General features: G+C 40.0%; 6 protein-coding genes across 11 annotated transcripts; 3 read left to right on the plus strand and 3 right to left on the minus strand.

The window, feature by feature from the left end:
* Nucleotides 1–9,648: 9,648 nt before the first annotated feature.
* On the plus strand, nt 9,649–62,499 carry zmiz2 (zinc finger, MIZ-type containing 2). 4 transcript variants are annotated; one of them, XM_067433762.1, is made up of 19 exons: nt 9,649–10,319; nt 41,396–41,501; nt 45,268–45,382; nt 47,672–47,865; nt 48,292–48,475; nt 49,067–49,288; nt 50,605–50,799; nt 51,448–51,546; nt 51,779–51,944; nt 53,020–53,161; nt 53,259–53,469; nt 53,581–53,686; nt 54,141–54,298; nt 54,385–54,452; nt 54,794–54,862; nt 55,311–55,555; nt 56,630–56,811; nt 59,035–59,259; nt 60,313–62,499. In XM_067433762.1, exons 2-19 carry the CDS (start codon nt 41,452–41,454, stop codon nt 60,418–60,420), a joined length of 2,739 nt encoding a protein of 912 aa, XP_067289863.1. In that variant the 5' UTR covers nt 9,649–10,319; nt 41,396–41,451; the 3' UTR covers nt 60,421–62,499. The 4 variants fall into 4 exon arrangements, with proteins under 4 accessions (XP_067289863.1, XP_067289862.1, XP_067289865.1 ...); XM_067433761.1 differs by having other exon boundaries at nt 9,649–10,291; XM_067433764.1 differs by having other exon boundaries at nt 9,650–10,291; nt 56,630–56,799.
* A 477-nt stretch (nt 62,500–62,976) lies between these two features.
* Nucleotides 62,977–65,710, plus strand: ppiab (peptidylprolyl isomerase Ab (cyclophilin A)). The gene is made up of 5 exons (XM_067433765.1): nt 62,977–63,194; nt 64,853–64,883; nt 64,976–65,064; nt 65,138–65,310; nt 65,405–65,710. The coding sequence occupies exons 1-5, from the start codon at nt 63,126–63,128 to the stop codon at nt 65,535–65,537; spliced, it is 495 nt and encodes a 164-aa protein (XP_067289866.1). The 5' UTR covers nt 62,977–63,125; the 3' UTR covers nt 65,538–65,710.
* A 4,927-nt stretch (nt 65,711–70,637) lies between these two features.
* On the plus strand, nt 70,638–72,793 carry LOC137062455 (uncharacterized). The gene has a single exon (XM_067433318.1). The coding sequence runs from the start codon at nt 70,838–70,840 to the stop codon at nt 72,383–72,385; it is 1,548 nt and encodes a 515-aa protein (XP_067289419.1). The 5' UTR covers nt 70,638–70,837; the 3' UTR covers nt 72,386–72,793.
* A 5,203-nt stretch (nt 72,794–77,996) lies between these two features.
* LOC137062131 (RING finger protein 122) lies at nt 77,997–83,795 on the minus strand. Its single transcript, XM_067432948.1, has 6 exons — nt 83,566–83,795; nt 82,227–82,377; nt 79,534–79,579; nt 78,580–78,621; nt 78,414–78,496; nt 77,997–78,297 (listed from the first exon to the last, which is right to left on the minus strand). Exons 2-6 carry the CDS (start codon nt 82,334–82,336, stop codon nt 78,180–78,182), a joined length of 399 nt encoding a protein of 132 aa, XP_067289049.1. The 5' UTR covers nt 82,337–82,377; nt 83,566–83,795; the 3' UTR covers nt 77,997–78,179.
* A 4,866-nt stretch (nt 83,796–88,661) lies between these two features.
* On the minus strand, nt 88,662–107,670 carry LOC137061982 (dual specificity protein phosphatase 26-like). 3 transcript variants are annotated; one of them, XM_067432717.1, is made up of 5 exons: nt 107,268–107,670; nt 98,490–98,715; nt 97,351–97,550; nt 93,981–94,192; nt 88,662–93,478 (listed from the first exon to the last, which is right to left on the minus strand). In XM_067432717.1, the coding sequence occupies exons 2-5, from the start codon at nt 98,496–98,498 to the stop codon at nt 93,276–93,278; spliced, it is 624 nt and encodes a 207-aa protein (XP_067288818.1). In that variant the 5' UTR covers nt 98,499–98,715; nt 107,268–107,670; the 3' UTR covers nt 88,662–93,275. The 3 variants fall into 3 exon arrangements, with proteins under 3 accessions (XP_067288818.1, XP_067288819.1, XP_067288820.1); XM_067432718.1 differs by having other exon boundaries at nt 97,856–98,715; nt 107,268–107,666; XM_067432719.1 differs by lacking the exon at nt 98,490–98,715 and having other exon boundaries at nt 107,268–107,666.
* Nucleotides 99,856–101,326, minus strand: LOC137061981 (piggyBac transposable element-derived protein 4-like). The gene is made up of 2 exons (XM_067432716.1): nt 100,222–101,326; nt 99,856–100,029 (listed from the first exon to the last, which is right to left on the minus strand). The coding sequence occupies exons 1-2, from the start codon at nt 101,107–101,109 to the stop codon at nt 99,994–99,996; spliced, it is 924 nt and encodes a 307-aa protein (XP_067288817.1). The 5' UTR covers nt 101,110–101,326; the 3' UTR covers nt 99,856–99,993.
* Nucleotides 107,671–109,248: the final 1,578 nt, after the last annotated feature.

A 109,248-nucleotide genomic window follows, 5' to 3' on the forward strand; every position in this document is an offset into this window, starting at 1 on the left:
GAATAAAATTATTACATTTATTTAAAAAAATAAAATAAAAAAATGACTGACCGCAAATTACTGACCAGTACTGTATATTGTTGTTATAAAAGATTTCTATTTTTAAAACATTTGCTTTTTTTTATTTTACTTTTTATTCATCAAAGTATTATAAAAAAAAGTATCACAGGTTATGAAAAAAATATTAAGCAGCAGAACTGTTTCCAACTTTGAAAATGAATCCTCATATTAGAATGATCATGATCACTGAAGACTGGAGGTCACAGCTTTGATCACAGAAAAAATGATCATTTTAAGTATAATAAATTGAAAACCAATTATTTTAAATTGTAATAATATATCACAATATTATTTTTTTTAATATTCAAAAATAGTGGATTTTTGATCAAATAAATGCAGGATTGATGAGCAGAAGAAACTTCGTTCAAACACATTACAAATAGTAGGCTAATGTGTCCAAACTTTTGGCCCGTACTGTATGCTAAATGATTAATCGTGATTATGTGTATAATTATTAATATTATGCACATTTGAATATACACACATGAATAAGAAATAAGAAATATTTGCATGCATATGCTGTATATTTATGTATAATTTATAATTAAAGTGAGATTTACCAGCCAAACACATGGAACAAACAAATGCCAAGTGGCACAAATAAAATAGTTGGATTGGACACAACCTCTGACATCAACAACAAAAAGTTGATACGCCTATTTATTTTAGTTGCACTTCATTACTTGCATTGCGCATTGTTTTTGCGAGTTGAACAGAGTTTGAGAGCCATTGAAACGCGCTGTTCCAGATGATGCAGACGAGTTTCTGGTGTTTCAGAGAACAAGGGTGGAAAGAACAGCTTTTTCAAACCCGCTCCTGCCCCCTTTTTGCTGCCGACTGTTATTGTCGGTCAGCCACTTCCCAGGAATGTTCCTCTTCAGGCCAGGGAGAAGTCACTGCAATGGAATGCAGCGCGCGCCCCGCTAAACAACAATGTTGACTTAAAAAGGCCAGAAAATGGAATCGATCTGGATGCGCGCGCGTCACGTTTAATGTGATACTTTCTTGGGAGCGAAAATAGAACCTAGACAAATAACTGTTAAATGATCTCGTTTTAAACACAGCTGCATCCCAAACGCATATCAGGACATTGCGTAAGATGGTACCAGGTTGTGGATTTGTCGACCGCGCTGCGTTCGAGAGGGAGGGGGCGTCTTTTTCAGCAGGCAGATTACTCTTTGTCTGTCCTTTTTGCTCATCCAATAGGAGCACAAAGACGGGCAGAGCTGGCAGAGTGGCATTCTAGCTCGCAATCCGCTTGGGCTCCCGTGCGGTGAGATTAGCCGGGGTCAGATTGATGCGGCGCGCCAAAACGCGCGATTTGACAGCGTTCATAAGGATCAATAGCCGAGTGCTGTTTGACCCTCATACAGTGGGCGATGTGGTTCGCGAGCGTGTGCGGAACGAGGGGGGTTGGTTGTTCTAGCCTGTGACATTGTTAAATGACTGCAGTAGATGGGGAGAGGGAGGGAGGAGGAGGGGGGGGGGGGTGCAGCAGGTCGTGGGGGAGGGGAGCCTGTGGGAGGTGGCATTGACATCGATAGCGAGGAGAAAGATGAAAAAAGGCAAAAGAATCTCAGCACCTGTTTCCAGGGCAACAGGGAGCTGCTGAGCATAAGTCTGACTTAACCCCCCACCCCCCGCACTGGCCGCATGCAGTGATGCAGCCACTTCAAACTGACTAACACACACAAACTAATACAGACTCTGATTCTTTTCGCTTGGTTTTTGAGCTTTTAGCTATGGCAATGTATTGAAACATCTGTCATTTAAGCAGTAGTTCAGCCATAAATTAAAACTCGCCCATTATTTACACTGCCACATATTTTTGTGTGACATGAAGCAGACAACTTTCTTCCATACATACAAAAACAATTCATTGTGACCACGTCTGTCAGTCTTATGAAGTAGTTTGACTGCTTTACAACAGATAAATCATGTGCACCACCAAAACTCTCGAAAATGTACGTGTTCATTACGAGTTTTGATTTCACTCTTAAAAATAAAGCTTCTTTATTGGCATCTGTCCATGAAGAATTGAGATTTTTTGTTGAACTAAAGGTTCTTTACACTGTCAAAAATGAAGGTTCAGTGCCATAGAAGAACTAGCCTACTTTGCGTTCCCCAAACAATCTTTAAGTGAAAGTTTCATAAAGAAGCCTTTTTTTCTTAGTGTAAAGAACATTTTAATAAACTAATGTTCCCTTAAAGTCGTTCACATTCAATGTTACGTCGACGGATCCGAATACGTCGTTGACATCGTCATAACATCTCCGTTCCCTCCTTCAGGAAACGACGGTTACATGTAACTGAGACGCTTTTCCACCATGAAGAACCTTTTGTTCCAAGGATTTTAAAGGTTAATTCTTCATTGAACAATAGTTTGTATAGTAGAAAAATGTTCTTTAGATACAAGGTAAAAATTAAACACTAAAGGTGTGGTCATATTACCGATATATCAAAGGACCATTCTGTGTTGCAACTACATTTCACTAGCAAAAAGTGCTTTTTTCATCACACAAAAGTCATGTGGACTCTTTCTTTTTCTGCAGTGCTTTTTGAGTATGATCACAATGAACATTTGGAAAACAGTTGCTTGAAGATGCTATATAATGACAGATTTGTCATATTTAGTACTGCTTTCAAACTTTTAAAGTCGGCATGAAACAGAAGTTGCGATTTGTTGTGACAGATAAATGCACAGATAAATGATTAAAATAAACACTACGATATTACATTAAAAATCTGAATGGAAATTTTGATGTCATGGCGATTTTAAAGTTCCCCTATTATGCTATTTCATAGGTTCCTAATTTTGTTTTGGTGTCTCGTACAATAGATTTACATGCATCAAAGGTTAAAAAAAACACTTAAATAATACACATCGCACACCACCTAGTTTCTCAAAGAATCTGAAAATGGTTTGTTTGAACTTCGAAAACTCTGGGTGCGTCTCAATATGCTCCATGGTTCAGTAGTCGTGACACTGATCAGGACATAAGTCAATGGGCTGACTCCCTTATCAGTGCCCTGACTACTGAACCAGGGAGCTGACTGAGACACACCCTCTGTCTCTCTAAGCCCCACCTTCTCTGAGAGCCCACTCTGCTCTGATTGGTCAGATGGCCGATTCTCTTGTAATTGGTTTACCGCTTACAGTGCATGTCGTAAATAAAATGGTCATTACCATATCTGAATTTCAGCTCTGGATCTTCCTCCGCACTAGCCTAGAAATCTAGACGCACCCTAGCGACAGCAAATCTAATCTCCCGTGAGTATCGTCTAGCAACTCCCAAAACAGATCTGAGCTGTAAAAACCATTCTCTGGTCAGGCCAATCACATCGTGTATAGAGTCGGGGGGCGGAGCCTAACAAAGTGATGGCCGAGTTGTGCTTGCGTGCTACTAGTAAACACAGAAGCTGGCGAACGGCGCTCTTTCGAATCAGCTTTGACCGCGACTCTGGAAGACTTGGAGTTAAGCTTTTCTCTGAGAAAAAACAAAGAACGGCACTGAAGTCATTCTTAAAAAGGGAAGATGTGTTCGGAGTTTTTCTGCCCGGATACGGCGAATGTTTAATCTGTCAACAAGCTCCGTTTCACCTTCGTTGCTCTGGTTGGTTGTAGCGCTATCCTATCGCGTGCAGAGGGAGTTTGAAGGACAACCGTTTATCCCGCCCCTCAGATTGAGCTGTCAATGGTGAGTTTCCTGACCAAACATCTTGATGTGGGTCTGGCTTCTCAGGCTAACTCCGCACTTGATACACAGTGAATCGAACAGTAATGATGCCGAGTCGTCAGCCAAAGTGGATTTGCTTTTGCAGCACAGAAAACAGCGTCTTCTTGACATGTCGAACTACAGTGTTTGAGGGTGGGTCAAAGTAGACCTTTTTTGGAGACAGCCAATGAACAGCATAGGCTGGCATTATGCAAATTTGTAACATTGTTACGTAGGTAGTAAAAGAAAGTGAGACTGGAATTACTGACGACTCTTTTCGGCAGTTCAGAATCGATTCTTTCTTTTAGGAGACAATACCTTTATTTGGCATGCGCTTTGATCTTTAAACCTTTTACATTCACAAACAGCTATTTTACACACTGCATGAAAGGTCATTTTCACAAAAAGCATAATAGGGGCACTTTAATAAAGGTGCAATCTACCAAACCTACACTGGACACACAAATAGTGTGTTTTTTACAGTGTTTGGGCCCGTGTTCTCATTACCTGCTCATCTGACTGTCTTTGTCCTTTCTACCTCTGACAAAGAATATTCTGTACTGTTTCCCTACAGCTCTTCGTCTGGCCCCAAACCTCCAGACTAACGTTCAGTCATGCTCATCAAGACTGCAGATCTATTGTTCTTTCCTCAGCAGCTCCAGTCTAGCCCCAGCGCTCTCACTCTCCCCCGCCTTCCCTTTATTCTCTCTGCTGGATAATTCCCATGATATGTTCTTGCCATTGGCGTGGGGCGTACCATTCTCAGCGAGGGGTGAGTATAAACCAAACAGGAGCTCTTTACACCTCCACACTGATTTATACAAACCTTTGCATTTAAAAATCACGCAGAGCTCCTATTTGCAGAGATGTCGGTGAAGCATGGCAAAAACGTTAAGACAGTTTGACATCTGCAGGACGTAAAGTGCAACTCCCACCCCTATGTAGAACAAACATAGTACGTTCCCATCCCCTCACGGCGTAGTAAAGTGCCTGTTTTATTGACTCAATGTCTTAAGGGCAGTTCTCTTCCCGTTTTTCTCGCAGTACCCTGCGAGATCTTAACAGGACAGGAATGAGAGAGGAATAACAATTATGTCACTGCATAAAAGCGAGCGGCTGATAAAGTAACAAAATGGACGACGTGAGCGTTGCCTCTTTCAGTGATAGCATCACAGAGAGCATCAGAACAAATGATAAACGTACAAATGTAGGGGCGAGAGAAAACCAGGAAAGCAGATGAAAGATCAGGTTGATGAACACCGTCTGTCACTGTCACCTCATGCCCAGAAGCTGAATTCAAACCTTAACATGACACCATCTCTGCCAAACACAGCGCTGCTGACTGCTGCCAGATTGCAATACATCTGTTTCACAGTTAAACCACTGCTGTTCCTTTCTGCTGGACTTCTGCGCTCTGTCACAAAATTGACTTTTTCAATTCACATTCCTGCTCTTAGTGTGAATGATTCATGAATGTTATTCCAGTGAAAATAACATAATGAGATCATTAATGAAATAAAGCGTTGAATATGTGTTACATCTCTCACAAGGGAGAGTGCAGTTCGCATCTAAGCATATCCGAGGGGTTAGGAATTTGAGTTTGCCCTTCTCTGACCTCTCTATTGTGAGTTGTGCAGCAGTCTGAACCAATCCTTTCACTCCCCGCTGCTTTTTAGAGGACAGCGGACACCACTGCTCTTCTAATTCATGATTCAAAGACACTTTGGCTACCTGCCCATGTGAAAAACATGTCCCTGAACACATCGGGCCTCATTCATGAAACGCAAGAGGAAGGGATTTCTGTGTAAATTGTTTATAGATCCAGCTCAACAATTTGACCATTTAAAATTGACATTTTGTTTTTCACAAATAATTTACACAAACATTTTTTTGTGTTTCATGAATAAGGCCAGCTCTGGCTAATTAACTAATCAATCTGTAATTAGGTAATAATGTTCTGGTAACATAATTAAATTCTGCTCAAATGCTTGGGGTTGATAAGATTTTTTTATGTTTTTGAAAAAAGTAAATACAGGAACACACACACACACACACACACACACACAAACACACACACACACACACACGCACACACGCACACACGCACACACACACACACACACACACAATACATCATAGCATAACCTTCGAGTCACTAGAAGTTTGTTGTTGTTGACAGTATACATGCACTTACACACCGATTGCCAACGAAACAGACATTTGATGCTGTTTTGACTCGTGACTGAGAACAAACAAACACACTTGCAGAACTCCATTGCTGCTGCGGGAAAACAAAATGCATCCACTGTTTCCTTAACACTGGGTTATTTGGAAAGCTGAACAACACTGAATTTTTTTTTTTTTTGATTGTTCAAATTGGTTAATTCAAATGAGCTTAAGCAACACAATTGCTATACATTTTGTCCTTAATTTTAATGTGTTAAATCCACTTAAATATAAGTCAAATTGTTGTGTTACTTGAATTATTTGTGTTGCATTAACTGTAACTGGGCTGGGCTTGTTAGTTCCCAGCATGCTTTGCATATGGCTAAATCAAGAGAGAGTAAGGGTGCGTCTCAATCAGCTCCCTAGTTTAGTCAGGGCACTGATCAGGGAGTCAGCCCATTGACTTATGTTCTGATGAGTGCCCTGACTACTGAACTAGAGAGGTGATTGAGACGCAAGCTAAGTTACTTTATATGTAAAAGTGTTATTTTATGTATTAACAATTTAAATAACAGTGGGCTACCATTGCAGAAGAGTGGAGCATTTGCTTAAAACAACTATAGTGCAAAAAACTGCTTTGCTGAAAAAGCTTTTAAATGAAGGGTCCTTATCATAATTAGCATTTAAGATGCTAATGTGTTATTGCTAGCTAAAAGTCAACTACACTGTCAAAAAAAGAGTACATAATCGTACCTTTTAAGGTACAAGTGGCCGTCACTGGTGGTACCCTTAGGGTACATTTTTGTGCCTCTAAGTCAGAGGCAGGCAAGTTCAGTCCTAGAGACCTGATGTCCTCCAGAGTTTAGCTCCAACTCTTCTAAGCCTCCATATTATAAAACTCATGGCACCCAGCATGCATTGCAGCATTAAGTATGTCACCATTGTTGAGATCCATATGCTGATGATATTTGTGTGCGTCTAAAAGCCAAGACAAATGGCCCAACTAAAGGAAACACCATAATGGTGACCAGACTTTTTCAATAAAACATCAAAATCTAAACCTGTTAAATCTCAATAAGAGCGTCTTTAAGGGGTGTAACCAAATTTTGTAGCACAGCGGCTCACTAGGACCAAACTGAGAAAACAAGGGTATAATTCTACTCTAAGACAATTGTGTACCTATAAAGGTACCTATACGTTTTGATCCCCAAGGAACAAAATTGTACATTCCCTGTACTTTTTTTTTTTTTGAGAGTGTAGCTAGTGCAATATTATAATTAATTTGCGTGACATTTAAATATATGAAACTGAAGTGATGAATTAATATATGAATTTGAATGCCTAATTCATGTCAGGAAGCCATATAAAATTAACTTTGAAACTACTTAATTAGATCACTTAAAACGTATTCATTCCATGATGTTGAAGTTACATGACAAATTATGTTTTTTTAACTTAATGGATTCATGTGGGACCAATGTACACAATTAAAGCAGCACTGGGTAACTTTTGCTCTCGGGGTCTCCCTACAGTTGGGAAACAATATTGTCCTCAACTACTGTCATAAACTCTGTCATCTTACATCAGGGGATGCCATCGCGCGTGCATTTGTTGACATGACAACCATGATAGCCCTGAACTAGTGATGCGTGGGTCGTCTCATAACCCGCGGACCCCGTATGTCTATTTAATGGTCACGGGTGCGGGGCGGGTTGTAAAAATATATTCAATATATTCGGGCCAAATAATTTCATAAAAGCGGCCCCACGGGTTAGAAAAAATGCTGACCCCGCGCAGCACTAACAGTTCCCCTGAACACTGCAGGAGGAGTTCACATGCAGGTGTTCTTCTGGCGGCGCGTGTGAAATGTCTTCATCCCAGGTCCAGTCAGTGGCATATGTTTCAGCAGGTCATATGAATATAATTTCATGGGGGGGGGTTTAAACGCCAAATAATCGCGATGCTCACGTTTACAAGCCAGCGTCATTATAGTAGTCTATTGGTTACCGTTTTACAGAATCTATATGATACTTCAGTTCAATGTTTGAGTGGTAGGTAATCACCATAACAAGCATGACAGCATCGGTCGGGCACGCCTCCTTCAGCTCACGCCAACGAACAAACGCTGTTCACATGTTGATCCTCGTCCTGCCTTTAACCCGATCACTTTTTCGTTTCCTCTTATTGCTTTCCTCCAACAAAACCTTTGCTTTCTTATTTTTCTGTGTTGCTTCGGACATGACTATTACATCCGACAAACAAACGATAGTTGGGCTCGCACGTCCGAATGTAAGGAAGTGTGGGTGTTGGTGGAAATGACGTATATGCCGTAAAGCAGTCTAATTTTGTAGTTCTTTTTGTTCTCGGGTTACTACCCGAAACCCGAAGTTTAAAAGTACGATTAAAAACGATACAGACCCCATCAAGCTAAGGCAGACGTGTCATTCAACCTATTGTAAGTTGATGTATCATCACAACACAAGAGTCTTGAAAATATATTATGAAGGTTGAAAAGGTACTTAGTGCTGCTTTAAATCAAATCCAACACACTTTTTTAATGTGTATCTTTCACTCACAACCAAACTTCTTTAGGGACATTGTTGAGTTCTGCCCTTTATGAAGTCATACAGGACCATACGAAACTTGGCACAGAAAAACTGCATCATACGTCTAACTCGTGTTTTTACTATTTTGGCCATGCATGAGAATCCAACTCATTTACAGTGTAAATATGTCAGACTGCATTAAATAGACCCCCCCCAAAAAGGACAAAAAAGTCACCAGGTGTGAAACTGCAGTCTGCAGTGATTGTCAGTAAAATTATACCATTGACATAGGCAGCCTGCCAAATGTCCCTGACTGAACATTTATATGCAATGGTGCGCCATTTTGGCTCAAGCATCTTCCACCCTCCCTAAAAATTCCTTTTATTAACATAATATAATAATCTAGGGCCATTCTCATGTCATATTCGCAGGGTTCATCTCATAACTGGAATCTGGTCTGCTCTCTTTATTTTTTTTAATAAAGTCAAATAAGTTATCTTTAACTCTCTACAAAAATTATATGTTTTTAATAGTATGCTTTTGTTTCTGTAATACACTGTGAAATATCTTCTTATGAACTTATGAGGACTTTTCTGGAAAAAAAAAGGTAGGCCTATAACAAAAAAGACAAACATTAATATAAATAAATCTGAAATAAAACATAAATATTAGATGAAAACATAAACATAAAAACATAAAAGAAAGTTTAAGATCTGAAATCTGAAATACATTTAATTTGATTTAAAAATGTATTACAAATGCACATAAAATTATTTCAAACTTCAAATTAACTTCAAATATATAAAAATAATTAAATATATAATATTTAATTAATATATCAACATTAATTTAATAAAAATATCAAATTAAAATGTCATTTAAAAAGATGAATAAATTATATTCAAATAAAATAACACTTGCTACTGATTTTAAAGAAAAGACTTAAAAAGATGTAAATGTTTCATATGGCTTCTTTAACGATGTGATATATTTTTAACATAGATTTTGTACAGGTGATTCTACAATGAAGGGCATTTTATATTCACCGTCGAGCGCAGCACAATCGTCACCCTCCCCACCCCAGCCTCGTTCGTTCGATTCCTCGACGCTCCATTAATCGAGTCTAGCAAACGAGGGGAAGTCAGTCAGCTGGGGAGGGCGATGAGGGGGTGAGTGACAAAAAAAGAGAGAAAGAAAGAAAGAACGAACGAACGAAAGAAAGCGAGCAAGAAAGAGAAAAACTGCCTCTCTTTCTTCCGACAGAGCACCTCCATCCCCATGATCTCATGAATAAATTATAGCGACTCATTGTGCAACAGAGGGAGGAATGCAGTCGAGCAGACTCGCGCGCACACATACACACGCACGCGCACGCAGGAGCAGCAGCAGAAGCAACACGAGAGCCGCCGCGACTCTTTGGATTTACACAAAAACATTTCATTAAAACACACACATGCTGGGAGACGGAAAGCTTTAGAGTGTTTTATTTCGCAACCTATGGATCATATAAATAGAAATCCGTGAAGAACTGATACATTCGCAGATGATATGATCCAGTTTTAACGGTTTTAACGTACTCGCACGGCTTCCGATTTCGGAGGTAACCTTTGCTATCCAAGAAAAGACAAAAACGGCGTTTTAAATATTGGATAAACTGTTTTTATCCATTTGAACCCAGCGAGGATCGAACAAGATCCTTATCTCTTTTTATTGTGAACATTTCGAGAGGATTTTCTCACAAGGAAAGCCGAACACGGAATCAAATCCAGCCAACGGATCAACCTCGGGCAGCCGGAGTGGAAGGTGAGGACGGATCACTAGAGCTTTTTCAGTATGATCTCTTTCTTCTTATTATCTTTTGCGACGTGATTGTGATTATTTGTGTATGTAGTTATATTTAGTGTGATCCAAGACTCAAAGGGGGTTCGCTTTTATCATGCTTAGCGATTTGAATGGCCCTGTGCAGTCGTTTCCTGCTTTTCTTTACTTCTTTATTCCAGCTGTCAATTCAATAATCATGTGTCATATGTGTTGCCTCCTCAAATGATTAAATAGAGTAAGGATGGATCCATTCACACGAGCTTACAGTAGAAAAGCCTCCTGCTAGACTCTACAGTATGACTGGGTGTTCAGTCAGGGTTTTAAATGGTATTAAATGTGTGTTAAAAGAAAGAAATTACACTATAAAACGTGGTGCATGCACCCAGTAAGGGTTGTAGTATCATCTGCTGCATGTTTCTACTCTCAGGCAGTGTGGTTATTGTCTGAAATATGTGTGAAATAAGGAGCTAGACAGTGAATCTCAGTTTGAGCTGGTGCATTCTCAGCTTTTCTCAAAGCAAACATGGACACCAAGGTTTTAAACGTGGCCAGCTCTGATCTGTTGAGTGAAATTTGTGGCATTATATAGCACAGCTTTTATTAGATCAATCAGGGTGCTGTTAAGTGAATTTCACAGCTAAATGCATTTGAAACACTAGTGTTGCCTGTCACGGTGACCACTTCATTGTGGCTCTTTGGGTTGTTCTGGTTTAAGTTGTTTGTTATGAATACCAACCTCTGAATTTAGTCATTAGAGACCACAGGATTTGCTCCAGGAGCTGTTTTTACATGTTAGTATTGGGGTGTGTGTGAAACACACATGATCCAAGGCTTTTTTCCCCTTGTTTGAGCCATCTTTTTTGGGATCTAATCTGAGACCGAGTTGCTCCACATACACGGGACAGCATGGGAGGGGGGTTTTGCCTGTCGCATCACAATACCTTTTGCATTAGCATCATGATAGAGCGCTCCACCCAGATGCTTTACATACTGGCAGCACACCTACAGGCAGGTTGGTGTAGCGGGAGCGTTTTAGGCCAGTAACTACACAGCAGGTGAGATGGACAGATGGCGAAGGTGGTGCACAGAACCTCAGCGCTGCCACAAACTCTGTGTTTGCGGGTCACAGACCAGGTAGGCGACAAATGCTGCGCTACCCATCCCCAGGGGTCAAATGATGGCCACAGACATCCCTCTGCTGAATTTTCTTTTTTTTAGCCCCTAATTTGCATGTGTTGTCTCACTCTAAAACACCATCGGTGATAGATCACTTAATTATGATAAGGACCCAAGCCATCTGCTATTCTGGACAAACAGCATACGGACTCTGACAATCCTTGGGTTTTTAAAAGAAATAATGACGACATTACTTATCGTCATGAATATTTAACTCTGAACGTTGCATTGTCTTTATATGTACCCTATGTGTTGAGGAAATGTTTACTAAAAGCACTTCTCGTCGTGATGAGTTAGTCAATAATTGATGGCAGGCCGGCCTCGGCAGTGTCAAGTAAAGCTCCGGTCCTGAAGATGAGTGTCATGGCTTTGTGCCGGCTCTCTCTGGGGATACAGGCCTAAGTCTAATATTATTAAATGTGCTCTCAGTTTGTTTGCGCTCCTGTGGTATTATCAAGTAATATTTGCGTACGAGAGTGTACAGAGTTTGCTGCGTAAAAGCTCAATGGTTTAATGTTCGAGAATGAAGAATTTTACTGTACTGTACTTCACTGTAAAATAAATAATGTATATCTTTTTTATAGTAAAATATTATAAGTTATTATTTAACTACTCCCCCACATTTTGAATGTAAGCACCTGAATCATTTCATCTTCCTCCTCTGTTTTTATAAATTGGGCTGTGTTTGAAATACTAGCGTATTGTTATACTGTGCAAATATGAATGCACTGTATTTCACAATGAATTAACCACACTTTATTGGACCTTTTAATTTTCTATTTATTGCAGATATGTTTGACCTATCTGACCCTTGAGATATTTATTATATAATTTGTGTTTTTATAAATATATATATATATATATATATATATATATATATATATATATATATATATATATATATATATATATATATATATAATATTAGGGGTGTCCCCGACTAAGGATTTACACTTTCGGATCAGAATTGTCGAATCATTTATGTGTGTGTGAATGGGTTGGGAGGGGCACAACACTAGTCCGCAGGACGGTAAAACTCTTTTTATTTTCCTTTACACACTGCACACAGCAAAAGCTTTTAATAAAGCGACCAAAACTGCCTGCCAACTGACAGACGAACTGACAATGGCTTTCTTATTTTGGTTTAAATAAAAGGTAATGTGGTGGATAAACATTCGTAAAAAAAATTCTCATAACATTTTAAATCCACGATTTAAAATAAAGAACATCACACAATATATAAAAGAACATTTTGATAAATAAATCAAAAAAATACCTGCCTAGAGAAGAAAAGAACACTGATACCCCTTTTCCACCAAGGCAGTGCTGGTGCTAAATCGGAGCCAGGGCCTAGTTTCAAATCGGTTCTTTGTGTTTCCACAGCCAAAGCACCAGCTCCGAGCCAGGAAAAGTGGTTTTTAAGTAACACCAAAACATTGCTGGGCTAGAAGTAAGAACCGCTTGCGTCACCGGCTGGGGGCGGCGTTACCGTGATCAACAAGATGAACACAAACCTGTGACCGCCATTTTTTCAATAGCAGCTAATCAAGCTAACAGTTGCTGGATTGTAATCTCCGTCTATACAAATCATGGAGAGCTGCACGAATGCGTTGGATTTGCGGCGTTTTAATGCTGATGTAGGATCATAAAGCCATGAGCCACTGAGGGAAGGCTTGTTCGAGATGCATCGGCGCGCGCTGTGCAGACTGATTGCATATGACATCAAAGTAGAGCGAGCGCCAACGACTCCTTATGCTTTTGAATCGCTCACGCGGTGTTTTAATATCATACACGGATCGGTCTGCGCAGCGCCGATGCATCTCGAACAAGCCTGGTGTGTTTGTATTTCCCGCTGCCTCGCTAGCATTGCTAAAACGCTAGCGAGAAAGATGAGACGTATACAGTGACGTAAGACCTAGCTCTGCGGTGGCTCTCTTACATGTGGAAAGCCAAACCGGTTCATAAAGGCTCTCAAGTCGAACCAACTTAGAACTCACATTTAACACGGGCTCTGAACTAGCACTCGGTTCATTCTGGTGGAAAAGGGTTATGAGTGCATTTACATGCGCGTTTTTAAGCCGATTATGCCTAAAGGGGGTCGCACACCGGACATAAAGCTCAGCGGTTTGTCTCGGGTATCTCACACCAGGCGCACACATTATATAAGCGCAAGCTCAATTTTAAATCGAAGATTCGACTGTGATTGAAACCGGCTCTTCTTTTTTTTTTTCGCCTCAAGAAATATCTGCCTACACACGATACCACTGAAACCGACTCAAAACGATGTAGCATACATGCCAGGCCAGTATGTGGCACTGTACTTCACACAGAGATACACCAAAAACAGAGAAGAAGACTTCTGGGGTAATGACATCATCGTTTAAAAAAATAAAAATACGGGGAGCCTGTACACATGAAAACGCAAGGATGACGTTTTCAGATTTTCAAAAACGCCGGATCCGTCTGGATATAGTATACAGCTAAACGCGTCTCTGTGTGTACGGGGCCTTAGTTTGATTATTTGTTTTATTTTCTTAATTTGTATGTGTCTGTTCACAGTTCAGTCCTACTTTCACTGAACATAGCACACCGAACCGAAACTGTGACCTAAAACTGGGGTAAACGCCATACACAAGTAATTTGATACACCACTAATGTATATACACACCCAAACACACAGACACACGTCCTAACTGATAAATAATGCCAATAATATAGACTTATTTAATAAACACAATATTTATTTTATTTTACTTTAGACTTAAAATTTGAATAAATTCAGTGCACTTATTTTTAAATTTACAGCTAGACTCTGTAGTGTACTAATCATTGCATAATGCATTGTGTTTATATGCATTTTCTTAATATAGCTGCCATCTAAACAGTGTTTAGGAAGGTTTCACTCGGTTACTGCGGTCCGAGTGCGAATGTGATTGTTTCACTGAACTTGGTAATATCTAGAGCTGAATGATCAAAAAAATTACCACAATAAAAAATTTCATATCAGATGATATCGGTGGTCAAGTTTAAAGGCAGATTTTTGCCCCATTTGTAAAACCAGACCATTAAATGTGGTTGTAACCTATTCTTTATTGTCAGAACAGGGCATTTTACAAATCTGAGGTAGAACAGCACAAACATTTTTGTTTAGTTTACACTTTTTTAGTCTTTTTTCCCTAACAAAATAAATATCTTAATGTTAAAATGTATTTCTTCATGTTCTAATGGGTGATGTATTATTTCAAATCATGAAAGAGCTTTTGATGGGAAGTATCTTCATCACAGTTTGCAGTGCAGGCTGCAATATTAATAATATTACATGTTTTGTATCTTAGAAATGCACATTTGACAGTAGCTTGAGTTGGGATGATGCATGTCCATTAACAAAAACAGTAATATCTATTAAAAAAGTAACCATCCCATAGGGTAAAATTTAAATGTTCTGAGTACAGTTAGTGTTGCTAAAGTAAATGATGGTGATTTGTATATTGAAAAGCCTAACAGGATCGTTCATGGCACAATGCTTCTGCTGATGAGACTGTCAGCGCTGTTTCAGCTGGTTTAAAATAGTTTAAATCAGAGACGTTTGTGTTCTTCGATGAAGTCAAGCACTTTTCACTGCATCTCACAGCGCTGTTTAGTGTCGTGTCAATCAGAGAGTAAACTAATCTGTTATAGTAAGCTTGCGCTGCGCTCCCATTGGTCCGTATGGTGCAGATCAAGTGAGTAGCACTGTTTTGTACTGCTTATGATGCATACATTTAAAAAAAAGTTTTATCATTTTGAGACATTATATCGTGATCATTATTGTTACTGTTTTGTCACTCTGCAATAATTCTCTCAAACCCTGGTGCATTTGCGTTCATAGAAAATGTGGGTCAATGTTGTGTTTATTTTCTTTGGTGCTATTATGCACAGCACAGTGAAGGATGGGTTTACTGTATGCAGCTTTCTTCTACTTGCAAACTGACTCTTTTGAGGAGACGGCGGCTTCGGAGCCATTCATTCGCACTCTGTGTGAGTATTACACTGCACACGCTCACTCTCGCTCGTATTCGTGGTAAATCATCACCACTGTCATCCTTGACATGCTTGTGTTTTGTTGAACTAATGAGTTCATCATCGGCTAAATATGAGTGCCCAGGTTACTTTGCTTCTTGATCGCAAGCGCATCGGAGTTCCTTTCACATTTACACGAATCGCGCCACAGTTTCAGTGCAACCGAACTCAGTCCGTGTCCTGCAGGTGGTCTCGGGTTCGGTACCTCGCGCACTCCTAGGTCTGCATGACAGCTTTCACATTACCAAAACTAAACCGCCAGTGTAAAAGCACCTCCACACGGCCCTGTAATATTTTTGAACTCCATTTGACTCGACAGTCATGACTCGTATCAAGTCTTTTCATCTGACTTTAATTGACGTTAATGATTAGTAGCTTCCATGCACGTGTCTCAGCTATAACAGTAAGCCACATCCATTAGCATGCCATGTCTTTGAGGACAGGAGCAGTGTTTTAAAATAGAGTCATTGCACCCGGAAACCTATCGCTTTATTTTTTAACCTTGGTTTGTGCAAACACTGTGCTTGACCTTGGCTCAGAGTGGGAGTGTGAAGACAGCAGTTTTGTAGGGGATGTGTCAACAGAGGCCCTTCTGGACGAACAAAAGGATGAGCAGGTAATTTAATCCAGGATCTCACACAATGACAAATAAAAGGCTGTCCAGAAGGAGCGATTCCTTCACACACAAATTCAGCCTTTTTTAAAATGAGACCTTAATTTAAGCTATAATGGCTTAATCACATACTGTTCTTGCAGAATGCATGCTGTACAATTTCTATATGTGTTATATTACACACATGGTTAATTGCATGTGCTAAAATGCGGCGTACTGCATGAGAGACTGTATCCCACAATGCACTGAACTCAACCAAAGGGAACGCGCGATTATTCAAGTCATAATATGGCTTAGTGTGATTATCAAATCGCAAAGGCTGCAAATTAATTCAAATATACACAAAATAATGCACCTCATGTTTCAGAATTGAACATTCAGAAGTGTGGCACTGTTCTTGATCTCGTGAACCAGAGTTTTCATTGTCTTATATTTCCTTGGTTTGTTGTAAATGCTGTTCTGAAATGTGAAATCCATCTCTACATGTGCTCTGAGTAACGCAACGTGCCAACCATCCTACCAAAATTGTAATAAGAAACGCTCATAACAAAATGAAAGATAGGCTTTGAGAGCCACAATAAATGACTGATGACTGTTTAACATTTGAAAATAAATCAAATAAGCCATAAAGTTAGTAATATTAAAAGTTAGCTGTTGTAATATTTCATTGTTTAGTAATAAATCATTACGACATAAAAAGAATAAAAGAAAAAAAATAATACTATTTTATTGTCATATTGATGTATCAGAATTTTTGAAAAAACAAAACCAAGTGGCAATGCTATCAAAAAAATGTCATAAATCTCATGCCCTAATCAGATACGATTTCAGTCACAGTTTTTACTCAAAATTAGGTTAAAAATTCAATATTTATTCAATTTCGCCTTATAGTGTTAACTCGATGCCACTTAGTGAGATTAAGTGATGATGAGTGATGACAATGTAGCATACAACAGTTTGAAATGTTTAAAACATATATAAACCATACGCTTAGCGCAGTTTGCAAGTATGTTTATATTATAACTTTAGAAATTGGGAGAAATCTTTATGCTAGACATGGAGCATGTTAACATTTGTCCTGCAGGTGGTTGGTAAGGTTCAACGTTGTTCGGTGCTTGCAAAGAGAGAGTAATGCTCCAGATAGCAGCGATAAAAGCGCACACAGACAGATTCACAGCCATGCCCTCTCTTTTCTGTCTGCCTCACTGTTTCAGTACTCTGGGGGAGTTTCTTTTTATATCCGCGGAGTGAGCAACGCACGCAGTGTTGAAATCAATGTCCCTCCCGCACGTATGGATCTCGCCAGGCTATATTTGGTGTGCTGAAACACAGCTTTAAAAAAAACAACCTTCCTTTACGTCAATTTCCTCTCTTGAGTTCTGTGTTTTGCGGTCATCAATTGTGGCGGATTAGATGTCTAAGCGGGCCGAGAGACCGTATGAAGCGCGGACCCCCGCGGTCCGCCTGGGGAGAGATGTGGTTAAAGGGTTTAATGGGATCACATGATGGCGGAGTAAATCGGGGCTGCTTTGTGATTAAACATTAAGATGTTGAGGTACAGATCAATGCAATCGATGTTCAAGCGGCTCCTTGTCCGTTTGCCCTCCCTGGTTATGTCAACAGCTAACTGCTACAAGACGCAGATTAATATGGGCTCTTTGTTGTTGATCATTCTATATCATGGAGGAAAACGCATGCACTAAATGAATGTAAAATGAGATTTATATAGCTAATGTGTGGAATGCGGCGGAGACGTGCATCAGGGAGGAGATCTTGCATTAACACCACTCAGGCGTTGCTCGAGCGGCATGTTAACAGGCGGGTGGCGGCATTACAGAACAGCCTGAAGATCATCGGATAGGCCTGGCAGTAATCCGCCTGCGGTTTTGCTCCTGCAGACAGTGCATTAGTAGACAGGCGCAGAGAGATGCGTAACCTCTTATTGACTAGCTGTGTGCATGCGAGCACGCCGTAACGAATCGCTGCTTTATTAACCACACACCTCTGCCAGATCAAAACGACAGGGCTGATGTCATAAACCTGGAGAAATCTGCCTTGCTTTCCCCCTCTCCAGCGCTCACATTCTCAAGACTGACAAATGAGATGTTTCGCCTCTTTGAGGAACGCTCTGGAAATTGCTGAAGTCAGATTGCAGGCTGCCGGACGGGGCTTGCTAAAAGTGTTGAGACTCTCTCACGGCTGTCCTCGGATGATCAGCATTCCCAAGCGGCTTTCTGATTTTACCAGGGACTCAATAGAGGCGAACGAAAAGCCCCTCCTTCAAAGGCTAAATTGGAAAAAGAGGTGTGACGGTTATAACTTTAATAAAACACTTGCATTTATTATTCTGTTTAAACTGTATATATTTTTTTAGCTGCACAGCTGTTTAAATGTTCAATTTTACATGTTAGGGTTTATGGCATTTAAGTGCATTTGTTGTTGTTTTTTTCTTCAGCGATACCGATTAGTGGCGGATATATCGATGTATCGGCTGATAAAAGCATTTATTTTCACTATCGGTCAAATGTTTAAAAACAGCCGATGATATCCTGTCAATTAAAACGGTGTGGAAAAATGTGCCTGACTTCAACTCGTACGGTGTGTGACACAAATCTCTCTTGTGTTGAATTTTTAGGGAAGGTTAACATGACAATAATGCATTAACAGTTAAAAAATATTGTAGTTAAAGTGTTAGTTCACACAAAAATGAAAATTATTTCATTAATTACTCACCCTCACGCGATATGAGTCATATGTCATGTATCTGAACGGCGGATCTGCGTCATATTCTTGCGCATGCGTCGAGTTCACGTCACTAACTTGGTGGATAAAGTCGTTATTTTGGGTGTCCAACAACATGAGGGTGAGTAATTAATGAAATCATTTTCATTTTTGGGTGAACTAACCCTTTAAAGCAAGTTCTGTTTGCCCTATGAATCATCCGTAGTTCAAGCCAGGATTGCCAGGTCATTATTTGTAGCAGCCCCTCCATTCAACAATCGCACAAAGCTTTGTTACTTGTTATAAGATATTTTATCATGAAATCTTTTATGTGACATGACAGATCGCTGTGGTTCAAGCTGCAGTGCAGTCTTTTCTTCCACCTTAATACAAGTATATCTCGAAAAACATGCATGAATATGAGAAGGAATGTTGAAATATACATTACAACTTACTGAAATGAATCATGTCTCATGCCATCACTTAATCAGTGTTTCAACCGCAGAAAGACATCATTAAAACAGCCAGTGAACAATAGGTCACTTAACCCTGCATTTACCTTAGGAAAGTTTTCCAATGTTCACATTTTGTTGGTTGAATATAAACACTAGAGAGGAGCTTATTCAATGATAATTATGTATGTGCTTGAATAAATTTGTCATTAAGACAAGTGTTTATGAAAACAACTACCTTATGTGAAACTGAGTTGCATACAAGACAAACATTTACGTTTTTATTATAATATCAGAAAATAAATAGCATTTGAATGTAATAGTTTGTCTCTGTTGTTCATTTTAACCTCTATTATTATAGTAATTGACCAAATGAGAAGGTTTCCTTTATAGCCTATTTTGCAGCATTATTTGGGTGAGTTGTTTCTTCCTTAAGAAACTCAAACTATTGGTATCGGCAGATATCATACGGATTAATCCGCTATCGATATCGGCGGAGAAATTTAGTATTATTGCATCTTTTGGTTTTTTTAATTTCAGTTTTAGATCTTCCACTTTAACTTTATTATTTGATAACGTTGGCACTGAGACCCGGAGGCTTCATACCTCGCTAATGGCGAATGGTGGAGGGATCCTCGTCCACGAGCAAAGCTTCTCCTTCAAAGGCCACGTCGGTAGTGGAAGCACATCTGACGGGATTAAAGGAGGAGAGATGATTCCACGGACCAACATTTCAAAGACTCGTAAATTCCACTTTCGGAGGTGTATGGGGGTGGTAATGGACGCTGGAGATGGACGAGCGCACCGGCGGGGTGGGGGGTGGACGGCTGGCACTCTGAGGTGGGGGCAGGTAGCTCTTTCCCTTTCAGCGCAGCTGCCGTTTGCTCTGCAAATTGATGTTCTTCACTCCCCCCGTATGTTTGGATTCACCGGAATAGCTTTGATCTCTTCGGGACTGCAGGTTTTTTTTTGACCACTCACGCAAATTGCTCCTGTAGGGACTGTGGCCTGAGGACTGTTTATTCGGCTGTAACTGCAGAGAAAGGTAAAGACACTTTGTCTCGGATATCAATGTGCAAGGGTCGCAAGGGTCACCCCAGAGTACCTTTCCACCAGCTGCTAGGAATCCTGGGAATGTCAGTTAAAGGGGTGCTCATCTAGACAACAAGCAGCTAATGGTTTCACTCATGTTTTTGGCCAATCTCATGATTCAGACACACAATTAGCTGTGGTCATCCGTCCATATGCTACACCCTGCCAGATTGTGCGAAGACTCCTGTGAAAAGTGACGTGTCTGGTACTAATGCATCATGAGAGTTGTGTCCCTTCATTTCTGGGAATTTTGTTTTCGTGTGAACCATTATGGAAATGTGTTATTGGAATAGTTTGGTTTCAATACAAGTTAAGCTGAATAATATTGATTACCCCCACCCCCCAAAAATTGGGTCTCAAATTGGGTTAAATCGTTGGGTCAAAACATTTACAGTGGAAGTAAATGGGGCAAAACAAATACATTCTGGAGAATATGAAAATTTAAATGTAAAACATTTACATTTACAATTACATTAATTCTTCTGTTTAAACTATTAAAAATGTACCGCTGTTTAAATCTTAATTTTTGCATTTAAGAGTTTATTGCATTCAGTGTTAATTTTTATACTATTAAAATATGTATTCATATTTATTCTTTAAATTAAAAAATTCAGTTTCTGTTGTAGTTTTATTGCATGTTTTTGTCATTTTTTTTGTTTGTCTTTTCAAGTACTGGAATTCAGCTATTCATTATTTTTTGTTTCTTTTAGTTTTACAAATTTTACTACTTCAACTTATTTTATTACACTTAATTGTCAAGGCAACGTTTAATTAACGTTTAGGTTTTTCATCTAATATTCATATTTTATTTCAGCAAACATTTTTTTTTAAAACTAACAAAAACAGTGATAGCATTTCATTTTCATTGCAAAAAGTTAAAATTGTTTATATCTGTAAAGTTATACACAATTTTAACTTTTTGCAATGAAAATGAAATGCTATCACTGTTTTTGTTAGTTTTAATAAAAAATGTTTGCTGAAATGAAATATGAATATTAGATGAAAAACCTAAACCATAATTTAGGTTACTAACAATTAAAAAAGATTGTTGCGAATGTTAACATTTCCAGATTGCCTATATTCACTTCTCTTAAGTGCCACATTGTAACCCTTTTTTCTGAGGATGGAAAGGAAAACATTATTCCACAGATGCTGTGGATTGAGCTTAACTTGCGGTGAACACTTTAATTTGCTCTAGTCCACTAGTTTGTCTCAGTGGGAGAAGGCGAAAGGCGTCGATTTCCGCCTCTTATTTTTAGTTGACTGTGGTGACAGCTGGTACAGATAAGGAGGATTAGATGCTGTGTTCAATGTCTTGTAATACACACTCTCAAATACACTACTGTATTGGTGTTTGGCCACCTGAGAAAAGGCTTAGACACACTATGGCAGTTCAAACACCAAGCAGCAAATTGATTCTCTCTCTCTGTAACTTCTTTCATCCTTCCTTCAGGCACAGACGACCACCAAAAAGAAACATTTGTATTGACAGCTCTGAATGTTTCTAATCTTGTGTGTCTGCCAAAGGGACGCTGAGTGAGCATCCTCCTTTTGATAAGCCTCTCTGTATAGGGAGTTTTCTCAGATTTTTTTGTGTTCAGTCTTAATGATGAACATGCTAGCAATTCGAACCAATTAAGAGAGAGAACCATAGTAGTTTAAAGAGTTTCTTCAACTAAAAGTGAAATTGTGTTGGCCTTATTTCTTCTGTGTTCCGCAGAAGAAACAGTGTCAGGTTTGGTGCTATATGAGGCTGAGTATTACATTTTGCGTGAACTGTCTCTTTAAACTTGTAAGGCAAAAATATGGACATAGTGTTCGTGACGTGACCCATAGGATTCTGAAGTGCAGTTTTGAAGCGTAAAGTGGAGACGAGCTGGCCGTTGCCATCTTTCCAGCGCGTCATCACACGTCACGCCCGGATAACAGAAAATGGGCAAAGAGGCGGGATGTGGGCGGAGCTTAGGTGGCACGATGACTAACAGACAGTGGATAAATGGCTATCCACCTGTCACTCAAGTGGCCACGCCCTTAATTATGCAGAACTTTAAGGCTTTATATAATGTAAACGAATGAGTTATATAAAAATTCACCCCCCTCACAGTTGTCATGAAGGGCAAAATTAGCCGCACAGACCAAAACCACAATTTGTAACAGGCTGTTAAATATTTTTCTGCTGTAAAGTTAGGCATTTTAACATGTGGCTCAATGAGATTATGCTCCATTCTGGAACCTGTCTCTAGTAGCCAGTCGATGAATTGCAGTTTAAGTCACTTCCGTATTGGCTTCAAGAGAAACTGGGGGAGTTTGCTGCTTGTTTAGCGGTTAGCACATGTACTCAAGACACATTGAGCTGTAGTGCTCATAGCAGTGATTCGGGTACTGGACATGACTTTCCTCTTTGTGTATTAGCTTACAACTAGCAAGAAGACTGAAAATAATAATAAAGTTACATCTACAGATCATTTAACTAACATGGCACATAAAACAAGAACCTTCGTTCTTAAAACGAGCCGCCCAGCACTGATAACAGCAGAATCATATCAGAAAGATGAGGTGTTGTGCGTCGCTCGGGTTTGTGCAGGAAAACCGGATGCGTTTGTCAAAATGAATATTTCCTCTTTCTCATCTGCAATGTCAGCCGCTGTCTAATCTTCCCATCAGTGTCGCGCCGGCCTCTGACGCAGGTCCTTCACCGCTCTGTCCTGCCACAAGGCAACTCCCCAAACAGGCTTGTTTCCATCTTATCTGGCCACCAGAGAGAAGCGCTCTATGTCATCATTCACACCCTCCATATGGCGCACCTCCCCGTGTGAGGACGGCAAGGCACAATTCATCATTATAAAGACAAAAAGAGGGCAGGGGGTGTGTTGGTAAGTGTGTGTATATATATATATGTGTATGTATATATATATATATGTGTATGTATATATATGTGTATGCATGTATGTATGTATGTATATATATATATATATGTATGTATGTATGTATGTATGTGTATATATATAAAATGAAGGAAATAATATAATTAATACAATTAGATTTAAAATGTATATATTAGTATTAATATATGGAATATATTAATGTTAATATTTACATTTTAAATATAATTATATTAATTATATTACTTTAATTGTTTAAATATCTTTTTATTATTATTCTTATTATTAGTTATTACTTTAAGCAGTAAATGGGGCACTTGTCAAGTAAAGTGTTATATTTAAATCATTTGATCAACATTTACATCTTGGTGATGATTTAAAAACATAATTACTTGTAACATTATGTGGGGGGAATCATTTTTTGACACCCTGGCTTCTTTGCTTCTGTTGATCATTTGCTTATTAGTGCGCCACAGCTTTTGAGTCTGATTTGAATTACAGGCAAATCGCTCTGCGACAACCGGAAATTCTCCTTTCGACCGAACCGCGAGCGCACATTTCGCTTCTCACAACCCTTCCCTAGTATCCCTACCAAGGCCGTCTTTCTGCAGTAATGAGCTGTTCCTCTGGTTCCTCCTCAGGCTGTGGCGGCAGTGGTGTTGTCTGGTTACTGTGGAGTGGACACAACCCAGCAAGGTCGCTTGGGTTAATGGATTCTCTGTTCTCAGTGACAGGGACACCGTGGGCCCTGATAGATGCCTCATTAGCCCTGCATCTCTATCCTGCCTCTCCGCTCGCCTTCTGTGAGCGAACAAAGCGGATGGTGAAGTGAAAGAGTCTGATTGTTGAGACGAGAAAGTTGTTGTGCAACCGACTCGTTTCCAGCAACAGACTGTGTGTCTTCATGGTTCAGCTTAATAATTTACTGATTGGCATCGGCTGAAATGGCATGTTTGTTCTTGCTTCTTGTTAGCGAAGGTTATCGTTTCTCTGCGCACCCTTGCCAAGACTTTGTCTAAAATTGATATGCCGCTCAAGTCATGGGTTCTTCACAGAGCCATTTTTTTCTTAGAAAGCACCTCTGAAAGAAGCCATGCAGAAACGGTCATTATTATAAAATGCCGTTTTAACTTTTCCACCTGGATGAAAGTGCAAGATGCAAGTTGTGTTTCTCAACAGCAGCACCACCCAGGAAAGGGACCTGCCTTAACTTGCTTTTTCAAGTGCTTTTATAAGTATCCAAAGATAGATTTATCACACTAATGCTTTTAACACCCACAATTTCTGGGTGAGGACAAAGGTGACTGACGTTCAGGCCCTGTGTTGCCCTTAGCCCCGGCTGGCAGGATGACAAGGTGAGAGTCCGGACAGCGACTCCCGGAGGCCAGAGCGGCTTAGCCAGCATCACCTCTCCGTCTGCTCGCTACAGACAAAACGAACAGGGTGTCGGGTTTGGCTGACCCTTAACCCCCTCTCTTCATCATAAGCTGGCTGTGTAAAACAGTCATACTGTTACAGGCTTGTTGACGGTGCTGGAGCCGGTACCAGATCTGGGCTGAATAAAATCTGCTCCGCACCAGCCCCTTAAACCTGCTAGTCTTGAACCAGGCACCAGTACAGTCAGACGGCAGGATTAGGAGAGCTACTCACTTTGTAGTTTTTTTTAATTATAATTTTTTATATTATCCATGCATTGGATTATTTGCATTTCATTGAAATATTATTTTGATTGTAGTCAACAAAACATTTTATTTGACTATACTGAAATATTTATTTCATATAATTTTTATATATAATATTGTTTACATGTATTTTTTATTATTTAGTTAATATACTTTAAGCATTATTTATTATTAATACACAATTTTTTTAATTTCCTATTTCTTGTCAAATAAATTCAAACATGTTATCGTCATTTAAAATATAATTCATAAATAATTGTTTAAATTGTTCAAACCACATTGTGATGACTTAAAAGTGAGAGGTTGCATTACTTTGGATGTTAAGTTCTTAACTAGGAGACTCTAAAGACTCTAGTGCTCTAAAGAAAAGATGGAAAAGAGGTTTTCGGTGCTGATGGGGGAATTGGATGGTAACATGCCTATCAGTCAGTTGATCTGGGATAGGTTGGTTTGTATCTGTTGCCCCTGACAGCTTTACCCGCACAGGTGCTCTCAGCGTCTGCTCTGTGTCTGTGTGAGTGATGGAGAAGCAGTATTCCTGGCTTTTCTCTACCTCAGATCTCTTATTTAGACAGCTTCCACACTCAGTAGATCTGTTAGGAGAGAGGCCACAGTGTGTGTTTATGGTTAAGGGGGTGTGCGTGCATTTGTCAGACTGAAACAGTGAGTCAGGGCAGGGGTGGGACACACTGACACTGTGTAAAGCCCCAGCAGAATTGCAACTGACCTGTTCCTCTGACGTCGTTTAACCACGTACACAAACCGGCTGCTCTCGCAGGCCCTTAAAGTCTTGACCACAGTACACCCACAACCTGAGAAAACAGAGGTGTAGTGCCGTTTCGTCAAACGGACCACTGTGACTAATGTTTTGTCACATGTTTGTGTTGGTTCATGCTAGGCTACTTGAATGCTCATGCGCTGTAGCTTCCTGTAACAGCAGCAGAATGTTTTCCTGCCTTCTGAGCAGCGATTTCCTTTAGCTGATTAGTGGGTTGGAGTAATGACTGTGCACAGGGTTCATTCACCTGCCACTGCATCATTCCTTGCCAAATACTGCCTGATCAACTGATGGGCTGTATGCTTGCAAAGTGTGTGTTTGGAAAGATGAAGTGCTGGGCCTACATGCTATGTGTAACCTTTCATTGAAGTACAAGAGTTGAAAGTGAGGGGTAAATCACATTATGAAACAAATGCTTTTCTCCAAAACACATTGGCCATAATTATTGGCATCCTTTTTAAATACTTTTTGCAACCCCCTTTTGCCAAGATAAGATAAGTCTTCTCCTATAATGCCTGATGAGTTGACAAAATCAGAGGCTATTCCTATATATATATTAGTAGTGGGCTGTTATTGTGCTACCTTAACGTGAGACTCTTATCGGGCGATAAAAACAAATATATTGGCGTTAATCTATTCTCAGGGTGCGTTCACACTTGTAGTTCGGTTAGTTTGGTTCGTTTGGTCCGGACCAAAAAACAAAAACAAAACTTAATAGTCCTGGTCCGCTTAGCGTTCACATGGGCATTTTTAACAGCGAACCTAAAGTTACCGAACCAAAGGCATAGGGAGACGCTCACAACCTGATTGGTCGGCTTATATGACGTAGGAGCTGCTTACCGAACATTCAAAACAATGCTGTGTGCGGATTACACGCGGGCATTTTATGCGTGTACATATGGCATTATTTTTTACCAGAGAACTCATGAAGAGCTCATGAAATGCTCAAAACATCCAAAACAACGCTGTGTGCTGGATTAAACGCGATCATTTTATGCGTGTACATGTGGCATTATTTTTTCCTGCTGAGAATTCATGAAGAGCTCATAAAATGTTCAAAACATTCAAAACAGCATCAGTATTTCCTCCGTTGTGCAGAAAAGAGACGGCTGTTCTGTCGTCTGTACCTGCTAATAATGGGCAACACAGGAACTTTGATGAGAAGAGCCAGGTATGCTTTTTGTGTGTTTTTTCTAGCATTTTCGAAACATGCTCGTCTGATCAAATATTGATGAGGCACTTCCTCGTTGCTCCACGTTTGCCCTCTAACGTTAAAGTTACTCATTTTGGATACACCGATCTTTCCGCGTCGTCAAATCAGCTGCATGCGTCACATCTTGTGACATTATACGTCCGGTGAAGCAGTCGATTCTGTTCCCTTCCGGAATTCCTGTTCCCCCCTCAACGAAGCATGTCTGTTGGCACAGCTGGGTGTACGGAAAGCAAAAAAGGCCAAAAGTGTTGGCGCTACTTCCAAATGTCAAAATGTAAAATGTGACAAACACCTGTGACCATCTAACCAAAGCCTTAGTAAACAATACATTGAAATCGATAATACACTTTAAAATTCACAAGAAATAAGCAGGGTTAAACTGCGGTTCTAAAAACCAGTTTTCAAAACAAAACAAAAAAAACCTTTTTGAACCTTTCGGCTTCCCGTACGTCCAGTTGTGCTTTGTGCTCACGTTATTTCTGACGGTACGCATGGTAACTCGGCAACTACGAGTGACTCGCAGTGTATTTGCGTAAAGGGAAACAGACATTCCGAAGGGAACAGAATCGACTGCTTCACCGGTTTTTGGTCCGTTTACATGTCTTTGGACCGTGTTGCGTTCATATATCAATCGAATCGCACCAGAGTTCGTTTGGAAGCGGACCAAGACCCATCTTTGTAGCGGTCTCGGTCCGCTTGTTTGGTGCGCACCGGGGTTCGGATGGCAGCGTTCACATATGTTCAAATGAACCGCACTAACTGAGCAATCGCAACAGGGTTAGTTTTAATCGAACCAAACATGACAAGTGTGAACGCACCCTCAAAGTCGGGGTTGGGAGCTGGGTCTATACTACGCAAGCTATGATGACTTCCACTTTGATTTTAGCCAAATTGCTTGGTAGGGGCGGGAACGAGTCTTCAATCCTGTGTATATGCCTACTGTGAAATTAACACCACATCAAACGTGACGTGCTAACATGCATGCTGCTATGAAGCTGCTGGGTTATACGGTTTTATAAAAGCTATTTATTTGTTGTAAAGTGTAATGATCAGCTCAGAAAAATAAATTCTTGTCAGGCGCAGTTGAAGTATAAAGTGCCTTGGACAAACGGTGTCAAGATGAGATGGTGTAGCCAGGCTATGTCTGTCATTATTCCAACATTATCTTCATAACTTCTTACGAAATAAAAATTGTACCCCTCAGAAAAATGAACTTTCCTGTCTTGTCAACATTATAGCCTACTGTGAGTGCGGCGAACGCTTTTCAGCAGTGGTGAAGGCGCGCGCTGAATATCACGTCATATAAGGACGCACAGTCAAAAGTAATTGGTACTGGTCGTTTACATGGTGCAATTTTTCATTTGATCGGTTCATGAAAAGGTTTATCCCACTCTTCTCAAACCGATTACGATTTCATTTGGTTTGGGCATTTTAATTCCGATTGAAGTCCTCCATGAAAATGCTATTATTTGGGTAGCAGACACATTATAATAACACATTCTGAATGCCTTTGGCAGAAGTCAGATAAGCCATTTTAATCTAGATTAATTCCAAAATTAATGTAGATTAAAAACAATTATCTATGCTCATCTCAAATATATATATGTGATACTGTATATGTGTGTGTGTGTGTGTGTGTATATATACATATATATATATATATATATATATATATATATATATATATATATATATATATATATATATATATATATATATATATATATATATATACACATACACACTTATATACAACACACACAACCTTGAGGCGGATGGGCTACAACAGCAGTAAACCCCACCCGGTACCACTCATCTCCACTACAAATAGGAAAAAGAGGCTACCGTTTGGACAGTTGGAAGACTGGAAAAATGTTGCCTGGTCTAATGAGTCTCGATTTCTGTTGAGACATTCAGATGGTAGAGTCAGATTTTAGCGTAAACAGAATGAGAGCATGGATCCATCATGCCTTGTTACCACCGTGCAGGCTGGTGGTGGTGGTGTAATGGTGTGGGGGATGTTTTCTTGGCACACTTTAGGCCCCTTAGTGCCAATTGGGCATCGTTTAAATGCCACGGCCTACCTAAGCATTGTTTCTGACCATGTCCATCCCTTTATGACCACCATGTACCCATCCTCTGATGGCTACTTCTAGCAGGATAATGCAACATGTCACAAAGCTCGAATCATTTCAAATTGGTTCTTGAACATGACAATGAGTTCACTGTACTAAAAAATCCTCCACAGTCACCAGATCTCAACCCAATAGAGCATCTTTGGGATGTGGTGGAACGGGAGCTTCGTGCCCTGGATGTTCATCCCACAAATCTCCATCAACTGCAAGATGCTATCCTATCAATATGGGCCAACATTTCTAAAGAATGCTTTCAGCAGCTTGTTGAATCAATGCCACATAGAATTAAGGCAGTTCTGAAGCCGAAAGAGGGTCGAACACAGTATTACTTTGGTGTTCCTAATAATCCTTTTATTAGGTATTAGTGCTGCAACGACGCGTCGACGTCATCGATGACGTCGACTACGGAAATACGTCGACGTTCGTGAAATGCGCCGACGCGTCGTGTCAGGCGTTCATCTCGCGTAATGTTGGCTTCTGCTCCTGGTTCTATCACAAAAACCTAGACCGCGAATATCAAAAGTATGGGAATACTTTAAACAGAGGCCAAACAGTGTTTCCCACACATAGACTAATTTGTGGCGGACTGCCACATAATCAATAACGGCCGCCACATTCGTCATTCATTCATTTTTACGCTATTTAAAAGACACACGCATATTCGTTTAGCTCTCTCCGCCCTTTTGCGCGTCTCTTACTCACTCACACACACACGCGTTGCATTCGACCGTAAAACAAGTTTTATTGCATTTTGGCGCATTTAGACATAGCTTTTAAAACCAGAGCAGCTGAATAACAGAGTTGCGACACGCCTTCATCACGCGGCAGCGCGCGGTCACGGCGCTCATATAATTCTAAACAAACCAGCGCGGTGTCAATCAATACAGACCAGTGTTTCCCAACCGGGATCCCGAGCAAAAGTTGCGGGGACGCACTTACACTTCGGTTCATCTCGCATCTGATGACGCATCTTTAATATGGGTTGTAACTTGAAAATAATGCTGTATGTATGTTTCTGTCGATGGATACACGTGCTGACTCCTCAGGTATACACTACAACAACAGCGATAATAAAAGAAAAACGTGGGCAAAACGGTCTCTCTTTGTAAACTTTATAAAACGCATGCGAGTGCTGCTGTACGTCCGAATATGAGCAGTCATTTTCACCGTCATCACCCCCGTGTAGCCAGAAGACGCGAATGAGAAGATGTCTTTGTGCACTCGTCCCAAAGCGCGCAAATATTGAGTTATCTTTCAAATCCTGTGCTTAAACGGACAAACTCACAAAAAGTATGTCAAAATGTCATAGCCTACTCTATGCCTTAAGTGAACTTTATACAGAAAATACGACGACTATCCGTGGGTCTTAAAGGGGCAGTAGCATTCACTGCTGTCTGTTTAATGTCAAACAAAAGATAAAGACATCACTCACTGCTCCTGACTGAATAGCTTAAAGTTTAATAAGGATTATTTTTTTAATTTTATACAGTTAAATATTTTATACAAAAATAAATGTGGTTATTTTACTTTGATTACTTAATTCCATTTCTCTACCTAAAAACTAATGTTAGACCTACCTGAAAATCCTGAAAAGCATTGTTTATTTTATTCTCATCTTTGCTCAATAGTATTTATTTGTGCTGCTGCTTCTATTTAAGTTATCTGTTCTTATGTTCTTTATTTTCATTTGACAGTAGTCCTTTTTCCCCTGAACATAGAAAATACCGAACTGTACTGAAACGTGAACCTAAAACCGTGATACAAAGCGAACCGTGAGCAGTCTGTACTGTTACACCTCTAGCGTAACTTATGCGAGGGGGTGCCACAGAATTGTGAAAAATTTCAAAGGGTAAACAAATTAATCGTTAGATTAGTTGACTAATCGAAAAATAATCGTTAGATTAGTCAACAGAAAAAATAATCGTTAGTTGCAGCTCTATTAGGTATGTATGCATGTATGTATGTATGTATGTATGTATGTGTATATATATATATATATATATATATATATATATATATATATATATATATATATATATATATATATATATATATCTATATAAGGGATGCAACAATACAGTTAGTCCACGGTTCAATACATACCTCGGTTTTTAACAACGGTTTTCGGTTCTGTTTTTTTGCTATTCTATTCTTAGGCGACAGGAACAGAAAAAGGTTATGAAGAAAAGGTTTTTATTGTAATACTCTTTCTTTGTTTTACTTAAAAGACTTGGAAAAACCTTACTTAAAACGTAACTTCACTTTAAAAAAAAAACTTGTACACATTCCTGGTGTATTGTATAATATAAAATAAATATATATAAAGATTTACAGTGGCAGCTCAGAGATGTACAGCAGCATTTAAGTACGAAATTAAATGAATAAATGTAGGCTGAAATTAAAACTATAGTCTTCAATATGTAATATACATTAATTGACAGCTACTGTACACTTTATTCAAGAGCAGTGAGGGATTTTTCTCTTTGTATTTAGTTGTTTTATTTACATAATTTTAGATGTGATCTGTCCCTTTAAGGACTACTGTTCTCAATTACTGCACTGCTAGACCTGTTCGTGACCTGTTCACTATCACACAGTCACACACACGATTTTACTTACACTTTAGACATAACCGACTGTGTTTGTGTATGTTAACCTTGTGTGTATTTGACAGTATTAGCGCAGCAAGACTCAGTCCAGTAATCACGTGTTTGACAGGCGCACGCGCTCAGCACATGTAAAACGCAAATGAAATGTTTAATCGGCAAGGCTTTAAAACACGGCTAACACCCCCTAACTTTAGTGCATATGATTGGATATTTCGTCATATCAGCGCAAAGACTCACAGGCACACTCCAAAAGAGGCGAAATAAACTGAGAGGAATATCTCAAACAAAGAGAAATAGTAATAATTTATTAAATGCAAAACCGAAAACACTGCAATTTACAAGCGTGTATTGAACCGTTGATGCCGTACCGAACGGTTCAATATTATATTGAGTATTGTGACATCCCTTTTTATATATATAATTAATTGATCAGTATAACATATATTAATATATATATATATATATATATATATATATATATATATATATATATATATATATATATATATATTGGAATTCAAATAAATGTGTGTGTATAAATAAATATACTTATGTATGTATTAGTTTATTTGATATAGGCTAGTTTGATAATGCTTCTAAAATTCAAATTCATTTTGCAAATTTTGTTCCTAGAAAAGCCCCTGGATTTCATCAGGGATTGGTGGTGTGACCATGAAAGTTTTGGGCCGTGGTTTTCTTCAGGCATTTGGTCACAGGGCAGGTGTTGTTTTTTTCCCCCATTTCAAGCCACACCTCATCATGAATGGACAAAATAAATGAGCAAAACGGCAAATTGCTCAATTAGTCGCAAATGCTTCAGGGCGTGGGCAAGCTTTTTCATCAAACTTTTCTTTTTGGATGCAGGTGTGATGGTGGTTTGTGGTGTTCAGAATCAGCTTGACAATGTCTTTGCGTGTACACTCAGCCCAGGCTCTGTGTGTGAGCTGTCTTTGTGAAGAGCCTCGTCATGATTGGTCCCATGATTGCAGCTAGTCATCAGCAGGGGAGCTTCTTTATGCAAGCGTATTTGTTGCTTTGGATGAGTAGGGCTCGTCACGTTCTTTAGAATAAGATACGGATGAACCTTGCTCGCTTTCAAGTCCCTCATTGATTTGAGAGGCCACCCACTCATCTGTAGGAAGTATAGCATTATGTGAGGATGCCAAAGCCTTGGAAACACAGACAGTCAAAACACTTCCATTAGAGTAACAGCTCTGCCTCAATCCCAGCAGAAGCTCTTTTACTGCCCCACGGAAGCCGCACGGCAAGCGTCGTTCTCTGATAACGGAGCGGAGGGGCCGCCGTCGGCCGGCAGAAAGCTGTCTCTATGCAAGTCTCCATCGAGTGGCTGTGTCACCGTTCATCAGCCAAACCATCAGTCAGTCAACCTGTTTTTCCCTCTACACCAGCGAGGGAGAGAAAGACACTGCTGTATGCTGAGTGAGTCACGTTGCAGCGGAGAGCGAGCGAGAGAGACACACACACACACACACACACACACACACACACACGGAGCAGCTGAGCATTGAAGTCAGACAAGTTTATCAAGCGGAGGCCCTTGAACGAACCAGCCAGCTCTGCTTTTGGAAAGGACAGTCAGAGGCGTAACAAAGTCATTAAAGGAGAATCAATACAATATGATGCAATTTGCATTCGGTGCTGCTCGATTCGAGCGAGCACAAACGGGGGAAATGGGTTTTAGCGCGGTGAGGCTTGGGCTCTTATAGACCGTGCACTGATGCCCGTGAAGAAATCTGATATCGGCCAAATGAATGTGCTCCATTGTGCACTTCCACTCAATCTTTTCTCGTCTCAGAGAATGACGATGCAACTTGATTGCTTTGCTAATAACCTATGAACACTGGTGCGTTTCGGCTGCGTTCTTTCGTTACTCACATATTCTGGCATAAAAATACAATGCACGTTCCTAGTCGTTTTTCTCTAGGAATGCCTTGTTGGGTCTTTCCACCAAGAATATCTCCAAGTATTGTGATTGGCAGTGGAGAACCCCGGGACGCTCCTGCCCTCGCAGTCGGAGGGAAGACGAGAAGCAGAAACGAGTGTGATAGTTTTATGGCGATGAGGTAAGCCTCGTGGCGACTGGCTTTTTTCCCCCCGACTTTGGATCCAAAGAGATTTTAAGACGGAAGATCGCAGAGGAACGGTAAAGATCTTGACCTGGAGAGACCCGGAATAAATCTGCTGAGTGAAGATAGTCACGGCCTTTTCTGTTCTACCGCTACGTACTTGCTCTAGTCTGGCGCCTCGCCGCTCCTCCAGACACAAACAAACGTACAAACTGCTCGCAGATGTGTTATGAAACATGGATGCTCCTTACATTCCTTGTTGGTGATGTCACTGTAGTATCGTTTGGAATTTAGTCTCGTGAGTGTGTTGCATTTAAAAGGAGTTCACCAAAAATCTGTCACACTTTACTCAACCTTGTGTCATTCCTATCCCAAACCTGTATGACTGACTTCCTTCTGTGATACGCAGATAAGATATTTTGACCTAATTATCAGTGTTGTGTATGTGGGTCGTTGACAAATAAGGCGTTTTTTAATCATCTTTTTGTGTAATACATATTTTTAAATCATGAAAAATGTGTTTAAACAACATTTAAAAAGTGTTTCAGTACAACCAAATAGTTGTATCAAACCTAAACCATTAACCATTTAGTGTTAAGATAACACAACATAAAATATGTATTTAAATATACTGAAAAATGAATTAAAGCTAAATAGGTTTATAGGTTAATTTTTCAAGTTAAAAGGAAATAATGCACTTGGGAAAAATATGCAACGTCATACACACACGTTTGTTTTTGTGAAATGTTTTTTTTAAACATTTCATAGGTGCAATGGTTTTTATACTGTACAAACTGTATTTTCGATCCCCTTACACTGCCCCTACCCATCACAGGAAACATTTTTACTTTCTCAACAAAAAAAATCTCTAATTCTCTATGATTTTTTGAAAAATGGGGACATGGGTAATATCCTCATATTTGTAATCCTTGTAATACCTATGTCATACCCATGTCATTATACACATTTGTGTCCTGATATTTCACACACACACACACACACACACACACACACACACACACACACACACACACACACACACACAGAGAGAAAGAGTGAGTGAGTGTTTCTGACGTTTTGGGTGAAATATTCCTTAAAGCTTTAAGCTTCTTTGTAGCATTATTGGACTAAAATCCACCTGTCATCACCCGAGAATCACTTTAAAGCAAACTCTTGAAGTTCATGAACTTTTAACTGAAACTGACTCAGAATAATTGGATGCTGACGTGCTGTTGAGTGTTCAAAAGCCTTCTGGATCTCTTGCATCTGGCTTTGCTCTCATAGGTGTATACCAGGATAAGGCTGTGTACAAAAACCGGTTGTTCTTTACTTTCTGTTTGCAACTAATGAATTTATTCAAAGGGAGGTGGCGGACCGTCTTGTACACACTCTTTAAGTACTGTATGTGTTGAGAACACCGGCAAACATGGGCCTGGACACCACCAAATAAAGCCGACCTACAAGGTGGCATGCGCTACACACACACACAAACAGCAGCGTGGTTTGCGTCGCCTCCTGAGAGCAACTCCTCTATATCCATCTACCAACACTGGGATTCAGGTTACGTTTGCATATTTTTCCATGTCAGTCTTTGTTGTGTGCTGAACTTGCATCACACAATCTGCACCAAGGCCTAAAGGTGAAGCGAGTTTATTATGGAATGATGCAGGTATGAGTTTAGCTGGGAACTTTCACCTTTTTTTGTCTCTACAAAGAATCAAATTTCCATTTTCATTATTTATGCTCATTACATTTCAATTTGTGGATCGGTTGTGGATGTTTGCTGCCCTAAAGGCGACACATTGAATGCAATGTCAATTTATCTGTACTCAAAAACTGACCCAGCACTCTACTTCAGCTGACAAGTCACAACAATTAACGGCACAAGCAGAGGCATGTTTTTATTGCAGTGATACAGAAATATGTCTCTCAAATATGTATGCGTTGATGCATTTATTGCAGCAATCATTATTAGGCAATTTGTTTGTGATCTTCCTGATTTCTCAGGTAAGAGATATCATCAGTGTTCTTCGCGGTTCCTCCGTATATTGCAGTGTCCCGTTTTTCCCTTGATTTTACTTAATGGATTTCTCTCTCTGTCTTTTTATATCCACAATAATCTTGATTATAGTCTGTTCTTGCTTAAAATTTGAACTTCACATTCTTTGCTGCAGCGCCATTGCTGGTGTTGAGACACTTTAAGCCAGAGAGCACGAGCATGTGTGTGTTTGTGTGCACATGTGTGGAGGAATGCGTTATCAGGCCCAGCCTTCCTGTGGTTCCTAATCCTCTGTCCCCTTCCCCAGCCCCCCCCCCCCCCCCCCCCCCCTCTCTCTCTCTCTCTCTCTCTCTCTCTCTCTCTCTCTCTCTCTGGCAGCTTCTCTGCTCGGGCTTCAGCTCCGTGGGGGAGGGGTAGGCCTAACCATGTGACCCAAGGCGCTCCCCCATTTGGCAGGCAGACGAATAGTGGTTTTTGGACATGCGGGTCTTTAGCTACCACTGTTCTTACTCATGCACTGGGATGTCCTTCACTTTAAGTACTGGCTTTCATGTTAACAAGTGTCATATTAAATAGAAACATTTGGAAAGATGGTGTTCTACTGAAGTTGAAGCTGTGTTTTATTTATTAGAAGATGTATGTCATAGCTCTCGGATGTGTTTGTATGCATTTAGCTACTGCAGTATTTAATTTAGTTATTTAAATATTTTTTTCATTAATTAATTCATTTAAAAAATTGTTTTACTCTGTCATTGTTAGATTAAGTTCAGTTTTCACATTGTTTTCCCCCTCCCAGAATTTTAGTTAATTTTAGTATTTTAAGGCTGCCAAAGTTACATTAATGCATGAACTTGTATTTATTTATTTTTAAATAAAATCTTTTTTTCTATTATTATTATTATTATTATTATTTAAAACTAAAATGAAGTGTTTTCGGCCATTCTTGTTATTTTCGTTAATTTCACGAATTTTTGTTTTAGTTTTTCCAGTTTTATTTTCATTAAATTTTTAAGACCAATAACAAAATTTTCTTCGGCACTCTAATGCTGCGTTCACCGCACACGAATGGCGTGAATAAATCTTGCTATTCGTGCGAAGTTGGACGCGTGAACATTCACTATACAACAGACGCCAATTCGCGTCATGGGAGGGGCTTCTGCCAGGCAGCGGCAGTCGGCAGAAGGACTAGCTGAGTTAAGGCTGCTCTCTCCGGGGGCTCAGCCGCTGATCTCCTGGGTCTCACACCTCCGAAAACGCCAGATCAAATTTTCAAATAGGAGCTTTTAATAAAATAAACTACATATTCGAGCTTTAAACAACTACATTCTCACCTGAAAAACTATTAAATCTACATTTTGTGACACAATAACAGTAGTATTTTTAAATTACTCTGGCCTATCTGTCACTTCACCACGTGACACCAGTAAGCAGGCTCCTCATTGGTTAACGCGGTGCGAATATCCGCCAAAGTTCAGATTTTTCAACTTGAACGATCACGCGTTCAAAACGCTCAATTCGCGTGATCCTTGCCGCGTCATTCGTGCGAATCGCACCGCAGAATGCCTATTCGCGTCTCTGCATTGACTTAACATGTAAATCACTCGCGCGAATCGCGTCATTTGCGTGCGGTGTGAAGGCAGCATAAAAGCATTGTGAAAGTTATGCTTCTAAAAACGACTTGCCTTCGATTTTATTTGGATAAACAGGTGACAGTCCCGCTGCAAACTCAAATCACCTTTGATTCAGAGCTGTAAATTCTATTTGGTGCTGCTAGTGATGCAGAAAATGTACATTGTAGCTTAAAAAAGTGCCTGAAAATGTAAATACAGGTGTGGTGCAATAATCCTTTTTTTTCCAGTCTTGGTCGTTCTCCGAATACTGTCCTAACCTGTGCGTTTCCCGGTTCTGTCCTCTGAGAGAGAGCTGTAGAGTCCCTGTAGAGAGCTGAATCTGCACTTCATTTCAAGAGCGCTGACACGCAGGCATTTCTCTGGCCTATCAGAAATCAAAGGCCTGCAAGCTTTTGTGTGCTGCTTGGCAAAAAAGCTGAGGCGTTTCGTACCCTTAACGGTCACACCCCTGCGGTGCCATCTTGTCCTACTGTCCTAGACTGAGTGTTCCTGTCGGATGGGTACAGGAAGAGACATGGACAGGCCTAAAAGTGTTTGCCGTGCAAGAGAAGTAGAGTAGAGAAAGTTATAAGTGAGGGAAATGGTACGAGAAGGAAAGGATGGTCCATGTGTTGGAGGAATTGGAGAAAGGGAGGGAAGCCCAGCAGGAACAGGTCACTGCAGGCCAGGGGTGGAACAAGAGGAAAAGAGAGGAGGGGGTTAGATGGAGCCCAGCAGTAAAGAACAGCGTGTTCTGTTCATTCCAGGGCAAGAACTGTTTGTGCTGTTATCCGTCACTCACTGAAGGGAAAGCAATAAGCAAAGATGCTGAGACGTGTTATTTCACAGCACAAAATAAGATCTGGTGCTTCAAAAGAGTACGCGTGTCCTTTGCTGATGGTTTGAACAAACCTCGGCTTGAGGTTGCACTTATCACGTGTGCGGTGTTGGGATGTTTACTTTGGTGTCCGCGTATGTCCATGTTTGAAATTGGATTTTTGTGTTTCTCTACTAAGAAAATGTCTGATGACTCATCTTACACTTAGGGTCGTGTGCAAATTTTTGTCCAATCAGATGCTCTCTAGAATGAGAATGTAGCATTGTAAAGGCTAGTACCAAGTTGAACTTGTTGCAATAGGAAATATGTCAACACAGGAAAGAAAGCCATATCATAGGGTCCGCGCGCGTGTGTGTGTGTTCCTCGCGCATCATATCATGTTTCTAGAGCGGATAGATTAGGTTGTCCACTGTTTGAATAGATGCTCCTTCATTGAATGATTGTTCCAATATGAGAGATTAATTATTACAGGGGTGGGCTGAACAGTACTGGGCTAATTAACTACCATTAATGCTCATCACTCTGCAGTTAATTCATCTGGAAAGCTATAAGGTAATGCTTTTCATTAGCCTGACAAGCCAGACCCACATCAAGATGTTTGGTCTGGAAACTCACCATTGACAGGGCTCAATCCATGGGGCGGATAAACTGTTGTCTTTCAAACTCCCTCTGCACGCGATAGGATAGCGCTACACCAACCGGAGCAACGACGGTGAAACGGAGCTTGTTGATAGATTAAACATTCGCCGTATCCGGTCAGCAAAACTCAGAACACATCTTCCCTTCTTAAGAATGACTTCAGTGCTGTTCTTTGTTCTTTTCTCAGAGAAAAGCTTAACTCCAAGTCTTCCAGAGTCGCAGTCAAAGCTGATTCGACAGACCGCCGTTTGCCAGTTTCTGTGTTTACTAGAAGCACGCAAACACAACTCGGCCGTCGTCGTTATGGCCCCGCCCCCCGACTCTATACACGATGTGATTGGCCCGGCAAGAGTTTGGCGGTTACAGCTCAGAAGGGTATTGACAGTTGCTAGACGACACTCACGGGCAGATTAGATTTGCTGCCGCTAGGGTGCGTCTAGATTTCTAGGCTAGCTTTTCATAGATACAACCAGAAAAAAAATCAGAAGTAGTTTAATTTTTTGCCTTAATACAAAGAACTGATGCTGATTAGTGTTTTTTGCTTTCATGTTGGGAGACTTGGTGTGGGCTTTTTTGATTGTTGGACCAGTTGGAAAGCACTCTCAATATTACCTAGCAACCACATAGTAACACCCTAGCATTGTGGCATTGAATTTTTTGCTAGGGCAAACACCACTAAATGTTATATTATATTTTATATAATATATAGCATGTCATTGAGATTAAAATGTAATAACCTAATGCTGCATGCTAATCTCATTATTTTCTAAATATAAATAACTTCTAAATATTTTTAATTTATTTTGTTTTCTGGCCAATTGTTTATTAATTAGTTTAAGTACATCATTTAATGTATTATTATTATTATATATTTTTATAATATATTTATCATTAAAAAAAATCTTAATGTAAAATGAAGTTTTTCATGATTCTCCAATAATCAATATGGAAATCATCCTAATCAACCCAATAATGACAACCAAAAAAAATCTGGTAAAAAGTAGAAATAAGAATTTTTTTTGTTTGTGATCACCTATATATTATGCATCCCTAGTTGTAAGAACATGCACCAGCCATAAATAGGCAAACCCTGCAGCATAACATCGCGAAGAGGCTGAAATCAGTCGCAGGTTTAATAAACGGCTCTTTACGCGGACGGGGCTGGTGTAATTGCTAATGAACACGACCACACGAGCATGTAAATATTGCTAAGCCTGCTTCAGTCAAGTGGTTATCAAAACACGACAATGGAGGATCTCATTTTGTCGCTGCCGCCCGCCTCCCTTTCTCTTCCTCTGCTCGATCCTCTCATTATCCCTGTAGGTGAAGCTTTCTCTGATCAACTCTGTCACTCCTTTGAGCGACTCTTCTTCCAGCCCACCCCCCTCGACTCATCCACCTTTCTTTTCCAGCTGTGGGGTGTCTGACCTAAATCTGTAAGGAAGGAGAAGAAAATGGAAGGAGAGAGAGGGAGAGCGTTAGAGGTGTGGGGCGGCTGACAGCCACTGATGTTGGTGGCAAATTACTGATTTTAATTATTATTTAAAAAAAGACTTAATTCTCCACTAATGATGAATGATTTTTCTAGTAATGTTGGCGTCTGACCTAAAGAGGGATGTTGAGGGGAGGGTGTTAAGGGTGTGGGGCGGATGACAGCCATTGATGTTGGTGGCAAATTAGCATGTGTGCTAATCAAGCTTCACCCCCGATAGCGGAGACAGACGGAGAGGCAGTGGGGTGGGGCGAAGGGGGTCTTGTTGTCATTATTAACGTTGTTCAATCTAAATGGACACGCACAAAGAAGCACCCTCCTTGGTCGGAACAAGCTCCCTGGTCGCTTAAATAATTGAGCGGGGTTGAAGGCGTTATCTTTGCAGAGGGCTCGAATCTCAAAGTGACGGCGGCCATGAGAACCTCGGCGCTTCCACATCTTTTCTTTTTTGAAATCAAAGCGCTATAAATAGCCCTCTCCCTCCCTCCTTCCCTCCCTCCCCGGCTTCTCCCGTCGACGCAGAGCATGAGGATCCTGCAGTAAGACATAGCTTTCGGGGTCGTTCAGGAACGCACGGGTTATGACCCGTTGCCCTGTTTCAAAGCTCACGCTCTGCACCGGCTTTTGTCTCGGGCGATGCAGTCTCGAGAATTCTTGCACACCGACTGCGGTGCAGCAGCCCGAGAGATGCCACATGCTGTCAAATCTTGCTCCTTTGTGTGCGGCGCTGGGTGCTTTTTTAACTGTGATTGGTGGAAAGGTTCCAACTCAAGGAAGCGATTGCAAAACCCACCCTATCAAAGCACAGAGAAAGATGTGCTGGCGCAGTCAGTTGTTGATTAACCCCTCGTGCCTCTGGGCAGAACCGCAGTCATCTGAGAGCCCTGAGAAATTGGTTAAAGCCACTACAGCGGCATAAGCGTCTGCCTCAGTGAGTCAAAGCGGAACTGAGCCTTTGTTTTGATTGAGTCCTGTCACTCTAACATGTCTGTCTTTCTTTTTTTCGCAGACTGCCTGTTAGGTTGAGGAGATTCGGGGTGCCCCATAGACCCCTAGGTTCCTCCGATGAACCCCATCAACTCCATGAAACCTGCCCTGCCTCCAACGCCACACAGGTCAGTTGCTCCTGCACGTCAACCGCGAGTCAAAGTGTGACTCGCGCCCACTGTTTCCTCTCTAACGACATTGTGAACTCTCAAACTGACACCTGCTTCCCTGAGCGCTGCATCTAACAGTCTAAACCCTACCGCTGATGTTTTGATTGTTGATTTTGCATATTTTAACTACTGTTTGGTAATAGCTTCAGGGAAGCAATGTGTTTTAATTGTTTTGCAGTCTTATCTGGATGAGATTATCCTAGGCGTGCAGTTCAATTGTGTTTATTTCCCTATCTTTTGAGTTAGGTTGTTGTTTTTACACACTTTTAAAACTAAAGGTTTTTTTGATGGTTCTCAGGTTCACTCTTTATATCAAGAACCTAATTTGGCTGTTCAAGGGTCTTTAAGCTGCTATATGATTATTTGGAGGGTAAAAGCAAGTTCTTGATGTTACACTATATATTCTTCAAGCTTAGTACAAGTACATGGATGGTTATCTAAAAAAAGAGATTTAAAAGTTCTTGTATGTTGCTTTAGTTCTTTTTTGAATCATTATTTTAAAAAGGATATTACACCCAAAATGGACTAATTTAACATTTACTCACCCTCCTGTTGTTACAAACCTATATGACTGACTTTCTTCTGTGGAACACAAAAGGAAGTTAGGCAAAATGTCAAAGATGATATCATCCGTATTTTTATGTAAATATATTATTTTGTCATGTTCCTAACATCTATTTTTGTGTGTATGTCACTGATGAAAATAAGTCATACAGATTTTGAATGACATGGGGGTGAGTAAATGATAACAGAATTAGCATTTTTGGGTGAACCACCCCTTTTAAGAGCGTTTAATTCTCCAAACCAGCAAAGAGAAATGTACAACCCAATTGCTTAATGCGCTCTGGGTGTTTGAAAGTAGATTTTGTAAGCTTTCATAGTAATTTGGTCCTTTAAATATTTAGTAAATGATGCACTGCAGGCTCCCGTAGGTAGGTGTACTTGGCACATTTTCATAATTTTTAGTGATATTTGAGCACATAAATTGAATTATGTTGCTTTAGAGGCTATAATGAAGCATACAGTCTGAACATGTAGAAAGTCTAAGTTGGCATTTCGCTCTCACCGCAGAACACTGAAGATAAAATGCTCACAGTGGCGCATGCATTGGGCCCCAAACTGAATCCGCACGCCCACACCTTCTCCTATTATTCGCCAAGCTCTCAATCAGCCTAAGTGTCAAGTTTTTTAAATGTTGATTGGCTGCTTCGTCTTTGAGCTGCTGGTTGGCTTCTAGAGGGTTTGGCTTTGAAACCACAGTTTCCTGTTTCATAGAGAAGGGGTATCTGGTGGTTTTCCTGCAGAAGAACTTTAAGAGAAACCTCTGCCTCCTATGGAATGCCTCTAAGCTGCCGATAGTTTAGTTTGTTTACTTGCCACAGCAGAGCAATGACCAGCCTCCACGAGGCGCTCGCTTTGAGCCTTTGTTGGAACCTCAATATCCTGTGGGCCGCAGGCCAGCGGATACTTTGCCGCAGGTCGAAGTGGAAATGTGTCAAGAAGGGGATCTCGTCTTTCTTCGAGGGCTTTAAAGAGAGAAGTCTTTCATGTGGCAGTGGGGTTGAGGTGTCTCGGGTCAGTCCGGGTGAGAAGCTGTTCAGAGCCAGTTATCACTCGATAAACCCTCGCAGGTTTAATTTTCTTGATGCTGTTGAGTTGTTGCCGCTTGGATAAGTTTTATCTGGAATGCTCCCTTTTGGTGTCCAAGGTTTTTGCCCGTGAATCACAGCTGAAATGGACAAAAGCACAAGAGAGACATTTTAGAGCTTATTTAGCTTTTTATAGACTTCAAAAAATATTATGAATGAAGTATTCGTACTAGAAAAAATTTATATTAGCAATAGTAGCAAAAGCCTAATATTGTCATTGTTCAATGCATCATATATTACAGAGTATTTTGAGTATTACTTTTAACTTGGTATTACTTTGGCCGTGCTGCTTAAGGACCAAAAAAGGAGAGATGATGTATCAGAGCAGTACCACTTTTAAGGGCCATTCACACTGAACTCATTTTTGCTGTTGAAAACACGAGACTCTGGTCTAGAGGTGTGGGCTTTTTTTAAAATTGAACTACTTTTACTGTGAGCAGCACCATGTAGTACATTGAATCATGTGCAAGATGTTGCATGGTTTTTTCCCAACCATGTATAGAAAAATATATCGATAATACAGCCATCTGCAAACTGCTCAAGGTTCAAAAAGGCATCAAGAAATAACCAACGTCGCAATATAATTTATGCAAAGATATTGTGCATGCAAATATTGGAAATAAATCCAGCTACCATAAAAAAATATACACACAAGTATGTGTGTAAGAAAATATTGTTTCAAAATAGTGATTAATATCGAAATTGCTATAAAAACCATGACATTTTTTCCTTTCTGGATTCTTTGATGCAAAGAAAAAATGATAATCATCTTTACTGTCAAGTTTAGTCAATTTAATACATGCTTGATGAATAAAAGTATCGCATTTACCGACCCCAAACTTTTAAATGGCAGTGTGTATGTTTTGTTTTGTTTTTGATTTACAATGACAAAAAAACAGTTGGCTTCTCAGATGAGTTTATAATGATACATTTATTATAATAAGTTGTTTTGAAGATGCATGATCACTCATGTTTAGTTGCTATGATTAGGTAATGTGATTCATTTATGCTTGACCATTGTTACAGGTCATAAAACAAGTTTCCAGCCAACTCTGCTTTATCTCATATTGGTCCTTTTGGGCTGTTTTCCTATCCTTTTCATCCTTAGTGGACTTATCGGGCACATTCCTATCCATCAAGACCTTTTTTTCTAGTTTGTAAGCACCCCTAAAATGCATGTTTAGCTGCAGGTTCTGTTAGATCCATACATGTGTGCACATTTCTGCCATTTAATGTATGGGTAGACTAGATACCGTGTTTAATTTGACATGAATGAAAATAGGCTTTGAAGGGTGGATTGCACAGCCGTAACATCTTAAATCATGTCTCATTTTTTCCAAGCTTTCAGAATGTTTGTTTTTAAAGATGTACATAACAGTACAACTGATTGAACATTCATCCCTCACAGCCTCGTTGTAATTCAAGTCAAAGTAAATATGGCGCCGACTCTAACTAAGGTACGCTTCTCCGTTCTAATCAGCGTGTGATGTAGTTTGGCTAATTATGGAAAGATAGCGAGCGATTATTGAGAGCGATCTGGTTTGATCCAGTTACACAGAAAACAGTAGATACACACACACTTACTCTCTCACCCCCTCTCCCTTGGCATCGTTACTCTTTCCTGTCTCTAAGTGACTGTGGAGTCGCCATGGAAACATTGTGCCGAGTACCTCCAGAGCATGTGGCTGTGGCACGTCTGAAGTCGCAGAAAGACTCTCTTCTCTCTCTCTCTCTCTCTCTCTCTCTCTCTCTCTCTCTCTCTCTCTCTCTCTCTCTCTCTCTCTCTCTCTCTCTATCTCTCTCTCTCTCTCTCTCTCTCTCTCTCTCTCTCTCTCTCTCTCTCTCTCTCTCTCTCTCTCTCTCTCTCTCTCTCTCTCTCTCTCTCTCTCTCACACACACACACACTTCACACCATATGCTGATATACCAAGACAAAAGATGTAGATGTAATACAATGTGGATCTGGCTGTGGTAATACAAGGCAGATCAGAGAAAGTGAATTAAGAGCATTTGATAGAGGAAGCACTCAGATGCATTAATAACTCTGGTGTCTGTGTGTTTCTCTCGCCCCGCAGTGACGCCTCTTACCCATATGATCCTGTCCCCTGGCAGCAAGGCCCCAATCAGCCTGCCGGCTCCCTCTCTGTGGTAACCACAGTGTGGGGGGTAACCAATCCTTCACCCAGCCAGGTAAGAAGGAGCCTCTGCCGTGATGACATCACCAGCTTGTTTACCTCAAAGCAAAGAAAGCACTGCATGTTCCTGGGATGTCCTAGTCATGTCTGTCAATCTTATTGTTGTCAAATAATCAGCATTCAGAGTTGTTGTTTAATTGAGAAATACTTATTAATACTTATATAACTGTAGTAGTTAATAAATATTAAATTCTTATTCATACTTATTTTTTATGTGCATTACCGGTCAAAGTTTTAGAACGGTAAGAAGTCTCTTCTGCTCACCAAGTCTGTATTTATGTTATTAGAAATACAAAAAAAAGCTGTAATATTGTGAAATATTATTTAAAAAATACTGTTTTCTATTTGAATATATTTTAAAATTACTCCAGTCTTCAGTGTCACATGATCGTTCAGAAATCATTCTGATATGATGATTTACTGCTGATAATAATCAGAAACTGTTTCTTAAGGCAGTAAATCATCATATCAGAATGATTTCTGAAGGATCATGTGACACTGAAGAAAATTCAGCTTTGATCACAGGAATAAATGACATTTTAAAATATATTCAAATAGAAAACTAATTTTAATAATATTTCACAATATTTTAGCATTAAAAAGAATTACATTAACGGTATAAATAATAACATTAACATTAATACAACGGTAGTGTAGTTAAGTTTATATTTTGTAAGAATATTTTTAAAAACAATTATCAATAAATAAAAATAACATAAGTCATTCACTTCCTGAATCAAAACATCATCTCTTTTGGTCTTGTCCAATTAAAACTGATACCAGTGAAATATCGCAATTTTAAAACCTCAGCAATAACTAATGTTTTTGAACACACTCCTTATATTTAAAATAAAGTTATATTGTCACTGTTGGGTGTATCTCCAAAAACACTTCTTTTCAGGAAATGGAAAAAACGTATTTATAAAAATGTATTAAACACTGCATTGTCAAAGTTGATATTGTGGCTTTATATACTGTATGGTCATTAGATTATGAACATTTGACCAAAATCAAGCTCAAATGTAGTTATTGTTTTGACCACCGAATTTCAGCCACATGTTTTGTCCGTAATTAAAACCGTCACATCTGAGTCAGTATGTTACATTTGCTTTAACTTACAGGTTATACATTAACTGTAGCTGTGTGGGTGCTCATTTTTCTGTCATTTGGCTAAGACACTCTTCTCCACTCCTCAAAAACATGAAACATTAGTCCTTTTTATATGTATATAGTGTTTGTAGAGTAAAGAAAACGCTGTACTTTATTTAAATATCCTGTTCTTTATTTACCCTTGCATTGTAAACAAGCAGAGACGGTACAAACCGTGTGTGGCACTAATTCATGCGATGGGTGGAGTTATGAGGTTTTTCTGACAGTTTGGCCATTAGGGCTCTGACGGTGACAGTTTTTACTACCGCGTTGGTCTAGGGCTGTGCCGGTGACCGTGAACAGCACCACCGCGGTGGCTGAGTACCACCGGCGGTTGTCGGCCAAACATTTGTATTTTATTTTTTGTATGTGAATGCTGTTTTACGTGGACATTATGACACGAGTGAAGCGTGATGCTTTATTTGAGAAATAAATAATAGGTCTGCAATTAAACGTTACCTCACAGCCATGGAAACATAACAGGCATGCCGAACGAGAGAGCTAAACATTGTGAGGTGAGCCAAATTTAAGCTTTGCAATCTGGTCGCCCGATTTTCCACAGAATTAACAATAGGCTTACTCCATTTTATTCTACTGAACATGGAGTCTCTTTTTCATTTCCCCAATTCTTGAGATACGTAAATGAAGTATCTCGTTCGGCATTAATGTTATGTGTCCATGACTGCGAGGTAACATTTAATTGCGAACCTATTATTTATTTTGTAAATAAAGCATTGTGTTTCACTCGTGTCATAATATCCACGTAAAACAGCACATACAAAACAAAAAATTTAACCGACCACTGCCGTTGCTACTCAGCCACAGCGTGGCGCTCCACCACCGCGGTGGTGCGGTTGTCTTGTTCACCGGCACAGCCCCTAGACCACCACGGTGGTAAAAACTGCCACCGTTATAGCCCTATTGGCCGTCCAATTGAGTTAAGAGGTTTAATCATGAGCTCTTTTTAATATTTTCATTGTTACATTTTGTCAAAACCCACAGAATGATTTAAAGGGTGACCAGTAGCAATGATGTAAGGAAGAAAAAAAATGGAGAATAGAAACATGGAGATACAAAGTTTCCTGAGACAATATTATATAATAATTACATATAAAAATTCTTCTTGTTTTGCCAGGTTTTTGGTGCTCCCATGGGTCCAGGCGGAAACTCAGCCGGTGGTCACATGATGCCTGGCAACAGCCCGGGAATGAACTCCCCTCAGTTTATGAGCCAGCAGGGCTACCCCGAGCCCAACAAGGGCTACATGCAGCAGGGCATGTACGGCCGGCCCAGCGGGGGATACCCATCCGGGCCTGGATATGGCGGCAGGTGAGGGAAAGCAAATATTGTCCATGCGGTCTGCGTTTATGAGTGTCTGTGTGATTGTGTGGCTGTATTTAGACACTGCTCCTCGTGGGAGTTACATGACGTCAGGCAGCTGGCGGACGTCACCACAGTGGGGGATGTGTGCGCTGTAACGTCCCACCCCTGCGCTGACTCACAGAAACACACACACACAGTTGCGTCCCTTAAGATCAATTTGCCTCACAATAAATCTTTTGAATCACTGACACGGAGCAGTTAGCATCCCCCTTGGCTCGCCAGACCACTCACTCTACACCTCGCTGCCACGACAATGTGAATAATCAGCTCCACTTACGCCACCTTCTACAAATGTGCCGGGTCACATTATTGAGCATTTTATGACCAGAACGGGAACTTCTTCATAACCTGTCTTCTGTCTATCCTCTTTAGTTACCCCAATAACGGAGGGGGTTCCCTCGGGATGCCGCCCCATGGAGTCCGCCCGCCCACCGACTTCACCCAAGCGGCCGCTGCTGCTGCTGTGGCCGCAGCCGCTGCCACGGCGACAGCCACCGCCACAGCAACAGTCGCTGCGATACAGGAGAAGCAAAACCAGGAGCTGAACTACGGGCCTGTAAGCATTCTAACTTGTTTGTATTCGCATTATGTGCGGTTGACCTTTGTTGAGGAGTACTGCACTAAAGGGAAGGTCATTGGAATAGATCTCGACATTCTTAAATGTTTTGGAAATAAATTGTCCCCCCTTGTTTAATATCAGGGTTTTTTTCATGCTGTTAATCTGATTGCGATACATTTAAAAAAAAAAAAAAATTTGTGGTAAATGTTTTGCACTCCACTTCAGCAATCTTATGTGACACACAGTAACCTCAAGTTTCATTGCGCTCAAATCACCCCCTGCTGGACGAATGCAGATAAACGAGCCTTGATTCCAAAAACATGGCTTTAATTATTGCAACAAAAAAAGGCAAAGTATTTTCCCCTCATTTTTCCAGCAGATTTCACATGCCGCCTGTCTGCCTGGGTTTAGACGGCAGACATCACGGCCACACAGGACTTGATTGTTTACGGTGGTGACCTAGTTGCCGTTTCCCTTTCATGCCCAGGGCCTGACGGCCATAAGTCACAGCAGCAGGCACGTCTCCAGCCATTGTTACCCGACGCTGGTTCTGATGGGTGTGGATCTCTGTGTTGTTTTTCTCTGCAGATGGGTGGTGCTTCCTCTTACAACACCCAGTTCCTGTCGCACTCCGGACCCCGTGGCCCGCCCGGCATGGCCCCCTCTGGAATGGTCGGCTCCAGACCCCCTTCCATGGGACCCATGTACCCACAGCAGGGCCAGAGGTTGCCCCAGCATCCCGTCTACCCAGGAGGACAGCAGGGTCCTCCACGCCACCAGCAAGGCTTGAAACGCCCCTACAGCTCTGATGTGAGTGGAGAATCGCTGTTCACCAACTTCCTTTCAGATGTGACAGTACCTCGATTCCAAAACCTAGTGAGCTACGTAACTAGACGGTTTATAAGTCACCATAGACATGGGGGTGGCCAGGCAGAGGCAAGCAACCAGTCTGGGGTGGCTCAGAAAAATGCTCAGAAAAATTCATTATTCAAATATAAAAAATGTAATTAGACTATAAAGTAATAGACTGTTTTAGTGCTTATAACTGAATACAAAAAACTGTACTTAATTGTAAGTGAGGTAGTGATGGAATAGATCAATACTGATTTGAATTAGACATTTTTCTTTTTAATCCTACACTGTAAATGCTGATCTATACTTCTGCGTCGAATCTGCACCGTAGCCTCTACGCCGTGTGCTACGCAACGATTTTTAATTTATACTTCTGTCCTTGTCCACGGCAGCGCGCCATTACACATGCAGAGGGAGCATGTGTACCCCTGAGGGAGGGGTTCTGGCTGACCAATCACAGCGCTTACGGTCCGCATAGAATTGATGTGTTGTTACATTTTTGGAGAGGTGCGCGTCAGGGTACGTTGTAGGCTATGCGTGCAACACACAATCTTCGATGTAGCTACAGCGTACACTCGACGCAGAAGTATAAATTAGGCTTCAGATTCAAAAACTTCAACACTAAATGTTTAACATCCAATTAGTTGTTTAATTTATCCACTTCCATTTGCACTATGCCAACTAATGCAAAAGCGGGGCTGTTTTAGAGTACAAAGAGAGTACAAACACATTTAGTTGTACATCAGATTACAGATTTAAAAAAAATACATTTAATTCATACCTTATATAGTGAGCTCACATAGCAGTATATACATTTAAGGGCGAAGTTTATAAATCTGACGCATGTATAACAAATACATGTAATTTTTGAAGGTTTTGCTACTTTATTCATTTAATCATGTTTTTTTTGTTACCCAACTGTTCTACGGGAAAAAAACGTTTTTTCTCCTCCTTGCTCTTGTTTGATTGTTCACCTTGCACTGAGGCAAAGATTGTGTGCACCTGAAAGTCTCCCGTGTTTTGTGGTCATAAAGCTGTTCTATGTCTAAATACACTCAACTCTTCTCAAGATAAAAAAGACCGAAAAGGCAATAGTGAGCGATGTGGCCAAGCTTCGGTCAGTGTTGGCCACGACCACCCCTAGCTCCACCCCTGAATATTACAAACTAAATGTTAAAAACATCTAATAAATAAAACCTAATTAAAAAATCTAAAAATATGAGCATAGTGCTGACAACTTGATTCTATCCTCGAATGATGAATGTTCTTTTCAGGGATTTCCGGGTCAGCAGTACGGTCCCAGTATGGGAGCTGGGGGCCCGTACCCAGGCCAACCCATGCAGTACCATGGTCCTGGGCCGCAGCGGTCCGCTCCTTCCCCGTCTTACCCAACCCACCGAATGCCCCTCCAGCAACCCAATATGGGCCAATATCCTGCAGGACCAGGAAACCCCAGTCAATACTACAAGGTACAAAGATCATCGGTATTATTGCTCATACATATAGTTTGTATTTGAAAAAAAAGCCCTGCAATGGATAAGCAAGACACTTCAATCAAGGGGATTATAAAGAATTGAGCCAGTTAGCAACCAAACTTCTAAACAAATTTAGGTACTCTTTGAAACTTGTAGTCATATGTTTTTCAGTTTGAAAGCTTATAGGAAAGCTTTCACTTGCAAATTGCAACACATTTCAGGCTGCAAGCGGTATCATGTTTCCCAAAGAACAGGTTCCTTTTGTCTGTATTAGTGACAAACAAGCTGACATTTTTAGAGAAACACACTGGCATTTGATACTGACAAATACGGCAGTGAACTTTAAAGAGGCAACTAGTCATGAAAAGATTTTTTGGTAGTACCAGTGAAAGATGAACCAACCTAGGTGGTTTAAATTCCATGGTGGGTTTGGAATTACAGTGTTCGATTATCAGCATTGTCATATCGCTGTAGTGTGCACTTCACGAGTACATGCTTAGGGTCCGTTCCAAAACCTAGTGTGCTTTACAATGCTAATTTCTAATTAATGCATTGTGTTGAGCTCTCTAAAACTGTGCTTAGGGTTGGGTTGACTCACTCTGTTTTAAGTCTGATGTTGAAAGAGTTGTGTTTGCTTAACAGGCGGACCAGTTTAACGGACAGGGCAACAGCCACAACAGCCTGTCCTCAGGAGTGACAGGAGCGGGGTACAACACCTTCAGCCAGGCCACTGTCAACGGGGTTGGTGTCCTCTCTTTCATGCATGCATGTGTTTGGCGAAACATGAGTCGGTAGAAGCTGCCTGTTAATATTTCACCATTTCGTGAGCACCACGATCGGACTTTGGCACACAGGGTCCAAACTCCACACAGCTGAATCTGTTTTGCAGAGTATCGTTTTAAAAAATCTGACTGTAAAGATAATTTGGCCACAGATTGTAATGCCTGCACACGTGTCGTTTTTTTTATCACAGCCCGGACGTGCAATGCCAGGATATCCCAGCTCTCCTCTCCCAGGAAACCCCACTCCTCCCATGACCCCCGGCAGTTCGATACCGTATATGTCCCCCGGTCAAGACGTCAAATCGCCCTTCCTCCATGACGTCAAACCAAATATCAACTCTCTGCAGCCCCCTACAGGTAACACACGGCACTGCTTGTAAGCCAACACCCCTTCTCTTATCTCTGGAATCCTTGTTTATAATTCTCTGTGATGGAAATAAAAATGTTTTGTCACATTAAATGCTTATCACATGAGGAAATGTTTTTTTTCCTCTTTATCACTTGAAGAAATTAACAAAACATGTTTGCTTAACATTACTGGATTTATTGTGAACTATATTGGTGTATGTTGTTATAGAGAAAACATCACGTTAATCTTCATAATCTTTTATCAAAATATAGTAATTTGCTCCACTTACAAAACTATTTAAACCTTTTTGTAACTCCTGTCCAACCACATCATTTAAAGACCACCAACCCAATCAATTCCTGATGGATACAAATCAAGTTGCGCCTACTTTTTTTGTTAAATATTCTGTTCTACTGAGAAATCGTCACATTACCAAAGCTATTTTTTTTTGTCCACAACACAATAAATGGAATAAAACACCATTATATGACTATTATATGAGTTTTTATTTAGTATTGTTCATATACAATTATAATAATCTTATATATTTCATTTTAGCAATTTAAGTGCTTTTGTTCTTTTTACTGTCTTGTTTTTTTTATTTATTTTTATTAATTGTATTAGTTCAACGGTTTTAGTTTCTACGGCAACATCTCTTATATATATATATATATATATATATATATATATATATATATATATATATATATATATATATATATATATATATATATATATATATATATTAGTTAACAACACTTTATTAATAGTTTTCATTTTTTACAGCAGTGACAGCACTGCAAAAAAAAAAAAAAAGCCTTCTGGATGGCCTCCATCTTGGACTCTGAATAGACTGAAATGTGGTATTATGACATTGTTTACTTTACAAGATAGAGCTGTGTCAGCAAAATGTTTGATCATACAGAGAAAAATATAAGAAAATTGTAAATTTTAACATTTAAGCCATTAAAGAACATCTAGACGTTTCTGGGAATTTTTGCTGTCTTTGTTTCTTGCCATATGAGATAGGATTAAAAGGCATGTGGCACCTCTGTAACTGAAACTCTGCTCTTCTGTCTGTAGGAAACCCCAGTGATGACCTGCGTCTAACCTTCCCTGTACGGGATGGGGTGGTGTTGGAGCCCTTTAGATTGGAGCACAACCTGGCCGTCAGCAACCACGTCTTCCAGCTGCGAGACTCTGTGTATAAGACTCTTATGATGAGGTCAGAGTGCAACATCTGTCCCTTGCAGCTTTTGAGTGTTTAATGTGTCCGTGTTGTCGCATTCAGTGTTTAATCTCACCCGTTGTGTGTTTAACAGGCCTGACCTGGAGCTGCAATTTAAGTGCTATCACCACGAAGACCGGCAGATGAACACCAACTGGCCGGCGTCGGTGCAGGTGAGCGTCAACGCCACGCCTCTCACCATTGAGCGCGGGGACAACAAGACCTCCCACAAACCCCTTTACCTGAAGCAAGTGTGTCAGCCTGGTCGCAACACCATCCAGATAACGGTCACAGCCTGCTGCTGTGTAAGTACAGATTCACATTGCACATTTTCTTCTAGTTAATTACAAACAGCCCGACTAACAAGTGTATTATATGGGTCAGTGTTCATTTCCTGTTTCTTTTTTTCCCCTCAGTCTCATCTGTTCGTGCTGCAGCTGGTTCACAGGCCGTCTGTGCGCTCCGTGCTTCAGGGTCTGATGAAGAAGAGACTCCTGCCAGCAGAGCATTGTGTCACTAAGAGTGAGTGAACTCCATGATCTTCTGCACACACACTGAAATCCACAAGATTGAGGGCAGGAAGCTATTTTTTAAATATTTAAATTCAGCAAGGATACACTGAATCGATCAAAGTGACAATTAAGACGTGTAATGTGACAAAAGATTTCTATTTCCACTTAATGCGGTTTCTTTTCCACAAAAACATGAAGCAGCGCAACTGTTGTCGACATTGCTGAAAATAAATGTTTTTTAAAATGTAAATCATCATATTATTATGCTTTCTGAAGGATCATGTGACACTGAAAAGGATCATGTGACACTAAATCATGTGACACTGGAGTAATGATGCTGAAAATTCAGCTTTGATCACAGGAATAAATTACATTTTAAATGATTTTTGATCAAATAAAAATGTTTAAAAAAATCTCACCAATCCCAATTTTTGGTAACTCATCCTCCTCATATTGTTCCCCAGTTAAGAGGAACTTCAGTAGCGGTACCATCCCAGGAACTCCCGGGCTGAACGGCGAGGACGGCGTGGAACAGACGGCCATCAAGGTCTCGCTCAAGTGTCCGATCACCTTCCGCCGCATCCAGCTTCCTGCCAGGGGCCATGACTGCAGACATATACAGGTGAGAAGGGACGATAATTTAATATTAAATCACATGACACCATGAAGTGAGTTTCTGTGGCAAATAACGTCTTTGTTTGTCCACAGTGCTTTGACCTGGAATCATACCTGCAGCTCAACTGTGAGAGAGGAACTTGGCGCTGTCCTGTGTGCAAGTAAGAACCTTCTTCTCCTTGCTGTTTATCTTCATTCCATGTCTTGTTTAAAACAAAGAAAATTATTAGGGATGAATGATATATCCATACTGCAGCAGTGGTCTGCTCATATTACAGATTTTCAGGAACAGATGATATTGGTTTTGTAATTGTTTTTTTGTGGGGTTTTTTACATTTAGATCCCTTTGTCATCATACAACACTCAAAGTTATGAAAAACTCTAAGTTTAATAACAGTGCTAAATGTAATTTTTATCACCTCTATTATTAGCCTCCCATGGTTTCACATGCTATATAGTTGTCATATTTGTACAGTTTTACAAACTAATTTGTTCCTTGCAGTAAAACGGCTCTTCTGGAGGGACTAGAAGTGGACCAGTACATGTTGGGCATTCTGATCTACATCCAGAAGTAAGTTTCCTTACAATTATGCAACCTCTGTAGCATCTAAACTGTCATTGGACAAAAGAGATACCCTAAATTATACTACTATCAATTGTAATCTGCCAGTCCGTGGACCGTACATAGACTGTTTGTTCACCATGTGACATATACTGTGCACAAAATTGGCAAGAGCTGGGTGAAACAGGCCTATCCAGTATGATTGGCTGGCATCTACTCACTTTCCAAGAATTAGAGTGCACAAATTACCAGGCTTTTTTAACAAGCATTTCCAAGGAAGAACTGGTTGTCGCATTTTCCAAAATTAGCCGCATTACTGTCACAAGTATTGTCCAGTTTTCACTCCTTGAGTTGTGGTCAGACATCCCCTTCCTGTCTAAATTTAAGCTTCTTTGTCAAAATAAGTTGCAGTGTGTTCTGTATTTTTAGTTTTTACCTTCTTTCTCCTTGTGTTTAGTTCGGACTATGAGGAGATCACCATTGATCCGGTGTGCAGCTGGAAGCCAGTCCCGGTGAAACCAGACCTGCATATTAAAGAGGACCCAGACGGCCCTGCCCTGAAACGCTGTCGCACCCTGAGCCCAAGTCATATGATCTTGCCTAACGTCATGGAGATGATTGCAGCTTTGGGCCCGGCCTCCTCGCCCTACCAGTCTCTGTCACAAGGTGGCAGCAGCAACACGCCTGATTATCCCAGCCAAGGTAGTTGTCATATCAGGGCCCGTATTTATCAAACATCTTAGAATTACTCACAAGAACACTGCTAAGAATTGACTTAAGAGTAAAAACATTCTTGGCTCAAAGCTGCGCTTAAAAGTGAGTTATCAAGCGTCCCAATCATACTTTAAGTAAAGTGTAGGACTAAATCTTAAGTGCTTGTCTTAGAGTGGATTTACGACACTTTGCTGTGCCACAAATGGAATTTTGGATGATGTCATAGGCATGAACCAATCCCTGAATAGATGTCCTTATTTAAGAATATCCTCAGATAAATTCACATTGAATAGTGAAATTCCTAAGAGGAGTTTACATCAATACACATTTGACAATAAAGAGTTTTCAAGAGAATACATTATAATATACACATTTTAAATGAAAGATATACATGTTTTCATCCATTTAATTAATTTTTTTAAACTGGTGTGCTGTTAAATGACCTGCCTATATATAGCCTAGATTTTTTTAAATATATAATCAGCCACCATGGATTCCAAAAGAAAACCGACATGGCAGGAGGAAGAAGCGATCGCTTCTGCTTGCTGAATTTCCCGAACAGTGTTTTTTTTAATTTTTTTTTTAAATAAAACCCAACATTAACCAGCGCTGAAAAAGATGATGTCTGCTCTGTCCAAACAATACTGTTTAATTAACTATTTGTCGTCAAACATTTCGAAAACATTCTCCCTCTATTGCAAGATTTGCGCACGTCTCTGTCTCCTCAGCGCCTAACCACTTGAGAGACCTCTCGAGCTGTCTTAATAACTGGGAGAGTAAGAGTGATTCTTAGCTTTAAGAAAATTGATAACTTGCTTTTATACTTAAGTTTGAAAGTAGGAGTAAATTTCATGAATTTTCAGCACTTAAGACTAAAATAGCACTTTGATAAATACGGGCCCTGATTGTTAAGGCCTCATAGGGACCACAAAGGCATTTATGTGTATATAAAAATGTTTCCGTTCGTATTTTACTATTGAATACTCTACTTTGGAGTCATAATAGATTTGAATGAAGTGCGTTTTAACCTCCAGGCGATGTTTATTGTTGCATATCTTTTAGGTGGCTCAGGATACTCCAACCAACCAGGCTTTTCAGACTTTCCCAATGCTCCTGGCACACCGACCCTTGGGGAGTTTGCCTCCGGGCCGCCCCCACTGTCCTACCAGGCTGACCTGCCGAGTGGACTCCTTACCCCTGAAAAACCTGTGGGACACCCGATGTCAGGACAGGTGGGCTTTCCTGTTAGTACAATTTTACCACAAGGGATTGATAAAGTCCGTCTATGTGTTTATCTATCTGTCTATTCGTCTGTCTATCCTCCTGTCTGCCTATCAGTTTATCTGTCTGTCTATTAGTCTGTTTATCTGTCTGTCTATCTATTTATCCATCTGTCCATCTATTAGAGGTCGACCGATTGATTGCTTTTGCCGTTTAATCGGCACCGATAACTGATTGCTGGAACAATCAGTTAACGGGCAAAAAAAATCCCACTGTTCGTTTTTTTCCGGTTTTCGTCTGTTGCTGGAATGCCTGAGAAGGGTCTGCTGTCATTATACAGTACAAGTGCGGCCTCTAGAGGCGAAATAAAAAACTATCACTGACGCTTTGTGGAGTTTGTTTTGACACGCGAGACTGCGCGCTGCACAGAGCGGGACACTTCAGATGCAGATTTAAAGCATAGACAACAAAATGGTATGTATACAGTACACAACACTACATATTTCATTTCATTATAAATTTGTTGACTAGATGCTGCATTAATAGAGAAAGAACAACAGGATGTTTGCCGTCAAGACTGAGAGGACGCTAACATTAGTTGTACCTCAAACAGTTAAAACAATACAGGCAAACCTGACTCAAATGATTAATGTCACGATTGTTACCATCTGTTTGCATTAGTCTAGTTAGTGACGTGAGAAAGGAAATTGATGTTCATGCAGCTGACAGAAACAAATCAGAAATGCATCCAATTTCAGGTCTTTTTTTATCATCACTGTAAAACATATTTTGCTATTTTGATTAGATAATCAAGTGTTAAAACTGAAGCAAATAACGTGTACATATAATATACATACGCATCTATTTTCTGTGCTATGGCCTTTGTGTAGATACTTAAAGATGGCCATTTTTAAGCATGACTGATTTAAGATGACTGTTTATATGAAATAATAACACTTTACAATAAGTCCATTTGACACTTTGAGTCCATTTGTAACATTAACTAAGGTTAATAGATGCTGTAGAAGTATTGTTCATTGTTAGATCATTCATTTTAACATTTACTAATACATTTTTAAATGTTAAAGTTAACATTAGTTAATGCACTATGAACTAACATGAATGATCGTGGTATAATTGATACATTAATATTTTCATTTACATATTTGTCATTTAATAAGTTCAGTTCCTTTTTAAAGGTTCAGCACTTGTTTTGTAGATAAGTTCAACACTAGTTTACTTTAACTGTTTTTTTATTCAGTATCTATTAAAAAAAAGATTGGTTGGTTAATCGGTTATCGGCCAGTTCGGTCCAACCTAGTTATCGATATCGGTAAAATACACTATCGGTCGACCTCTAGCCATATATCCGTCTATCTGTCTGTATCTATCTATCTATCTATCTATCTATCTATCTATCTATCTATCTATCTATCTATCTATCTATCTATCTATCTATCTATCGATCGATCTCTTGTCTGTCTGTCTGTCTGTCTGTCTATCTATCTATCTATCTATCTATCTATCTATCTATCTATCTATCTATCTATCTATCTATCGATCGATCTCTTGTCTGTCTGTCTGTCTGTCTGTCTGTCTGTCTGTCTGTCTGTCTGTCTGTCTGTCTATCTATCGATCGATCTCTTATCTGTCTATCTATCTGTCTATCTATCTATCTGTCTGTCTGTCTGTCTGTCTGTCTATCTATCTATCTATCTATCTATCTATCTATCTATCTATCTATCGATCGATCTCTTATCTGTCTGTCTATCTATCTATCTATCTATCTATCTATCTATCTATCTATCTATCTATCTATCTATCCATCTATCCATCTATCCATCTATCCATCTATCCATCTATCCATCTATCCATCTATCCATCTATCCATCTATCCATCTATCTATCTATCCATCTGTTGATCTGTCTCATTATCATGTGGATCCATAAACAACAACTTGAAATAGCATGGCTAGTTTGCTGCATGTATTGTGCTGAATGCATACCCAAATGTTTAATCCTGGCATCTTGGTTTCTGTCATCCACGTATGTCATTAGATGTAAGAGCTATTCAAACATCTCTGTGTGCTACAGCACAGTGTTCCTGTCTGTCACTCACAGCTGCTGCTTTTCCCACCCCGTCACACACTCCAAACTAAGCACAAGACACTTCAAATTACTGTGCAGTGTGTTCCAGCTTCACTGACCGTCTCTCTTTCTCTTTACACATTCCCTCCTGAATAAAGATGACCCACTCTAGTCGCATGGACCCTTCCCACAATCCTCTTCAACAGCAGCAGCAACAGCAGCAGCAACAGCAGCATCAAGCTCTCCATGGTAACTCCAACATGGGTGGCCCTGGTGGACCCATGCACTCCCGCAACTCCTCCCAGAATCCCCGGATGCACACAGACAGCTTTGGGCTGGGGGGCCCTGGGGGACCTGGCGACGTTCCAGAGCCGCCCCTTGATGTAAGTCGAAATCAATCATCTATTCCAGATCAAACATGATTTTGAATTAGAGGTCTGCTGAGAGTCTCAATCAAATGCTCAGTCCCGCAGCATTTATTCCGTATACACCCACTACCAACTTGCCAATTTAGGTCCCATTTCTGCAATTTATCATGTTTAAAACTTTTGGATAGTGCTCATCCCCACATCTGCTTTGGGATGCATGTTCATTTACTAACTGTTTTGGATGATGGTATTGTTGATTTGAACAGAAACCAATCAAATCCCTTCTTATTATCTACTGTCGTCGGGCCAACTAGACAGAGTTCATTTTACGTGCTATGCCTAAACCCCTCTCTGTCCCAGCACCACTTGTCTAGATCTGCTACTGGGGTCTCTCTTATCTTGCCGAAGCATGTTGGTAAAAGTGATTTCTTTGTGACTTCTACGCTATTGACAGTAGACAATTGACCTTTTTTCTGCAAAATTTTGCTGAATTTGTTAATGTGACATCACCTTTTAAAGGGTCGGTCACACTAAACTATGCAGTTCAGTAAAACAAATGCTAGAGAGCCAAAAACGCAAGCTCATGCTAACAAATTTTGCATTTGACACTCTTAAGTTCAGCTGTAGTGAACTCTGACCTGTGAATTTATATCACATGAAGATGTGTGACCAATAAAAGATCACTGCGTGACCTCTTGGCTGAATTAGAACACACTATTTGCAGTTATTATTATTTGATATATTTTGAATTTAGGTTTGTAAAAAAGAGGCAGCATAGTGTGATGTCATATCAGTGTCAGTAGAAAGTTCACATGCTCAAAGTCTAGTGTGACCATATTTAAATCATTCCAGAGATTTCCCTCCAAAATCAATGCAAAAATATTCCATCCGGGCCTACTGATTACTTGAAAGGTTCACTGATTTTGACTGTAGTTTATCTGTAAATATTTCAGAATGCTTATTAATGTCTTGAAAAGCCAACTATGTTGTATGTATCATTATGATTATAAACTGAGAGTTCAGCAATAGGCCGATTCTTAACCCCGAATTTCCCTTTTTGTTTTCCAGCTTCTCCCAGAGCTGACAAACCCAGATGAGCTGCTGTCCTACTTGGGTCCTCCCGACCTTCCCAACAACAGTAACGATGACCTGCTCTCTCTGTTTGAGAGCAACTGAGCCCCTTTTCCCTCTCATCCATCAGCCACGCATCACCGTCCAACAGACAGCCTCCCTAATCCCGCACACTCCCAGCTCGTCGAGGGGAGGTTTGGGGAAGCGTAACAGATATCTGATTGCGTCTTTGCACTGTTTCCTTCTGAGACTGGAATGCAGTGACTCATGGGAAGGTGCAACGAAGATCTTTTTTTTTTCTCCTGTGACAATGTTATTGTTCGTCTGCTTCTCTGAACTCTGTCGAGATTTTATTGTGAATTTCAGTTTGAAGAGTTCCTGTTCTCTCAAATCATTTGTAGAAAGATGCCTCATCTCACATCAGACTTGTGTGGTGTAAATGACATTGTGTGTGTGTGTGTGTGTGTGTGTGTGTGTGTGGAAGGGTGGGACGGGTCAGGTCATTGTTTGTTTTTCATTGGAGCTCCTGTTTTAAATCTAAATTAGATGAGGGACTAACTTCAGTGCTGAACTAAAGTACTAAACGGGGAAAGCCAAAGCGTCTCACTTCTGTTGTAACTTGAAAAACAAACGCGGCTAAACCTAATTCTCTTAATAAACAGTCAGATTTATGTTTATTTTATTTTTTTCTCCCAAAGATGACCACAAAGCTAGCTCCACGTGGTTTTAAACCACAAATGACTCAATCTTAAATGTACTTTACTTGAAGGAGACCTCAAGTGTAGCCTTTTTTCCTTTTAAACGTGCTAATAGAGGCAATCGCAACGTGTCAGACCTTGAAAAGTAGCATTAAAAAGTGCACTATTACATTTTGCACACCACGTGTTTGCCTACACAAGAAGGAAATTGAAGGCAAATAATCAGTCATATTTTGTGACGCCCACACAAATACACACACGCACACCTCAAGCCACACTGTTTGTGTGTTTTGGCACAAACTCAGACTAATTTTATGCCACACCCTGCTCTCTGTTTTCGTCTGTCTCTTTGTTAGTTTTTTTTCCCCCTTCAGTGTTTTTTAAAAAAAAAACGGTCTTCCTCCCCAGTGGATTTTAAGGCCACGAGGTCTATGGATTTCTACGATTACAAGAAAGGACTAGTGTCCCTGATAATCGTTGGCTCAAATCACACCCTCGCTTGCATTTCACTCGCCCTTAAATATGCAAGTTTGGGCTGTTATTTGGTAGAAAACAAGTTTTCTTGGTCAACAAAATGTGTGAAACCAGACAGAGCACAAGCAGCCCAGTAGCACCTTGTAGACAGGTTACACAAAACACACAAATGCACATGAGGAGTCACAACCAGGGCGTTTTTTTGGGCAAATACCTTCCCCTAGTGAGATTTTGCTTGGACAAATCTGGGTGGGTGGGAGCGTCACAACAGGAAATGGACTAATGTTTATAGCCACACTCATAATCGAGGAGGAAAACATTGGGATTCATGTGAAATATGTACAGATATAGTATTATTATTGTCGCAGATGTGAACTTTCTCTTAACCCCATATGGAAAAAAGAACATTTGAAACACTATGACAAGAGCTCATGTCAGACATGCGCTTCATTCCCCCCGTTTTCCATTCAGCGCTCGCTTTCTCAGCAGAGAAACCGTGGCGGGGAGATGAGTCTGCTGTCGATTCCTGTCTTGTCTGATTTTATTATTTATCATCGCTCTTTGGGCACCGTTAGCGAAGTGCAGTTTGTATATTAACAATACAGGGAGCATCATGAGTCAACGGATGTGCTTTTGTTCTTTTTTCATTTGTTTGAAGTCATTTGTGTATCATACAATTTTATCTTTGATTATATAATAATTGTTATTATAATTATAAAGATAATTGATGGGCCTGTATGCATCTCTCTTCTGTGTTAACTAGCAGAGTTTATGAATTTGTTAGAAAGAGAAAAAAAAATGAATTCATCAAAATCTGTGACCATAATCATGAAAAACTGAGAAACCAGCATCACTTGTTGATCAAACTGTTCAAAAAGATGTTTGACTGTCATGTGTTGGTGGATCATCAAGTTCTATCAATTGAATTAAACATGTACAATTGAAATCGATTTGTTTTTCTAAAGATGTGAAATATTTCCATTATGTTTTATAAGTAAAGACTTAAGCCCCATCGCGTTTCATTGGCTTTATTTGGAGAGCAGCACCGCAATGTGTCGAGACGCGGGAACGCCGCTCAGTGGGCGGGTCCGGAAGAAGTGCTTAGGGGAAAGAAAGCTTTTGTAACATAGTTCGCTTTATATCTTACCGTGGCACGTTTAAATATCACTTGAGTTCGCATAAATGTTGAAAAATTCTAAATGTAATCTTCAAAACATTTGTTATTCGTGATACAGTTTTGTGCAGTAATGGCGAATTCAGCCGTTGGCCACCGCCCTCGCGCCATGTCAGCTCGCCGGAACACGCCCACGACATACCCTCGTTGCTCATTGGATGGAATGCAGTAACGTCATTTCTACCTACTCTAACGGGCCAGTAAGGATGTCGATCACACGCCCTCCCTATGATCTCTGAGTTCGAGCGCTACGCTAATTTATTCACCCGCAGCGCATCTGATTGGCTGACGCGTCCGTCATTCAGCGGTTCCACAGCTTCATAGGTTCCAATTGAAAAAAAGGTCTACTGGCTGCTTCTTTATATCCCGCTTTTCGCACGCATCCTACTTCCCGGTGAGCTACGGCATTTTGTAGGATTCATTCGGTGATCAGCTGCTAATACAAATTGATTTTGTTTGTCATCATGGCCAACCCCAAAGTTTTTTTTGACATCACCATCGATGGAAAGGCTGCTGGGAGGATTGTAATGGAGGTAGGTCTCACTAAATGCTTGGTTTTATGATTGTGTATCCCATCATCTTTTTAAAGCTTACTATCTCCTTAAAAACAACCTTGTACATGTAATCCGAATAAAGCTTCCTTTTCTTAAAGCGGGTGCATGGGAAAGCAATTTTTCCGCGCCGAACTGTAACAATGTTTTTATTTTCCGTTAATCGGGCGCTTCGGTATTGCCGGCTGTGATTGACATGAAACGCTAATTCGTCATTCTGATGTTTATCAATGCCATGCAGAAAACAAGCTGTGCTGTTGCCATTGACAGGAGACTGACAGCTTGCGCACATGGCGGAGTTTTCGCTGATTACAGACGCAGACTGCGCGTGTTGCGCTGCACGCGGTTTTTTTTTTTTATGCAGACGCCATTTTCACCCGTTTTTTCAAAGCCCAAGATGCCATTTTGAAAAGGGAGGGGTGAAGGCTGAAGTTCAACAGAACCGAATATTTACATTTAATTATAATGACGCATTAAAATGAGCTTAGAATTCACAGGCTATACGTTTTTGAGCTCCTCTTGAAGTGATACTGCATAAATGTTAATAAAAGTGCAGTCTGTAACGCGCGCGATGTTCGACGTTACCAGAGAAATGCGGAAGTCACGGAGTTTTATTTAACCTGCTCAAGTCTTTGTCCCGTTTTTAGTTATGGCAGGGTTTCTCAAACTCTTGGGAGGGCCACTGTCCTGCAGAGTTTAGCTCCAACCCTGATTAAACACGCCTGAGCAAGCTAACCTTGTTTAGGATCACTAGAAAACCATAGGACGGTGTGTTTGATTAGGGTTGGAGCTAAACTGCAGGACAGGGGCCTCCAGGACCAAGCTTGAGGAACCCTGAGTGGTATACAACCTATTGATAAAACGCAAACGGGTCACTACCTTCACACTTTAACCGCAACGAGAAATAACACAGCCTCCTTCAATTGTTTATCTCGGTATTTTATTTGCTATGATTTCAATTGTTGACTCTTATGTTCATTGTTAAAAATGTTGCATTCAAAGAAAGCTTATGGTTTAAAAGTGAATCTTCGTCATGCGTAGTGGGAAAGTGCGTATTGGGATTGACGCGGTAAAATTGCAAAATGTTGACAAATACACTTAGTTTTCAACTTAAATACGCAATAGAACAGAAATTATTATTAAATGAAATTTTCTTTAAAAAAATTGATAATACCCATCCATTTATATTCACTCACATACTTTGCATGTATACAGTTTCTGTAGTTATAGATAGTTCACCCTAAAATGTAAATTGTCATCTACTCTCCCTCAACTTGTGCCAAACTTGTATGAAGTTCGTGTATGTGTGTGTGTGTACATGCATACATACATACATACATACATACATACATACATACAAGCGCGCGCGCACACACACACACACACACACACACACACACACACACACATGTGTGTGTGTCCTTGGTAGGAAAAAGTACTATGGAAGACAATGGAGACCAGCAACTGTCTTATTACTGACATTCTTTAAAATATATTTTGCATAAAGCAGAAGTAAGAAGCTCAAACAGGTTTAACACGAGTTATGACATAATTTAATTTTAAGGTGAACGATCCCTTTAAGTAAGCTTGAACACCAGCTTAATTTCCATTTATTGTTTTCCCCCTTTGTATCTAAATAGCTGAGAGCTGATGTTGTACCCAAGACTGCTGGTGAGCATTTTTCCACATTAAATTGGTTCCTTATAAATAATAGTATGCTGACATCCTCTTCTCATGCAGTATTAATGTCTCTATCTGCACAGAGAACTTCCGTGCTTTGTGCACTGGCGAGAAAGGTTTTGGCTACAAGGGCTCTGGCTTCCACCGCGTCATCCCGAAGTTCATGTGCCAGGTAAGCTCTAAACCCGTGATGTCGTCGGATGCTGTGGTTGACATCACGCTGATGTCATGCTCTCGTCACGCAGGGTGGCGACTTCACCAACCACAACGGAACTGGTGGAAAGTCCATCTACGGCAACAAGTTTGCAGATGAGAACTTCACCCTGAAGCATGGAGGGAAGGGAACCCTGTCCATGGCCAACGCTGGACCGAACACCAACGGATCCCAGTTCTTCATCTGCACCGCTGATACAGCTTGGTAAACTGCTTCTTTCTGACTGGTGTCTATAACATTAGTGTTTTTGTATTTACTTTTGACGTTAGTGCTAAAAGTATGGTTTCTCAATGAACAGGCTCGATGGCAAGCACGTTGTTTTCGGGAAAGTAGTGGAAGGACTGAGTGTGGTGGATGCCATGGAGGAAAAAGGAAGCAGCAGCGGGAAGTGCTCAGCCAAGATCCTGATCTCTGATTGTGGCCAGCTTTAATCGTCCCCCAACCATGCACATTCCTTACTATAGAGATTTCTTCTTTTTTTTTTATTGCCATTCCTGAATGAGATGCTTATTCCATGTGTCATGGTCCTGTTTTATGTATTACAGCAGTCCCCAGGACTTAATTTGTTAAACATGGATTAAAGATGGATCAAGATTCCTTTCAACAGGTTTTTGTATTCTTTCTTTCTTTCTTTCCTTGGAACAGACAGCTCAGCTCATTTGTTACTGAGGAAATCATTTGTTTCTCATTTTGCCATTGTGTTCTTGTAATGTAATACAGAAGTCATTCATAAGGAGCCCATTAAAGTCTGTTTTGGTTTCAAGATGGCAGCGTGCTGCTGCAGTTCTTTCTGTTGACCAACAGGTAGCTCCCTGCTCGCATTATAGTGCAGTTGGTAAATAAAACTCGATGCATAAAAACATTATTTACTTGTAATAATAACCATTAACTGACTGACAAATTAAACATTTTATTTCAGATAGTATTTTTATTTAGATTAATGTAAAAAAAAATAAACTGTACAACAAATGACATGTACACACAATTACTAAAAGTATGGAGCTAGAAAAATGATCTGAATTTGAATGGTATAAATCTGAATTATTGACAAGTGTAACCTAACAAAATTAAATATGTTGCATTTTACATGGTTCTGAATTTGAATTTTTAAGTGTTGAATATAGAACATTTGAAATTGACACAACAGAACTGTTTATGTTGAAATTGTCTCGACATGTTTTTTTCAAATAGCAGATATTTTGTTCTGATTTAATGGACTGGAAAAATTCAGTTTTTGGAAATACAGATTGAAGATTTCAGATGAGGAAGAAATTCACATCATCAAATTCAGATCTTACAGAAAGCAGGCCTGAGGTCATCATCAGGGAAGAGTAACGGATGTCAGAAAAGTCCAACAGAGCATGTTCCGTGTATCATCTGATCATTTCATTTCCTATTTGTAATAGAATAAAGAGAAAAGATCAAACAGTCCTTTTATACTTTTTTGTTTAGTTTAAATTCATGCACAGAACTAAAAAAAAAAGTTAAAGACTTAAAGTTCGGCTAAATATAGGCTACACAAATAAAACGTTTAGGTTACCTCTGCATCTGTCTCTTGAGTATATATATATATATATATATATATATATATTCAGATTTTTATGTTATTGAACTCTGAAGCCAGGACGAATAACTTTTGTTTTGTTTGAATGATCTGACATGCGTTCTTGGCCTCATCAAACCGCATCTGGCTGCATGTTCAGTGCTTGTGTTAAAATTGTTGCTGATCAAACATTTTACTGTTCCAATCTTTTTTTTATGGATAGTAAAATGTTGCATACAGGACAGTTGAGCTGCTCTGTGTCCACGCCCATGAAAAAAGAAATCTGGCCGAAATTTCATTTTCCGTGCATTAATCTAACTAAACAAAAAAGTATGAAAGGGCTGTTTGATCTTTTCTCTTTATTTCATTACAAATAGGAAATGAAATGATCAGATGATACACGGACCGTGCTCTGTTGGACTTTTCTGAAATCCTTTACTCTTCCCTGATGATGACCTCTGGCCTACTTTCTGCGGTTTGAATTTTAGAATATTGAATTTGATGATCTGAATTTTTTCTTAATCTGAAATCTTTAATCTGTATTTTCAAAAACGGATTTTTTTCCAGGCTATTAATCAAAAAAAAAAAAAAATCTGCTGTTTCAAAATACATATCTATACAATTTCGACATAACATTTAAAATGTTCTATATTCAACATTTAAAAATTCTAATTTAGAACTATGTAAAATGCAACATATTTAATTTTGTTAGATTACACTTACAACGATTCAGATTTATACAATTCAAATTCAGATAATTTTGTCATATTTCTAGCTCCATTTTTATGGTTTAAAATAAAATATCCAAAACCGTAATAAAATATATATCTCCAAAGAGTCATTAGTTTTATATTTATAAAGGACAGATCCACTGTACTGATTCTTTTCTACAACAGCTGAGCTTGTGGAGGTGTGCAGTGGGCGGAGCTAAAGAGTCACGAGCACACACACACATAAAGCAACGTTCGTGTTGTTCTCTTTCATCATCTCGTTTCGAGATCCACCTATGGGAAGGGCATCCGTACCTGACCTCTGCAGAAGCATCCAATTGCACCAAGTCTGACAAGACAGGCAGGAGCGCGCAGCCAATGCCCAGTAAGGCCCCACCCCTTACCAGCGGGCATATATGGGCTGCATACGCTACTGTACATCAGTAAGTATATTCGCTTCTCGCGATCTCTGCACTGACACAGTTCGGTTAGATTTGCGCTGCTCACTTATTGTCTGCAGGAGGAAATATCGCCAGATCAGCCTCCACCGGGCGTGACAGTTCTATTCTGCCACATTCTGTGTCTGCATTCGGAGCCGCTCGCGCTCTCGTCCGTCTTCCTGTTCCACGGCTGCCGCCACGGACCTTTCTGAGTTTTTCGCGGGTATGTCGCTCTCTCAGTCTTCTCCTTCTGTGTCTAGCCTATTACGGGCCTGCCCGGCCGCGTGTGGGTCTCTTATCGCCGCTAAGGATTTTCACCCTTTCTGTGTGGTCTGCTTGGGCCTCAAGCACGCAGAGGAGGCAATAGAGAACCCGGAGAACTGCAGTTACTGCCTGGTACTGCCTAAGAAACTCCTGCGACACCGCCTTAAAGTTGCCGCTACTCAGTGTGGCGAGCTCGACTTGTCGTACTCGGATATGGAACACGGTGACGATAGCGCGCTACCGGGGACCTCCCGGGGCGCGACGGCTCTTGTTTTGGCTGACCAGCCCAATCCTGAGTTCCCCGAAGAGGACATCTTCACGGGTAACCTCCCGCTCGCCGACGATCTTGCCGGGTCCGGTGATTACGACGACGCGGGCCTTCTTGGAATTTCGGAGGACGAGGAGGCCATCCCGCCCTCTGTTATTCCCCAGGCTAGCGCCCCCGCGGCCTTGCCTGAATCCATCCTCCTGGATGTGTGTGAACGAGCGGCCGCTCGTCTCAACATTAAATGGCCGGCTCCACAGAGCGCCACCGACCAGGAGAGGGATATTTATGACGGTAAAGTGTTGGGAGCCCCCCCCGGCCCGAGGAAAGAACTCTTTCCCGTTCTTCCAGCGTGCGCTAAGCACATGAGGCACTACTGGAACGACCCGCTCGATCTTAAACACGGTCTCGCGGGGCTGGAGGTTAAAGATATGGCGGCTCATGGCATGGGCGAACCGCCTGCCATTGAGCCCTCCATTGCCAGACACCTCAACCCAGTCCAGGGAGGGCTGCCCGCCCCCCCGAAGCCGGTCCTTCCTAACAGGATGGACCGTTTTTCTGCCTCGGTGCACCAGGCCGTTTATAAATCCTCGGCCTTGGCTGTTAGGACTCTGAATGTCTCCTCCCTCCTTTCCGCTTACCAAGCGGAGATCCTGGACGATCTGGGCCAGCAGTTAGACAAGGGATCTTCTCCCTCTCCTGCACTGTGGAAGGAGATCATCACGGTTAACGACCTCGTTCTCCGTAATGCTCGTCAGGTCGTCCAAACCTGCGGGCGCTCTATGGCGCTTTCCGTGGTAGGAGAGCACTCGCTCTGGCTCAACCTGTCTGGTCTCCCGGATAGTGAAAAGAAACGTATCGCAGGCGCCCCGGTAGAGCCCGGCCGGGCTCTCTTTGGCCCCGCAGTTGCTATGATGCAACAACGATGCGACGACAAGAAGGAGCACGAGGCCTTCATATTGTATCTTCCCAGGAAGACGGTCCCACGCCAGGCGCCCCCTGTGCGTTTGCCTAACCCCCCGGTCCCGGGACGTAATTTTAATCAGGTCAAGGAAAAGCCTCGAAAGAAGTTTTCTGGGCTTTCTTCCTGCCCCAGAACCCCTGTCCAAAGGACGGAAGGTTCCTGCTGTAGGGTGTCCCCCTCCCGTGGCTGCCCAGCCCATATGTTTAGTGGACGATGTGTGTTCCCCCCTGTTCAAGGGGATTGTCGTGAGGAAAAGTTCAAAAGCAGTGTAACCACACCGCACATACTGTGTTCCCCTCACCCAAATAATAAAGGCTTCGGCCCCAGTGTTTCCCAGAAAACACAACACACACAGAAACACAAAAAACACAATAAATCTAACGAATCAAATGAATTCGTCACAGCGAGATACCCTCTCAATGTAGGGAAATACCCTTTCTCTCGTAATGGTGAACCTGCACGTGTCGTCCCTAGTTTCTCCACTAGAGGGCGCCATTGCATCACAAATAAGCCAGCTAGGCATGCTCGAAGCCAGCACGGCCTGGACGAGCATTCACACGAGCTGTGTGTCAGCCTGGCTTACTGTATTACGCATGATATTACAGGGCTATCGTCTGCAGATTGCTATGAAACATCCACGTTTCAGCAGCGTTCTCTTTTCTCACACAGAGGAAAGCACGGCCCACGTCCTGAAGGAGGAAATCTCCTCTCTTCTAAACAAAGGTGCGATTCAGGTGGTTCCCCACAATCTGATAAACCAGGGTTTCTTTTCCCGTTATTTCCTGGTCACAAAGAAGGACGGTTCCCTCCGTCCTATTCTGGACCCCAGGGTGTTGAACAAACATTTGAGGAAATACAGATTCATAATGTTAACCCTTGGTTCGCTCGCCCGTGTCATGAAACGGAACGACTGGTTCACATCGGTCGATCTGAGAGATGCTTTTCTCCACATAAGCATTTATCCACCACACCGGAAGTTTCTTCGTTTCGCCTATCAAGGCATTTGTTACGAACTCACGGTGCTTCCGTTCGGGCAAAAATTAAGCCCCCGAACTTTCTGTTTGCGTGTGGAAGCGGGCTTCACTCCCCTAAGAATGTCTGGTCTACGGATCCTGACATACATATGCGATTGGCTCATCATAGCCGATTCGTGGGAAAAGGTGTTGCAGGACACCTCCCGTGTGCTCGCGCACACCCGATCTCTGGACTTCAGGGTGAATGTGAACAAGAGCAGCTTTACACCCAGTCAGAGGGTGATCTTCCAGGGCATGAAGCTGAACTCAGTCTCCATGCGAGCGCGTCTCTCTCAGGAGCGCGTTCTCTCTCTGACGAACTGTTGAACGGTTTGCGGCCGAGCAAACTACGTTCAGAGCACATAGATTATTTAGAGCTTCTAACCAATTAGAAGGCTCTGAATCATTTTCTGCCTCGTCTGCAGGGACATCATGTGCTCGTACGCTGCGACGATACCACGACAGTGGCTATCAATCGTCAAGGCGGCGCGCGCTCGCCGAAGCTTCATGCCCTAGCTTACAAGCGTTTGGTATGGAGCGGGCGAGTTTTCCTGTCGTTACGCGCGACTCATGTTCCGGGAATTCTGAACAGAGGCGCGGATCTTCTATCGAGGGGGAACCCGCTCTTCGGAGATTGGCACCTCCACCCTCAGATAGTAGACATGATATGGATGAGACTACGGGCGCCCGTAGATCTGTTCGCCTCGCGCGAAAACAGCCATTGTCCTATGTTCTTCTCGCTAAAGGACTTGGACGCGCCCCTCGAGGTGGACACACTGGCCCACCCGTGGCCCAGAGTGCTGCTGTATGCCTTTCCTCCCCTGTGCCTGATAATTCTCACACTGGCCAGGGCGAGAGAGGGGGGGGTTTCTCTCATCCTGATAGCACCCAGGTGGCCCAAAGCGCCGTGGCTGGCAGAGATAATCCCTCTGTTGTATGCCCAGCCGTGGTGCCTCCCCCTCCGCACAGACCTATTGTCTTAAGCGAACGGGGAGATTTATCACCCACACCCGGACAGGGTAGCTCTCTGGGCTTGGCCCGTGAGAGGACGAACCTAAGCGCGTTAGGGCTTCCCCCGCGCGTGGTGGCTACTATACAGAATGCCAGGGCCGTTTCTACACGGTCATTGTATGGCTGTAAGTGGCAGGTGTTCGATGAGTGGTGTGATGGGCGGGGTCTCACGTCATATCAGTGCTCAGTCGCTGATATCTTGTGTTTCCTCCAAGACCTTATGGATAAGGGCAGGTCTTTTTCCACTATTAAGGTCTATCTGGCAGCTATCTCTGCTTGTCATGTGGGTTTTGAGGGCTCAACGGTTGGGCAGCATTCTCTAATCCGCAGATTTATGAAGGGCGCCCGTCGCTCCTTGCCAGTCATTAGGAGAACGATCCCTGAATGGGACCTCTCCATGGTGCTGGAAGCTCTTTCTCAATTTCCTTTTGAGCCTCTGGGGAATATTCCCCTTAAGTTGCTGTCCTTCAAAACAGCCTTGCTCTTGGCCTTGGCGTCAGCCAAACGTGTCAGTGAGTTACATGCACTCTCGGTCCACCCCTCGTGCATCAATTTCTCTCTGGGTGGAGATAAGGTTTTCCTCAAGCCTAATCCAGCATTCATGCCGAAATGTTTCCCTGCGTTCACATCGGAGGTGTTGGAGCTATCCGCTTTTCACCCTCCGCCCTTTTCCTCCGCGGAGGATCAGAGGCTAAATGCCCTGTGTCCAGTCCGTGCGTTACAAACGTATGTGTCTAGGACCAGCGCGTTCCGGAAGAGTGACCAACTCTTCGTTTCATGGGCTCCTCCTCGCAAAGGGGATCCCCTGTCTAAACAACGCCTCTCACATTGGCTTGTGGACGCTATAATCTTGGCATATGAATCAAAGGGAGTGCAACCCCCAGGGAACATCAGAGCTCATTCCACGAGGGGCTTGGCCGCCTCTTGGGCTCTGTTCAGGGGAGTATCACTGCAGGATATCTGTTCTGCGGCCAGTTGGGCTTCTCCCCATACGTTTGTGCGTTACTACAGGCTGGATGTCACCAGAACCTCAGTAGCACATTCGGTCTTGGGGGTGGGGTCTTCCTAACCCTGCCTTCCTTATGTGTGACACACATAGCCTATGTTTCATGTCCTGCTTCACACCGCAGTTACGCGGTTGCGTCGGTGTGGCGAGTTCATGATTATGAGACGCGTCGTGCACCGCCCCTCGGGGTGACCGTCTTTTTCTGGCTAACAGGACCTCACTGTGAGTGTATTGGGCAATCGGGGAGCTGTCCATGTCTCTCCCATAGGTGGATCTCGAAACGAGATGATGAAAGAGAACAATAGGTTACTATCGTAACCCCGGTTCTCTGAAACATCGAGTGGAGAGATCCACCAGCGTTGCCCCGCTTACCGCACGAGAAGCGAATATACTTACTGATGTACAGTAGCGTATGCAGCCCATATATGCCCGCTGGTAAGGGGTGGGGCCTTACTGGGCATTGGCTGCGCGCTCCTGCCTGTCTTGTCAGACTTGGTGCAATTGGATGCTTCTGCAGAGGTCAGGTACGGATGCCCTTCCCATAGGTGGATCTCTCCACTCGATGTTTCAGAGAACCGGGGTTACGATAGTAACCTATTGTTATATGCACTTACTCGTGAACTAGAACAAACAAACACACTTGCAGAACTCCGTTGCTGCTCCAAAAAAAACTACTGTTTCCTTAACACTGGGTTATTTGGGAAGCTGAACAAGGTTATCTTTCCCTCACAACCAAAAACACACTTCTTAAGTGACATTGATTTCGTGGTCGAAAAACTAAATGACAGCGATGCCAACGGCCCTGTCCCAAAAGGCACCCTAAATCCTCACGGTCTTCCTCTTGAGTCCGCACTTTCATGACGTAATTAGGGCTGCAGCTATCGATTCTTTTTGTAATCGATTAATCTACCACTTAATCGATCGATTAATCTGATAATAATTACTTTTTCTTTATTAAAGAGCAATAAGAGACAATAAGAAGGGTATCTTAAAATTAACATCTAATTTGTCTTCTTTTTAGAAAAATTAAGTTTTATTGCTGAAATTGCATACATTAATAACTGTGAAACTAAACAATTTTAATGCATACAATTGCCATATTATATTAAATAAAAATCTATTTCAAATTACTTTAAAAAGGTAAACATAGTTCAATCTAAAACTAAACCTACAACCAATAAATCTAAATAGTAGTAATATAAATAACAATAATGCCAATATAAATAATATAAATATTCTATAAATTCTATATAATATAAATATTCTAATATTCTATAAATATTCTATAAATAATATAAATAACTAAACATTGTATTTATGTTGTGCAACTTAACTTTCATGTATCAGCTTCAGCTCAGGCATGACATAAGCATTTACTGTCTTATTTACTCCTTTACTGAAGCAAAATGTATTGGACAGGTTAACTTGGAGCAAGAGATGTGCGGATCCGCTCTACCGTCACCGAATCAGCTGTTAGAAGCAAACCATCCACCGCACCCGGCAGTCACAACTTCAAATCCTCCGTGTTAAGCGCAATGCTATCGTCACATATTAGCCACACTGAAGTAGGTTGCTAAACAAAACAAAAAAATTATTTTGGCAAAATTACATTTACATAAACCAGGGTCGACAACCTATACATCACACGGAGGAATAACCGCTAGAACGTGATCAAACGCGAGATATGTTTAATTCAGTTAAAGTACATCACACATGCTGATCTTTTGAGCTAATCATTCATCATTGTAACACAGCTTGTTTTAAGTTAGTAGCTATAAATATGATTAAAGTGTGATATTTAAATTACACAAATCAATGAAAGCACGCGCAGCTCTGAAAGCACGAGCGCTGCTCATCACACACACACACACACACACACACACACACACACAAACGCGCGCGCGTTACAGCTTGTTCTGATATTTGTTGCGCCTAGTAATGAGAACATCTAATGGTGCATTTCGAAGATATTATCAAGTAGGATATATAAAGTCTCATTAAAGATTTCACACACACATCACAATGACGGTGATCCATGTGCAAAGCTGCAAACTCCATCGCGTTCATGTGTTTTGAGTTGCTCTTATCTCCTCAGCTGATGCGTGAACTGCCGCAAATGAAACTTAAATGTTCAGCGTCGCATCCTGAAGCTCAACACACAGTTTTCTTCATTTAAAAACAGCGATATTAAATGATATTACCAGTGCTGATGCCCGCCCGCTCTCTCTCTCGCATTGCGGTCTTTGGATCTCGACATGAGCTGAAAACGAAAGTTAAAGAACGACACGCATTCATTGCGTTTTAGCGTGATATGAGAGTTCCGCGTCTTTATTAAAATCAACATATTAACGATTTCTCTCATCCACCTGCAATGTTTGGGATGTTTATGCACCTGAACCGCGGATATAACCACAATCCGCTCATACTCCGAGTCCTTACACAAAAAATGTCTTTCTGCAATATCTGTGTGTAGTTAAATGGACTAAGCGAAGCGTCGAGGCAGATGATTTTGCCTCGAGGATTTTTTTGATTCGATTAACTCGAGTTACTCGATGAATCGTTTCAGCCCTAGACGTAATGCTGCTTTGACTGCCGAAAAGAAGTCCGCTGTGTAACCCTCAGAAGTGCGCATCGAGGGCGCATATTGACCTCAAACGGGGCGCTCGCGAGCACCCTTCTGAGACCTAAAAGGATGAATTGGAAACGCTGGTCTTCTTACTTAATGGACGCGCACGCAGCTGCCATTTTAAGTCCACAAGACCGAAAGTGCACATGAATTGTGCCTTTTGGTACGGGGCCGATGATGTGCCAATACAAACAGGCTTTTTTTAGCTTAGAAATCTAGACGCACTTTAGCGATAGCAAATCTAATTTGCAGCGAGTGTGGTCTAGCAAATCTCCATAGACTTGTTAGTTGGAAAAACCAAACTCTGGTCAGGCCAATCACATCGTGTATAGAGTCGGTGGATGGGGCTTAACATAATGACGGCAGAGTTGTGGAGATTCGGCGTGCTACTTGTAAACAAAGAAGCTGGTGAACAGCGGTCTTTCGTATTGGCACATACCTGTCAAGTATCCCGTTTTGGCCGGGAAAGTCCCGTATTTTACCCTTCTTTCCCGCCGTCCTCCCGTATTCGTATTTTCCCGTAAATCTCCCGTATTTTAACCTGCGTTATTAAAAAATAATAATACCGGAGTAAAAAAACAAAAAAACATTTCCAATCTGAGCTCTGTAACTAGCCTCGCGATAACTGCCATCTGCAGTAGCCTACAGGTGGTCGTTGTCGCGAGGTTATAGTGTGTGAGGTCAGATGACGACGAGTGACAACGCGGGGAAAAACAAAAAAGACGGATGATGGACGTAACTAACGATAGAGATGGAAGGCACTCCTGCCAACAAACCCAAACCCTGTGTAAATACCTTGATCAATGGGACAGCGAATTTAATTTTCTGAAGAGGAGCAGATGGAGGACAGTCACGCGTTTTGTAAGTTTTGTAACTGACTTCATGTGCGACAGGGGAAGATCTTTTAAAGTGACAGCATTCACTTATAATGACAATATAAAGAACAGAAGTAATTGCTCACTAAATATGCTCTGTTCTTGAGTAAATAACTTCAGTACCTTTAAGAAGGATTAATCTATATATAATTCTTAACTTATGCAGTACAACTACAATTTCTGTATATTTCCCACTTAAGGGAAATTTACATTTCCCTTAAGTTCTGATAAGTTGTTATACATGTAGGAAGAGCACAGGCACAAATAAAATGTATTATTATTATTATGCGTTTATGTGAGGATTTAACCCCCCCCCACCCCCCCCCACCCCCCAATCTATCCCGGATTTTGATACCCAAAAGTTGACAGGTATGTATTGGCATTGGCCGCAACTCTGGAAGACTTGGAGTTAAAGGGATATATTATCGCTTTTTCATATTAAACTGTTATTCCCTTAACTAAAACGAGTTGATACACACCTCTCTCATCTCTGTGCGTGCACTTAATCTCTCTGACGCGGTCTGATAGCATTTAGCTTAGCCCACTCAGCCCAGTTCATTCACTATGGTACCAAACAGAGATCCAGTTAGAAGCGACCAAACACCTCCACGTTTTCCCTATTTAAATACAGTTACACGAAGAGCTGAACGATTTAGTTTGGTGACACAAAATAAAATGTGACGCTTTTCTAAGCGGATTAAAATGGAGTACTATAATGTATGGCAGAATAGCACTTCTGAGAGTACTTCGACTCTGCGCAGTAAAAAGTCCCGGCTGAAAACATCCTCCCTCACATCTCCTCCTCCCTCTCTCATTTCTGTCAATAGGGGGGAGGGGGAGATGTGAGGGAGGATGTTTCAGCCGGGACTTTTTACTCCGCCAAGTCAAAGTTTTATTTTGAGTCACCGTACTTTATTGTTCAACTATTCGTGTAACTGTATTTAAATAGGGAAAACGTGGAGGTGTTTGGTTGCTTCTAACTTGATCTCTGTTTGGTACCATAGTGAATGAACTGGGCTTAGTGGGCTAAGCTAAATGCTATCAGATCGTCACCGAGCGTCAGAGAGATTAAGTGCACACACTCAGACGAGAGAGGGATGTATCAACTCATCTTAGTTAAGGGAATAACAGTTTAATATGAAAAAGCGGTGAAGTATCCCTTTAAGCTTTTCTTTGAGAAAATAACAAAAAACGGCACTGAAGTCATTTTTAAGAAGGGAAGATGCGTTCTGAGTTTTGCTGATCGGATGCGGCGAAAGTTTAATCAGTCAGCGAGCTCTGTTTCACCTTCGTTGCTCTGGTTGGTTGTAGCGCTATCCTATCGCGTGCAGAGGGAGTTTGAAAGACAACCGTTTATCCCACCCCTCAGATTGAGCTGTCAATGGTGAGTTTCCAGACCAAACATCTTGATGTGGGTCTGGCTTGTCAGGCCTTTTCATTTTATTTTGTCCATGTTTAGCACGAGAATCCAACTCTTTAAAGGAAGTGTATGTAAGATTGTGGCCAAAACTAGTACTACAAATTCTTTCAAATGACTGGAGGTTGCCAGATAGGCTGCAGGATCCAGCAGGAACGTTTGTAGCTGCAGCTGTGGTAACTAGAGCAGATCTGACAACCCGGATGCCGAAACACTACTGACTTCATGATTGGTAGATAGGTGGAGGGCGGAGCTTCAGGCCAAAACACAACATGTCAACATCACACTCTAAAAAATGCTGGGTTGTTTTACCCTGCGGTTGGGTTAAATATTTGCTTAAGACAACCCAATTACTGGGTAAGTCCATATTTGACCCAACATTGGGTTGTTTTTTTACCCAGAATTTTTTAGAGTGCAACATCCATTGAGGGCTGCAACAACTTTTAAATGACAATATCCTGGCCGGACTACTGCTGTCAGTGATATAAATATTTGAAATGAACATGATTTCTTAATGTCTAGTGACATATCAGGGCCATTTTATGATTACTTGAAATACATTTCTAACACACAGTTCCTTTAAACAGTGTAGTTTCCCCCCCCCCCCCCCCCCCAAGAATAATAAATGCTGTAGAAGTATTAGGCTAACTGATGAAACCTTATTGTAAATTGTTACCTGTTGATGTGAAACCTATTAGATTTTAAAGTCTCTTCAAGTTTAAGCAAATATCTCCCATATTAACACGGGACACCAACGAAAGAAATTCGCAATATTTATTGTGTGTAAACATTTTTTAACCACATATACAAAAAATTTTGAAATTATGTTTTATAACAGCAGTGCTTTTAAATACTGAAAAAAGCAGAGAAACTCTTATGAGCTTTCTATATAAAAATGTTGTTCCGTTGGAAACGTTGGTGTTTGGCAGAAAGGGAGGCTCAAAGCAACTCATCCAGCAAGTTTCCCGGGCTGTGCGTTTGTCCCAGAGCAGTGCTGATGGGGTTGTCGTTGCACATGGGACATGAACATCTCACTTCCAGCCACTTCACCAGACACCTGCGAAGAGGAAACATCAGAACGGCTATCCTGAACCCAGTCTGAGGAGGCCCAGTTCGTGTTCAGCCTCTTTTCTTCAATGGCATTAACATGATAAAAGCACCGGAGGGATTTACCTCTTGTGAAAGGAGTGTTGGCATGGTAACACTCCAAGCTCATCTTTTGTCCTGAAGTCCTCCAAACAGACTGCACATGTTAACTGACAAACACAAATGTACCAGAGGGACAATCAGAACAGTTTCAAAACTTTACAAATAGTCAAAAAGACAGAAAAAATCTTACCCCGTGTGCATGTAACCGTGTTGTTTCATCTTTAAATACGACCTGTAATGTAAAACATAGTGCTTTAAATGATAGTGGCACCAAAAGGCATTTAAACACATAAAAAACACTTACAGCAAGCGCCGTTTCTTTGAAATAGCACAAGCACACTTTCTAAGAATACATGTGACAAAGAGAAGTTTGAAAATGAAGGCAAAAGATGAGGATTGCGTGGATGATGATGATGATGATGATGATGATGATGATTACTGTGGAGGTTTAAGATAGTTGTCAATTCCATGATTAATCCAGTTCTAGAAATCAAACTTAAATTTCCATCATATATCCAGGTTTTCCAAGAACATGAGGATTTTATAATCATCAATATAATTATTATCTTTGTTTTTTTACTGGTAAACCCTTTATTGTGGGGACAAAATGTCTCCACAAAGAGGGGAATATTCAAAACCCTTGTCTTTGTAGGGATTTGTTTTGCTCCCCATGATAAAAACAGCTTATAAATCATAGTAAGTGATGTATTTTGAAAATGTAAAAAAGCTGATTTTTCTGTGATGGGTAATTTTAGGGGTCATTACACTATAAAAAGTCCCCATAAAACATAAAAACACAACGCATGTGTACGTACGTGTGTGTGTGTGTGTGTGTATATGAGTGTGATATTTAAATGAAATTTTTCACAATTCAGCACATTTGCGTGAGAGAGAATTCTGGTTCTTAAATATAAAATGTTGATTAATGTGATTCTCTCCAGCTGAGCTTCCTCTGATAGAACACCTGTGTGAACCTGAGGAGCAATGACTTCACACATCCACTGAAAATCACCAACACACCCGCTGATACAAACACACTGAGACTTCAAACATGAAGAAAGGTGAATTCTGCAGCAACTGAGACACGCAGGTACAGACATTGTCAAACACCTTTTGAAGATGTAACCTCACATCACACACTCACCATTTTGTATCCTGCTCTCACATTCCGAGCCTGATGTCTCAATTTACTGCAAAGAGAAAAAGACCACATGATTCATACATTAAAATAAATATTTATTACTGAAATAAATATATAATAACGTATATAATTGGTTAATTCATATACACTGCTGCCCCCCCCCCCCAAAAAAAAACACATTACTGGATCATTACTGCAGTGATTATTATGTTTCTAACATGTCATATTTTTGTTTTTTTCTCGACCAAAAAGTGTTGCACCTCTTGATGGAAATAAATGTAATGTTATTTCCATCAAGAGGTGCATTCATTTTTGGCCAAGATCTTTTATTGCCAATGAAAGAGTCCAGCACTCTGTAAATTCTCCTCCAGCACATCCCAAAGACTTTTAATGAATTTAAGATCTGGTAGCCGATTCATGTCACGTGTGAAAAGGATCCTTCATGCTCCCTCACAAACATTCTTTCACAGTTTGACCCTGATGAATCTTGACATTGTCCTCTTGGAATATGGCCATGACGTGTCTCCCTGCATGGTTCTTTAAGAAATTAAAAGCTACACACTCCAGCCATTAGGGTTACCGTAGTTGAACATTTGCCAAACATATAACATGCTAAAAACATAATAATCACTGCAATAACGATTCAATCATCTTCAACACAAATTGCTCAGGAAGTTAATGCTGGTTCTGATAGAAATATGTCAGAATACACAGTGCGTGGCTGTTTGTTGTGTATGGGGCTGCATAGCCGCAGACCAGTCAGGGTGCCGATGCTGACCCCTGTCCACCACCGAAAGTGCCAACAGTGGCACGTGAGCATCAGAATTGGACCACAGAGCCATGGAAGAAGTGGCCTGGTCTGATGAATCACGTTTTCTTTTACATCACGTGGATGGCCGCGTTGCTTACCTGAGGAACACATGGCACCAGGATGCACTATAGGAATATGGCAAGCCGGTGGAGGCAGTGTGATGCTTTGGGCAATGTTCTGCTGGGAAACCTTTGTGGTTGTTACTTAATCCATGTGGTTGTTACTTAAACACGTACCACCTACCTAAGCATTGTTGCAGACCATCTGCACCCTTTCATGGAAATGGTATTCCCTGGTGGCTGTGGATCTTTCAGCAGGATAATGTGCCTTCCACAAAGCAAAAAAATTCAGGAATGGTTTGACGAGTACAACAAGAGTTTGAGGTGTTGACTTGGCCTCCAAATTCCCCAGATCTCAATCCAGTCGAGCATCTGTGGGATGTGCTGAACAAACAACTCTGATCCATGGAGGCCTCACCTCGCAACTTAGGCAAGGTGAGGCAAGTTTATTCATATAGCACATTTCATACACAATGAATGATAAAGAGAATGAAAAAAGAAATAAAAATAAAATAGTGATAAACTAAAACAGTTATAAAAAGGAAAAAAAAGATGATGCATAGATAAGATAAGGTGCAATCAGTCGGACGTACAATGGCACAGAGCTCATTCAATAAACGCACAGATAAACAGATGTGTTTTGAGTCTGGATTTAAATGCGGCTACTGTTGGAGCACATCTGATCTGTTCAGGAAGCTGGTTCCAACTACGGCTGGCATAATAGCTAAAGGCAGACTCTCCTTGCTTTGAGTGAACTCTTGGTTTTTCTAACTGACTTGATCCTGCTGATCTGAGTGATCTGTTGGGTTTGTATTTAATCAGCATATCTGCGATGTATTGAGGTCCTAGTTCATTGAGAGATTTATAAACAAGTAATAGTACTTTAAAGTCGATCCTAAATGTAACTGGAAGCCAGTGTAAAGACCTGAGGACTGGAGTGATATGGTCATATGTTCTGGTTCTGCTCACAATCCTGGCAGCAGCGTTCTGTATGAACTTGGGCTCTTGGAAAGGCAGGTGAAAAGACCATTACAATAGTCCACCCTGCTGGTGATGAAAGCATGAAAGAGTCAAGTCGAGTCTCGCCTTGAAACAAAGCATCTAATTCTTGCTTTATTTTTCAGATGATAGTATGCTGATTTACCTTTGACATGACTACTGAAATTCAGGTCTGACTCCAAAATCACTCCAAGATTCCTGACTTGATCTTTTGTTATTTACTTAACTTACAGGACTTAAAGAATTTGCTGCTAACATCTTGTTGCCAGATACCACAACACACCTTCAGGGGGTCTAGTGGAGTCCATACCTCGATGGATCAAGGCTCAGCAAAAGGGGGACAACACAATATTAGGAAGGTGGTCATAATGTTATGACTATCTATCTATCTATCTATCTATCTATCTATCTATCTATCTATCTATCTATCTATCTATCTATCTATCTATCTATCTATCTATCTATCTATCTATCTCAAATATTATATCTGTCTTATTATAATCTGTCTATCTAATCTAGTGCTGTGTGTAGTATGTTTCTGAACCACACAAATTTGCCCTGGGAAGGTTTGCATCGCTCTGTGTTTGACATAACATTAGCCAAAAGCCTTTGGTCAAAAATAGCGTTGTGAACAAAAAGCGTGGAGATACAATCTGGTCCTGAATTGTTCGTGTTCGGAAGCGCGTGAGGCCAGAGGAAGTGCTTTCTGTCAGTCTGTCACAGCCGTTATTTACAGAGAACCCTGACGAAGTCCAGCGACGAACTTTATAAACATTATTCCGGATCTGCGGTTCTGGAAAACCATTAATGATTACAGTCACACTCACCTTATAAAGAAGCAGCAGAATATCAGGCTTAAGACAAACACAAATATCCCAGTGCCAAAGATGACCACATAGATGTTGAGAGGGAGTTCCTGAGAGGTCACTGGAGGCATGATGCTTTAAATATCAATCATTTCCTGAGGATCAAGAAGCCCTGAAAGAAGTGAGGACAGTTAATGGCATTCACAGAAAATCTAAGTAATTTTGTGCGATACATACAATAAGAGCCAGAACCCAAGACACAGAAGAGTAAAGTCTTGTGAAGTTTGTATTTTTTCATGTCATTACATTGTTTAGAGCATTTTTTGTTTTTTAAAGAAAAAAAAAAGATTCATGTTATGCTATGTCCTTGTATGTGGACATTGGGAAAATTACATGAAATTACATGTATAGGCAAAAACAATTTAAAAAAAAAAAATTCACCAATCAATTTTCAGAAATAGATATGATATAATGGAAAAGATATAACAGAATTAATTGATATATCATTTTACTTCATGCAATATGTGGCTAAAATGGCCATACATGGATTTTCCCATTCAATGCAATGTATCTATACACTGAATCTAATTTGCATATGAATGTCTTCTCTGAGCGACACAGTAATGAAAAAAGAACTATAATAATGGGAGTAATAGGCAAGATTTTCATAATAATATCTAATATTTTATAGGAATATGGATATGTAATTAATTTTCCTATTAATTTGTTGTGTCTTCTAAAATCTCTGATAAACATGATTTAAGTCCTGATCTCCTCTACAGTGGACATGTATGAAATCCATGCCATGTGTAACATAGTCATATTTTGATTAGAAACATAATATTTTCCTGACATGCTGATTTATAGCAATAAAAATTAGCCTATTGTTCAAATGATAATTACAAAAATGGTCATTTTTAAAGACCAAGGAGTTGTTGTTCTGGTGAAACTTCAAAACAAAAAAGCCATGAATGTGCTCTTTACAGGACATTCTTAAAATTGTGACACACACACACACACACACACACACACACACACACACACACACACACACACACACACACACACACACATATATATTCACTAAAATATAATGTCCTCGTACGTAGACGGTGGCACATATAGCCTATATTACATTTCGGGGTTAGAAAACCTAGCAAAATGCTTGGAAAGGCAGTAATAGCACTTTTTAAGAAACGATTTTTAAAACACTTTAGTATTTTTTAGTTGTTGTTTTTTTTAATCGATTGATCTAAAAGATAGCCTAAAGAAAAAAAAATGAAACCTTTACAGTGTGATTAAGCTACTTTTTTTTCTTTAAAAAAAAAAAAAAAAAATAGGCCTATATAAAAATTCTCACCATTATAAACAGGCTCCTATAGGCTTGGTGTCTTCCCGTCAGTGTTTATCTTCATACTCGGATTTCTCACGCGCCAACCTTCAAAACACTCAAAGGAATCACTGACTGTTCAGTGACATCTACAGTATCGACAGTCTGTAAATGGGAATAAAATAATATTCCGTCGGGAACACCGAGATCAAACAACGTAACGGACCGCAGACAGGCGTAAATATCTACATGCACGAGAAAACAATAAACCCCGCCTGTAATTCAGGGGGCGGAGCACAAATACAGACGATTCACTGATTATTCACTGCCTCAAAAACATCACATATTCCCTGTTTGGGTTGTAATTTTCTGTGTTCTAACTGTCGTAGACTTCTTTCAGCGTTATATTACTGATAAGCACATATAATATATTATAATGACGTTGTGGTACCCAAAAGATAAGATAGGAGATTTGAAAAGGCAGAAATCTAGTAGCCTAACCAGGTTAAAGGCAGGCTTGGGGTGTTTGGACTGGTCATGACAGAATGACTCAGATGGTTATTTGCTCACACCCTGCTGACTATTCTGACACTAGACACCATAATGAATTCACTGAAGATTCATTTAATATTTAAGACATGCTGTGAGAGTACTCCTGCTCAATGAACGGCTATACGACTTATGAATTATGAAGTTATTCTTAATTCTTTAAATAGAGAAAACTGAAAGCATTGCCAGTGCTCAGTTTTATTCACTTTCTCATTCTTTTTTCAGATTAAAAAAGGAAAATATTAGAACATGTGCCTTCATGCACAAGAAATCATGTCGAAAATAGTGTCAAATGTGCCAGGATGATGGAGAAACCTTTTGTTTTAATATATTATTGCATTGCTTTTTAACTACACACACAATTCATTAATTAAACATTTTTTAGCTATATTAGCTGCTTTTAAAAAATGGTAACATTTTGGAGTATGACTCGATTTCTTTAATTTAATCTACCTTACTAATAAATAATGTACATAATGTTAAATAATGTTTTTTTTTTTTTTTCGAAATGTGCTTTTTTTTTTAAGTTGTCTCTCAAAAGTGTGTGAATTGGAGTGAATGGAAATGACCTGATTATATTTGACTGAGTTATGTTGTACAATTAAAAGACTGAGCACAAGTAGAAACAAGTCTGGTTGGTAATGCTCATTGATTAAAGCAACATGCATCATTTGATTGCATGCAGTTATCCACAACCATAAGATCTGCTCTTTTGCATTATGGTAACGATCAAAACTTCAAAAAAAAAAAAACTCTTTCAAAAGTCAACGGATTATTAAACATTAACAGATGTTTCCCTTCACTCATAAACACATTAGGCCTACACTAGTTTCAATAGTCGCTATCCATTTCCAGCCATATGCAACGCATGCTGGGAACTAACAATGGTGTCTCTTAATAAAATCATTTAATTTAACTAATTATCTTTAAATAAATTTGTAGATGTCTTAGTTTATCAGTTTATTAAAGTTCCTCAATTCAACCGTTAAAACTGCTAAAGAGTTCTTAAAAACATTTGGAAAATGTATCTCTTTTGCTTTTATTAGTGAAATAAATGGAAACTAGCAATGGCTAATTCTGGTACAAAACATCTTTTCGTAAGATTAATGTATTTTGTACATTGTCCCTGATAAATAAACTAATTAAATAAAAAAATAAAATAAATGTTCTCAATATTTTCTATAGAACACTGAACCACAATTTTTCTTAAGAAAATATGCACAGTATTTTTAATTATCACCATCATGTCATTTTCGGGTGACAATTACAAGACTCATGAATCATTTTTTACAGTGCATGTCTGTTTATTAGTGCATTATTTATTTATTATTATATATTTTTTTACACTTTCAAATAATTGAATGCTTCAGTTCTCCATGCTTCCTCGCCATGCAGCTTCCATATTCACACACAAACAATCCCAAACATTCAGTGGTTCTGTGTGAAACGTCAGCCCTGCTCTCTGACAAACAAAGCTTTAGCAAAGGTGAACCGACACCACAGTGCAACATTCAGACGACATGCCTTCATAGGGACAGTGAGGACAAAGCTCATATTATCAGTCATTTTCCTTGTGAACATTTCATCATCATGAAATTCAAAACATTTGCAAGGTGTCTTAAATGCACTACATTTAGTATGAATTGGCCACATGGTGGCGCTATAATAAGCATTTACTCATGTGGTGTTCAAAACCCTTTAACACCTGTGGTGTTCCCGGTCAAAAATGACGGGCCCATTAAAAAATAGCTTATAAATCACTCATTATACCATATTTTCACCCACTCTCGGATTCAATCTTTTTGTCAACTTGTTCTCTTTTAATTAGGACTGGTTTTATATTTCTGTTTGCATCTGATTAATCGTGGGCCTCATTTATCTGAGAGTAGGCATGGTCAAAAATGGTCACAATGGCCGACCATTGAAAGTGAATAGGAGAGACTGAAAATAACAGAATTTAGTTTTCAGGAGCATGTTCATTATTTTCATGTACACATATGAGCATATGTGCTTGCAAACATCGAGCCCTTGGACCTGTGCATGTATCGATACATTTATACACACGCTACCCAGACACACACACGTTAAAACACACAAACTTTGAGTATTACACACATTCTTTTCCACAGAGAGAAATTTGATCCTACCCTAACTACCACACACACACACACGGCTTCAAAAGAATCTTTCTTTCATGTTCTCGTTTCATCACAGCTTCTAGACAAAATATTATGACATTTTGTTTTGTAACTGTGAGGTTCTCACACAGAACTAGACAGTATTTACAATTTATATATGCCTGTGCTATCGCATGATGTATATTCGTTTAAAATGGTACATTGCCACACTTGTGGTGGTGTGTGTGTAATGTCAGAGGGATAAATGTATATTAGATGCAGGTTAGGGTAGGATCAAATTTCTCTCTGTGGAAAAGAATGTGTGTAATACTCAGTTTGTGTGTTTTAACGTGTGTGTGTCTGGGTAGCGTGTGTATAAATGTATCAATACATGCACAGGTCCAAGGGCTCGATGTTTGCAAGCACATATGCTCATATGTGTACATGAAAATAATGAACAGGCTCCTGAAAACTAAATTCTGTTATTTTCAGTCTCTCCCATTCACTTTCAATGGTCGGCCATTGTGACCATTTTTGACCATGCCTACTCTCAGATAAATGAGGCCCACGATTAATCAGATCCAAACAGGAATATAAAACCAGTCCTAATTAAAAGAGAACAAGTTGACAAAAAGATTGAATCCAAGATTGGGTGAAAATATGGTATAATGAGTGATTTATAAGCTATTTTTATAGGCATTTTTGACCGGGAACACCACAAGTGTGACTGTGCCATATTTTTTACAAAATAAAAGTTTCAAAACAAAATTCCTGGTGAAACATTAGAGTAGACTAGTGTGATCAACCATACCAATTTTCTTCAGATTTTATTTAATATTTCCAAAATTATTCAAAAAATGAAATGCCTACTCTCAAATAAATGAGGCCTATGATTATTCAGAAGCAAATCAAAATATAAAACCAGTCCTATTTGAAAGAGAACATTTTTGACCGGGAACACCACAAGTGTAACAAGGTAACAAAACCCCCACAAAAAAAGTAAGAAAATTTCCCCCAAAAAAGATTTAGATTTAGTTATACCCTTTGGGAACAAAGTCACTAAGTTTCAGTCCAAAGCGATAACATTAACTAGTATTTTCGGGGAAAAGAATATGTTCTCCGGGTCAAATTGACCCGAGCACCACATTGTATAGCTTATAATGCTGATGATTATATAGTCCAGTGTTGACTAGAATCTTAATTCAGTGAGTTCAATCCTGCATTTTTTCTATATCAAGTATGCAAACCAAATAAATAAGCTACTGTACACAAAGCTTTTTATTATTTTCAATATTTCAAAATAGTGGCATATAGACCTTTTTGTGCTACATATGTGCCATAAAATAAATTGCCAGTACACATATGTCTTTTTCTCATGTCGGCTGCATGTGTCTAAAATCGAGTACTTATGTTAATTAAGTAATTACTTCAAGACCGCTAAAAAGTATGTTCTATATAGTAAGAATGTAGAGGCGGACAGTAGTGGAGTATTTTTACTTTTTTTTTTTTCAAGTACATGAACTTTATCTGTGTTCTTAAAAAATTTACTTCACACGATTCCAAAACATATTGCCATTTTTACTGCACTGCGTTTCATATTGAATATCATTTAATACTTAATTACATTAAAAATGTAGTGCTGTATACTTTTACTCATGTAAAAGTAACACATTTTACTTGAGTACAAGTAATAAAGTACAATATGTTTAATGTAATTGAAAGTTAAAGGTAAAAAAACAACCACTTTTATTCATGAAATGTAGTGCAGTAAAAAGTATGATATTATATATTATGCTTTGGAATGTAATGAAGTTAAAGTTTTCCAAAGGGAAACAGTGATAAAGTATATACTTAAAAATGTACTTAGGTAGAAAGTAAAAATACTCCACTACTGTCCGCCTCTGTATGAATGTAATGTACGTAGGCCAGTGATGTGCATGTAAACCTTGCTGAATTGGTGGTGAAAAATGACTTTACCCATGATGCTCTACAGAAAACTCCAACAAAATCCCTAAAACAAGAGTCGCTCTTTAGCTGCGCCCACTTTCAGGAAGCTCTTGCAAATTATGTTGTCAATCTCCCTAAACTCTCAGAATACTTAAATATTTGTATATATGTGCATATTTTACAATAAACTTAAAATATATTGTTTATATAATCAACATTTTTAAATAGTTTAATTTTGCCCCATTGTTTTTCATTTGATTTGGCTTTTCACAATGCTTCATGGGATTGTAGTTCTTTCCCTCACTAAAGCCATTAAGTTTTGTATTTTTGTCAAGATTTTTAAATACTTCTTTGCTTCACATCAAAGTTTGTAATGTTATGATTTAATCCCTGAAAAATTAGGCCGGCAATGTTGCACATATTTTGCTGCAAAGTTTGTGGGGAAAAAAAACTATTTTAATCCGCTATTCAAACAGTTATTATTATTTTTCCGAACCAGCACAAAAGCAACTCTTTGCAAAGTGAAACAATGTTTATTAGATATCATATGCTTTTATAAATAAATAACAACATAATGATTTTTTACAAACTCCTGGGTTTGTCTCTGGCTGCACGCTCCCGCTCAACTTAGAAATTTGGTCCAAAACAAGTTGAATATCCAAGTGATTGATACTTGTTTTTAAGACACAAACTGGTGTGTGGTTCAGCTCCACGTTCTGTGGACGGGATTGGCAGTCCTGGCAGTATTTAGCTCCGGCTGTTGCAGTGGCTAGATGTTACGACAACCAACACACATACAGTAAACGGCTGTCTCCAATAATACAAATGTACAGAAATGACAATAATACTAGCACACTGTAATTTCATACAGCTACAGTTGGTACATTGTACTGCACTTGAGGATTTGCTGGATTTGTAAGTACAAGAAGGTTGCACTTGTTGTGTAGCTACCAGATTTTACAATACCATACAAAATAATTTAAAAGAGACAACTTGAATAACTTGAAACATGTCGAATACTTCACATGACATCTTTTTGTAGTATTTATACAGACAAACCAAAGAGCAGGGCAACGATAAATCAAACAAGTTAATGTGTAACAAAACTGACTGCGATTTGCATATAGTCACATGTACACTTGAGTTCAGCTCAGTTTAGTTTTAGTAACTGAGCACCTCTGTCACATCACATGTACTGACTCACTGTGATGAATGTGATCAGCTACATTACCTCCATTAAAAGACACGAGACACCAGCATTTAAATGCAAAATCGATGGATCATACTTTCAAACTTTTCAAATAGCCTATTATAACTATAACACTGCACCGATAACGAGACGTTTTCTGGACAAAATGAGCTGTGCTGTGACAATCTGGCTTTCTGGATCGTTGCTATGGCAATATTATGTAGTATATTGTTCTGGGTTGTTGCTAAGTGGTTACTATGGTGTTCTGAGGGGTTGCTTATGGAAGCTTGTTTCTACCATGGAATAAAAAAAACTGACATTTCTGACTTTTTTCCCTTACAATTGCGAATTTACATTATAAAAAGTCAGAACTGCAAAATATAAATTCACAATTGAGAAAAAAAAGCATGCCGCAGGTGCACTTAGGTCATGTCTGGATCCACTTTTGCTAGATTAGCAATGGAAAAAATGGGTCTAAAAGGGTTGTACCTAGTCTTGGGTGTGTTTTAGTTGTAACGTGCAATAAACCAATCAGTCTCATCTCCCATTCCTTTTAAAAGCTAGTTGCGCTCAGACCATGGCAGACTACTTGTCTGGCTATATCACCAGACTAAGCTCAATCTTTTAAGACTGAACGTTGGTCTAGGGAGTTTGCTCTGTTTTATACTGCACAAGAGGCGTGATCAACGGGCATAGTTCAAATGACTCAATACGCAACTGGATAGTCCATTAACCAATCAGACCACAAGAGGTGTGTTCAATGGGCATTATTCAAAACACTATATGCAACTGGATAGTCCTTCAACCAATCAGACTGCAAGAGGTGTGTTCAATGGGCATTATTCAAATGACTGTACGCAATTGGATAGTCCTTCAACCAATCAGACCCACGATTTGTTGCTTTTCTGTCATCGTGTTAAACCCCGCCTATAGACGCATATTACTAACGCACTCTTTAAATAACACAAAAAAAATATTTTCAGTTCCTCAAAATAGCGACTCTCCAACAATGCACCTGAACACACCCTGTTTTCAGACCAGCACAGCCATGGGCAAACAGATGTGTGCGAGTGCATTTGCTATTTAAACAATGTGGCGCAGGAAGTGAAAAAGATAGCTGCGTCGTGCGTAAACTAGCAAAAAACAATTGTCACGCCTGGCACCACATTGCGCCGGGTGTATGAAAGGGCCCTCTACAATTCTAATGTTATACATTTAAAATGCTGACTTTTTATCTTGCAATTCGGACTTCTTTTCTCAGTAATTGCAAGTTTATTTCACGCAATTCTGAAAATAAGTCAAAAATTGCAAGATAAATTCACAATTGCGAGAAAAAAGTCTAGTCTCTAGTGTGAGATATAAATTAGCAATTAACAAAAAAAATGTCATTCAGTGGCAGAAACAAGCTTCCAAAGTTGCTATGGTAATGCTAGGTAACTAGGGTATTGCTAGGTGGTTGTTAGGGTGTTCTGGGTGGTACTAGATTGTTGTGATTGATTGTGGGGTATGTGGCAGTTGCAAGAGAATTGTACACACAGAACCGGTTTTTGCATCCCACTGTTTTTCTATATAAACTTGCGCTAGACTGATGTGTTTGATCTGTTAAACGCAAAACTGCGTGCACCTTAGGATCTAGTCTAGCCGGTTATAAAGGTGTTGTGGATGGTTGCTAGAGCACCGCTACGCAGTTGCTATGACATTTCTGTATAGCTCACTAGATTGTTATGGGTGGTCACAAATGTTTTTGGTCACCCAATACGTGCACATTTTGCAGTATTGTTAATGTTAGAAGCTCAAATGTTGCCAAAGTTTAATATTTATATAGTGGTGCTGGCTTAAAGGGTTAGTTCACCCAAAAATGAAATTGATGTCATTAATGACTTACCCTAATGTCGTTCAACACCCGTAAGACCTCCGTTCATCTTCAGAACACAGTTTAAGATATTTTATATTTTAGCCCCAGAGCATAAACAGTCTATGCCCACTTTACTGTCCATGTCCAGAAAGGGAATAAAAACATCATCACAGTAGTCCATATGTGGCATCAGTTGGTTGATTAGAATCTCTTGAAGCACCGAAAATACATTTTGGTCCAAAAATATCAAAAACTATGATTTTATTTAGCATTGTCTTCTCTTCTGCGTTCCTCCAAAAAGATTCAAACGGTTCATGAATCAGTGAATCGATCAATGATTCGGATCGCCAATGTCACGTGATTACAGCAGTTTGGCAGTTTGACGTGATCCGAACTGCTGAAATCACTTGTATAAAATATAAAATAACTGTTGCGATGATGGTCTTACGGGTGTGGAACGACATTAGGGTGAGTCATTAATGACAAATTTCATTTTTGGGTAAACCCTTTAAGTTCCGTTCAAGATGTCAGATGTTTGTATTTTCCGTGTTCATTCCCAGCACATTACTTTGGAAAATCGATCACCGTGATCCTAGAACATTCTGTCCAGTTGAGATTTTGTCATGCACAAACCAGTGAATTTGTGGAAAGCATAAACCTAGATGGTTTTTCTATGTAAACGCACCAGACTGACACGTCTAACTGTTGCACTGGAATATTTTGCAGTGTTTCGTGCATGACCTTGTTCTAAATATTTTGAGTTCGGCACTCAAGTTAAAAGAATTTCAGCTTTTAAAAAACAAGTCTCTAGACCTGTGTCCGAGTTTTTAACTGCAAAAAAAATTGGTGTATACCGTATTTTCCGGACTAAGTCGCTCCGGAGTATAAATCGCATCAGTCAAAAAATGTGTCATGAAGAGGAAAAAAACATATATAAGTCACACTGGACTATAAGTCGCATTAGGGCAGAAGCAGAGCGGGAGCCGCGTGCGCATGCGTGCACTCGCTCGTGCCCGCTCACTGTGCATAACCGAGCAGAAGAAAGAAAGTTTGAAGTGAGTGAGGAACTTGTGAGGGACTGGCGAAAAGCAGACGTTACTTTAACTGTAATGAAGAAAACAAAGAAAGCTAATCGCGGACTGTGAGCAAGATGGCCAGAGCTGAAGGAACGAGTCCACAGATGCTTGAACTCTCTGCCGGGAGAGGCTTAGCCGCGCGAGACTACGCTGTAGCAGTGTGAAACGTTCTCGGCTGTATATTTTACTACATGCAGTTTGTATTTTGCAGAATAAGATTTTCTTTATGGGGGCATTTTGTTTGTGTTCAGTCTTTCCAAGTTATTGTCTTTAAGTTAATATTTCAGGTAAGAGTTTTTTTTTCTGTTTTCAGTTTTTTTTTTAGGGGTAGGCTACAGGAGCAGCATAGAGCGCCCTCTGGCGGCTATATGTTTATTCTTGTCAGTCAGTATGAATTAAATTTGATATATAAGTCGCACCTGACTGGAAGTCGCAGGACCAGCCAGACTATTAATAAAAGTGCGACTTATAGTCCGGAATATACGGTACCTAAGGAGCCATTGACACAGATTCTGCTGCGCTGCGTTCCATTGTTTTTTCCATTTAAACATGCTCTAGATGGATGTGTTTCCCCATTGCGCTCATGTCTTTGCAGCGGCTTGCCTAGTGCATGACAACACAGCATTAATAGTTCAACTCTCAGCACCGTGCATTTTTCTTTCTTTTTAATTCCACTGCCCTGCATCTCAAAAACATGTCATGTGTGAATGGCTTCTTAAGCATTCCTGCTTGCTTTAAGAAAAACAAGTGGATCACTTCTCTAAAAACGCAACATTTCAGTGGGTGGTCATGTGAACAGATGTGAACGGTTAACAGTGAATAAGGCATTACGCACGTTTCTAGAGTTCCTGATGTAATAAGGCATTTCTACTGACCGCAGGAGGACAGCTGGAATAAACTCACTGTATGTGAAGACATTCTGCTCTTGTTTTTTTTTTACTACAATAAAAACGCACTAGGTCCAGGCCTGGGCCAGAAAGGTTGAAGTTCAAACGCTACCAGTGAGTTTATGTTGCATTGCGGCTGGCACGCAGAACACTGTCCAGACCGCTGAGCTGACGTAGGAAACCGCGGTTTGGTGTTACGCCGCGGTGGTCCTTCACAGTCTTGATGGCCTCCACTAAAGTCATGTTCTGCCGAATCATGAGGTAGGCCAGAACCAACGTAGCAGATCGGCTCACCCCAACGGCACAATGCACAAGAACCGTTCCTACAAAATTATAAAAGAATACACTGAGTATCTGTCATTTAAAAAAATGCATATCAAATTCTAAAACATTTTTAAATGGAGTTAAAATTTTCAACTCAACTTTCACACAGTGTTATACTGATAATGTAATGTGTCATGACATGAATTAGAAGAGAATGAACATTTCTCACATTTTTGGACCCCACGTGTATGCACACATATCTGAAACTTTTTATTAAAATTTCATAGTATAAATTCAAAAGTTGCATACAAGCACAAATATGTTATACATCACACCAAATGGAAAATGAAAATAACTTGAAAAGAAAAAAGGAAAGAAAAATAATTAAAAAATGCACACTCAAGTATGAGTCTGCACACTAAACCAGTACATAATTTGTTGTTGTAAGGAAATTAAGAATAAAAAGCCCTAATGTAAAGCCCTTTTTGCTTTTATTTTGATCCTTTTTTTCATGATAAGACTAAGAATGGTTTAAACCTCTGATTGGAAGAAAGAACTGACCTCCAGTACTAAGGGCTCTATGAATGAACTCGGCCGCTGGGTAGAAGTTCACACTCATGTCGAAGGAGGGCGAATCGTGAGCTTCAATGCCGTGGTATGTGATGTTCATGCCAGCGTAATGCTCTGCACCGCCTCTCCATTTGCTCTGAGCACAGTTGAGAATGTGTGTGATCCCGAGCTTGATAAGCTCTTTCCGGTTTGAGGCAATTTCTCTGAAATGAGCATTAAAAATGTGTGTGTTAAAATTGTACATGATACAACCGTTACTGGCAATTACTAGTTTACGAATTTGTGCAGGTGATAAGTTACCTCTAACTTTTACTGTATCAGTTACTGGATTTTGTCATGCTTTATAGAAATGCCCTTATTATGCTATATTAAATGTTCCTAACTTTCTCCTACGATAGGTTTACATGCATCAAATGTTAAACACTTAATAATTTAACACTTATAATTTTCTCATAATATATGTATATAGATTGCACATCACTAGAGGTGGACAGTAACTAAGTACATTTACTTGAGTACTGTACTTAAGTTTCCTTTTTAAGTATCTGAGTATCTTTGAGTATCTGTAACTTCACTACATTTGAAAGACAAATATCGTACTTTTTACTCCACTACATTTCTGCCAAATTCCTCAAAGTCAAAAGTCATTTCTGTAGAAACTTTTAAAGTTAGTGGATGATTTTTTTTTCTTTGTTTTTTGTTTTTGTGCAGAAATCCTATCAGGAATCACTCTTGTAGGGTCATGTGAAGTTGATTTCCCAGCATTTTTTGAACCCTGATTTATAGTTTATAGCTATAGCTTCTAAATGGAAGAAGACGGATGTCAAAATGTTCATTTGTATAACATGATAATTTCTTAAGTAAAGGTAAACAGTTAGAATACCAGATGTGTATCAGTGTATTGGATCCGTGCATTCGGCCTTAAAGTACTTAAAGAGCTTTGCAACTTTTATACAAGATTTGAAATGAGTTTAAGTTAGTCGTATGCTAGTATGTCAGCTGGAGCATCACTGACTGGCTTAAACCATTATGGCATAATGTGCATTTATACAACAATAATAAAACAATAATAGATTGACATAAAAAAAGGAAATTTACTTTTGATAATTAAGTACTTTTGAAAACAAATACTTCTGTACTTTTACGCAAGTAAAAATCTGTTTTTACTACTTTCACTTGTAACGGAGTAATATTTGAACAGTAGTGCTTTTACTTTTACTCAAGTAATGAAATTGTGCACTTTGTCCACCTCTGCACATCACATAATTTCTCAGAGTCAGAAATGGTTTGTTCAAAGATTCAGTCTCTCTAAAGCCCTCCTTTCCAAGAGCTTGCTTTACTCCGATTGGTCAGATGGCTCAGTCTGTTCTGTTGGGATTGGTCTACTCTACTCTGATTGGTCAGATGGCCCAGTCTGTTTTGTTTTTCGGAAACAAACGCTATTACCTGCACTTCAGCTCCGAATCTTCCTCAGCACTTGATACAGTTATACGATCAATGGCACTGGGACACTGGTCCAGCCTTTAGAAGTGCAGAAAAGTGGATTTGCTTTCGCAGTGCAGAAAACAGCATCTTCTTGACATGTTGACAACACAAACCAAACTCTTCTAGTCTCAATTACAACTACAGTGTTTGAGGGCTGGGCAAAGTAGATGTTTGTGGGCAGCCAGTGAAGACCATAGACTGGCATTATGCAAATTTGTTACAAACCTACGTAGGTATGTTATGGGAATGAGACTGGAATTGCTGATGACTTGTTTGAGAACTTGATTCTTTCTTTTAGGAGACTTTATTTGTTGTGCACTTTGATCTTCTGCAGATCTTTTATATTCACAACCAGGTATATTATACGCTGTATTAAAGAGAATATTCGAAGAAAGCATAATTTAAAGAGGCACTTTAAATGCATTATTAAAAGCATTTATGATCCCTACCATAGGCGTCGCTAGGCCCTTTTTAGGTCAAATTTACGCCTCAGCCCCCCTAAAAATTGTGATTAACCTTTAAAACATATGAAACTGGCGGGAGGCTTCAGCTTCGTCCTGTTTTTTTAGACTGTCTCAAATCCGCAGCAGCTCTGAGCAGAGCGCAGTGCATGTCCGAAGCAGAGGTGTGTGTGTGTGTAAATCTGAGCGTCATTGGTCTATCACCGCTCGTCAATGTCAAAATATTTGATAAAACCAATCAAATCAGAGTAGGCGGGCTTTATGGTCACACAGAAACTGCTGAGGCTGAGCGCAAATTTTAGCAGCGCAACTCGACGTCAAGTAAGATAAATGTAAGCAGCTAAACTAAACATTCATGTTTGACAGCTGCTGCTCAAAGTCAGAAATGTTAAACAAAAGAAAAAAAATTAGGCAAATGAATAAACTTTTGTCTAATTTCGCCATTTTTAACTGGAAATATGCCTATGTGATTCATAATGTTGGCTTTAACGAACAAGAAATATTAACAAAGCCATTTTCACCAGATTAGGCATAAGATTAATAATGAATGTGTATATATTGTAAATTAATATAATTCTATTTGTAAGTTTCAGTAAATAAAAAAAACCTCAGCGTTTTTCAGTATTGGGCATTAGTCATGAATGTGTTCATATTGTGAATTTAATAAACTTAAAACTTTAATAAACAGTAGATTAACGTGTCTAAGAAAATTATTCATGAAACATAAATATCAGTATGTTAATATATAAACCATATGTTTACTTTGTTCACTGACAGAAACGGAAAAAACTATATCAGTCAAAGCTCAGTGTTATAAGGGGAAGAGCCAGGGCAAGATAAAAACAGAGAAAAAGAGAGATTTGGAAATAAGAAAGACAAATAATTTACTGTCCAGTGACATGGTTTTCAAGCTATTGTTATCTAATTTTTTGGCCTTCAGAACATCTTAAAATGCACATATGTAGATCATAGAAATCAAATTTTTCTCGGGGGAGCATGCCCCCGAACCACCCTAACATTTGGAATCTATAAACCTGCCTACATTATTGGGTATGATTAATGCATGTACAGTATGGCCATGCAGTAAGGTGTTAATATTTGCTTTATAAGTAATGATAAACAGCCAATATCTTCTGGGTATGCATGTTTGTAAGCTATTAGTTAATAGCGCAATTTGGACCCTAAACTAAATAGTGTTACCGTTTTTTCTACAGGCCTACCTCACTGGGGGCTGAGCCCCCCTAAAATGAAAATCCTAAACACGCCCCTGATCCCTACATAGCTTTTTTTTTGTTGGAAAAATTTAGTACTTTTTTATATAAGCAAATAAATCGTAATCTCCTGTTCAATATCCTGTACAAAGCATGACCAAAACCACATGTATTGTATATATTGTGAGTAGCATGGCTACTCACTGGTCACCGATGTAGAGTCTTGGCCACACTTCATCCGCATGATTACAGGCAGTTTTCCCTGTGTAGAGCAGGCGCTCGAGTTCAGAAACGGTCAGCACAGGAGAGCCCTTCTCTGAGCTCTTTCTGCTGGGAGACCTGGAATTACTCCGTGACCGAGACAGTCTGGACATGAAAGCCATCTGGACTGGCCTCCAGTCGATCTATAAAATAACATACAAAACATTTTCAAATTACTCACCCTACTGTTGTCGTAAAGTTAACACATTTTTCAGGTTAAATAAGTAAACATTACTTACACTATCAAGAAAACAACAACCAATAGAATTCTGTTTTGTATTTTTACATTAAGAAAGTAATTAATTTTCTATTTATTAAAACAAAGTATATTTCTCATAAAGATTAAGCATGTTTAAGCATTTTTACATTTAATCCAAAATAATAACTGTTGTACAAATAATATTATGTATATTTGTTAACTGATTTTTAGCAGTTTTTAATACTCAACTTATTTTCAGATCATCATTCAGCAAAGCTTGGTAAACACTTCAGGTGTTATGATGCTCACAGACACAACTGATTGCACACACACAAAAAAAAACATTTTCAACTCTTTTGTTGAGTTTTAATGTGTTGTGACAACATGTTGTTAACTTGCTATTTAGTCTTCCCATTAAAGGTCCACTGAAATCAAAATTTAAGTTTTTTTAGTTTTTAGTATGACTGTGTTAGCCTTAAAGTTATGAATAAGCTGGTATGTTCCAAAACTGACAAAATTTGCATTTAGGAGATAAAAGCATTCAAAATGTACAGTCTCCCACTTCCGTTAAAACGAATCTCAGATTTTGGTGACATCATCGCAGACTTCACTTTCTCGTCAAATTTTCTGTCCAATCAAAATGCTCTATAGAATCTAAAGCCCGCCCCCTACGCTGCTGAAGTTGCGGCTGAAATCGGTCAGTTGTTAACACACATTTACTCATTTCTACATGGTGAAAGGCACATAGCACACTATATATGTAATAGGAAACGCTATTGGCTGTTTCAAAAAAGGGGAGAAGTTTTTAGGGGAAATTACGTCAACACATTGAATAATGCGGCGCGTTTCAAGGCACTTCAGTGGGCCTTTAATTAACCCTCACCAAACCCATGGCACACTTTTGGCGGTGATAATCTTATCTTCCCTATTGTGATGTATATCCTCGTTTTTTCTTCTGGAACAATGAAAAAATGTAGAGCCGGACTTGATTTTGTCCATTGGGAATTGATTGGATGGCTGTGGTTTGCTATTGGTGGATCTCATGCGAGTGGCAGGTTGTCCCGCCCTCACGCCAGTAAACGCGTCATCAGAGAAGAGAAGAGATGACGCTGCAAGAGGGAGGGAAAGTAATTCTGATTAAAGATTATGAGGGCAATTTTATGAGGCATTCTCACACATTATGTAGAGTATTGAAAGAGATTAGGTGAGAGTGTGTTACTTGCATTTAGATACAGCATTTTGCTTCAGCTCAGTCCTATGTTCATTATAGAAAATCTGTTTGATGTCTGCAGTGATATTTTGTCCATTAGAAAATTTTAGGGTTTTCCGTGCCCTGACACTGAGAGCTCTAGTCAAAGCATTTGTCAGTTGCTTCTTGTTTGCGTGTTCACAACAAGTTTCAGTCCTTTCAATATATATTTCACAGTCAGGTACTATTTCTTCCAGTAGAAGGAAGGCTTTCAGTGATTTTACTTCATGAAAGTTGCATTGATACATATTTTTTTGGCCTTAATATTTGTATTGTGTGGTAACACTTTTTATAAAAGCAATAAGGATTTCTGAACACTTGGAAATACTGGCACGGCTGTCATTCTCTGATAGTCTGGCATCTTTTTTTAAAGCTTGATTTTGTTGAAGTTTATTTTAAAATCCACTTGTTTTAGCATTGATGACATATGCTTACAAAGAAAAGATGTAGAATATTCATTTATTTTGTAGTGCATCATTTATTAAAACCACCAACATTCAATCATGAATTGATTACAGTGATTACAATATTACAATCAAAAAAAATGTAGAGTATGCATTATTTTGTTGCCTATCATTTATTTAAAACATCAGTATTTAGTAATTTTATTAAATGTCAAGAAAACAGGTGCAATAATCAGAAGATTAGCAAACAAGTTACTAAAGAGAATAGCAAGAATAGAATGTATCATCATAAGTAAAATAAATTAAATAAAAAAACAGCACAAGCAGTGTCAAATCCCGTTTATACTTTCTTGACCTTCACGCATCCATAGCAGTAAGTAGTTATAACAGCGTGGGACTTGCAAATGTACATGTTACACTTACTGCACGTCATTCTGGTTTTTGTACCCGACTTTGATTCACAGACCTGACACCTTTTCCTCTTGGAGGGTGTTGATACTGGTGAGGTTTCTTGAATGTCGTTGTTTCCTGAAGAGCATGCTTGTGCTTCCTTTAACATATTCTGAGAGGCTGGTGTACGGGGAACGCCGAGCCGTCTTTTCATGAAGGGAGTGACCAGAGCTTCTCCTAGCTCTTCCAGAAAGAGTCTCCTTCTGCTGAACTTCTGTTTGTTCCAGTTAGGATTTATTTCAGTCCAGAGTACCAAAGAATTGTAGGCGGAGACGTCCAACATGTTAAACAAAATCACCATGGGCCAAGAATTTGTCTTCCTTTGGACGTGAAATGACAAGCAAAACCACAAAAGCTTTAGTCATCAGCTGACAATTCAGTTCACTTCATATTTACCCTTAAAGTTGTTACAGGCGTAACACATTTTTAAAAAAGAAATTAAGATCTACAATATGCATTTTTTTTTAAATCGATATAATAGTAGGTTGAAATAATGCAAAGTAGTAAAATACCTTGTCAAGATTGTCAACTCCACCTTTGGTCTGGTTGTAGTCTAGGATTATTTCTGGCTTCTTGTGGTCTTTGCTGCTTATTGCAGCATCTCTGTGAAATGTGCTCATCAAAAGCACATTTTTCTTTTTTCTGGGACAGTAGGACACGAGAGTGTGTGTGTCGGTGAAGGCGAACATGGACGAGAATCGGGCCCTGTTTTTGAGTGACAGGAGCGCAGGTGGGAGCTCAGGCTTGTTTGATCTGACTGTTCCGATCATGGTCATTTTTCTTTGGAGCAGCTCCTCGCCGAGGGCGTACGAGGTGAAAAAGTTGTCACATGTGATGTTGTGTCCCTGGAGACCGGATGTCATATCCAAGACCACACGCATGCCCTGGTTCTTTTCTGGCTTGCTGTCGGCAGCTTTGCCAGTGTAGATCAGCATGTTCCATGCGTAGCTCGACCTGGAATCGCACGCCGCCCAGATTTTAATTCCATACTTGCTCGGCTTACTTGGCATGTATTGTTTGAAGGGACAGCGACCTCTGAAAGGGACCAGGCACTCGTCCACAGTGGCGTTTGGACCTGGATTATACAAAAGCGGCAGGCGTTCGACCCATTTTTCCCAGATGTCCCGTACTGGTGCCAGCTTGTCCTTTTTCTGTCGGACAGACCCTGTAACCTTTCTATAAAAGCAAACGACCCTTGACATTATGCGAAACGTATTCAATGGCATGGTAGCACAAAAAATTGCCCTTCCTGACACACCGTTCCATAAACTGCACAAGGCCTCATGGTGGGATCGATACACACCCGCCAGAATCAACAGACCAAAATAGGCCTGTATGTCCGTCCAGTCCAGGTCCTTCCAGGCTTTACGAAACACACGTTTCCCCTCTAAATTGTACATTTCAATCAGAATATTTTTTTATGTTATTTGGGAAAAACAATTCAAATTTGGATTTTATGTCTTCGGCATTGGAACAAGCAAGCCTGGTTGGTCCAGATTGGCTCAACTTGTCCTTCCAGGTCTCTTTCCTCTTCCATCCATCACTTGTACAGGTCCTTCTCAAAAAATTAGCATATGTGATAAAAGTTAATTATTTTCCATAATGTAATGATAAAAATAAAACTTTCATATATTTTAGATTCATTGCACACCAACTGGAATATTTCAGGTCTTTTATTGTTTTAATATGGATGATTTTGGCATACAGCTCATGAAAACCCAACGAAAATTTAAAAAAATAGCGTATCATGAAAAGGTTCTCTAAACGAGCTATTAACCTAATCCTCTGAATCAACTAATTAACTCTAAACACCTGCAAAAGATTCCTGAGGCTTTTAAAAACTCCCAGCCTGGTTCATTACTCAAAACCACAATCATGGGTCAGACTGCCGGAAGGCCATCATTGACACCCTCAAGCAAGAGGGTAAGACACAGAAAGACATTTCTGAACGAATAGGCTGTTCCCAGAGTGCTGTATCAAGGCACCTCAGTGGGAAGTCTGTGGGAAGGAAAAAGTGTTGCAAAAACCGCTGCACAACGAGAAGAGGTGACCGGACCCTGAGGAAGATTGTGGAGAAGGACCGATTCCAGACCTTGGGGGACCTGCGGAAGCAGTGGACTGAGTCTGGAGCAGAAACATCCAGAGCCACCGTGCACAGGCGTGTGCAGGAAATGGGCTACAGGTGCCGCATTCCCCAGGTCAAGCCACTTTTGGGCTACAGAGAAGCAGCACTGGACTGTTGCTCAGTGGTCCAAAATACTTTTTTCGGATGAAAGCAAAATTTTGCATGTCATTCGGAAATCAAGGTGCCAGAGTCTGGAGGAAGACTGGGGAGAAGGAAAGCCAAAATGCCTGAAGTCCAGTGTCAAGTCCCCACAGTCAGTGATGGTCTGGGGTGCCATGTCAGCTGCTGGTGTTGGTCCACTGTGGCAGGGGCAGGGTATCAAGGGCAGGGTCAATGCAGCTAGCTATCCGGAGATTTTGGAGCACTTCATGCTTCCATCTGCTGAAAAGCTTTATGGAGATGAAGATTTTGTTTTTCAGCACGACCTGGCACTGCTCACAGTGCCAAAACCACTGGTAAATGGTTTACTGACCATGGTATTACTGTGCTCAATTGGCCTGCCAACTCTCCTGACCTGAACCTCATAGAGAATCTGTGGGATATTGTGAAGAGAAAGTTGAGAGACGCAAGACCCAACACTCTGGATGAGCTTAAGGCCGCTATCGAAGCATCCTGGGCCTCCATAACACCTCAGCAGAGCCACAGGCTGATCGCCTCCATGCCACGCCGCATTGAAGCAGTCATTTCTGCAAAAGGATTCCCCACCAAGTATTGAGTGCATAACTGAACATAATTATTTGAAGGTTGACTTTTTTTGTATTAAAAACACTTTTGTTATATGGTCGGATAAAATATGCTAATTTTTTGAGATAGGAATTTTGGGTTTTCATGAGCTGCATGCCAAAATCATCAGTATTAAAACAATAAAACACCTGAAATATTTCAGTTGATGTGCAATGAATCTAAAATATATGAAAGTTTAATTTTTATCATTACATTATGGAAAATAATTAACTTTTATCACAAATGCTAATTTTTTGAGAAGGACCTGTATGTAGGGTTGCATCTCTTTTCTCTTTCATCCATTCATCACTTGTATGCGGGGTCGCATCTCTTTCCTCTTCCATGCATCCATCACTTGTATGTAGGATCGCATCTCTTTTCTCTTTACTAGACTCAACCAGGACCTCAGCAATATTAAACCGTCTCTCCATCTCATCTCGTCCTCTTAAACAGTCTCTTGTGCAGCTTCAGAAAGAACTGCAAGCAAGGTCCAAGGAAGCCACATTTATAACCACATTAGTTGTCATACTTGTTAGGGTTAAATGTCATCTAATGTAAAACATGTACAGATGATGCTTATCTTTAAAGAGCCCTTATTATAGATTTTTGAAAATTACCCTATTAATAAAGTGAATGCAAACCTCCTGCAAAGTTTTAAAGGAGTGGATGCGTGCGATTTCACTTTTTTAACTTTAGTTAGTGTGTGTAATGTTGCTGCTTGAGCATAAACAGTATCTGCAAAGTTACAGCGCTGAAAGTTCAATGCAAACGGAGATATTGTCTTTTAAAGTTATGTCAGTTTATTGCCTACAAAAAACGGCCGGTTTGGACTACAACGAGCTTCTTCATGGGTTGGTGACATCATAAACGCTCGCTAGTCTCCGCAGATGAGACTTCTGCCCGTAATGGGAAGGGGCGTGGCGTTTCCGGACAACCTGTGCTTGGCACTTCAGCCAATAAAAATACAGGAAACTACATTTGGCCATCTAACCAATCTAAGTTTTTCGGAGGGATGGGCTTCATAGAAGCAGGAAGCAAACAAGCCGTTCAAAGGACAGTGGAGACAGAGGTGTGGAATAAAGTGAAAATATAAGAAAATACAGTGTTTAAAAAAAACACACACATTAAAACACGTTATACTGCGCCCACTAAACACAACCAAGCCTGGAAAAAAACACGGAACCACCCCTTTAAAACTAGCATAATAGTTTTGCTAGTTTTTGCTAGTATCACACAGGTTTGTGTGATAGTTAGGGTTAAATCTAATATATATAATAATGGCCCAGCCCCAATATCATACACTAGAGTTGTGTGGGGTAAATTAAACACAACCAGCTGTGATGTCACAGTTGTGGTGCATTGTGGTCTATAGATCAACCTGAAGTGTATATGTACATGAAATGTATCATGTAGACTCGCTCCCTCTGTCAAAATCGCAGGGTCAAGTGTCTGTCCAAATTAACGTCCCTCATCCACTTGATGAAGATGAATGCACGTCAAAATGACAGTGTCCCCAATGTAATGGGCTTAAGGAAGTTCACAGGTGTAGGTCTAAAAGTGAAGTTACACTCAGCCATGATTAAAAGATTTTGAAATGTATGAATTATGAGATAACGAATTAGGTGCATTCGACTTAATGCAATGATTTCAAAAGGGCCGTCACCATGTCATTGTGATATATGCCATCAAAGTACCGCAGGAGTATGGAGCCCCTAAAGGGACATGGAGGAAAATGAGATGGGTGGGAAAATAATAAGTCAATGCTTGTGTCCTAAGGCAAATGTTTTGGTTCTACAGAGAAACTTTGTGTTCAAATTTCTAATGAAATTGAATGCACTTCAAAATGGTGGTAGGGTTTCCCTTGATGGCAAGTGCTAAGGGGTGTTTACATGTTCTTTTCTGGGGAATGCAAAACGTTTTGCGAGCGAATGCTAAGGTTTTGTGAGCGAGCGCAAACTTTCTTGAGGGATGTCAATGTACAGTATATGACAAATATTGCATCTAACCACAAACACAGTACGAGTGTCACTACGAAATGTGGAAAATGTCCACCTTTATGTTGCCTTTCTCAATTTTCCCCCAGACTGCAAGTAACTAGTGATGGGTCAATCATGAATGATTTGTTAATTTTGAACAAATCTTAATATGACTCGGGAATAACAAGTTGTCTTAGAGAGTGATTTGTTCATTTTGTGTTGACCACACATGCGCAACATCATATATTCTGTACAGGAAACAGAAATGACAGAACAGAAACAAAGACTTGGGAGGTTGGGAGGTAAACTAATAATTTCTGCTTCCGGTACAGACAGCATAGCTTCAGTGTTTGGGGATATGACGTCACAAAAGAACAAACGACTCTTATCAGGAGCTGAGGTGAACTAACAGACTGCATAGCCTGAAGACCCAGCTAAGCAATGAATTGATCATTTCTGTTTCTCAATATTTGGCCTGCATATATAGTTCTTTCTTTATCAAAATGTGATCAATATAAGTAAATGTGTTGGAGAATTTGGCCATGAACAAAATGGCTTTTAGATTCAGCTGCTGGTCCATATAAGCTGCAAATGCCCAAGCCATTCATGGACTCCCTAATTAACATTTAACACTATATAAATTATGAGGTGTCTTACATGATTAAGTGTACGTATGTACCTGTCCGTCATTTATTGATTTGCAGATGACGGTAATGTTCTCATTGGTTTGCTCTTTGCTGGCATATGAGGGATTTAATGCGCAGGGAAAACTGTCCGCGTAACACTCACCCGAGCTGGAAAGATAGAGAAATGTGTTGCTGTCAGATCTCGATCACGAAAATCACATCGTTTCTGATACAAACTAAATAGACTAAATCAAGTGGAGGAAATAATGGCTGAAACTATTTTAATAGTATTTCCTTTTCTCCATTAGGATATGTGTTTCTCCAATCTGACTCAACTGAACAATTCAACAGCTTTTATAGGTGCTTGAGAAGGCATACTTTCAATAAAAGGTCAAACATATTAGGAATACTTTAGCTGTGTTGCTATGCCTATGTGTCATGAGTTGAGAGTAGGTAACTGAACAGTGAGCTAACACTCTGACTGCGTCTTAAATCGCATATTATGTGAGTAGGTACTACATATGAACACCTTCGTGAACATTAAAGGTGCACTATGTAAAAATGTTTCAGTAAAATATCCAAAAACCACTAGGCCAGTTTTATATATTTTTTTCAGGTGAGTACTTGCAATATTCCAAATGTTTCCAACTATTTGTAAATCATGAAAATTGCTATTTTAACTAAGGAACCGGGAAGTCTGAGGGGGTCGCTTTCAATTGCATCATATCTGCGTTACCCTCAGCTTCCGGTTTTATTTTGCAGAAACACTTTTCTCTTAGCAGTGTGCAAAAAGTGATAGTTAAGTGTCCATTGTATACTCGCATCAGAATCTCGCCGGAAGTAGTAGGTCATCCAGGTTCTTTTCGCCTACTGTTTTTCAATTACTATAGTAGAGAAGTATTCCATTTCAGACACAGCTTGTCTAGACTCTAGAGCGAAAGTAAGCATCTCGCTTATTATATAAACTCATCCGACGTATATCAGCACCAGAAGCATTTTTGACATTTTGTCATAGACATAACGAGCCACCCAGCATACCCGGTTAAAAAAAAGTCACCTCTCGCCACCGATATATTAGGCTGCTCTTTCTCAAATGTTTATGTTCACACACACAGTTTCAGCCAATCTCATGTTAATCTTGAGTACCTACAGAGTAGTACTGCATCCTTCATATCTCAGACATGTCTTAGTATCATTAGATTTATAAAAGGCAGATAAGCTCTAGCGAAAACAACCAAAATTTAGGGAGGCGTGCAGTGGGGACACTGAAGAAACAAACACACAATACATTTGTGGCATTATCCCTCCCCCAATAACTTTCTATTCATTATACATTCGTTTGTTTACATTTTATATACACTTACACTCTGATTGCCAACAAAACACAGACATTTGATCCCCTTTTAAAACATAACTGACTGTGTTTACGGGAATAGTCACCGACTGGCATTTTAAAATTATTTTGTGTATTTATATATATATAATTATTAATTTATGCCATGAATCGAGAGGCTGCTCACTGCTCACTCATGGGTGGAGTGTGAAGTCCAGCTCCTCCTATCTTGATATAATTTGGATGAAATGGGTGGAGCTGGAAGGTCCAACCACACCCTAACCCCACCCATAACACTATCCCTCCACCCCTCCAGTAATGTGGAGCTGGACCATGAGCTGGACGTTATTTGGCTCTGCAGTGAACAGTAAACACCACTTGAATAAATCTGTTTTTTTTCTGACAATGACGTGTTATAGCATCATTCGTATAAGTGTGTGCATTGTGCCTGATTTTATTTGATAATTTAATCTGCTGTTTTGTTGTCAGATTTAATTACAATTGTCAATACATTTTTTTTCTATACACCATTTAAAATGTGCAAGTGGTTAAAAATAAAATATGATTAGAATGATCGATCGAAACGGGGGGGTTAAAACAACAAAATGGCAGCAGCTGGAATGTAAAAAAGATCCGTCCATATACATGAGATATTTGCACTTTGTGTAGAATACGATGAAACGCGACAGGATATTTAAAGGGGGGGAACCGAAAGCAAACATATGAGAGACATTTTTGTTGCTGGAATTTAAATCAAGCTCTGTGGGCATCTTACCTGATCTACACGAGATAATGTTTTGGATTGCACACAAATCCTTTATGGAATCCTCCCTGGTCTTCCCGTGTATTTCATAAGCAGACTCTGCGCGAGGAACACAGATGCATGAGATTAGCAGCACGAACACCAGCGCTGCATTCACACGGAAACGTCCATTTGCTGATTACTGCAATATCTGTACTGTTTCCTTGAGTTCAGGGGTGCAGAAATGGCAGATATATGACCATATTATTGACTAATGGAGCAGCAGAGCAGTCCTCGTGTCCGGTGCACGCGCCCTCTGGTGATGCACATGCACATCATGCAGATGTTGCACACAACGGAATCCTCTCTGAAGAATATTTTCGATGTTTCCCGAATGTTCAATTAAGGAATTTGTGTATATTCAAACGACAATGCTGCAATTTAGCTGGAACTTTCCCATAAAGAGCCTTATGGAATGTTTTTCCCCATATAAATTGAAGGGTTATTTTGGATCCCATTACACACCTATAAGCTGTTAGTTATTATGCATCTCGTAACTTGATAATGTTTTAATTATTGTTGAGGAAGGCCACAAGTTGCAGGTTCTGGATACAGTAGTGGATAGCGCCATCAAACCTGTACGGTTTAACTGGTTACTATCAGAAATATTGGATATACATATGTATACAAATACCAGCTAGTAAATAAATAAACAATAATCTGTTCCTATGATAAGTTTTTATTTCATCAAAGCTGCAGTCTGTAACTTTTTGGATCCAAAATTAATTTTTGAGCAAGTACATAATCAGCCAGTGTTCAAATCTATCTTAGCCAAGTCACAACGGTAAGCTTGTAATAATGTGTTAAAATATGACTGGTAATGGTGGATTTCCACAGGCAATTCGAGCATGCCTTCACATCACGTCTGTATCCATAAAGCAGGAGTCCGGCTAGTTGTAGTATCGCATGTGAGGATGCTGCAGGTGGCGGATCATTTATAGCCTTTTCTCACAGCAGCTGGAATAATTAAACTTATAATTTTGATGGCGTATTGTAATCAAGAAAGGTCCAAAAAATTACAATCATCAGTGACAACTGTTCACTCGTAGTCAAAAGCAAAAGATTAGACTGTATGGAAATTGAAATATACACTTCTACATGGCAACGCTAATACATACTAAATACACATAGTCACACAATGCTGATGTTGTTAACATTAATAATTTGAGAACAGTTAAACGTATAAAAGTATAACGATAATAATAATTTGCGAAGTTGATGTGATTATGAGCCAAGCAATCGTTAGATTTCATCAGCGTTGGTAGCACAATTTATTGTAAGGCTTTTTTCTCAGTTGGTCAGAACAAAAGTGGCAGACATGTTACTTAATTGTTCAGAAGACATTTTGTGGGGAAACTTCCAATATGTAATAATAATAATAATGCATTTTATTTATAATGCACTTTATATTAAACTAAATCTCAAAGTGCTACAGAATTAAAACAATCAACAACAATAAATAAATAAGTAAATAAAATAAATAAAACTGAAAAATTAAGAAGTAACAAATCAATTAAAAGCTCTGCTAAAAAGGTGGCTTTTAACTAAGACCACGGTTAAAAGCATTTACAGTCTGTGTGGTCCGCAGGTGGTCAGGGAGAGCATTCCACAGACTGGGGAATGACATATATGTAGAATCTGTGATTCTGAAGTACAGTATCCACACCAGTGCAGTGAATGAATGATAGCCATACATTTTAAAACATTAGATTAACCCACACACTTAGGAGCCGTGCTGATGCACAACCCACGCAAAGACAGTATATAACTGCAAATGCAGGTTTCAAACAGAGATGGCGACAAAGAGGCACAACTTACGGACTGCAGCTTTAAAGGCGTCATGAACTGGCTTTAAAAAAAAAAATTATACTGTTGTCTGAGGTCAACTAATGCCGTTTGTGTGTTTTACATTCAAAATCATCATAAATAAGTAAAAGGCTATTTTCTACACTGG

This window comes from Pseudorasbora parva, chromosome 23 (genome assembly GCF_024679245.1).
Source record: "Pseudorasbora parva isolate DD20220531a chromosome 23, ASM2467924v1, whole genome shotgun sequence".
Taxonomy (NCBI): domain Eukaryota; kingdom Metazoa; phylum Chordata; class Actinopteri; order Cypriniformes; family Gobionidae; genus Pseudorasbora; species Pseudorasbora parva.

Excerpts from the sequence above, each read along its gene's own strand:
- zmiz2 (XM_067433762.1), top strand. The coding sequence starts at position 41,452 with ATGAACCCCATCAACTCCATGAAACCTGCCCTGCCTCCAACGCCACAC. Across the intron at positions 41,502-45,267 it reads CTGCCTCCAACGCCACACAG|TGACGCCTCTTACCCATATG; the intron begins GTCAGTTGCTCC and ends CTCGCCCCGCAG. Across the intron at positions 48,476-49,066 it reads AGGAGCTGAACTACGGGCCT|ATGGGTGGTGCTTCCTCTTA; the intron begins GTAAGCATTCTA and ends TTTTCTCTGCAG.
- ppiab (XM_067433765.1), top strand. The coding sequence starts at position 63,126 with ATGGCCAACCCCAAAGTTTTTTTTGACATCACCATCGATGGAAAGGCT. Across the intron at positions 65,065-65,137 it reads TCCCGAAGTTCATGTGCCAG|GGTGGCGACTTCACCAACCA; the intron begins GTAAGCTCTAAA and ends CTCGTCACGCAG. Across the intron at positions 65,311-65,404 it reads TGCACCGCTGATACAGCTTG|GCTCGATGGCAAGCACGTTG; the intron begins GTAAACTGCTTC and ends CTCAATGAACAG.
- LOC137062455 (XM_067433318.1), top strand. The coding sequence starts at position 70,838 with ATGGAGCGGGCGAGTTTTCCTGTCGTTACGCGCGACTCATGTTCCGGG.
- LOC137062131 (XM_067432948.1), bottom strand. The coding sequence starts at position 82,336 with ATGCCTCCAGTGACCTCTCAGGAACTCCCTCTCAACATCTATGTGGTC. Across the intron at positions 78,622-79,533 it reads TGAGAGCAGGATACAAAATG|GTCGTATTTAAAGATGAAAC; the intron begins GTGAGTGTGTGA and ends TTTACATTACAG. Across the intron at positions 78,497-78,579 it reads CACGGTTACATGCACACGGG|TTAACATGTGCAGTCTGTTT; the intron begins GTAAGATTTTTT and ends TGTGTTTGTCAG.
- LOC137061982 (XM_067432717.1), bottom strand. Across the intron at positions 94,193-97,350 it reads AGACTCTACATCGGTGACCA|AGAAATTGCCTCAAACCGGA; the intron begins GTGAGTAGCCAT and ends TGCTCATTTCAG. Across the intron at positions 93,479-93,980 it reads TAGAGCCCTTAGTACTGGAG|GAACGGTTCTTGTGCATTGT; the intron begins GTCAGTTCTTTC and ends ATAATTTTGTAG.
- LOC137061981 (XM_067432716.1), bottom strand. The coding sequence starts at position 101,109 with ATGTACAATTTAGAGGGGAAACGTGTGTTTCGTAAAGCCTGGAAGGAC. Across the intron at positions 100,030-100,221 it reads GAGTTGACAATCTTGACAAG|GAAGACAAATTCTTGGCCCA; the intron begins GTATTTTACTAC and ends TCACGTCCAAAG.